The 101,662-nt window shown below is 39.9% G+C and overlaps 2 protein-coding genes, 3 long non-coding RNA genes and 3 pseudogenes across 35 annotated transcripts; 4 read left to right on the plus strand and 4 right to left on the minus strand.

Moving 5' to 3' along the window:
• Nucleotides 1-5,267: 5,267 nt before the first annotated feature.
• Nucleotides 5,268-21,088, plus strand: SFPQ (splicing factor proline and glutamine rich). Of its 2 annotated transcripts, XM_081489026.1 has the most exons (13): nt 5,268-6,191; nt 6,875-7,063; nt 7,358-7,659; nt 7,759-7,854; nt 8,638-8,834; nt 8,933-9,017; nt 9,322-9,439; nt 9,808-9,856; nt 9,937-10,058; nt 12,482-15,607; nt 18,689-18,737; nt 19,610-19,693; nt 20,999-21,088. In XM_081489026.1, exons 1-10 carry the CDS (start codon nt 5,364-5,366, stop codon nt 12,617-12,619), a joined length of 2,124 nt encoding a protein of 707 aa, XP_081345152.1. In that variant the 5' UTR covers nt 5,268-5,363; the 3' UTR covers nt 12,620-15,607; nt 18,689-18,737; nt 19,610-19,693; nt 20,999-21,088. The 2 variants fall into 2 exon arrangements, with proteins under 2 accessions (XP_081345152.1, XP_081345153.1); XM_081489027.1 differs by lacking the exon at nt 12,482-15,607.
• LOC145505874 (uncharacterized) lies at nt 19,155-23,710 on the minus strand. The gene is made up of 2 exons (XR_014053331.1): nt 21,849-23,710; nt 19,155-19,435 (listed from the first exon to the last, which is right to left on the minus strand). It is a non-coding gene; the product is annotated as an uncharacterized LOC145505874 (long non-coding RNA).
• Nucleotides 23,711-26,372: 2,662 nt separating this feature from the next.
• Nucleotides 26,373-36,324, plus strand: LOC145505875 (uncharacterized). Its single transcript, XR_014053332.1, has 2 exons — nt 26,373-27,524; nt 34,682-36,324. It is a non-coding gene; the product is annotated as an uncharacterized LOC145505875 (long non-coding RNA).
• On the minus strand, nt 33,322-35,536 carry LOC145505873 (uncharacterized). Its single transcript, XR_014053330.1, has 2 exons — nt 33,988-35,536; nt 33,322-33,843 (listed from the first exon to the last, which is right to left on the minus strand). It is a non-coding gene; the product is annotated as an uncharacterized LOC145505873 (long non-coding RNA).
• A 5,128-nt stretch (nt 36,325-41,452) lies between the features above and the next one.
• LOC145505872 (non-histone chromosomal protein HMG-14 pseudogene) lies at nt 41,453-43,248 on the plus strand (annotated as a pseudogene). Its single transcript, XR_014053329.1, has one exon. The product of XR_014053329.1 is annotated as a non-histone chromosomal protein HMG-14 pseudogene (transcript).
• A 1,951-nt stretch (nt 43,249-45,199) lies between these two features.
• ZMYM1 (zinc finger MYM-type containing 1) lies at nt 45,200-72,293 on the minus strand. Of its 28 annotated transcripts, none has more exons than XM_081489023.1 (12): nt 72,220-72,293; nt 71,579-71,628; nt 59,003-59,173; nt 57,888-57,960; nt 57,437-57,686; nt 52,471-52,645; nt 52,166-52,378; nt 50,097-50,250; nt 49,029-49,154; nt 48,819-48,856; nt 47,959-48,166; nt 45,200-46,635 (listed from the first exon to the last, which is right to left on the minus strand). In XM_081489023.1, exons 3-12 carry the CDS (start codon nt 59,096-59,098, stop codon nt 45,887-45,889), a joined length of 2,082 nt encoding a protein of 693 aa, XP_081345149.1. In that variant the 5' UTR covers nt 59,099-59,173; nt 71,579-71,628; nt 72,220-72,293; the 3' UTR covers nt 45,200-45,886. The 28 variants fall into 28 exon arrangements, with proteins under 28 accessions (XP_081345149.1, XP_081345142.1, XP_081345137.1 ...); XM_081489016.1 differs by adding an exon at nt 55,916-56,033 and having other exon boundaries at nt 45,200-48,166; XM_081489011.1 differs by adding an exon at nt 55,916-56,096 and having other exon boundaries at nt 45,200-48,166.
• Nucleotides 63,266-64,659, minus strand: LOC145505871 (protein CFDP2 pseudogene; annotated as a pseudogene). The gene is made up of 2 exons (XR_014053328.1): nt 63,372-64,659; nt 63,266-63,310 (listed from the first exon to the last, which is right to left on the minus strand). The product of XR_014053328.1 is annotated as a protein CFDP2 pseudogene (transcript).
• Nucleotides 72,294-93,234: 20,941 nt separating the features above from the next.
• Nucleotides 93,235-93,540, plus strand: LOC145504974 (transcription and mRNA export factor ENY2 pseudogene; annotated as a pseudogene).
• Nucleotides 93,541-101,662: the final 8,122 nt, after the last annotated feature.

The raw sequence follows: 101,662 nt of genomic DNA on the forward strand, positions 1-101,662 counted from the left end.
AAATCCCATGGATGGAGGAACCTGGTAGGCTACAGTCCGTGGGGTCTCAAAGAGTCAGACATGACTGAGCAACTTCACTTTCTTTCTTTCACTTTGAAGTCTTGAAGAGACTGTCTAGATCAAAAGAGAGCCTAGTTGTTAAAGTGAGTCCAAAACTGAGATGGGAAATATCTCATCATTTAGAGGTCTTAAGAGGAAGAAGTCAGCAAAGGAGACATCACTGAGGCAAGAGGAAAATCATCCGAGCGTGATGTCACAGAAGTCAGTGAGAAACTGCTTCATCAAAGACAGAGTACCATCTATGTTGAATGTTGCTAACAGGTAAAAAGAAATAGTATAGAAAGTTTTTATTGAATTCGGCAATATGTAGCTCATTGGGGGCTTCCCTGGTGGCTCGGTGGTAAAGAATCCACATACTAATGTAAGAGACGTGGGTTCCATCCCTGGGTCTGGAAGATGCCCTGAAGAAGGAAAGGGCAACACACTCCAGTATTCTTGCCTGGGAAATCCCACAGGGACAGTGGAGACTTACGGGCTACAGTCCTGGGGTTGCAAAGAGTTGGACACAACTTAGCAGTTAAAACTGTAGCAGCGGCAACAGCAGGCTCGTTGGTATCCTTGGCAAGTTTAGCAGAGGGTGGACCAATTGAGTGGATTGAAGAGGCAACAGAGGTAAGGACACGGAGACCTTCAGCATAGACAAGACCTTCTAGAACTAACACCAAAAAAGATTTCCTTTTCTTCATGGGGAACTGGAATGCAAAAGTAGGAAGTCAAGAGATACTTGGAGTAACAGGCAAGTTTGGCCTCGGAGTACAAACTGAAGCAGGGCAAAGGCTAAGAGTTTTGCCAAGAGAACACACTGGTCATAGTAAATATCCTCTTCCAACAACACAAGAGACAACTCTACATGGACATCACCACATGGTCAATACCGAAATCAGATTAATTATATTCTTTGCAGTAGAAGATGGAAAAGCTCTATACAGTCAGCAAAAACAAGACTGGGAGCTGACTGTGGCTCAGATGATGAACTCCTTCTTGCAAAATTAAGACTTAAATTGAAGAAAGTAGGGAAAACCACTAGACCATTCAGGTATGACCTAAATCAAATCCCTTAGTGGAACTGACAAATAGATTCAAGGGATTAAATCTGATAGACAGAGTGCCTGAAGAACTATGGACATAGGTTCATGATATTGTTTAGAGGCAGTGATCAAGACCACCCCCAAGAAAAAGAAATGCAAACAGGCAAAATGGTTGTCTGAGGAGTCCTTACAAATAGCTGTGAAAAGAAGAAAAGCAAAAGGCAAAGGAGAAAAGGAAAGATATACCCATTTGAATGCAGAGTTTCAAAGGATAGTAAGGAGAGACAAGAAAGCCTTCCTCAGTGATCAATGCAAAGAAATAGAGGAAAACAATAGGATGGGAAAGACTAGAGATCTCTTCAAGAAAATTAGAGATACCAAGGGAATATTTCATGCAAAGATGAGCACAATAAAGGACAGAAATGGTATGGACCTAACAGAAGCAGAAGATATTAAGAAAAGGTGGAAAGAATACACAGAAGAACTATACAAATAAGATCTTCATGACCCAGATAACCATGATGGTGTGATCATTCACCTAGAACCCGATACCCTAGAGTCTGAAGTCAAGTGGGCCTTAGGAAGCATCACTATGAACAAAGCTAGTGGAGGTGATGGAATTCCAGCTGTGCTACTTCAAATCCTAGAAGAGGATGCTGTTAAAGTCCTGCACTCAATATGTCAGCAAATTTGGAAAACTCAGCAGCGGCCATAGGATTCGAAAAGGCCAGTTTTCACTGCAATCCCAAAGAAAGGCAATGCCAAAGAATGTTCAAACTACTGCACAATTGCACTCATTTCACAATGTAGCAAAGTAATGTTCAAAATTCTCCAAGCAAGGCTTCAACAGTACGTGAACTGAGAACTTCCAGATGTTCAAGATGAATTCAGAAAAGGCAGAGGAACCAGAGATCAAATTGTTAACATCCATTGGATTATAGAAAAAGCAAAAGTTCCAGAAAAACATCTACTTCTGCTTTATTGACTATGCCAAAGCCTTTGACTGTGTGGATCACAACTAACTGGAAAATTCTTAAAGAGATGGGAATACCAGACCACCTGACCTGTCTCCTGAGAAATCTGTATGCCGGTCAAGAAGCAACAGTTAGAACTGGACATGGAACAACAGACTGGTTGCAAATTGGGAAAGGAGTACATCAAGGCTGTATATTGTCATCTTGCTGAATTAACTTATATGCAGAGTACATCATGCAAAATGATGGGCTGGATGAAGCACAAGCTGGAATCAAGATTGCCAGGAGAAGTATCAGTAACTTTAGATATGCAGATGACACCACCCTTATGGCAGAAAGTGAAGAGGAACTGAAATAGGAGAGTGAAAAAGTTGGCTTAAAACTCAACATTCAAAAAACTAAGATCATGGCACCTGGTCCCATCAGTTCATGGCAAATAGATGCAGAAACAATGGAAACAGTGACAGACTTTATTTTCTTGGGCTCCAAAAATCACTGCAGATGGTGACTGCAGCCATGAAATTAAAAGATACTTGCTCCTTGGAAGAAAAGTTATGACCAAACTAGACGGCATATTAAAAAGCAGAGACATTACTTTACCAACAAAGGTCCATCTAGTTCAAAGCTATGGTTTTTCCAGCAGTCACGTATGGATGTGAGAGTTGGACCATAAAGAAAGCTGAGCCCTGAAGAATTGATGCTTTTGAACTGTGGTGCTGGAGAAGACTCTTGGGAGTCCCTTGGACAGCAAGGAGATCCAACTAGTCAATCCTAAAGAAAATCAGTCCTGAATATTCATTGGAAGGACTGATGCTGATGCTGAAGCTGAAACTCCAATACTTTGGCCACCTGATGGGAAGAACTGACTCACTGGAAAAGACCCTGATGCTGGGAAAGATTGAAGGCAAGTGGAGAAGGGGACAACAGAGATTGAGATAGTTGGATGGCATCACCGACTCGATGGACATGAGTTTGAGCAAGCTCTGTGAGTTGGTGATGGACAGGGAAGCCTGGCATGCTGCAGTCTATGGGGTGGCAAAGAGTCAGACATGACTGAGCAACCGAGCTGAACTGAACTGAGCATAGACAATTTTAGTGCTGTTGCAAAGAAGAGTGGGAGAAATGAGATGATAGGGTAAAGAGAAGGTTTTAAGATAGAAATGATTCAGTAGAAGTAACTGATAATACAGCAAAGAAAAAATCCTGAGACGGCATGGGGGGTGCAGCATGGGATCCAAATCACTGGGGCAGGGGTGGCAGGTGGGGGCCTAGGGCTGCCCTTTGGTAGGGGCAGCGATACACTTTTCATGATATCAGGAAGGAAGTCAGAGATGATGGGTGCAGATGCAAATAGGTTGGTGGCTTCTAGCTGGATGAGAATGTTCCTATCCAGTGATTTTTATTTTCTCAAAGAAATATGAGAAGTCATTAGTTATGGGGGAGTGACAGAAGAGAGTGTTGGAGTTTGAACAGAGAAAGCATGAAATACACTATCTCTGGGAGAGAGAAAATGAACTTACTAGGGGAATTCGGTAAGACTGACAGGAAAAGCCTAATGCCCTTTTGAGATCTATGGTCAAAATTTAAAGTGAAAGCCTCAGCCCTTGTTGAAGAAGGTGAATTCTTTGGTCCAACCAGAAATAGAATTTTACCAGGGGAGTATAATGGAGAAAGAGTTATGGCAATTGTAACATCTAAACTAGGTGACACAAGTTATGAATGTGAAAGTGAAAATTTTGGAGTTGTTTTTCTTTTTCTGGCTGTATGGCATGTGAGATCTTAGTTCCCCAACCAGGGATCAACCCTGTGAACCCTGCAGTGGGAGCATGAAAGCCTAACCACTGGACTTCCAGGTAAGTCCTGGTTTGGTGGTTCTGATGAAGTCAGACTCAGAAGTTACTATGTTGGCGGGGATTCCGAAATACAGATTTTTTTTTTTTAAGGGATGTTATTCCTGGCAATAACAAACAGGATTAACTATGATGTGGATGGGATGGCTAACAGGATAGAAGGAAAGATGGCTGGAGGTGAGGAGGTAAAGGATTGACAGAGTATTAGTGAGTGGTCATCCATTAAGATGTACAGAATTAGAAAAGAAGACATGAGCCATGGGCTAAAATTAACCAGAGGAATGATCCACCCAAAGGTCTCTAGATGACACTAATTAGGAGAGGTAATAAGGGAAATGGCTCATGCCCTTCGAAATAAGAAGGATGTTGCCCATTGGTTGATTCCATATATATCTTTTAATATGGTAATTTTAAAGTATCTTAATCTGTTCATCAAGTGTTTTGTGGTAGACTTAAGAAAAATGTTTAATTCCTTCTGTGATTTGTGCTTGTAAATAGTCTATATGCTGCTACTGCTAAGTTGCTTCAGTCGTGTCCGACTCTGTGCGACCCTATAGACGGCAGCCCACCAGGCTCCGCCGTCCCTGGGATTCTCCAGGCAAGAATACTGGAGTGGGTTGCCGTTTCCTTCTCCAGTGCATGAAAGGGAAAAGTGAAAGTGAAGTCGCTCAGTCGTCTGACTCTTAGCGACCCCATGGACTGTAGCCTACCAGGCTCCTCCGTCCATGCGATTTTCCAGGCAAGAGTACTGGAGTGGGGTGCCATTGCCTATATATATACCACAAAATCAAGGCCTTTTTGAGCAAAGAGAGCACTCACTTAAGCCTATTGAGACATTTATACTGCTAGAACCAATACTCCAATGAGGTTCCAAAATCAAATCAGTAAATGCCGTGTACGAAATCTGTAAAATTTTCTCCAATTCCATTGGCCCAGCACAAAGCTAATTTATGCTTTTGAACTGGAGACTACTGTTCTTTCTGGGGAAAGATACCAGCAGGCTGCTCATAAGGGCAATCAAGAAAGAAAAGGGTCTTCTAACATCTCTCCCCAGGAGCTGATAGCGCCCTGGCTATTTGCTTTTACGGGAAAATTGCTCTGGCGAACCCATTCAAATATCTCCCAGCAAATCAAGGTGGCCTACAGACAACTCCTTTTCCGCTCATTGGCCGACTGAAATCTTCAACCACTCCATTCCTCCCGCCTCTCATGAGAGCCAATAGGAGGGATGATTATCTTCGTAACCTAGCGTCATCAAGTACAGTACTTGCAATTGGCTATTGGAGCTACCGATCGAGAAGTAGGCGGGGCCATGCCAGCCACGCTATATAAGAAGAGGACAAAGGCGGCGCGCCGCCTGTGTCATCCGCCATCTTGTGCGAAGCAAGGTGGCCTTCACGTTCCCTGAACGTCTTCTCCGCTTTTGCCTCGACCGCCCGTTGATCACAGACATGTCTCGGGACCGGTTCCGAAGCCGGGGCGGTGGCGGTGGCGGCTTCCACCGACGCGGAGGAGGCGGCGGCCGCGGCGGCCTCCACGACTTCCGCTCCCCGCCGCCCGGCATGGGCCTCAATCAGAATCGCGGACCCATGGGGCCCGTGCCGGGCCAGGGTGGCCCCAAGCCTCAGATCCCGCCACCGCCTCCGCACCAGCAACAGCAGCAGCCACCGCCGCAGCAGCCGCCACCACAGCAGCCGCCGCCGCTTCAGCCCCCGCCGCACCAGCCGCCTCATCAGCCGCCGCCGCACCAGCAGCCGCCGCCGCCGCCACAGGACTCATCTAAGTCCGTCGTTCCTCAAGGACCTGGTTCGGCTCCCGGAGTAGGCAGCGCCCCTCCGGCCACCGGCTCGGCGCCGCCCGCCACACCCCCGACCTCGGGGGCGCCCACGGGGCCAGGCCCCACCCCGACCCCGCCGCCCGCTGTCACCTCGGCGCCCCCAGGTGCGCCTCCACCGGCTCCGCCGAGCAGTGGGGTGCCCACCACTCCCCCTCAGGCTGGGGGCCCGCCGCCTCCACCACCTGCAGGGGGTCCGGTGCCCGGGCCTAAGCAGGGCCCGGGACCCGGCGGCCCCAAGGGCGGCAAAATGCCAGGCGGGCCGAAGCCTGGCGGCGGCCCGGGCCTAACTACTCCTGGCGGCCACCCTAAGCCGCCGCACCGAGGTGGCGGGGAGCCCCGCGGGGGCCGGCAACACCATCCGCCCTACCACCAGCAGCACCACCAAGGGCCGCCGCCCGGAGGCCCCGGCGGCCGCAGCGAGGAGAAGATTTCGGACTCTGAGGTGAGTGTCAACCTGAGCTACGCGTCGGTTTTCCTAAGATGGCGGCGGCCCCCCTCCCCGCCCTCCATTTTGTCGGAGACCGGAAAGGGCGCCTGCGCGCGGGAGGCGGGGATGGGTGGGCGGGGCTGCGGGATGGAGGGGCGGATAGCGCGAGTCCGCTAGCGGCATCCCTGAGGAGGCCTCTGGGCTGGCAGAGGGTGGCTTGAGGAAAGTTTGACGGGCCCCGTTAAAGCTAACGGATCCTGGGGTCCAGAGTAAAGAGTATAGCGTGAAAGTTAGAATTGACGACATCGGGCGAGTTGTTCTCTTAACGCGTAGCCACAGGTTTCGTCGTTGACAGCAGAGTTTGAGTCGTTTTATTAATACCCTTCCACCCTTTTGATTTTTGTCCACTATAGTTTTGATGCTGTCAGGTACGTTAGGCATAAACGGTTGACGAGGTTCCTGATACAGAGCCTGCTCTCCAGAGAGGCTTGTCTTCTCAAGAGTATTCTGGTGGTTTAGGCTCTTTAATGTTATGGCTGATTAGTTTGGAAGTCAGGTTAGGCATGTGGTACGATCTTTAAATGCAACAGAAGAACAATGCTACTGGATTGGTAACATACTCAGTTTAGGGAAAAGACTTGTTTCTTCCTATTTGTAGAGGTACGTTTTATCTGAAAGTTTCCTTCCTTTTTTGTCAGGGGTTTAAAGCCAACTTGTCGCTCTTGAGGAGGCCTGGAGAGAAAACTTACACGCAGCGTTGTCGGTTGTTTGTTGGAAATCTACCTGCAGACATCACGGAGGATGAATTCAAAAGACTTTTTGCTAAATATGGAGAACCAGGAGAAGTTTTTATAAACAAAGGCAAAGGATTTGGATTTATTAAGCTTGTGAGTTTGGTATTTGTGTTTTTCTGGTGGAATTATCTTTTTTTTACTACTACGTAGTGTTTTTTGAACCAACAGAAAGATTTTTCTGTCACTCACAGAAAAGATGCAACTGCTGTATAGTGCATAATAGTATTAAAATGGGGGATTGGGTGGGTGTGTTGTCAGGGGAAGACTGGAGATAAGTTAAACTGAGCCGGCAGAATAGGATTGGGGGTTAGACTTATGGCAATTTTAGGGTGGGCATTAGCCAGTTTTGAGGTCATTAACTTTGAGTGTATGTCTTGATGCTTGCAGGAATCTAGAGCGTTGGCTGAAATAGCTAAAGCTGAACTTGATGATACACCCATGAGAGGCAGACAGCTTCGGGTTCGATTTGCCACACATGCTGCTGCCCTTTCTGTTCGAAATCTTTCACCTTATGTTTCCAATGAGCTGTTGGAAGAAGCCTTTAGCCAGTTTGGTCCTATTGAAAGGGCTGTTGTAATTGTGGATGATCGTGGAAGATCTACAGGGAAAGGCATTGTTGAATTTGCTTCTAAACCAGCAGCAAGAAAAGCATTTGAAAGATGCAGTGAAGGTGTTTTCTTACTGACAACGTAAGTTTTTATGTTTATCTTAGTAACTATTATTTATTAACATGAAGAAATTGCAGTAAAGCTGGAACAAAATTAAGATGGAACCATTTTTGTTGTTAGAACTCCTCGTCCAGTCATTGTGGAACCACTTGAACAGTTAGATGATGAAGACGGTCTTCCTGAAAAACTTGCCCAGAAGAATCCAATGTATCAAAAGTAAGAACGATTTCTTAAAGTATAAAGGAGAACTTGTTCATTTTTTTTGTTTTAAATTTTCAATTTTGTTTTGGGGTATAGCAGATTGACAGTGTTCGATAGTTCCAGGTGAACTGCTAATGGACTCAGCCATACATGCACATGTATTCATTCTCCCCCAAACTCCCTTCCCATCCTGTCTGCCATATAGCATTGAGCAAAGTTCTCTGTGCTGAACAGTAGGTTCTTGTTGGTTATCTATTTTAAATAATAGGAATGTATACATGTCTCACCCAAACTCGAACTATCCTTTCCCCTTCGGCAACCATAAGTTTGGAGAACTTGATAATTTTTCAGTTTTCCTTAATATGTAGAAAAATCTTACATGTGCTTAATGAAAACTTCAGGTTTAGAAAGCTAGAGGTTTTGAAGCAGTTATTCAAATACTTAGTGTTTGTCTCTGAGGTAGGTATATTTTATATGAAATCTTGTTCTGTTCTTAACAGTTGCTAAGATGTGTTGTAGATATCCTGGTTTTTCAGGGTTGGAAAAATATTCTTTGAATTGAAACTTGGGAAGTGGAATTAGGACAATGAGGAAGGTAGGATTGATCTTCATTGCTCATGTTACTGTCTAGTATCATCTTGGAATGTGTAAAGGACACTAAGAATCAAGGTAATTTTTGCCTTCTAGTATTTCTTAGACGTGAGAAGCCAGTGGAAGGACCAGTGTTTTTTAGGGGACATCAGATACATATATTTCTTGTGTGCATCCATAAATCGGTTCATATTTAAATATTGTCAGGGAGAGAGAAACCCCTCCGCGTTTTGCCCAGCATGGGACATTTGAGTATGAGTATTCTCAGCGGTGGAAGTCCCTCGATGAAATGGAAAAACAGCAGCGGGAACAAGTTGAAAAAAACATGAAAGATGCAAAAGACAAATTGGAAAGTGAAATGGAAGATGCCTATCATGAGCATCAGGCAAATCTTTTGCGTCAAGGTAAAATACATTCTGAATTTTGCCAACAGGATCATTTGCCTTTTGAGCTTATTAGAATTTGTTAATGTGAATCTATAACAAAATTTTCCAATGTTCAGATCTAATGAGACGCCAGGAAGAATTAAGACGCATGGAAGAACTGCACAATCAAGAAATGCAGAAACGTAAAGAAATGCAATTGAGGTACAGTTTTGTTAAACCTTTGTTTCAGTGTTAAGTGTACCTAAATTTTGCAGGTGAGTCTGTTGAGGTACAGAGATGTTAAATACTATGTCAGTGTTGGCTTAATGGTTAAATTGCAAAATAGAGATTTCTGTTACATGGCTCATTTACTTTGCTAGAATACATTTAGGGCTTTTCTCCTTAGTCACTGTCCCAACCTTCCATTTGCTGTAATGCTCTTAAGTAAACTACTAGTTTCCTTCAAGTTGAATTTTTTAAATGTGTGTAAAAATCTTTTGTTTTCATACTTGATGAATATTTCCAGGCAAGAGGAAGAACGACGTAGGAGGGAAGAAGAGATGATGATTCGTCAACGTGAGATGGAAGAACAGATGAGACGCCAAAGAGAGGAAAGTTATAGTCGGATGGGCTATATGGATCCAGTAAGTAAACTTTTGCAATGTAATCGGAGTTTTGTGGATACCTAGGGTGCAGATTTACTCAGTTAAATATCACTTTTCACATGGTAGCTGTTCTGCCCCCCTCCCCCCCTTTTTTTCCTTTTTAACCCAAGTGTTGTATGATTGATGTGCCTTGAGTTTTACCTTCTCCTTGGGTGGGCCAAAAGATTTCATTGGTTAGGAAGAAGCTTGCTTTATAGGTTTTTTGATAATGGCGTCTTTTTTTTAATTGCCTTATTGGTTTTTTTAAGTTCAAAACAATTTTTGTTAAGCTTTGAAAATTCCTTGGTAGTTAAGAATGCTTGTTATGGGTTTAGTACAAGTGTATGAAAGGATTTTTTTTATTTCAGAGAGAAAGAGACATGAGAATGGGTGGTGGAGGAGCAATGAACATGGGAGGTAAGAATGAAAATTAAATTAGTAATACTAATGAAGAGCAGTATTTCGGGTGAGTGGTAACCAGCATTTTTATTTCCTAGATCCCTATGGCTCAGGAGGCCAGAAATTTCCACCTCTAGGTGGTGGTGGTGGCATAGGTTATGAAGCTAATCCTGGAGTTCCACCAGCAACAATGAGTGGTTCCATGATGGGAAGCGACATGGTAATGTATCTTGTGGGACATAGTTCAAAAGGAAATTCTCATTCTCACAACTTACGTGTGTGTGTTTTTTTTGTTTTTTGTTTTTTTAATTTTTTAAGTAGGTGACTGGACTTCTTTTAGCTCCCCTATCTTGTAAATCCGTAATATTGATGAATACGTTGGCAACATAGAAGAACTCAATGTGGTAACCTCACCTGATAAGGTTGCCAATAAAAAGTCAATACTGTTAGTAGTAGTATGTTGGAGTTATCTTTGGCAATAAGTAGACTTAGGTGCTTTCCATTATCTTGCTTGTGTACTTTTGCACAATAGTTCATGGCAAATCCAAATTCTGAATGTTAGATACTACTGATTATTCTACATCCAAGTGAGTAATCAAATGGCAAGCTGTCATTCATTAAGCTGGTATTTGCCATAAGTGTGAATCAGACTTGTTTGTAGCTTGTAGCTTTAGGCATGTTTTAGCAACGTGTAGGACTTGGACCTACATTTGGTGTGACTTTATCCATGAAAAGGAAATTGTTTAGTCTTCGGACTCGTCGTTTCCCTCCTGTTGGGCCTGTCTTTAGGTGTACTTTCTAAAATAAATGGGCATCTCTCTTTTGCTACAGAATAGCAAAAGTCAATGTTATTTTTTAGCATACTAGTTGTGTGCATTTGATCTGAACCTTCTTGATGGTGTCATATTTTAGCAGTACAGATAGCCTGTCAGGATCCTTTAGAACAACCAAGAGAATTGGTCTGAGTGGTGATATCGGGATTTTACAATCCTTAGAAGGACTGAATATTTGCTGTAGAGGTGGGATTGGAGAAAAGTGCTTTGTCACAACTGAATTGAATCTAATTAGTTCATCTACAGTCTTTTGGCAAAGGAGAGAAGCTGCAGCAAATAGCTCACTAGATTCATTTTACAAATAACAAGGATTTAGAATGGGGCCTCATCTACTTAAGGCTTTGAAGATTAGAGTCATAAATAGTTGGAGGGTTAAATGTAGCACTGTTAGCTCTAAAATGAATTTTAAAAATAATGTGGGTTATATTTTGATTTATATGCTTCCTAATAACCAGATGTAGGTTGTATATAAAATTTGTAACTAATTTGACATGTTCCCACAGTTCAGATTCTATAGTCCTTGTTACGTGTAGTTCCTGGGTTCTAAGATGATGTAACAAGCCCCCAAATTTCCTTTTCACCTTTTTAAGATAATACAAATGCGCTGAAAACCTAAAATTGTTACGATTTTGAAATAGTTTGAAGGATTAGGATTTAGTCTTAAGTAGCCCTAGTATTTTGTAGGAAGCATGTTGAAATTATTTATAATAGTTTTAAACCTTGAGGCCTTTTTTAATTTCTGGGGGGTTTTGTTGGATTTTTGTTCTGTTTGGGGGTTTTGTGTTTTGAGCAATACTCTTAATAATTGGTCTGCTTTATATGAATTTGAAAGATAGTTCAGGCTGGTGTGCTTGCATATCTGTAGGGTTACTCTGTTTGGGATCATAGGTTTCTATGACTAGAATTAACCAAAAACTAGATGGAATAAAGTCCTGCTTTATTGCAGTCACTTAAGTTTGGTGTTAATGCTGTTTGGGAGACACTCAAAACACGGAATCATAACTGTCGGGACTTTCCACAGACATAAGGGAAAATGAAAAGTTGGGCTGTTAACGAGGGTGGGCTGTATATTCAGCTAATTGCAACTTTGAAGAACAGGAGTGTGAACATAATTTCTCTGGTTTTATGTAGTGATGGCTGTGAAGGTGATATACTTGGAGAGAATATGGCAACACTTAAATCAAATTACTGTGCCGGTTAAGTGACTAAACCTATTAGTCTTCTATTCTTTTTCTTTTTGTAGTCTGGTAGCATTTTATTAAAAACTTTGAACCTTTTTAAGATTTCTGCAAATTAGCAGATGTGTCTTAAGATCTTGAAAGCACAAGGTTTCTTATGCAGCACATACCACTAACTGGTGAGTAGGTCTTTGTCACTTCATTGAGTGAATTGAATCTGTCTGGTTGGGCTTGTTAGGCTTACTTGGAAATTAAATTTCCTGTTCAGACCTTGAAAGTGAGAAGTTTGTAAGCTTTTCAGTGGGTTAATCTGATGTGAAATTTCTTAAAACTCATTTTGGAATGGGTTTTCACATCTGCACTAATTCTTAAATTTTTTAGCACTACAGGGAAGATCTATTCTTTGAAACAGGTGTATGAGAATGGCTCAAGTGGGAACATACCACAAGGCATGTATTATCGTAAACTAATTTTCAAATTACCCTTTTTTCCTTTCTATGTTCCCGGTACCTGTGGATCGACTCATTGGTGATTGTATCGACGAACGTTGACTACGGAACCTTCTAAAATATTTACTTAACACACATGGACATCAACTACATATAATGAACTGTTAATTACTGTTCCAATAGCGTACTGAGCGCTTTGGGCAGGGAGGTGCGGGACCTGTGGGTGGACAGGGTCCTAGGGGAATGGGGCCTGGAACTCCGGCAGGATATGGTAGAGGGAGAGAAGAGTATGAAGGCCCAAACAAAAAACCCCGATTTTAGATGTGATATCTAGGCTTTCATTCCAGTTTGTTTTTGTCTTTTCTTGTTTAGATACCAGTCTTTTAAATTCTTGCATTTTAGTAAGAAAGCAACCTTTTTATGGATGTTAGTTTATTGACCTAATATTTGTAAATGGTCTGTTGGGGCAGGTAAAATTATGTAATGCGGTGTTTGCAACAGGGGAATTTTTTTTTCCTTTTTTTTTTTTTTTAAACTGTATAATGTCCCTCAAGTTACGGCAGTGTACCTGTGCCACTGAATTTCCAAAGTGTACCAATTTTTTTTTACTGTGCTTCAAATAAATAGAAAAAATAGTTATGATATTGATCTTCAACTTTGCCATTCATGCTTCTATGCACATTAGGCTAGGTATTCCACTTGGAAAGCATAAGAGTGTCTAGGCCTTTGAATGGCATGTGCCATTTCTGGGAAATGTTATTTGTAGGCTAAGTATTGCTTTCTACTTATAAGTACCCCCTTGTTTTAAAAAGAAGAAATGCTTATAAAGTAGTTTCATGATTTGATTTGTTTGGCAAGGAAGCAAGCTGGTGCTAAGTATTTTTAAATGGCTATGTAAGCAAAGCTGAACTGTAAATCTTCATTCAGGAATGTGTATCAAGATTATGGAATGGGTGTAAGACTATTGGTAGGGGGAGAAAGTGGGTATGACTTAAATGGATCTTTTATGGCCCTATGATCTATTCTTTCCTTGAAAGTTTCTGAAGAAAAAGTGGAAAGATCATTTTGTTGCATTCCTCCATTCTTGTTTTTAAAAAACGAGTCCCAAGCCCTGCAAACGGCTTGTATTGAACTTTCACGTTTGAATTAAAGATTGTTAAACATGAAGCCTTTTCATGTATTACTTTTAAGTGATTTATAAAGGTGGAGTTTAGTGTGAATAATTCAATTCAAAAATAAGAGGTATAGTTAATCATAAAGTAGGTTAGAAATGTATATACTTGTACTTTTACATCTCCTTGTGCTACTTCTATTGGGCAAAATCTGTAGGACTATGAAAACACCTGTTTTCTAAGAGCTTGTAGTGACTATTAGTAACATAGGGTTTCAGAGAACCATTCTTACGAAACATTTTTGTTTTTCATAGTTTACTTTTGATGTGGCACAAAATCTGGAGAGAGTTGCTCATGCTACACAGTACAGATGTTCCTTCCTCCCACCATAAAGCTTTTGGAGTGTTTTCGATGGTGTTGTCAGTTTAACGTCAACTTCATTGACTCTCCTTCCATCAGAGACATTTTGACTTATTAATAAAATAGTTTGTTACTGGTGTCTGTTGGTACAATGGGAACACCTGTTTTTCCGGTGTATATATAAGCAGAGGAACAATTTCCTAAAAGTAGTAGGTAAAGTAATTGAATGGTCTGGCTTTGATTTTAGCTATATTTCCATTCAAATTGGTACATTATAGAACTCTTACTATGGAATGTGTCTTCCTCCTTTTCACCTCTTTTAGTGTTAATTGGCAAAAGTAAAATTCTAAATCAAATCTTTGTTTAAATGCTGAAGTTTTAGTATTGTGCCTGAGTACAAAGGGAAACCTATGGTTGCAACAGTGGAGCACTGTGCATAGGAAACCTGTTAATACTAAAACACTAGTGGAGTATAAAGGCTTGCCACCAAATTCTGGTTGTGTGACTGACAGGTACCTGGTGTGCTGATTAAGGGAGAGAATCTCATTAGAAAATGTTCATTATTTCTGTTCACCAAGACACTTGGAAATGAGTAGTTCTACCATAATTATAGGAAGAAGTTTTGTCCCAAGTCATTAATTGGTGATAATGTATGAGATTTTCTGTACTGGAAACAAGGGTCTTGATTCGAAAGGAGTCCATTACAATTTGAATTGTATGGTAGGGACTCCGTTAATGATAAGAAAATAAGGGGTGTTCATGGGACACCCACAGAGGGTGAACTTGAATGTGTGGGTGGGGGCTGGTGGGGAAATGGGAAAATCTGCCTATAAAATTAATGTTTCAGTTTATTTTTCAGATTACATGCCTTTCTTTGTAAGGGATGCTGGCACAGACCCCTAAAATAAGCTTTTCGTAGTACCGTTCCTTTGAAGAGTGGTGAAGGATGCTAATGGATAATCTTCTGAAAGTTGTGGTTTTGATAGCCTTACTGTGTAGAATTGCTAAACATTGTTTAGCAAATAATGTTGCTTAGTTTTAACGAAGTTTTGACTTTTATCACTGAAATAGCAGTGTATCGAGGGTTGGAAGCTACTCAGACTTTGAACAAGTCTTGCAATGTATATGATAGCCTAATGTGAATTTAAATCATCTTAAAAAGTAGATCCTAAAAGCTGATTTACGAAACTTGGGGTGGGAAAGGGAAGGTACTAGTTCAGAAGTATTTTGGCTATTCTCATTTAAAGAAACCACCTGCCCCCATTTCCTCTTCTCCACTTTCTCTCATAATTTTAAGAGGAACACTTGATTGTTTTTAAACTAACTGCTCCTCTAATTACTCCTTATCTTTAAAAACTGCATTCTCAAAGAGATCCCAGTGTATTTAATAGGTACTTTAGAAACTTAACCCATTGGCTCATGTTTAGTGAAACCATAATCCTCTTCACTTAAAACACTAATTAAACTTCTAAGAAGTACTGTAAACCCCACCACTCTTTATTAGATGTATTATATCACTAATATAAATACACAATAATTTGGGAAATTGTAATGTTACGCCTGTGCAATTTTTGTAAGTGGCATATCATGGCAGATAAAAATTTAGATACTTGGCTTTTCTTGGGCTAGCCACTAAGTTTGTGGCGGAATATTTTCTGGTGTTCTTGGACTGCAATTGTGCACTATTAAAGTAGTGGCCTGCTACATAACTGCATTTAGCCAGCATTTCTGCAGTGCGTAACTGTGAGGAACGTAGTACCGCAAATGGCAATGGACATTAGGACCCGGATGTAGTATTCCTGCTTGCTCCGAGATTCTCATTGCCGACTGCATACAGGTAGGTAACAAGCAATATAATCTAACTTGGTGACTTGCTATGTACTTTTATTCCGTGGGCATTCTGACATCATACTTCTGACAATGAAATTACAGTGCAGCACCTAACACGTGTATGATAAAGCTAGCTTATATCAAAACTGCGTGGGTTTGGGTTTAGAGCTGTAATTGGTCAGGCAGAGTGCAGTGCTGTTGCAGTTCTCAGGTAAAAAGTGCAAACTAGAACGTTTGGTCTGTATCTGGTTCAGGGCTGTGGTGTTTAGTTGCATCAAAACTGAAGATAACATGAAACACATCAGTGGGGTGGGGGGGGGACCATACCATATTTGTAAAGTAGAGTGCTGTTAGCATCCTGACACAGACTGTGTATAGCATGTGACAATTAGTTTCTGTTACAGCAAACTGACCTCCCTATAGGTCAGCATATCAATTTCAGAGTGTAATCTTGGTTATTACTCCACAGGGTTGAGTGAATTAAAACTAAAAGTACAGGGTTTTTTTGCAATGTGATTTGAACATTTTTTTAAATGGGCTCCATGGGAACAGCTTTGTTACTAACTGGGGGCATAGATGGGAATCTAACATGAATAGTTCAAGTTCTGTGACTTGTCTAAATATGTCTATACTCTAAACCTGGGGGAAGATGGTGTAGCATGTTGACTTGCCTATTGAATACATATTGGGAATCATTTCCCAATTGTAAGACTTCGTCGTATTCTGTAGGATAACTGCAAATGTTCAGGGTAGCTTTTTGAATTTGGTTCCCTTAGCTTTTTAGGGATGAGATGTTGCAATCCAAACTGTTCAATTATCAAAATAGAAAGTCTTCAAAAGCACCCTCTTTGTTGTTCAGGATTTAAGCTTTGCATCGACAGTTGTTCCAGACCTCAATTCAACTGAACATTGGTCTATGAACTGATTTTTAGCTAGCATGCATGAGAAATAGCTTTCATGTATAATGTTTTCTGCTCTGTAACTGGAAAGTTTGGTTTACTTCGCATAAATGTTGGCAAAACTCTTCATGATTATGAGAATTTCTTTTGTATCAAGAAAAATGGCTTGCTCTTGGGCAAGCAATTCACATGGTGGGGACAGACTTGTAACTTTAATATGTAGTCCATTCAACCAAATGACTTGACTCCTGCTAGATGAAAGAACAAATGGTGACTAGTTTAGGTCTGTATTAGTAATACAGTGTACATCAAACATAATGCTCAGTATTAGTGACAATAGTGTCACGAAATTGGCATGCAATTCTGATGGGGTTTTCCTATGGCATAATCCATGAAGTTGGTAGCCAACTCTTGGCTACCATGGCTCAGTGATTGTTTAGAAATAAAAGATCAGGTTTATTTCTTAACAGTCAATAGCACTTTTGAGAGAATGTACTTAATATATGGACATCATCCGGTTGGGGGGTAATTTTGCCTCATTCTGCTTATTTCAAGATGAAGAGGGTTTTGCACTTTCAATGAGAAACCTGTGGCTTAAGTGGATTCTTACTAGTCAATTTGTATGTAGCTGTAATTTGTGAATTTTAGTGCAGAGGGTCTTTTTAAAAATCAGTCAAAAAACGGGATAAACGGGTTTCAATAGTAACTATATCCCAGGTGCTTGCATTGTATTTCATAGTCTTTTCTTACTACAAACAAATTATTGTTAATGACAATGGTCGCAAGTTCAGAGGTGTGATGCCAGAATGCATTTTCGTACTGTTAGGCCCTTGGGAATAGATACCGGTGCTTTATGAAAGATGAAAGAAATGCAATGGGTGCTCTTCATATAAGGTTGCAAAACCTGCAAAGAATGCAAAATAGTCTCATTTTTCCCGATAAAGAGATGCGTGTGACTAGTTTTGGACTTTTAACCTTAATGGGGGTTGCATGTTTCTTATTGTTAATCATTGTCAGCTGCAGTGACAGGATCCACAGTCCTGCATTTACTGCCTTAACATTAATGATTTTGGATAGGTTTTAGAGAGCTGGGATGTTTGTTCTGGGCCTTTATTTGGTTTGGGCTTTAGCTGATAACGTTTCAGTGCTCTGTCAGCTAGTGCAGTTCTCAAATGGCTGCCTGTTAGGGAAAGAATTCAGAGGATTTGGCTGCTCCTAATCATCTGTCATTGCTGCTAGATAATGATTGGCAATTTTTAAGACTCAACTGTGGAAATCACACAGTTGTTGGTAAACCATCAAACATAAATGTTGCTTTTGAACACCAGTGCTGAAAAGATTTATTCAGAGGGTGAAAAGGGGGCTGGATGCAGAATAGGATAATCTGGAGAATGGAGGAAGAATGCAAAACGATATAGTATCCCTTATGGATGGTACATGTGCAACAGGGAACTATTTCATATACCCTTGGCAGTCTCTGATAACAGGGAGGAAGAAAAACCTGGAATTTGGATTAAGGCTGATCTTTCTGGTTTTTGTGCACTGTGGCTCTGCCAGGCATATATAGTGAAGGTGAATGTCTTCTCCCTCAGAAAAACTCAGGTTCCTTGCTGTCCTGATAAGGCATAGCTTCCCTGCCGTAACTTAAAACTCAGTGAGGACTTAAGAGGGAAAGAATGAGGCAAATACATAGGATTGCAGGATAACAACTGCATTGTTGTGTACTGTGGAACGGGGAGGGCACTCTTGGAGGACTCCTGCTGAAGGTGGTCAGTCCACCTGAGAATGGAAGACATACTTGGTGGGGAGCAGGGTATGTGCTTTTATATGAAAAGAGCCGATGTCAAAACTCATTTGGTGTGAGGTAAACGTTGTCACATACCTTCACATAAGGGATAGTATATTTTGGGTTGCAGTCAAACTTCATTGTGCTCAGACTGGTGAAAATGCAGTTAGGCTTTTGTAAATACAAAGAAGATACAGTTCTCATTCTAATTCAGGTGTCTACTGCTACTTCAGAATGATTTTAGATTCCACCCCCCACCATGAAGTTTCTTCCTATTTTTTATGCTGTAACTTGCCCCCAATCTTTGTTTCTGGAATTTTACTCTTTAAATTTTGAAATTAACTAGCATTTCAAATCTTCATGCCCTTGTCTTTTATATTAACTTTTTCTTATTATTCTTTAGGTGAGAATGATTGATGTTGGCTGATAACTGGAGTGCTCATTCACTTGAAGTAAGCTTCTTGAAAGTCTACCTATTAAGGATTTGGGGTTTGGTTTCTATTTAATGGTTAAATGATTTGTTTTAACTGTGTGGGGTGAAAGCTATTTGATTTTTAAGAAGTTCACCTCTTGATACCCCTGTATTTTTGTTTTTTAAAATAGATGTGTGTGGGTGTATATGAGTTGCAAAGAGAAACAGCTGGGAATATTTATTATAAAAATGTTAAATAATAGAAGAAAAAGATGGAGTTAGAGCAGAAAAGGCTTGAATTTGTGGAGAAATGCTGTATTTTGTGGTACTCTAAAATCAACTTTGGACCAATTCAGAAATCTCCTTGAGATTCCTTTTACATTATAAATTTTGAAGAACAGTTTCGTCACTGGTAGCGAGAATTCCTTAAGTACGTTTGACCCTTGAACAACATGGGTTTGTGCTTCAGGGGTTTACTTAATGATGCAGATTTTTTTCCAATAGATGCATACTACAATGCCAGGTCTTAACCTAAACAGTAACATGAAGCTGAAAGTTGCTTAGTTGTGTCCAACTCTTCGCAACCCCATGGACTGCAGCCTGCCAGGCTCCTTTGTCCATGGAATTATCCAGGCAGGAGTACTGAAGTGGGTAGCCAGCTGTTCTTCTCCAGGACATCTTCCCAACCCAGGGATTGAGCCCAGGTCTTCTCCCTTGCAGGTCAATTCTTTTTACTGTCTGAGCCACAAGGGAAGCCCATAGACAAAAAAAAAACAACCAATATTGAAATCCAAACCTATGCCAAAATATATACCTGTTGATGTCAGAATAAAGTGTACATGTTCAAAATCGGTTTAAAAATGTTTAAGATATGCCAAGTATGTTACCATAACAGTTATATTTTAATGATAGGTGGATATAAATTCTCAAGACGTCACACAGCATGAGCTGATCAAGAAGGAAAGCCACAACTTGTTAGACTGATGAAGTACTGAGGTAAGTTGAGATTCTTAACTCTTAAACTATCCTCAGGGACTTCCCTGGCCGTCCAGTGGTTAAGACTTCGCCTTCCAATGCAGGGAGTGAGGGTTCAATCCCTGGCAGGGAGCTAAGATCCCACATGCCTCGGGACCAAAAAACTAAAGCATAAAACAGAAGCAGTCTTGCAACAGATTCAACAAAGACTTTAAAAATGGCCCACATCAAAAAACATCGAAAGAAAAAAATTGTCTTCAGAAGGAATCTTGGGTGGTGTAAAGATAACTACTTATGTGGATATCTTATTTTAATTTCTTCTATGTTAAAACTTTTTTGTAGCAAGTATGTTTTTATAACAGTTACTTAAATATTTAATCTTTTTTTTTAAAGTCTTGAGGTGTGGTAGGCCTTGTCTTTAGTCTTATTTGGCTAAAGCCTCAGGAAAAACAGGGACTTGAGTTTTTAATAAAAATAAATATAGTTATATTTACCTTTGCATCCATACAACAATGCAGAGGAAGATTCAGAAGATTTGAAGTTCTATTTTTCATCCAGATAGTTAAATGGTGGGGTCACTGATAGAATTGATGGAAAACAAAATCTAGAGGGTTGGCAATTTTAAAAGGCAATTCAACTCTGCTTTTCTGGCTAAAAAGCAGTCATAGACATTATGTGGACAAATGGAAACAGTCACTGCGTTCCAATAAAGCTTTTTTTTTTTTTTTACAAAATGGGCTATAGACAGTAGCTTCCCTGTTTCATGTAATAAAAATTGCATATGTTCATGGTATCACTTAGGTATAAAGGGCTATCATAATCAGTTGGATTTTATTTTAATTCAGTTGAATTTTAAACAAATGGGAGAATTGAGAGCTATGTCTTATACCTTAGAAAGTGTTAGTTGCTCAGTTGTGTCTGACTCTTTGCAACCCCATGGTCTGTAGCCCGCCAGGCTCCTTTGTCCATGGGACTTCTCAGGCCAAGAATACTGGAGTGGGTTGCTATTGCCTTCCCCAGGGGATCTTCCTGACCCAGGGATCAAACTTGGGTCTCCTGCATTGGGGTTGGATTCTTTACTGCCCGAGCCACCAGAGGGTGCCAATTAATGGAATGTCTTGAAGAGATCTGCCTTTTAAAGAGTTTGGTTGTAACTAAAAGTTCTTGTAGAAGATGGAAATAAAATTTAATAAACTTTGCTAGGTCAAATACTTCTGCTGCCACATTCCTTGGTTAAAGTTTACCTGATTGTTTCTGATAAATATTTGAGACCTTGATACCTAACTATTACAACTTTTGGAATAATTGTTTCCTTTTAATTGGCAGGATCATGTGAACTGTGTCTTGAAAACCAGTGAGGAAAAGAGCAAAGAGAGGAATCAACCTGTTGTTGAATAAAAATGTTTCAAGATGGGATTTTGTTTGGTTTTGTTTTTAAGTAGGAGTCTATTTTCTAGAATTTTCCATAAATGTCAGCAACTTATTTTTCAGTGGCATTGAAGAAGTCATTCCATATTATAAGTTTAAAACATTGCATAATTTAGGACTTTTATTTCTTGAGGCCTTTTTGGCAGAGCTGCTTCAGCCTTCCCCGCCCCCAGCCTCTTAATTACTAATCAACCCGATGCCCTTATTTATTCACGGATTTAGCTGTCATTATCATAAAAATTGCCTTCAGGGACTTCCCTGACTGTCCAGTGGACCAGTGCAAGGGGCACAAGTTTGAGCCCTGATTGGGGAATTAAGAGCTCATATGCTGCCCGGTGTGGCCTTAAAAAGAAAAAATTGCGTTCAGTCTTCATAAGTTTTAGTCTTGGAGTTACCATGTGATTGGCAATTGTTAATTGCTACAGAGGTGGCATAGGATGAAAGAGTTAGCATTACCGACTTAGATGGACATGAATTTGAGCAAACTACAGGAGATGGTGGAAAGACAGAGCTGTTAAAGGACTCTTCACACCAAATTAATGTGAGGTATATATTCAAAACTAATTTTTAACTTTTTTTGACAAGTTACATATTCAGCTGCTAAGCCCTGTCCCAACTCTGCAACCCCATGGGCTGCAGCACACTAGGCTTCTCTGTCCTTCACTGTTTCCTGAAGTTTGCTCAAAAAACTCATGTTGATGACACCATCCAACTGTCTCATTTTCTTGCCCCCTTCTGCCCTCTTTACCTTCCTAGCATCAGGGTCTTTTCCAGTGAGTCAGTTCTTTGTATCAGGTGGCCACAGTATTAGAGCTTCAGCATCAATCCTTTCAATGAATATTCAGGGTTGATTTCCTTTAGGATTGACTGGTTTGATCTTGCTGTCCAAAACACCTAAGAGTCTTCAGCACCACAGTTTGAAAGCATCGGTTTATCAGCACGGTTCAGCTCACATTCATATGTGACTACTGAAAAAACAGCTTTGATTGTAGGGACCTTTGTGAAATGTCTCTGCTGTTTAATATGCTATTGTATTTGACAAGTTTAACCTCACGCTATAATAGGGTCAAAGAAGAATCCCTACCTTGCAAGGTTATTGGATTAGTTGCTATTTTTAAGTGTATGTAGGGAAGTGAGGGGAGCTTAAGTTGAGAACAAGTCCACAAGGTTTTTAACAAATATATGAGGCATGTACTAGTTTGCACGCCTTCCATCTTCGGTGTTAAAATGGGTTGGGAGATGTCCCCAGTGATCCAGGGTCTTAATCCATCTTCAATGCAGAGAATGGAGTTTCAACCCCTGGTTGTGGAACTTGATTCCACATGAGTGACTGCCTGTGAGCTGTAGTGCCCATGCCCAGCAACAAGAGAATCTCATGCCTGTGCCATGGTGGAGACCCAACACAGCCAAGTTTTAAAAAGTTCTCAAAAAAAAGTTCTCGACATCCTTGAGGTTAGGGAGAATGAGAGGAGGCAAAGACTCAAGTTCAGTTGCTCAGTTGTGTGTGACTGCAACCCCATGGACAGCAGCACACCAGGCTTCCCTGTCCATCACCAACTCCCAGAGCCTACTCATGTCGATAGAATCAGTGATGGCATCCAACCATCTCATCCTCTGTCTTCCCTTTCTCCCACCTTCAATCTTTCCCAGCATCAGGATCTTTTCAAATGAGTCAGTTCTTCGCATCAGGAGGCCAAAGTATTGGGAGTTTCAGCTTTAGCATCAGTCCTTCCAGTGAATAATGAGGATGGACCTCTTAGGATGAACTGGTTGGATCTTGCTGTTAAGAGTCTTCACCACCACCACAGTTCGAAAGCATCAGTTCTTTGGCACTCAGCTTTCTTTATAGTCCCACTGCTATCCATACAGGACTGCTGGAAAAACCGTAACTTTGACTAGATGGACCTTTGTTGGCAAAGGAATGTCTCTGCTTTTTAATGTGCTGTCTACATTAGGAGCAAGCGTCTTAATTTAATGGCTGCAGTCACCATCTGCAATGATTTTGGAGCCCCCCAAAATAAGTCTCGTTTCCCCATCTATTTGCCATAAAGTGATGGGACTGGATGTCATGATCTTAGTTTTCTGAATGCTGAGTTTTAAGCCAGCTTTTTCACTCTTATTTTCATCAAGAGGCTCTTTAGTTCTTCACTTTCTGCCATAAGGGTGGTGTCATCTGCATATCTGAGGTTATTGATACTTCCGGCAATCTTGATTCCAGCTTGTGCTTCATCCAGTCCAGCGTTTCTCATGATGTACTCTGCATGTAAGTTAAATAAGGGTGACAATATGCAGCATCGATGTACTCCTTTCCTGATTTGGAACCAGTCTGTTCCATGTCCAGTTCTAACTGTTGCTTCTTGACCTGCATACAGATTTCTCAGGAGGCAGGTTGGGTGGTCTGGTATTCCCATCTCTTTAAGAATTTTCCACAGTTCGTTGTGATCCACACAGTCAAAGGCTTTGGCATAATCAATAAAACATGTTTTTCTGGAACTTGTGCTTTTTCGATGATCCATTGGATTTTGGCAATTTGATCTCTGGTTCCTCTGCCTTTTCTAAATCCAGCTTGGACATCTGGAATTTCACAGTTAACGTACTGTTGAAGCCTGTCTTGGAGAATTTTGAGCATTACTTGACTAGCGTGTGAGATGAGTGCAATCATGCAGTCTGGGGAAAGACTCGGAATAGAGTAAAGCGCCAAATAGGAAAATATCCTGTTACTAAGAATTTAAAGATTTAACACAGCATGGTATTCCCCAAACTAATTTACTTAACAACTAGTGAACACCTAAATGTATGAATAAAATTAAACCTAGAAGATGAGTAAACGTTCATGACTTTGAGTTGGGCAGGAGATTATTAAATATGACACCGAAAAGGTGTTGAACAATAAAGGGGCATATTGGGTTTACCAAAATTAATCACCTTTCTTCAAAGAACATTGAGAAGTGAAAAAAGTCACAGAAGAAAATATTTGCAAGTCATATCTGGTTAGGGACTTGGATCCAGGCAATAAGTCCAACTGAGAAATAGACCTAGGATTTAAATAGAAATTAGTTCAGGGAAGACATAGAAAACTGCCAGGTAACTACATGAAAAGTTGCTTGGCATTATTGGTAGAAACGTATGGATTTCCCTGGCAGTCCAGTGGTTAGGACTCCATACTTGCAGTGCAGGGGCCCGGCTTCCATCCCTGGTTGTGCAGCCTGGCCGTGAAAAATACATATACCGTGAGATACTACTTCACACTTTCAAGATGTCTGAAGATAATGTGATGACTCTAGTTCATAAACACTGCATCGTAGAATTGAAATTTGCTAAGAGAGTAGAACTTTAAATGTTTTCACACGAAGCAGTTGATGGGTGCTTTCATAAGGTATCCTAGTCACAATGTACACTTTATTATACAATTGTGTTTGTCAGTAATACCTCAATAAAAGTTGGAGAAGGAAAAAAGATACCACTTCACAACTACTAGATTGAGTGTTGGCAGAAATGTGGAGAAATCAGAGCCCTTATACACTATTGGAAGTGTAAAATCGTGTAGCCATCTTGGAAAATGGTAGCAGTTGCTCAGTTACCATATGACCCAGCAAGTCTAATAATCTGAGAAACAAAAACATGTTCACAAAAGTTTGTACATGAATGTTTATAGAATCATAACAGCCAAAATGTGGAAATAAAAGTCACGGATGAATGGATAAACAGTGATATGTGGACTATTAGCCATAAAAAAGAATGAAGTAGTGATATGTGCTACAACAGAAGTGAAGCCAGTCACAAAAGATCACATACTATGTGATTCTATTTGTATAAACTGGCCAGAACAGGGAAATCTACAAAGTAGGTAAGTGGTTGCTTAGGACTGGGGAAAAGGTGTTGAGAAATGGGAAAGCAGGAATAAGGGTGTAATTGCTAAAGGATACAGCGTTCCTTCTTGAGGTAATGAAAATATTCTAAAGTAACTAGTAATGGATGCATGTATCTCTGAATATACTAAAAACTATTAAATCATGTTCTTTGGAGGAAATTGGATGGTATGTGAATTACATCCCAATAAAATGGTTTTTAAAAAAAGACTGTTGTAGTGGTATAAGAAGAGGCCAGAGCAGTAGGTAGAGGTAAGATCATTTGTAGGCCATTATTAAGGATTTTGATTGTAACACTTTCCTTTTGTTCTTTTTGCAAGCAGCTTGAGCAAGAGGCACTGAGATGACCCAGATTATTAAAATTGCCTCCTAAATTGTCTGACCCCTTGCCCACTGTTGTCCATTTCAGCAGTTTCCATTATCTAATGCTTCATAACAAACTACCCCTAAGTTTAGTGACTTGGGACAAGAAATTATTATGGTGTTGAGAGTTGATTGGCCTCAGCAAGGTGGACAGACACTGGAGCTTTTGTATTCTGAAGACACTTGAACCAAGATGGCTATTTCACTCAACGTGTCTGATGCCTCAGCTGAGATGGTTGGAACCTTATATTCTTTGTTTCCACAAAATAAATATGTGTCAGTTCCTAAAAGCAAAAGGGACTGGTGTATTTTTTGAGGCCAGTGAGAAAGAGGGACTTTAGAGAATGTTCAACTCTGAGCCTGTGGTGTGGAGAGACATTTAAATGACATTCTGTGGTAGCAATTCCAACAGATTAAAAAGCCAGTCTGTGTCTGAGAAAAGGGTTTTGGATCGGGCAGTAGAAAAACACTTTGCCCTTCGCTGTAATAGACAAAAGAAAAGTTTTGCATGTGAGGATTCACTGATATGTTACTTTGTGTCTTAGGGAAACCAGCTGTTCATTTATATATTGATTTGGAGCCAGGGATTTATTTTCATCAAATAATAAGACGGTGAATTTAACAAAGATGTGATAGCACCACAAGGACTGCTGGATATAATTATGAGTTAACCCAACAGGGTTCAGCTAGATAGCTTATCCTGTTCTCTTTCTGGTTTCAAACTTTAAATTATAGGGACTTCCTTGGTGGTCCAGTGGTTAAGGCTCCAAGCTTCCAATGCAAGGGGAATGGGTTTGGTCCCTGGTTGGGGAAGTAAAATCCTACATGCCACACTGAAATAACTAGTAACGTAATTTTTCCATTAGAGAGTCAAATCAAATTTTTCTATTCTGGGCAAAACCAGATGAAAGTAACAATACAGTTTCCTTTTATATGGAACCAAGTAATAGATATTATAGGCTTTTCTGGTGGCTCAGTGGTACAGAATCTGCCTGCTAAGGCAGGAGACAAGGGTTCAATCCTGGGTCAGGAAGATCCCCTGGAGAAGGAAATGGCAACCCACTCCAGTATTCTTGCCTGGGAAATACCTTGGACAGAGGAGCCTGGAGGGCTACAGTCCATGGGGTTGCAAAGAGTCAGACACTACTTAGCAACTAAACAACAACAGCAACAAATAGATGTTACTCATTTTTCTTTCCTTCATTTTATACTTTTTAGGTTCTCTGATATATGGTTGTATTATAGACTTGCATATTCTTGCCCCTCCTTGTTTTTTAAATTTTTTGGTGGAATTTTATTTAATATTTTACATGAGACATTAAAAAAAATAAACCAAAGCAAATGTTATTTTTTTTCTCACAACTTTCCTTTATGGTAGAATTTAAAATAGTATTATTTTACATTTCCCTCCCCTTTTCTCAGGCAATTGTTCTTTAAGTACTATAGGTTATACTTCCTAAATATCTAATTCAAGCCCTTTTTGTATCTGCCAAAACCATCCTAATTTAGTGTTTCAGTATATTCCACTTGGAGTTTGCTACCCTTTACCAGTCTCCCCACCTTCACTGGCACTTTCACTGCTGTCAGTTTTTTTCCCAGAATCCTAATTTTATTTATCCTGTGTTCAGAATCCTTTTCTCTTGTACTGTGTTGGCCAAAAAGGAAAAATCTGAACGAAATTTTTGGCCAACTCAAGCTGAAGTTGAAACTCCTTACCAGGTCACATAAATCTGTTAATACCTCCTTATTTAGTTACACCTTTTATTATGCCTTTGAAACAATTGTTCATGCAAACTAAAATATCTGTACTTCCCTAAGTGTATCTTGGGTTTTCTACCTCTTTGCCTCTGTACACACTGTTCCAGCTTCCTAGAAAGACCTTCAGTTTGTCAGACTGTTACTAAATGGTGTGTAGTGGGTCTGGCTGCTCACCAGTCAAAAGCCAATAAGCAGGCCCAGTTGGTGGAAAAGAAAGTTTGCTTTATTTCAGATGCCAGCAACTGAGGAGGCGGGGAGGGTGGCGGATGTCTGTCCAAAGACCAACTCACTCCCCCTCTGACCAGCAGGGAGTGAGAGCTTTTCTAGACAGAAGAAGAGGGGGCAGCTACATGCAGAAACTGCACAGTCATCTCTAACAGTCATCTTCAAATTGGTCATCGGTGGTCTGACTAGCATCATTTAGATTGTTTCAGGTACAGTTAATTTTTATTTCCAGGGTCCACTTGTTCCCATTTCTTTGCAGCCAATTCTCGAAATTGTGGCAGCTCATGTCCTGGGTAGATTCCGGTCATCATGTAATTAACTTCTCCACTTGGTGTTTTAGTATCTATAAGATAGCTCACAGGATGTGGCTCAGAATATTATCTATAGCCCTTGGGAAAAAAACTAAAGGTCCTTGACTATGTTTAATGACTACATTATAATTATTCAATCTCCTTTGACTGTTTTCCTTTGTCTCAGCATTTCTCACTTCTCTGATTAAACTTGTTCTTTGACTAAAGTTATCCACAGACAAAAGGCAGGCAGAGGACATGGTGGGGGTGGTGGCAAGGACCATAGGGTCCTACTCCACTTCAATACTAGCAGATATCACCTTTCAAGATACTCTTACTTTTCTTATAAAATAAAGTTGTTTTTTTTTTCTAATTTCCACAGCTAAGAGGTACACACACATGCAGACACACAAAGAAAAATGATGATTCCTTTGGTGTTCCTTTATTGTTAACCATTGGATTTATTTGTCTACAGTTCTCTTTCACCCACTAGACCTCTGAGGGGCAGGGAGCATGTCTTACTGGACTTTGAATCCTCTTTGAGAATCCTGGTGTAAAATAAATTTAAAATAACTGTATACTTATTTTATACATTATATTAGAAATAATTCCTGTTTTACCAAGGAGACTGAGCCTGAGAGAACATGGCTTATCCAAAGTCTCTGAACTAGTAAATGGCAGAGCTGACACTCAGATACGAAGTTTTTTATTGCAGATTTGGTGTCTTATCCACTATATCTAGGGCTTCCCTGGTGGGTCAGCAGTAAGGAATCCACCTGCAGTACAGGAGCTGCAGGAGACATGGGTTCAATCCCTGGGTCAGAAGGATCCCCTGGAGGAGGGGATGGCAATCAACTTGAGTATTCTTGCCTGGAGAATCCCATGGGCAGAAGAGCCTGGTGGGCTACAGTACACAGGGTTGCAAAGAGAAGGACACGACTGACACGACTTAGCATGCATGCACACATGCCACTGTATCTAAGATATTAATGATATCTTACATTTTACTCAGTCAGGGAACATTTTTTATGGTCTACTAAACTGAAGAAGAACTAAAGAGCCTCTTGATGAAAGTGAAAGAGGAGAGTGAAAAACTTGGCTTAAAGCTCAACATTCAGAAAACTAAGATCACGGCATCCGGTCCCATCACTTCATGGCAAATAGATGGGGACACAGTGGAAACAGTGTCAGACTTTACTTCTCTGGGCTCCAAAATCACTGCTGATGGTGACTGCAGCCATGAAATTAAAAGACGCTTACTCCTTGGAAGGAAAGTTATGACCAACCTAGACAGCATATTAAAAAGCAGACATTACTTTGTCAACAAAGGTCCATCTAGTCAAGGCTACGATTTTTCCAGTAGTCATGTATGGATGGAGAGTTGGACTGTAAAGAATGCTGAGCGCCGAAGAATTGATGCTTTTGAACTGTGGTGTTGGAAAAGACTCTTGAGAGTCCCTTGGACTGCAAGGAGATCCAACCAGTCCATCCTAAAGGAGATCAGTCCTGGGTGTTCATTGGAAGGACTCATGTTGGGAGCTGAAACTCCAATACTTTGGCCACCTGATGCGAAGAGCTGACTCATTTGAAAAGACCCTGATGCTGGGAAAGATTGAGGGCAGGAGGAGAAGGGGATGACAGAGGACGAGATGGTTGGATGGCATCACCAACTCAATGGACATGAGTTTGGGTAGGCTCCGGGAGTTGGTGATGGACAGGGAGGCCTGGCGTGCTGCAGTCCATGGGTCCGCAAAGAGTCAGACATGACTGAGCGACTGAACTGAACTGAACTGAATGCAAAATAAGATACAGACATTTGGAATTCACTGGCTGCCCTGTGGTTAAAACCGGGCTTCCACTGCAGGGACCATGGATTCAATCCCTGATCAGGGAACTAAGATCCTGCATGCTGCACAGTGTGGCTGGCTAACACCCCCCTCTCCACTCCCCAAAAAGGATACAGACCTTGCCTTTGAGATATAATGTTTACTATGGAATTATCTTTACCGTTGTGGAAGAAGAAAAAAAATATGCCTTCAATGGTTCATACTAATGAATGTTCAATGTAAATTGTTACCTTCAGGAAAATAGGCTTTTTTGATATTACACTTCAAAGTTTTCTTTTGCTTTTATCCCATCCGGTAACTAGACCCTTTCTGCTTGTGTTTTTCTGGAAGCTTCACATGTCACTTTACTTACTAATTCTCATTTGCCACAAGGGTCATTCTGACTTGGATATTTTTGTATAAACTCAACTTCTGCTTCATATTTTCAACTGAAATTCTGAAATGTTGAGATATATGAATTTATCATCTTCTAATTGGTTATTTCATGATCTGGGCCTGGTACTCACTTCTGTTAGTCGCTGATAGATTACCATTCTTTTCTCCTGCTCTACTCTATGCCAACTAGTCCTATGTGTGTGCTCAGTCGCTAAGTTGTGTCTAACTCTTTGCAGCCCCATAGGTTGTAGCTCACCAGGCTCTTCTGCCCATGGGATTTTTCAGGCAAGAATACTGGAGTGGAGTGCCATTCTCTACTCCAGGGGATCTTCCTGACCCAGTGATTCAATCAATGTCTCATGTGTCTCCTGCATTGGAAGACAGATTCTTTACCACTAGCGCCACCTGGGAAACCCTAACCAGCCCTATAACATTTATTAGTCATCATGGCTACCACCCAGGGAAATAGTGTAGGAATTATTTTAGTGAAATCAAATTGGTGAGGACTTCCCTGAGGTCCAGTGGTTAAGAATCTGCCTGACAATGCAGGGGACATGGGTTCCATCTCTGGTCCAGGAAGATCCTACATGCACAGAGACTAAGCACATGCGCTCCACAAGACAAGCCACTGCGGTGAGAATCCTGAGCTTTGCTACCGGAGAGTGACAGCCACTTACGGAAACTAAAGAAAGCCCTCGAGCAGCAACGAAGACTCAGTGACGCCAAGATAAATAAATATTACAAAAAAAAGTATAAAAAAAGAGAAATCATATAGGTGAAATAACTTCATAAACTATAAATTTGTATAGTTTACGAAGTTATTTCACCTATAGTATTTCATTTAATCCTTACAGTATAATTCTGGGAAATAGCCTCAATAAACAAAGGCACTGAGACTCAGAAAGTTAAAGTGAATTAACCAAGGTCACAAAAACCCATAAATGGCAGAACTGAGATTAAAATTTATGCTCTAATTTCTAGGCCAGTGTTTCTGTACACAGAAAATTGTACTAACGAAAAGCTTCTTTATCATGTGTACACAACCTTATCTTTCAAGACTGACTATGGATATGAGGCAACCACATGACGAACTTTATCAGATTTCACAGTAAATCTCAGTCCAGTTTTGGCAAGTAGACTTCTAAAAATCAAATGTTAAATGGTTCCATACATCTCAGACAGCAATTGTTCTGGTTCCTGTTGCTGTGTAATAAATTACCCCAATCCTTTTACTTCGTCACAGCTTCATGTGTCAGGAATTCAGGAAGGGCTTGACTTGACCATTTTTGCTTGGGATGTCATGCAATTGCAGTCAGTTGTTGACTGGTCTGCAGTCATCAGAAAATTCCCTGGGCTTGACAGTCAAGGTGACAATGACATGATTGCCAGATGCTGGTTATTGGCCAAGGGCTCAGCTGAGGCTGTTGACTGGGATGCCTACTCCTAGCTTCAGCATGACAGTCTCAGGGTAGAGACTGTCTTTTTTAAAATAAATTTATGTTGACTTTAATTAGTTTATTTATCTATTTTTTAACTTTACAATATTGTATTTGCCATACATTGACATGAATCCACCATGGGTGTACATTTTTTCCCCTTCCAGAACCCCTCTCCCACCTCCCTCCCCATCCCATCCCTCTGGGTCATCCTGGTGCATCAGCCCCGAGCACCCTGTATCATGCATCGAACTGTTGACTTACTGTCTTTTTTTTAATTTTTGTTTATTTTTGGCTCTGCTGGGTCTTTGTTGCTGCTTGGGCTTTTCTCTAGTTGTGGTGAGTGGCGGCTACTCTCTAGTTGTGGTATCTGGGCTTCTCTTGTTGCAGAGCATGGGCTCTAGACACGTGGGCGTCAGTAGTTGTTGCACATGGGCTCAGTAGTTGAGGCTCCTGGGCTCTAGAGCGCAGGCTCAATAGTTGTGGTGCGTGGGCTTATATTCCATTGTATGGATAAAACATAATTTGTTTATCCCTTTATCAGTTGATGGATGCTTGGGTTGTTTCTGCTTTTGTGAATGGCGATGCTTTGAACATTCATGCACAAGTTTCTGGGTGAACATGTGTTTTCAGTTGAGTATACACCTAGGAGTGAGATTCCTGGGTTTTACGGTAACTTGAACATTTTGAGGAACCACCAAATTCTTTTCCACAGTGCCCACTTCCCACTAGCAGTGTATGACAATTTTAATTTCTCACCAACACTTGGCTGTTTTCAATGTTTTGATTATGGCCCTTCCAGTGGGTATGAAATGGTGCTTCACTGTGGTTTTTTTGTTTTCGGCTACCCTGTCTTTTGATTGGAGAGTTTAAACCATTTAAAGTAATTACTGATAAAGAGGGACTTACTTTTGTCATTTTGCTATTTTCTGTATGCCTCATAGGTCTTCATCCCTCATTTCCTGCGTTACTGGCTTCTTTTGTGTTTATTTATTTTTTTGTAGTTAAACATTTCGATTCCTTTATTTTCTTTCGGGGGTATATTCTCCAGTTATTTTCTCCAATCTACCTTTTCTGTTCTTTATTTCAATTATTATACATTTTTGTACCCAGTATTAAGTTTCCCTTTATAACTTATTCTTGCTTCATGCTTTCAACTGACTTCCCAGGTGGCTCAGTGGTAAAGAGTCTATCTGCTAATGCAGAAGCCAGAGGGGTGGGTTCGATCCCTACATTGGAAAGATACCCTGGAGGAGGGCATGGCAACCTACTCCAGTATTCTTGCCTGGATAATCCCATGGCTAGTGGAACCTGCTGGGCTACAGTCCATGGAATTGCAAAGAGTCAGACACGGCTGAGCAACTGTGCATGAATGCACGGATGTTTTCAATATTATCCCTTCTCTCTTTGAGGCTATTACTTATGTATGTTTAAATTTTTTGTTCTGTATATTTATTTCATATTCTTGTTCTATAATTTACTGTTTGTTGTTATTTCTTCAATAGTTTATGCTCCTCAACTATGTAATCTTTTCCTGAGTTCCTACTTCTCTGGGACTATCAGCTCTGTTGGCGCAGTAATGGGCACCATGGAGAAAGGCAAAAGGCCAGGCTTGGTATTGATCATCTTCTTCTATCTACCTCAGAGAGAACTCCTTGAAAATGAAGCCAATATAGAACAAAGAGTAAAGCTTAATGATAAAAAGGAGGAGCTGTGGTAACATTATTTTCATGGTTTCCAGTTCTACCTGAATTCAGCTTCACAATTCACCAAAGTAATCTGTTTCCTTAAGCTAGTTTGAGTTGCTTCTGTTCTTGATAATCAAAATAGCCTTCACTAGTTGAGCTGCCTTTATCATGTACTAAATTTCATTATATGTCTGGTCCAGTGAGCTATCTATTCCTACACAAATATATTTTAAATTTAATTGCTTTAGATATGAGTTCTAGTAGTCTTTTTTTTTTTTCAAGAAAAGATTGTCTTTGGTTTTCCATGCACTCATTTTTTTTTAACATCCTTAATTTCTTTTTTTTTTTTTTTTCATCCTTAATTGCTTATTTGGCTGCACTGGGTCTTCATTACTGTGCATGGGCTTTCTCTAGTTGTGGTGAGTGGGGGCTTCTCTCTAGCTGTGTGGTACACTGGCTTCAGTAGTTGTGGTTCGTGGGATCTAGAGCACAGGCTCAGCAGTTGCGGTACATGGGCTTAGTTGCTCCATGGCATGTGGAATCTTCCCAGACCAGGGACTGAACCTCTGTCTCCTGAATTGACAGCCAGATTCTGAACCAGTGGACCACCAGGGAAGTACTGCACTCATTTTCTTTAGTGGAATGGTTATATACATCTTAGTGTTCTTCAGAGAAACAGAACTAATACACATACACATTTCTGGGGGCAGAGGGGCATACTTTTGATTAAAAAGGAAAAAAAAGCTTCCACGTATTTGGAAGAAAACAAAATATGGTTATAACTGCTGCTGCTGCTGCTGCTAAGTCGCTTCAGTCGTGTCCGACTCTGTGCGACCCCATAGACGGCAGCCCACCGGGCTCCCCCATCCCTGGGATTCTCCAGGCAAGAATACTGGAGTGGGCTGCCATTTCCTTCTCCAATGAATGAAAGTGAAAAGTCAAAGTGAAGCCGCTGAGTCGTGTCCGACCCCTAGCGGCCCCATAGACTGCAGCCTACTAGGCTCCTCCGTCCACGGGATTTTCCAGGCAAGAGTACTGGAGTGGGGTGCCATTGCCTTCTCCGGTTATAACTGCTATTAAGGAAGAATTGAGCAGACACCAGTACAAGGTAATTAAACAAGATGGATGTAAAAGCATAAGTCTATTTGAGGCAGGAAAGTGGTTAGTCCATGGAGTTGATATAGACTTCTTCAAGGGACATACTGGTAGAAACTCAGGTGGAATCAAATAAGAGAACAAGAAGAGAGGGCTTTTTGGTTTTACATGCATACGTAAATTTAAACGAGCATGTTGGAGACCTTTCAGGGTGCTGCTTCTCCTGAAGATGCTTGTAATGTCACTGTGATTAATAAATCAGATAACTTTTTATTCATCTTGGTTTAACAGCTATTTTGTAAGTTTGCATGAAGAAAACCATGAATTAAAACAAAGAGGCATGGAGGCTCATAGGGAGACTCACTTGAACAGTGTTCCATGCGAGCTGGCCTGGGACTGTAGTAATCTAGGAACATTTTTCAACTTGCTTATTGCCCTTGCCATCTCCCTAGAAGATTTGGCCTGCCTAGAGAGGAAGTAGAATAACATTAACATCATTTCCTAGATATAAAAATGGATGAGATAAGATGCTTACTTTTTACTTTCCTTCTTTTTAATGTTTCTAGTAGATGGTAAGCACTCAGTAAAATGGTAGATAGTTCATACTGATAATTTTAATTTGGTATTGTATGCAGAGTACATCATGAGAAATGCTGGACTGGATGAAGTACAAGCTGGAATCAAGATTGCCAGGAGAAATATCAATAACCTCAGATATGCAGATGACACCACCCTTATAGCAGAAAGTGAAGAAGAACTAAAGAGCCTCTTGATGAAAGTGAAAGTGGAGAGTGAAAAAGTTGGCTTAAAGCTCAACATTCAGAAAACTAAGATCATGGCATCCAGTCCCATCACTTCATGGTAAATAGATGGGGAAACACTGGAAACAGTAGCTGACTTTATTTTGGGGGGCTCCAAAATCCCTGCAGATGGTGATTGCAGCCATGAAATAAAAAGACACTGGCTCCTTGGAAGAAAAGCTATGACCAACGTAGACAGCATATTAAAAAGCAGAGATATTACTTCGCTGACAAAGGTCTGTCTAGTCAAAGCTATGGTTTTTCCAGTAGTCATGCATGGATGTGAGAGTTGGGCCATAAAGCAAGCTGAGCACTGAAGAATTGATGCTTTTGAACTGTGGTGTTGGAGAAGGCTCTTGAGACTCCCTCGGACTGCAAGGATATCCAACCAGTCCATCCTAAAGGAAATCAGACCTGAATATTCATTGGAAGGACTGATGCTGAAGCTGAAACTCCAATACTTTGGCGACCTGATATGAAGAACTGACTCATCTGAAAAGACCCTGATGCTGGGAAAGATTGAAGGCAAGAGGAGAAAGGGATGACAGAGGATGAGATGGTAGGATGGCATCACCAACTCGATGGACATGAGTTTGGGCAAGCTCTGGGAGTTGGTGATGGACAGGGAGGCCTGGTGTGCTGCAGTTCATGGGGTCACAGAGTCGGATATGACTGAGTGACTGAACTGATAATGTTGTACATACTATTGTCTAGGTCTTTACGTACTTACTAATAAATATATTATCAACTGCTGCTGCTGCTGCTACGTTGCTTCAGTCGTATCCGACTCTGTGCGACCCCATAGACGGCAGCTCACCAGGCTCTACCGTCCCTGGGATTCTCAAGGCAAGAACACTGGAGTGGGTTGCCGTTTCCTTCTCCAATATTACCAACAATTTATTGTTAACAGAAAATATCTTTTATTCTAATTCTACCAAAGTTTTAAAAATCAGGCACAAAAGTTAAAGCTTTAACAATGCTATGATATTTGATATCATTTTCTTAATTTGATATATTGTTGCATTTCATAAATAAATTACCTAGTATTAAAAACACCTTTACATTCCTGGCATGAATTCCAATGGGAAATAGTTCATCATTTAGTAACATTCTTGCAATAGAAAACTTCACATATAAAAACTGGGTTAACAATACAATGAATCCCTACGTACCCATCACCTAGACTCAACAACTATGAAATCATGGCCAATTTTTCATCTTGATCCTCACGTACTCCCTCTCTTCTATGATTATTTTGAAGCCCCAGATTATGTTGGTAATTTCATGACTAATAGCTCAAGTCTTTTTCTCTAAAAGTGACTTTTTAAAAAACACATGACCACAAGGTCATTATAAATATCCATTTTTCACAGTTGCTTAAAGATCTAAACATGGTCTACACAATTTGTTGATATATGACTCCTATTTCTAAAATAACAGGTTTATTGAAATAAAATTCATGTATCATAAAATTCTCATTTTTTTTGAAAAAATAGTTTTATTTCTGGCTACACTAGGTCTTCGTTGCTGCACTTGGGCTCTCTCTAGTTGCAGTGGTTGGGGGCTACTCTAGTTGTGGTTGTGGGCTTAAATGCAGTGGCTTCTCTTGTTGCACAGCATGGGCTCTAGGTGTATGGATTTTAGCAGTTGTGGCTCATGGGCTCTAGAGTGAGGGCTCAGTAGTTGTGGCACACGGGCTTAGTTACCCCGGAGCATGTGGGATCTTCCCAGGCCAGGAACTTAATTGTGTCCCCTTTTTAACCACTGGACAACCGGTTCAGTTCAGTCCAGTCGCTCAGTCATGTCCAACTCTTTGCGACCCCATGAATCGCAGCACGCCAGGCCTCCCTGTCCATCACCAACTCCCGGAGTTCACCCAAACCCATGTCCATTCAGTCGGTGATGTCATCCAACCATCTCATCCTCTGTTGTCCCCTTCTCCTCCTGCCCCCAATCCTTCCCAGCATTAGGATCTTTTCCAATGAGTCAACTCTTCGCATGAGGTGGCCAAAGTATTGGAGTTTCAGCTTCAACATCAGTTCTTCCAATGAACACCCAGGACTGGTCTCCTTTAGGATGGACTGGTTGGATCTCCTTGCAGTCCAAGGGACTCTCAAGAGTCTTCTCCAACACCACAGTTCAAAAGCATCTTCAGTGCTCAGCTTTCTTCACCATCCAACTCTCACATCCATACATGACCACTGGAAAAACCATAGCCTTGACTAGACGGACCTTTGTTGGCAAAGTAACATCTCTGCCTTTAAATATGCTATCTAGGTTGGTCATAACCTTTCTTCCAAGGAGTAAGCGTCTTTTAATTTCATGGCTGCAATCATCAGCAGTGATTATGGAGCCCCCAAAAATAAAGTCAGCCACTGTTTCCACTGTTTCCCCATCTATTTGCCATGAAGTGATGGGACCGGATGCCATGACCTTAAGTTTTGTGAATGTTGAGCTTTAAGACAACTTTTTCACTCTCCTCTTTCACTTTCATCAAGAGGCTCTTTAGTTCTTCTTCAGTTTCTGCCATAAGGGTGGTGTCATCTGCATATCTGAGGTTATTGATATTTCTCCCGGCAATCTAGATTCCAGCTTGTGTTTCTTCCAGCCCAGCGTTTCTCATGATGTACTCTGCATATAAGTTAAATAAGCAGGGTGACAATATACAGCCTTGATGTACTCCTTTTCTTATTTGGAACCAGTCTGTTGTTCCATGTCCAGTTCTAACTGTTGCTTCCTGACCTGCATACAGGTTTCTCAAGAGGCAGGTCAGATGATCTGGTGTTCCCATCTCTTTCAGAATTTTCCACAGTTTATTGTGATCCACACAGTCAAAGGCTTGGCATAGTCAATAAAGCAGAAATAGATGTTTTTCTGGAACTCTCTTGCTTTTTCAATGATCCAGTGGATGTTGGCAATTTGATGTCTGGTTCCTCTGCCTTTTCTAAAACCAGCTTGAACATCTGGAATTTCACGGTTCACGTATTGCTGAAGCCTGGCTTGGAGAATTTTGAGCATTACTTTACTAGCGTGTGAGATGAGTGCAACTGTGCAGTAGTTTGAGCATTCTTTGGCATTGCCTTTCTTTGGGATTAGAATAAAAACTGACCTTTTCCAGTCCTGTGGCTACTGCTGAGTTTTCCAGATTTGCTGGCGTATCAAGTGCAGCACTTTCACAGCATCATCTTTCAGGATTTGAAATAGCTCAACTGGAATTCCATCACCTCCCTAAATCCCCTCATTTTAAACTGTACAATTCAGTGACATTACCCCCAGGACTGTAATACAATTTTTTTTTCAGTTATACATATACATGTATCCTTTTTCAAATCCCATTGGTCTTTTAGAGGATCTTCTGCCACTTTTTCCTTGTTAGTTTTTGTTGGAAGTGTTTATCCTGTGCAGTTTCCCAGGATTTGGACTTTGCTGGTTAATCCCATTGATGTTAATATGTTCCTCTGACCCCCTACATTTCCAGTAAACAAGCAGCTAGATCTAGGGTTCTGACAAGATTCTGGATTGAATTATTTGGCAAGATTCGTAGCTAGTGTTGTATCAGGCAACATCCAGTCAGGAGACAGGAACCACATGAGTTATTTGAACTATACAACTAGAAAGGCTAAAGAGCACCAAGAAGGTATTACAGCAGTAGGAACAAGAAGCTGCTAGGACTGGGAGAAAAAAAAAAAATTTGAAGTTAATACTTAGCAGCCTGAAAGAGTCCTATGGAATGGAAATTCAGATCTCTGAGAAGGATGCTAATATCAATTAGGAAGTACACAATGTCTGACTGTATTACTGGTATTAGCATAGGTAACCCTAAAGGTAATATTCTAATTTTATTCTTCATTTAATACTTGCAAAGCTTTATCACCTCTTATATTAATGCCTCTCCTATTAATCTGGTTATCTGAACCTTATTCTAATCCTCATGTAGGGTTCATGGAAATAATGTTCTATGAGTTAGAACATTATTGTTCTATTGATGATAGCCTGTGGCTTTCTATGCTTGAAAGTCCATTTGGTTGGACATAAAATCCTGTTTGGGGACTTCCCTGGTTGTCCCGTGGTTAAGATTCTGTGCTTCTAATGCAGTGGTGCGTGATTGATGCCTGGTCAGGGAACGAAGATCTCGCGTGGTGTGACCAAAAAAGAAAAATCTTAAGTTCATGTTACTTTATTATCTTTTAACATAGTGTCACTATCAAAAAGTATGAAAATGATCAGGTTTATCTTCCCTGTAAGTGACCTCCCCCCTTGCTTTTTTTTGAGGGCCTGGACTCCCAGGGACTTTTTCTTTTAAAAAACCCTTTCAAAATTTTTTCATTCTTTTTTTTAGGCCATGACTCAGTACTGACTATTCTGGGTCAATGTTCCTAGGTGTACAGTGTGTCTTTCCAATATATAAAGTATTTCTAATTTCAAGCAAGTTCTCTTGATTCAGTGTATCAGCCAGAGTTCAGTCAGAACAGAAGCCATATTAGTTATCTGAGCAGAATATAAAAATACACTAAGTATAAAGTTAAATACGTTACTGAAGGGATAAAAAGAGAACATCAAGGTGTCATGGTGGTGGTTTTTTAGTAGCTAAGTTGTGTCTGACTCTTTTGCAACCCCATGGACTGTAGCCCACCAGGCTGTCTATGGAATTCTCCAGGTAAGAATAATGGAGTGGGTTGCCATTTCCTTCTCCAGGGAATTTTCCCAACACGGGATCAAATCTGTGTCCCCTGCTTAGCAGGCAGATTCTTTACCACTGAGCCATCAGGGAAACCCAAGGAGAGAGCAGCTAATATCCTGAAATGAGAGAACAAAGAAAGGAGAGGAATTAGAGCAGCCTCGTGGAGCTGAAAGTTAAGACACTGAGGAGGGATGATGCTTGTGCTGGTCTCTGAGCTTGGACCTAAGACCAAGATCCCCGAAAAGGGGCCACTTGTATCTCTGACAGTAGGCATGATGAAAATGCTTCTCCAAGTGTTATAAAAACTGCAACCTGATTGAGCTGAAGCTAGGGAAGGAAGTGCTGGATGTAACAGCACTGGCTGGAATAATGCTCACAAGAATCACAAGCAGACATAAAGCCCACAGAAAGTAGACAGGATAGAACATAATCCTGTTTCCTTCAGACTTGCATTCTCCTTCTAGTGACCCCCCATTGGCAGAGGCTAATATAAATACAGCTAGAGCAGAAATGGGGTCACCGAGTTGGATACGACTGAAATGACTGAGCATGCACTTCTGCAGAGCAGAAGCGTGCAGTGTTCCAGCTTCATCACTACAAGACTGAGGATAGAAGGGTGGTTGTATAGGCAACAGCATAATAACCTCCACAAAGTTTTTGTATTTGCTCTCTTCCATTGCTTTGGATTTCTTCGCAGATTCCTTTTTTAATGGATATCAGGTTTTCAATGAGGTATCACTCTTCTTGATTTAAAACATTTTCCTTCTTTCCATTTCCACCTATTTCTCTTAGGAATTATCAATTGTTGATTCACTTTTGAGTTCCTTCTAGTTTTCACTTTTGACTTTTATTCCTTTTAACTTCTAATACTTTCCTGAATTCTTTGCATTTTACACCTTTTATCCACTCATCTGAGACTTTTTAATTCATTTATACTATTCCTTTACAATTTTACCATTTAAGCTTGGTTTGAAACAGTAGGTTGTTTTGTAAGGATTTAATTTTATATTCTTACCATTTTCTATCATATTCCACAATACTACTGATCAGTTTTAAATACTTTTAAAAGGGACAGAATAACTTTTCTATCCTTGAGGTTCAGGAAATATATTATTTTCACAGAGTGTCTAAAATAAATGACCTAGTTCTGACAGCTGCTTCGTTTCTCCCCCACTTCAGTCTGTTCTTTCCTTTGCCCCTACTGTCCATTCCTGCTGAAACTGGTGTCTACAGCCAGCAGTTTCTCCTTGAAAAGGTTTCAGAAGAAAGCTTACATTTGTTAGTTTCAAGACAACTTTGGAGTTTAGCAATCCTCGTAAACATCTGCATATTGGCAGCTGCAGGAAACCTCACTTTTTGCAGCTGCTTTGAAACTGGCCTGCCACACTTGCCTGTGGCAATCTGTTTTGGGAGAATCTGTTTTCTCAAGGCCATCAGATGTCCCATTGCTTTTTGTCCATGACCTTCCACACAGAGAGCTGGCACTACTCAGGTTTTACAGCTGCTTTTGAGTTTGTCACAATCTGGTCTTATTTTGGGACTGTAGGGATACCGTGTCACCAAGACTTGCTACAGATGCCATGCATAGATTTTTGTTTTTATGAAGGAATCTGGAAGATTAACAGTATGCAGCTATTTCTGTCATCTTCTATTCTTCAATGTACTCCTGGTAGTGAATTTTTTATTTAGAACATCTGTGATAATAGTTTATATAAAAGGTAGTAGAACATAGTGATTAGAAGCATGAGATTTGGAGTCACATTGTCTGGGTACAAATCCTAGATTCACCCAACATTTACTAATTATGTGATCATTAACTTCTATGACTTAGTTTCTTCCATAAAATGACTGGTTGTGAGAAGTGAAATAAGTGAGAAAAGTACTAAGGATATATAGTAAATATTCAACAAAGAATGTGGTTTTTTTTTTTTTTCCTTGCCTGTACTGCACAGACTATGGGATTTTAGTTCCCCAACCAGGGATTGAACCTGGACCCCCAGCAGCAAAAAGTGCAGAGTGCTAACTACTGAACCATCAGGGAATTACCAAGAATCCCATTTTAATTATTGTAGTTCTCATTTTCCTCTTTTTCAGTTCAAAATTTTGTATTACTGTCTTTAGACTACTAAAAACTAATATAACATTTGGAAAAAAACACCCAAGCTCTTGAAATCACAAATGCAAACTGCTAGAAAATAATGAAAATGAGACACACGGTAGGCAAAGTGACTTCAGAGGAAAGATCAGAGTGTTAAGCACTTTCATACAAAACAGAAAGAAATGAAAATGTATGCCATAAGCATGGAATACTAAAGATTAACGCCCTTCTATTAAAGTAGAAATCAATGGATTTTTTTTAAAAAGAGTAAAGTGACAATATTAAACGTTGGCAAGGATGTGGAACAACAGATACAGATACTACGGGTGGTAGTAGAAAAATGGTTCAACCAAAGTCTAATGCACAGTCTTGACCCATCAAGTCCACTTCAAAGTAAGTACCTTAGAAAAGACCTTCCCGAGCTCGGGCGGCGGGTGGAGTGGCAGTGGTCAGGCTACTCAGCTTTGCAAAGGCTCTCGGCGCTCCGCATCCCTCAGGCACCCGGCTCTCGCCGGCCCCGCCGCCACGATGCCCAAGAGGAAGGTCAGCTCCGCCGAGGGGGCGGCGAAGGAGGAGCCCAAGAGGAGATCGGCGAGGTTGTCAGCTAAACCAGCTCCTGCAAAAGTGGAAATGAAGCCAAAAAAGGCGGCGGGAAAGGATAAATCTCCAGACAAAAAAGTGCAAACAAAAGGGAAAAGAGGAGCAAAGGGAAAACAGGCGGAAGTGGCCAACCAAGAGACTAAAGAAGACTTACCTGCAGAAAATGGAGAGACTAAAAACGAGGAGAGCCCAGCCTCTGATGAAGCAGAAGAGAAAGAAGCCAAGTCTGATTAACAACCACACACCCAGTCCTGTCAGTGGTCCCTGTTTCCCTTCTTGTACAATCCAGCGGAGTATCTTTATCAACTATTTTGTAAATGCAAGTTTTTTAGTAGCTCTAGAAACATTTTTAAAAAGGAGGGAATCCCCCTCATCCCATTTTTTTAAGTGTAAATGCTTTAAGAGGTGAAATCATTTGCTGGTTTTTTTTTTTTGGTATAACCAGAAAATAGTGGGATATTGGATACGGGAGGCTTTGTCTTGGGTGTCAGCTTAACATTCCATAAATGGGGGGTAGCTTTTATATCCTATAATACAAAAGCATACTAAATGGCAGTTTGGAGTCAGTTGTGCATTTAACGTCTTGAACACTTTAAATTCTCTTCCCATATTGTTTTGGTAGAATTATTTCCTACAGCAAACCACTTTTTGACCTTGGCTCTCCTGGTCACAATTTTGTGCACATCTTTGGTTGTGGCAGTCCAGTTTTCCTAGTAACTTGGTTAATGTGCTGTGAATGATTGACAGTTTGGGTATATAGTGTATAAGGTATTAAACTGTGAATCAGTGGGACTTATGATGTAACAGCATATCAATATTTGAAGATATTGGTACTTGATATCCTGTTAAGGAAAGTTTGCTCCAAATTTTAAGCTGGAAAGTCACTGGAATAACTGTTAAGAATCACAACTACATGATATTTTAGATTTCTGGTACCTATGTGAAGAATTGTGTACAAATTGAAACGTCTGCGTAGTGATCCTCAAAACAATCAATAAAATCTGTTATTAAAAAAAAAAAAAAGACCTTCCCAACTTCTGGGCCAGCTGGGTAAGGCCTGAAGTGGTCACTTAAGAGAGTTGGACCATAAAGAAGGCAGAGTGCCCAAGAATTGATACTTTAGAACTGTGGTGCTGGAGAAGACTTGAGACTCTCTTGGACAGCAAGGAGATCAAACCTAGTCAATCTTAAAGGAAATCAGCCCCGAATACTCATTGGAAGGGCTGATACTGAAACTCCCAACACTTTGGCCACCTATTGCGAACAGCTGACACATTGAAGATTCAGACACGACTTGGCAACTGAACAACGTAAGTGGCCTCAGCTCTTTCAAAGCCTCATCTTTTACCCTATGCAGCATACAAATATTCTTTTCTTTTCTGTATTATCATCTATCTATATGAGTTGCTAAGCAACCTCTTCTAATATCTTTGATTTCCACATGAGAAAGGTAAGCTTCACTGGAGTCAAGGCCTTATTTTATTCTCTGCTGGATCTCTGCCAGCTAGAAGAGCATCTGGTGTTATCACACATGCTGAAAAAATATTTGCTGGATGTACAAGTGTATATCACATACACAAAGGATCACTGCAGTATTATAAAAACACAGAATCAGATGATATAAAATGTCCATTTAAATAAAGGATGAACATGTATATTCATATACAGGAATGGGGGAGGGGACAACAGAGGATGAGACTGGCATCATCCATTGGTTTGATGGCATCACTGATTCCATGGACATTAGTTTGAGCAAACTCCAGGAGATGGTGAAGGACCCAGAAGCCTGGCATGCTGCAGTCCATGGATTGCACAGAGTCAGACAGGACTGAGCGACTGAACAAAAACAAATTCAGCAGTTAGAATGTATCAACTAGAAGTCCATGTATAAATCTCAAACACTAAGTGAAAAAGGCAAACTGAAGAAAGATAAGTAGAATGTAACTTGAAGTTTTATATAAAGTTTACAATCAGGTGGAGCAAGGCTATGTATTAAGTATAAAATTATAAATGCATGGAATGCTGCACACCAAGTGTAAAGACAGAAAAAGAGTTCTATCAGAATTATTTCAAAAAATAGTCACATTCTCATAAAGTAGATTAGGAATTCCTACTGTCATCCAGCTATGTGTCAACCAAAACCACAGCAAAATTTAGTTTTAATGTTTAAATGTGAGATTTCACAGAAAAGGAAATTCAAATGAGATTCAATGTGATCCCTATCAAATTACCAATAGCATTTTTCACAGTACTAGAACAAAAAATTTCACAATTCATATAGAAACATAAAAGACCTCGAATAGCCAAAGCAGTCTTGAGAAAGAAGAGTAGAGCTGGAGCAATCAACCTTCCTGACTTCAGATTATACTACAAAGCTACAATCATCAAGACAGTATGGTACTGGCACAAAAACAGAAACATAGACCAATGGAACAAGATACAAAGCCCAGAAATAAACCCATGCACCTATGGGTACCTTATTTTTGACAAAGAAGGCAAGAATATACAATGAGGCAAAGACAGCCTCTTCAATAAATGGTCTGGGAAAACTGAACAGCTATGTGTAACAGAATGAAATTAGAACACTTCCTAACACCACACACAAAGAGAAACTCAAAATGGATTAGAGACATAAATGTAAGACCAGAAACTATAAAACTCTGTTAAGTGAAAATAAAAAACTCCACTGAGATTTCATCTCCACAGAGATTAGTATCATCAGTTCAGTTCAGTCATTCTGTCATGTCTGATTCTTTGTGACTCCACGGACTGCAGCACACCAGGCTTCCCTGTTCATCACCAACTTGCAGAGCTTACTCAAGCTCATGTCCATGAAGTCGGTGATGCCATCCAACCACATCATTCTCTGTCATCCCCTTCTCCTCCTGCCTTCAGTCTTTGCCAGCATCAGGGTCTTTTCCAATGAGTCAGTTCTTTGCAACAAGTGGCCAACACATCATTTTTCAAATAACACTTTGAAATGATCAAAATGTTTATTAATACTTAATAATAAAGATTTGAGGATACAGGCACTCTCTTTGTTGGTGGGACTATAAGATAATACAATCCTTATAGAAAGCAATTTGCCAATATCTATGAAAAATAAAAATGTGCAGATCTTCTGACCTAGTAATTCCAGTTTAAAATTTTATTTTACAGCAACTCACTAATGTGCAACATGACCTATGTACAGGTTATTAAATGCAGCATTATCTGCAATTGAAACAGACTGGAAAGAAAATATTTATCAGTAGGGACTGCTCCAATATATCATGGTACATCCATACAATTAAATCTTATGTGGTTATTAAAAAAAGACTCAAAAACTCTATGTACTGATATATGGAACATGACAAAAATGTCATTTTAAATGAAAAAGGCAAGCTGAAGAACAGTGTGTATTGCACAGTACATTTATGACCAAGTATCTCCAGAAGGATATTTAAGAAACAGAGAATACTTGTGGCAGGGGGAAATGAGTATTTAAAAAGGGATGGATCCTTTTCACTATGTATCATTCTATGTCATGAATTCTGAACCAAGTAAATGCTACATGTTCTGATGAAAAACCATTTTTCTTAAAAAGACACACATTTGAAATAAAAACTGTAATATACAACAGAAATCAAAATTCTTTCAGGTGAATTCAAGTTAGCAAGTACTATATTTCTTTCACCTGAAGGATAAACTTTTCCACAATTCCATTGAGCCTTTCAGGTTCCATCAGTTTATCTACCAATTCCTGCTCAACAGCCATTAGGGCTAAGCCACTAAGCTTTTCTTGTCCCCTGGTACGACATAAATATGTTTTCAGACGAGATAGTGTAGAAAATGAGTTTTCAACACTTGCTGAAGTAACTGGCCAAGACAAAGCAATACATAATAGCTTTGATATGCAAGGAATATTATTGTGAAGACCATGCTGAATAAATAAATGGCCAAGATTGCTGAAGTTGATAAAATCATATTCCAGGACAAAGTTGAGCTTTGCATAGTGCCGATAAAATCTAAGTTCTGGGATAATGTCTGTGTCAAATTTATAAAATTCTCGGACATCTCTGGCTATTGCTTCATTTAAGGGTTCATTCCATTTAAGTAACAGTTCTGAAATTTGCTTCATTTTACAATAATCAAACTCTAAAAAACACAATTTTAAATTTTGCAATACAGTATCCAAGCCTTGGTAATAAATATTAACTTTGTATTGTTCTTCTGTTGAGGTAGGAAAAAACATACTGTCTGAATTGCCAGGATCTACAGTTTTCTGAATTTTTCTTCTTTTCTGAAATGAAGGTCTTTCAACTTCAAAACCTTTACAGGTTATTTTTTGACATATTTCCTCTGCTCCATCCCAGATAGTTTTGAAATAAGTATCATTTCTTTCAGATGATAAACAATCCAAAATTGCTTCTATTTTTGAAGACAAAGAAAAAATGTCTATTGTTTCACTTTGAAACTCTTTGGAAAGAATTCCTATAACACTTAGTATTCGATAAAGAAATTTCAAACAAAAGATAAATTCAAATTTGGAAACCAATGCCAACAAATCACTCAATTCATCAGTTAAACTTGTGTTTGAAGAATGGCTTGATAGAACTTCCAGTGTTTCAATGATTTCTGGAAGACCCTCAATCACAGACAGTAATGTATTATCATGGACTGTCCAACATGGTTGTGATGTGTGTTTCTTGCATGTTTTGTTCTGACTTAGCTTATAAACGTTTTGAAAATTTACCGACATTTCCCCATGAATAGTGTTGAACAAAGAGCTGAGAGTATTTAGAGCACTTCGGAGCTCTTTTACTTCTTTACAAAACCTAATCACTGCTAAATCCAAACAATGTGTGTAACAATGCAGGTATAAAGCTCTTGGCTCTTCCTTCTTAAATTCTGCTGCAATTTTATTAAATTTCCCCCTCCAATTACTGGTGCTATCATAGGCCTGTCCTCGTATTTTATTCAAATCAACTCCAATTTGCTGCAGGTAAGCTTTGATACTCCTGTGTAAGTTGGTCCCAGTCATCTCTTCAACATCTATGAAACCCAAAAATCTTTCTTTAATTAATACAGCCTTTGATGTTTTCTGTGGATATCTTACACAAACTGAGAACTGTCCTTTAGTGCCACCATCAGTTGTCTCATCACATATGACTGAAAAAGCTGAGGAGACATTGATCTCATTTACAATATCTTGCAATATTTCAGTCTTTATTATTTCAATAATATCATTTTGAATTTGTGTACTATTGTAGAAGTCAACTTGTGAACTCATAAGTCGAAATATTTCTTCTCCTTTATCTTTTGCTCGGATTTCTAACAATTCTAAAAAATTGCCTTTATTCACAGATGAAATAGACTGGTCATTTCCTCTTAATAAACATTGCTTTCCAAGAAATAAAATATTTTCAATTATAAGCTTTAGGTACTTTTTATTTCCTTCAATCTGTTTTGAATGATTAGATAAACTGTCATTAACAGCTTCATCACAAAATTGGTATTCTCTCCAAAATTGCAATGACTTCAAATGCATTTCACTTTTTTCATGCTTTCTGAATTTTTCCAGAGTTTTTTTCCAACTGGAAATTCCTTGCACTCTAAGTGACTCTCTTCCATAGTTAAATTTTTTCTGGCAGAACAACTGGCACGAATAACAGAATATTACATCCTTTTTAATACTGTTTTCTAATCGTTGAAAATTTGAACACCAAGATTTTCTAATACTTCGTGATTTACCTTTAACTTTTTGCATTTTGGATGTAGATTTTGGGTGATGTAGTCTGTCACTTTTTTTCATGGATTTCATATTGTCTGTAGCATCTTGGTTTAACATATGATCTGTTTGTTCTTCTATATTTAAGGCAACCGTATGCTGACTGACTACAGATGATGGTGGTGAAAGGCTTGGCTGTTGCACACTATTACTTGATTCACTGGGGGAAATCTTGGGAGAAAAAGACAACATTTGTTTAAACAGTTTTCCAATAGTCAATTAAAGTATCAAACATATCCATTCTAGTAACACAAAATCAATGGGTGAGTTGTAATATGAACTCCACTAGAGGGAAACATTAACAATTATTATAACTCAGTATTATTAATAATTTCAAGTCAGACTTGAGATCTGGGAACCTGAATGTGAATACCAAAAGGTGTTTACTGCTCTATGTTTTTGAGCTCCACGATCAAAACAGAAATGAATATGTTCAAATACACATATAATATGTTTAAAAAGGAAAGCTTAAAAAAGGCAGATAGCAGGCTTCCCAGGTAGCTCAGTGGTAAAGAATCTGCTTGCCAATGTAGGAGACACAGGTTCAATCCCTGGTCCAGGAAGATCCCACACACCGCAGAGCATCTAAGCCTGTGTGCCACAACTACTGAGCCAGCGCTCTAGGGCCTGGGAACCACAACTACTGAACCGCATGTGCCTAGAGCCCGTGCTCAACAAGAGAAGTCACCACAATGAGAAGCCCATGCACTGCAACTAGAGAGTAGCCCCCACTCACAGCAACTAGAGAAAAGCCCATGCAGCAACAAGGACCCAGCATAGCCAAAAATAAATAATTAAAAAAAAAAAAAGGCAGAAAACTTACATCCTCAGCGACATTTGCTGTTACTGAAGAAACTGTACCTGTTAAAGCATAAATTCAAGATCTTATACCATAATCTATAAAATAGTATCATTAACTACAATTATTTATTTCATATTAGACAACTGAAAGAAAACTTAGAATAAAGACAGATTCTATAATCAAGTATGGCAAAACAGGGTATATGTCAAATATCTTCACATCAATTTTTACCTTGTAATAGATCAGAGTTCACAATGGGCAGGGCATCATGAGGATCTGCCAGTGACACTATATTGCTTATAACTGGAGTTGCATCTTTCTTTGGAGAAGGGAGATTCGTTGAAGTATCACGTATCACTGAAACATTTATTGATAAAAATGAAAAGATTTCTTATAAACCAGGCAGAATCAACCAATCAGAAAGCACTGTTTAATAATAAGTATCTCAATGCATAACATAAATATCTAATAGCTTTAAGTATTGCTGAGTATTGGACTACTTTTTATTAGGGCTTACAGATAGCCAGGTTCTTTAGGATAACATTAATACCAACATTAAACTGATAATTTACATTTTTCATATCTTTTATGTTTGCACAGTTTCTTAGTCCTTTCGTATTATTTGCTTGAAGTTTCAAGTAAATCTTTACTGTGAAATTACCCGTGAAGAACACAAAAGAGATTCCTATAGGACCTCCTAACAGGTATCATTTCTAACCATTCCAGGATTCATCAACTTCAATATGAAGGAGCTAGGTTGGTGTCTAAGTATTGCAGAGATTTCTATAGTAAGTCCATCTGTATGATACATAAGCCCCAGGGGAATTATTCATTCGACTGTCTATGAAATGAACACTATTGGTCCTACATGAGGCTCTTTGGTGGAATACATAGTTGGCTCTGGATTATCTATCCCTTTCTATTAGTGAACATCAAAGTATTTTCAACTAGCTCTGCTTCATGTGAAAAATGTAACTTAGAGCCTTGTTTTTATAGAGCAGGGCTAAGTAGAAGATTCTGTATTCTAATACAACAATCTTTACAAATAAATATCACATCTTGTGATGAAGTGGCCTTCCTTTCATGCAAAAACATTGGAAAACCTTTCTTTGAAACAAGTTTTAGATTGTTTTGACTTTTTTTCCCCCTGCTTCCTCCCCACCCTCCCAGGCCTCAACTCCAGCCACTACCTGTTTAAGTCACCTTAATTTGGCAATGAGTCAAAGTTATAAATCAAGGGAAAGCAGTAATACTGTTCAATAGTTACTAAATCTCTGATAACTGCTAAGCAAATAATACCTGTAGAAGATTCCATCTTAGCTTTACTGTAAGCAGAGAAACAATTAATAGAGCAGAAAAGCTCTGTCTTCCCCAAGTCATTGGTAGTCTCAATCATTTCATCTGAGGGCTTCAATGATTTGCAAAGAACAGATGGAAGTGTTTTGGCTGGTTTCTGTTAAGAGAGTAAAATAACGTTCAGATTCCTGCTCTATGACATATACCCACTACCACTGCTTAATTGAAATATTATAATAACAACGAAGTCATATTTTTGCGCTTTCTTAAAAACCAGAAAAAAGGCCCTTATAGGCTGTAATGACTAAAATGAAAGGAAACTGATTAATCTATTAGATAACTATTTGTATTATTTGTTAGGCATATTAATAGCAATAACAACACATACGGCAAGCAATGAAGTGGTCATAAAAGATGTTCTTCATCCCAGGAAATCAAAACTAATTTCAAAAATGAACACAAGTCTTATGATTACAGATCCTCCCCCAATGCCAACTTGGGCATCAACCAAGGAAAGCTTTCCACTGGTGCTAAGGAGGAGTCAGAAAAAAGTGCCTAACACACATTACAAAATGCTGTGGGAATCACTGTTTTCTAGCCTAACATCATGGTAAAAATTGCAAGCATATTCTAAGAAAGCTACATATATGCAGTGAGAGGTACAGATCATAGTGCATTCTGTAAGCAGTTAAGTGTGCAAAGGTAAAGGACAGAAACTGAGAGGTTCACCACCTACTCTTTCTGATGAAATGGTTAGTTAACACTAACAATGATGAAATGAAACAGCTTTTAGGGGTACAAAATGCAAAGACAAATAATACAGATTTTCTGTGAAAGAATGTTGGCAAAGGAACAATGTAACAAAAAACAGTATAATTTTGAAAATAAATTATTTTTGTTCCTTATCAGTATGAATTTTCATATTTTGAGAAATATAACAACCCACCAATATTTAACATTAACCAACAAATAGTGATATAATTAACATATTACTCATGCGGGAAAGCCAAGACTTAATCTAATTCCTGACTACAGTTCACTAACAGTATGGGTTTTTTCCATTATCAAAATCATACAATACCTTAAATGTAGCATGGCATTGTGTTAGATGTGCCTTTTAACTCATCTAGCCGAATCAGTTGTGCCCTATCACACAGGCTGAATAAATGAGTACTCAAATATAGGTTCTTAAAATGGGAGATCTATTTATTGACTGTGAGGGGTAAAGAAAGAAAAGAAAGAATGGCATTAACTGCTTTCAGACAAAGGGTTCTATGCTCTTTGTTCTCCCATTTCTGGTCCCAAGGTAGGATACCCTCATGGTGTGGGAATTCTGCCACAGAAAACCTGTGGCTCCCAAATGACCTATTTGAATTGTGGCTTGTTGAGACTCCCATCTTCAATTGCTTGTTTTTAAGGAAGAATTTACAGGGATAGTTGTATTTCAAAACAGTATCTGAATGTGCAAGACGTGTGACAGTCCTCCTCATGAAAGGGACTCAGAACACTAATTGTGTTATCTCAATGCAGCAGAGCAGGACCAGCTTCTCTGCTCTCAGAGCCACACATCCAAGGGTCTCCTATCAGAAAGAGAGGATTATTTCTCACTGGTTTATTGCCTACGAGGATTCCTGATTCAAAAAAGCATGTGACATTCTTGACTCATCTTTCAGCCTTGCTTATGAGGTGTAAGAATTAAATATAGGGAATTAAAAATAAACACTTCTGTGGTTTGAGTCTTACTGACCAATAGACTATTGTTACTGTTGCTATCTAGTTTATAAATAAGCTTCCTTCTGCCTGCCTTTTCTTCAAGGTAAGGTGATCACTGTGAGATTCTTCAGGAAAATCTCCATGCATCTTTTATAATGAATTGTTGTGTAAAAAAGAACTATTCTTTCACCTCTTTCATTATCTTACCAACTAAAAATAATTCCAATGGTACTAAAATCTATACCCCCACATTTTCCTAAGGTGGAAACATTCACAAGCCAACTAATGGGAGTCAACTGTCCATTTTTCACTTGAATCTTATGCAATCAAATTCAAAATGAAGTGATCTTTATTCATACCTGCTTATGTGCTGTAATACTCTTTGAACTATTCAAGTAATGAGACTGTCCTTCCATTTCAAGTATATGAAACGTACTAGAACCAGTGGAACAGTAAGCTCCACAGTTCTCACAACAGTTCATGATGAGGTTGTTAGTGGAGTGAAATTTTGAAAAACAGGCATCACAGCAAAGGCTATGTTTCACGCTCTGGTATTTTACTTCGTACTGAATCTAGGATTTAAAAAAAAAGATCCAGTAAAAAAACTCTGATATTTAAGCAGAATAATGAGAATCCCTAAAGGTTAAGAAATATTGCAACTTACAGCAGTAGTCTTCTGACACATGCTGCACTTGGCTGAAACACTATTAGTACATATGGTAACAACTGGCTTTCTTTTTTCTTCATATGATGAAAGACAAGACTGACTGCAAAAAGTTTTGCTAGTGGTAGTATCTTCCAGCTGAACACTGATCACATCCTTTAGATTTAAAATGTCTCTAAAAAATAAACAACAAGGGCACCATTAAACTTTACCACAATTATTTTTTCTCTTCATAACCTAAATCACTCCCTTAAATAACTCTCTCCCCTTGCTTCATATACCTGAAGAACTGTGAAGTAGTAGGAACATAAGCCTTGAAGCAAGAAAATCTGAATTCAGTTTGATCCCTGGTTGGGGAACTCATAAGATCCCACATGCCACAGGGCAAGGCCAAAAAAAAAAAAAAAACAAAACAAAATAGAATAAAAAAAGGAGTAAGAACTAAGTAAATTACAAAAAACCACAAAAGCAAACTAAAACAAATGTGATTTTTAAAATACTGCATTATGAAATGACATTTGGACATCTGCATACCTCAGGGAATCAGTATTTTCCAAATGATGATAGTATGCAGCAAAAATCATCCGCAGGTAAAAGAACCATTCTAAGTACAAACAGACCACTAAATTTTCAGGTAACAGTACAAAAAATTCACTGATGTGGTTTCAGATTCCACATTACAACTAACATTTAAGAAACTACCATTCAAGCAGTATCAAAAAACATTTACGACTATCTCAAAAGCTATTAAAACACTCCTCCCTTTTCCAAATATTTATTTGTAACGTCAGATTTTCTTTAGCCTTCAACCAAAACAACATTTTGTAACAAACTGAATGCAGAAGCAGATATGAAAACCCAGTCAGACAGTAAAGCAGTTTGCCATACTAATAAAACAATGCTCACTAAATTTCTTAAAAGGCTGTTTTCATAAAAAAAGTTATGTCAACATGCAGTATTTATTGAGTTAATAATTAGTTAAAAATTCCTCAAGTTTAAATTTCTAACATAATATATGCATAGCTAGATGTAATCTACATAAAATAAAGATCTTTGGGTCTTCAAAAATTGTTGAGTGTAAAGGGATCCAGAAACCAGACAATCTGAGGACTGCTACTACAGGAAAAACCAAAATATCTGGCTACCTAGATCCTTCAGAATATCAATCTTTCAAGATAATAGTTTTCCAGATGAAATACTCCTGAAATCAACACTACTTTAATACCGCAATATTAACAAATTTTTAGTGTACAAATCTTCCTTATGACGGGGTTATGTCTAGATAAACCCGTTTTAAACTGAAAATATCGTAAGTTAAAAATGTACATCTAACCTATAGAACATCATAGCTTAGCCTAGTCTACTTTAAATGTGTTTAGAACACTTACTTTAACAACCTACAGATGGGTAAAATCATCCTACAAAAAGTCTACTTTATTATAAAGTGATGAATATATAACTTAATGAATATGGTACCAAACGTGAAAGAATGGTTGTAGGGGCACATCATGATTTTAAGTTTATGAGTTGTTTATCCTTGTGATCATGTGACTGACTGGAAGCTGGGGCTCACTGCTGCTACCCCCTATTGTGAGAATATCATGCTGCATATTATTGTACTAGCCCAGGGAAAGATCAAAATTCAAAATTTGAAGCAAGTTTCTACTGAATGTGTATCGCTTTAGCACCACTGTAAAGTCAAAAAATCACCACTGTAAAGTCAAAAAATCATCATGGAGAACCACTGGAAGTTGGGGACTATCTGTACTATAAGCTTTCTGCCTCCTTGCTGCTGCTGCTGCTAAGTCGCTTCAGTCGTGTCCGACTCTGTGCGACCCCATAGATGGCAGCCCACCAGGCTCCGCCATCCCTGGGATTCTCCAGGCAAGAATACTGGAGTGGGTTGCCATTGCCTTCTCCAGTGCGTGAAAGGGAAAAGTGAAAGTGAAGTCGCTCAGTCGTGTCCGACTCTTAGCGACCCCATAGACTGCAGCCTACTAGGCTCCTCCGTCCATGGGATTTTCCAGGCAAGAGTACTGGAGTGGGGTGCCATTGCCTTCTCCTTACACAGCACCAAAATAATAGGTTAGTTTTCATTATCATAACACCAGTCATTTTATTGGTTTAAGCTGTAGCTCTAAATGCAGTATCTGAGTTGTGACAAAATTTTTTCTAGGATCCACTGTGTTCCTAACAGTGTTTAGGAATTGGGCATACAAAGATGAATATAATCTGTTCCCTAATGTCCAGAGGTTCACAGTCTAACTGAAGCAATATCAATTCTTTAAGAACATTATTTTATGATAAATGTTTTGGGAGTTATGGACACTATGAAAACACAGACCATGGAACAATTATCTGGGTGGTGGGTGGGGGAAATGAGAGAAGGAATGGTATGGGAACAGATAAAGGGTACAGATATCTGAGGCAGATCTTTCAGATAGTAAGAAATCAGCCAGAGGGGAAGGAAGGCAGAAGAAACTGCACTGGCAGAAGCATAAAAGTCTAAAATGGTTACTGGCTTTTACTGCTACTAGCAGACTAGATTGCTGGCTTCTAATATACTAAGGCCTTATTTAAAAAAAAAAAAATGGGAATTGCTTGGCAGTCCAGTGGTTAGGAGCCTGAGCCAAGGGTGAAGGTTCAATTCTTGGTAGGGAAACTAAGATCCTGCAAGACATGTGGTTCAGTTCAGTTCAGTCGCTCAGCCATGTTCAACTCTTTGCGACCCCATGAACCGCAGCACGCCAGGCCTCCCTGTCCATCACCAACTCCTGGAGTTTACCCAAACTCATGTCCATTGAGTCGGTGATGCCATTCAACTATCTCATCCTCTGTCATCCCCTTCTCCTCCTGCCCTCAATCTTTCCTAGCATCAGGGTCTTTTCAAATGAGTCAGCTCTTCATATCAGGTGGCCAAAGTATTGGAGTTTCAGCCTCAACATCAGTCCTTCCAATGAACACCCAGGACTGATCTCCTTTAGGTATGGCCAAATAAATAAAGGGTCTTCTCTTCCTAACATGATTTGAAATGTCATTTTCAAAGCTATCTTTCAATTGGCTGATGAAACAGAATAAAAACTACATTGACTCTAACACAACATTGTAAATCAGCTGATCTTCAAAAAAAAACACCCTACATTGACTCAAAACAGATTTTAAATCACTGCCATTACAAAAACCTCATTGGTAACTGGTAATTAGCTAAAAATCCTGAGAACTACATATCAATACGAGACGCTAATGAATGTAGATGAACGCAGAATAAAAAGTTCTGAAAAAAGTACACGTTATTCTGAACAATGGATGGCCTCTCCTAGCCTAAGCATCACTACTTTTCCACCAAATCTATTAAGTATGTTGTATCAAAACATTTTTATTCCAAAGAAAGTAAAACTTGTTTTTTTGTTCATATTGGATTTCTTTGCCTTAAAGAACAACTTACACACTAAATCTTTCCTGCTTCAGCCTTTTCAATCTGCCTGGGAGCTCTGCTGAAGATGTTAACAGATAAACTCCAAACACAGGAACATGATACCTTAACTTCTCAGGGCCTCAGTTTCCTCAAAACCAAAAGAAAATGTTTGAACAGGATGATCTCTAAGGTCCCTTCCAGTTTTATGATTCTGCAGAGAAAGAAAGCATGCTGAAGAGAATGCCATACAGCCCACAGCAAAAAAGGAAAAGAACAAAGTACAGTGTTAAAAGATTTACAAAGCACAAGAGAAAAGGTAAGTAGAATTCCGGGGAGGAAGATGAAGCAAGGGCTAACTCCTGAAGCAGCAGCCAAATGAGGAGCTAAAGCAACCAATGTAAAGAGTTTGTGAGTTTGTTCAAAGAATAATACCGATAGTCAACATTTACTGGGTTCTTATTACATGTCTGTATTGTTCTGACCACTTAAATATATTACTGAACGATCATAATTCTTATGTACATTTAACAAGACAGATGGGAATACTAAGAAGTTCTCAACGTTGTTTGAACTTTGGCATGTAGATGAGTCACTTGGGGATAAACGCAGTTTTGATTAATAGGCCTAAGGAAACCTGAGATTCTACATTTCTAACAGGCTCCCAGATGACGTTGATAAAGCCACTCAGGGATCACATATAGTAGCAAAATGTGAGCTAAGGAAGCAAGATTCAGATCGTGGCAATTTGATTCCAAAACTAGGTACTATTTGAAAGGCATTTAATCATATTTAGTGGCAAAACTGGTGGCTCGTGTATTCTCTTGATCTGAAACAAAGACATTTAAAACGTTTAACACTAGCATTTAATGAGAAATAACAAACCAGAATTATAATACTATATGACTCTCAAAGCACTGAACCTTTATATATCTCAGTGTAGAGTTCAAAATTCTGGATGTTATGAAATCATTATTACTTCTTTTCTCCTTACCTAAATTGTCTTACATAAGTAAAAAAGTCAGCAAAGAAACCCCAATAATAGTTCACAGAAACCTTAAGACTACATACATACATGTTTACTGAAGGCCATTAAATTTTTCAAAAGAAAATTATGAAACAACTTCACTTGCCACTATAAGAGAAGCATTATAAAACTTTATGCCTTGGAAGGTCAAAAAGTAACTTATTATGATTAATTTTTTAGTAAGTTACTTCCTATACAGTTAAAGGATAAAACAGAATGGGCACACAATAACCCCAATTGTGGAGACTTTCCAATGTAAAGAAGAGGAAAATAAGTTTCGGAAGTTACATTATTTAAAGGTGAAGAGAAACACAACTCCTATTGTTTTAATTTCTGCAATTCTCTTGATAAACACACACGCAAAAACTACTTCTGAAGAATCTATTACAGGAACTAAAAGCAGAAGCAGCTTTTTAAACCCTAAACCAAGGTGATTACTTCAGGAAAAAACAAAGAAAATTACAACCAACACTCTGATCAAGATCTATGTAGGGAAGTAAAAGAGGGCATAATTTAGAATTATATACTTTGAGCAGTTTGAACAAGTTCTCTTCGGAAGAGCTGGTGAACTGACAGATGAAATGTATTCAGTGATGCACGGTGTGGAGCAGAAAAGCTCAGTAGAACCTTTCCTCTGATAAGCAGTTTGTCCCTTTTGAAAAACCTTTTTACAACCAGAACAGGAAACCTGAACAGCTGTGGCTGAAACTGAAGGAAGCATCTTATTCATGCCAGATGACGCCAGAGAAAGCTGAATGCCTGTAGTCATCTGAGGAGCTATGAACACAAAACAGGAAGGAAAAAAATTAGTATTTATATAAAATTAAGTATGCATTCTTTCACTATCTTTTCGAGGTTACTTCTCCTGGACTTGAAACCCCAAACAATCAATGCACTATTCAAGGGGATTTTAAAAAAGTAGAATAAACTGGCCATATTGGTCAGAATACATATGATTAACTTAAGTAACTCTATTACCACTGTCTGAAAACGCAGAGTTTATTTTCAGGTCATTCTCCTGAGTTTTGGGCTGTTGGACTTGACAGTACTCCTAAAATAAAAAAAAAGAGTTGAAACCAATGAAAACAATCAATCAATCAATAGAAAATGATATACTATACTCAAGTCTCTTCAGTGAATTGTATTATTGCATTGAACCATGGTATATAAGTAACTACTCCCTTTCTGGTGACCTCTGGCTGGTAACACCCATTAATTATTACAGTATTTTCTACTGTACCTAGATACGACTTTATAAATTTTTGTTAATAGTCCCTCAGCAGCTACTACAAAAAGAGGGTAGACATACCCAATAATGGTACTTATTTCCCCTTCTTGTTCTGATCACTATCAGCTAATTGTCTTCAGAAAGACCTTAAACACAAAAATTCTTAGACTGGGCTGAATGAGTCTTACAAAGTAGGATTTTTCCAGAGCATCAGGCAATCAACCTAAACTTGCTCTATGTCTTTGAATGTTCAAGGACTGATGAAGTAACAGGTTATTTTCTAGATGGACAATATTAATACTGCCCATTGTCACCCAATGGGAGTCATACCCTTACTTGGTGCTAATTTATGTTATTTCTAAACAGAATACTAGAAGTAAATTCAAAATGAAATTGGTTTTCACTGTAAATTACAACAGGTTCATACACAAACAATCTAAGGAAATTTAATAAGTCTAAAAAAGTTTAAGGATAAAAATGAATCTAATTTGGATAAACAAAGAAAAATTCTAAGTACTTAAAATGTACTAAATAATTCTATTACTTAATAGAAACAGTAGCACAAAAGCATATAACTAGTTATTTGTATTGTTTCAAGTTAAGAAAACAAATATGTGCTAACCTCAGATAGACCCATAATACCCTAAGCAATCTTTTTTATTAAACCCAATACCCACATCCAGTCCATCTTTCTCTCACATTCTTGCACATGCTTATTATGGCACTTAACCACACATTCTACATTACTTGGTCAACTGCTTTGGGGAGGGAATTAAGATTGTCAACAAATAAACTAGCATCTGCATAACTAAAAGTTATAATTAAATGCTACTATGGAACATAGAAAATAAGCTAAAATATTTACCTGAGTATTGTCTGGTTCTACCTTAATTTCATTCAGCCTCTTCACTTGTGTTGCCGCTGCCTTGTCACATTCACCATTTGTTGGTGATTCTTTCATCTTAGTATCTGATGCAAAGAAATCCTCTAGTTCCAAACTAATGGGTTTTTTCCTTGGCAAACAGTTTCCAGATTCCTAAAATAAATTATGAACTGATGAAGAGTCTGATTTTTAAAAACTCCTTCAAATATAGTAATTTTCTGGAGGCACAAAAGGTTCTTTCACACTACCTTTCCTTCATGCATTACTCCGCAATACAGCTTTGCTTTTTATACTTCTCCAGTAAATAAATCTCTATGCCTCTTCTGGCATAAAGACTAGTCTTCTCTACTTCTATTCCCTCAGGTCCCCCATTCCCCCGATTATGGGTTCCTCTCATGCTCGGTTGCTTCAGTCATGTCCAACTCTCTGTGACCCCAGGGACTGTAGCCCACTAGGCTCCTCTGTCCATAGGACTTCCCAGGCAAGAATACTGGAGTGGGTTGCCATTTCCTCCTCCAGGGGATCTTCCCGACCCAGGGATCAAACCTGCATCTCTCAGTTCCTTTCACAGAAGCATTTAAATACATTAAAAAAAAAAATCCAGTTTTAAAGCTACTGCCTTCCGTCTGACCAGTTCTTCTCGTCTTTGAAATTCTCTCCTTCCTTGACTCTTATAACTCCAACACCTATTTCTCCTCCAATCTCTTTGCCAGTCTTTTTCTCATTTACTTCACCTGCTTCTAAATATCCGTGTTCCTCTAAGCACAATTCCTCAGGACTCTTCTCACTTGCTCATGGGCACAATCTGGGATTCAAGTATCATCTATATGCTCTTTTCCCCCTATATGCCTGAGCTCTAGCCCGTGTAACCAACTACCTATTAAATATCTCCACTTGAATGACTTCCCTGGTGGCTCAGACAGTAAAGCATCTTGCTTACAATGTGGGAGACCTGGGTTCGATCCTTGGGTTGGGAAGATCCTCTGGAGAAGGAAATGGCAATCCACTCCAGTACTCTTGCCTGGAAAATCTCATGGACGGAGGAGTGTGGTAAGCTACAGTCCATGGGGTCACAAAGAGTTGGACACGACTGAGCGACTTCACTTTGTAGAACTTTTGAATGTTCCAGGCATTCCTCAAATTCAAGAGACTTAAAACTATATTCCTGGGCTTCCCTGGTGGATCAGTGGTTAAGAAATCTGCCTTGCAATGCAAGGGACACCAGTTTGATCCCTGGCCCAGGAAGATTCCACATGCTGAGGAGCAACTAAGTCTGTGCGCCACAACTACTAAGCCCATGAGCTGCAACAGGAGAAGCCACCGAAATGAAACGAGAAGCCCTTGCACGCACAACAAAGAATAGCGCCCCTTCTTCGGTACTGGAGAAAGCCTGCATGAAGCAATGAAGACCCACCGCAGCCAAAAAAAACAAACCCTTAATTCTTGTATCATTCCCGTAAGTCTGCTTTATACATGTCGCCTTTCTTGGGAAATGGCTTTATAGTATATACCCAATTTTCCAGGCCAGAAATCTAGGGATAGCCATAAATTTCTCTTCTCCCAAAGTCCTCACATCGAATCACCAAATTGGATCAAATAATTATGTCTTGAATCTATTTTCTCATTCTACTTAATGCCTCCTCCACCTCCCATCAATTCCTTTCTGGTAAATAGTGTTAAGAAAAAACAACAAGCCCAAGACTTATTTGTGTTAAGTCCCATCAAGACTTAATACCTAACTGAACTGCACTTTCAGACTCTCCAAACAGTGAAATTTTAAGCCAGTCAGTTAATTTCTTGGTCAGCACTAATGAGGTAATCTGCCCCAAACATGGTCTGAAATAGTCTATTCTTTTAGCTTCCTTATCCTACCTTCTTTTTACCTATAAAACCTTCCATCTTATATAGCTCCTTGAATATACTTCTGTTCACTAGATGGCATATTGCCAGATTTCTGAATGAAACTGATTAGCTCTTCAAATTTATTGGGTTGAATTCTTTTTTAACAGTAGCTAATATCCAAAATCAAAATATAAAAGATTGCTGTGCATTTAGCTTAAAAAAGAACTCCATTTTATAACTTTTGAGGAACTACAGGAGCCTTTTGATTGTGCAAAACAGATAGATTCGAGTCCCTGGAGAAAGAGAACCACATATGGCTTTCTTGACTTAAGAGAAACATTTTGGCCTAAACCATTTTGTGATCTAAGCCTGGCTTCAATGCTTGCCCTTCAGCAGGTCTTAGTAATTAATGATCTTATTGGTGGTGGTGGTAGCTGCTCCGTCATGTCTGACTTTCTGCAACTACATGGACTGTAGCCTGCCAGGATCCTCTATCTGTGGAATTCTCTAGGGAAGAATGCTGGAGTGGGTACCCATTCCCGTCTTCAGGGTAGCTTCCCGACCCAGGGATAGAACCCAGGTTCACAGATTCTTCACTGTTTGAGCCACCAGGGAAGTACAAAATTAATGGGTTAAACTAGATAATCTAACACTAGTGTGAGTGTGCTAAGCCACTTCAGTTCAGTTCAGTCACTCAGTCGTGTCCAACTCTTTGTGACCCCATGAATCATAGCACGCCTGGCCTTCCTGTCCATCACCAACTCCCGGAGTTTACCCAAACTCATATCCTTCGAGTCGGTGATGCCATCCAGCCATCTTATCCTCTGTTGTCCCCTTCTCCCCCTGCCCCCAATCCTTCCCAGCATCAGGGTCTTTTCCAATGAGTCACCTCTTCACATGAGGTGGCCAAAGTATTGGAGTTTCAGCTTCAACATCAGTCCTTCCAATGAATACCCAGGTCTGATCTTTAGGATGGGCTGGTTGGATCTCCCTGCAGTTCAAGGGACCCTCAAGAGTCTTCTCCAGCACCACAGTTCAAAAGCATCAATTCTTCGGCACTCAGCTTTCTTCACAGTCCAACTCTCACATCCATGCATGACTACTGAAAAACCATAGCCTTGACTAGATGAACCTTTGTTGGCAAAGTAGTCTTTGCTTTTTAATATGCTATCTAGGTTGGTCGTAACTTTCCTTCCAAGGAGTAAGCGTCTTTTGATTTCATGGCTGCAATCACCATCTGCAGTGATTTTGGAGCCCAGAAAAACAAAGTCTGACACTGTTTCCACTGTTTCCCCACCTATTTCCCATGAAGTGATGGGACCAGATGACATGCTCTTAAGTTTTCTGACTGTTGAGCTTTGTCACTTTTTCACTCTCCTCTTTCATCAAGAGGCTTTTTAGTTCTTCTTCACTTTCTGCCATAAGGGTGGTGTCATCTGCATATCTGAGGTTACTGATGTTTCTCCTGGCAATCGTGATTCCAGCTTGTGCTTCCTCCAGCCCAGCGTTTCTCATGATGTACTTTGCATATAAGTTAAATAAGCAGGGTGACAATATACAGCCTTGACATACTCCTTTTCCTATTTGGAATCAGTCTGTTCCATGTCCAGTTCTAACTGTTGCTTTCTGACCTGCATACAGGTTTCTCAAGAGGCAGGTCAGGTGGTCTGGTATTTCCATCTCTTGAAAAATTTTCCAGTTTATTGTGATCCACACAGTCAAAGGCTTTGGCATAGTCAATAAAGCAGAAATAGATGTGTTTCTGGAACTCTCTTGCTTTTTCGATGATCCAGTGGATGTTGGCAATTTGATCTCTGGTTCTTCTGCCTTTTCTAAAACCAGTTTGAACATCTGGAAGTTCACGGTTCACGTACTGTTGAAGCCTGGCTTGGAGAATGTTGAGCAGTACTTTACTAGTGTGTGAGATGAGTGCAATTGTGCAGTAGTTTGAGCATTCTTTGGCATTGCCTTTCTTTGGGACTGGAATGAAAACTGACCTTTTCCAGTCCTGTGGCCACTGCTGAGTTTTCCAAATTTGCTGCCATATTGAGGGCAGCACTTTCACAGCATCATCTTTCAGGATTTGAAATAGCTCAACTGGAATTCCATCACCTCCACTAGCTTTGTTCGTAGTGATGCTTTCTAAGGCCCACTTGACTTCACATTCCAGGATGTCTGGCTCTAGGTGAGTGATCACACCATCGTGATTATCTGGGTCATGAAGATCTTTTTTGTACAGTTCTTCTGTGTATTCTTGCCACCTCTTCTTAATATCTTCTGCTTCTGTTATGTCGATACCATTTCTGTCCTTTATTGAGCCCATCTTTGCATGAAATGTTCCCTTGGTATCTCTAATTTTCTTGAAGAGATCTCCGGTCTTTCCCATTCTGTTGTTTTCCTCTATTTCTTTGCATTGATCGCTGAGGAAGGCTTTCCTATCTCTCCTTGCTATTCTTTGGAACTCTGCATTCAAATGGGAATATCCTTCCTTTTCTCCTTTGCTTTTCACTTTTCTTCTTTTCACAGCTATTTGTAAGGCTTCCTCAGACAGCCATTTTGCTTTTTTGCATTTCTTTACCATGGGAATGGTCTTGATCCCTGTCTCCTGTACAATGTCGTGAACCTCCGTCCATAGCTCATCAGGCACTCTATCAGATCTAGTCCCTTAAATCTATTTCTCACTTCCACTGTATAATCATAAGAGATTTGATTTAGGTCATACCTGAATGGTCTAGTGGTTTTCCCTACTTTCTTCAATTTAAGTCTGAATTTGGCAATAAGGAGTTCATGATCTGAGCCACAGTCTGCTCCTGGTCTTGTTTTTGCTGACTGTATAGAGCTTCTCTATCTTTGGCTGCAAAAATATAATCAATCTGATTATGGTGCTGACCATCTAGTGATGTCCATGTGTCGAGTCTTCTCTTGTGTTGTTGGAAGAGGGTGTTTGCTATGACCAGTGCGTTCTCTTGGCAGAACTCTATTAGCCTTTGCCCTGCTTCATTCTGTACTCCAAGGCCAAATTTGCCTGTTACTCCATGTGGTTCCTGACTTCCTACTTTTGCATTCCAGTCCCCAGTACTGAAAAGGACATCTTTTTTGGATGTTAGTTCTAGAAGGTCTTGTAGATCTTCATAGAACTGTTCAACCTCACTTTCCTCAGCATTACAGGTCAGGGCATAGATTTGGATTACTGTGATATCAAATGGCTTGCCTTGGAAACGAACAGAGATCATTCTGTCATTTTTGAGATTGCATCCAAGTACTGCATTTCGGACTCTTCTGTTGACCATGATGACTACTCCATTTCTTCTAAGGGATTCCTGCCTACAGTAGTAGATATAACGGTCATCTGAGTTAAATTCATCCATTCCAGTCCATCTTAGTTCGCTGATTCCTAGAACGTCGATGTTCCCTCTTATCATCTCCTGTTTGACCACTTCCAATTTGCCTTGATTCATGGACCTAACATTCCAGGTTCCTATGCAATATTGCTCTTTACAGCATCGGACTTTGCTTCTATCACCAGTCCCGTCAACAACTGGGTGTGGTTTTTGTTTGGGGTCCATTCCTTCCTTCTTTCTGGAGTTATTTCTCCACTGATCTCCAGTAGCATATTGGGCACCTACTGACCTGGGGAGTTCATCTTTCAGTGTCCTATCTTTTTGCCTTTTCATACTGATCACGGGGTTCTCAAGGCAAGAATACTGAAGTGGCTTGCCACTCCCTTCTCCAGTGGACCACATTCTGTCAGACCTCTCCACCATGACCCATCCATCTTGGGTGGCCCCACACGGCATGGCTTAGTTTCACTGAGTTAGACAAGGCTGTGGTCCATGTAATCAGATTGTCTAGTTGTCTATGATTGTGGTTTTAGTCTGTCTGCCCTCTGATGTCCTCAGTGCCTACCGTCTTACTTGGTTTTCTCTTTCCTTGGATGTGGGGTATCTCTTCACGGCTGCTCCAGGAAAGCGCAGCCGCTGCTCCTTACCTTGGATCACTTCAGCTGTGTCCTACTCTGTGACTCTATGGACTGTAGCCCACCAGGCTTCTCTGTCCATGGGATTTCCCAGGAAAGGATACTGGAGTGGGTTGCCATGCCCTTCTCCAGGGGATCTTCCCAACCCAAGGATCAAACCCACATCTCTTATGTTTCCTGCATTGGCAGGCGGGTTCTTTACCACAAGTGCCACTTGAGGGAATGCTGAAACAAGGGAGGAGCAGTCAAGAAACAACACTGCTGCAATGGGGGGCAGGGTCCTGGTTCCTCAAGGGAATAAAATCTTTGAGGTCCGCAGGAACTAAGGCTCCCTCCCAGTTGGAGGGTGGGAAGATGATGTTGACCCTCTAGACTTCAATCAACTAAATCTTGGGCTCTGTTGACCTTTGTTCCAATTCTATGCTGAATTCTTCTGTGTTCAAGCCCCTTCGTGAATATGCATGTATCCTTAGTTTAAAGAAGAAGGAAATGGCAACCCACTCCAGTACTCTTGCCTGGAAAATCCCATGGACGGAGGCTGGTAGGCTACAGTCCATGGGGTCGCAAAGAGTCGGTCACGACTGAGCGACTTCACTTTCTTTCTTTCACTTTAGTTTAAAACTTTCCCAGTTTTGCTGTTGGGGAGACAATGCTTTGGGTAAGATCCCCAGTGTTCTCCTTACTTGCTGCATATATATATGTGCCCAGTCTCATCTGATTGTTTGCTACTCCATGGACTGTAGCCCTCCGGGCTTTTCTGTCCATGGGCTTTCCCAGGCAAGAATACTGGAGTAGGTTGCCATTTCCTTCTCCAGGGGATCTTCCCAACCCAGGGATCAAACTTCCACCTCCTGCACTGGCAGGTGGATTCTTTCCCACTGAGCCACCAGGGAAGTAAGTAATAATAAATATTTCCTTCTCCCAATATTTGGCATGGTTGTGTCTATTGCTTGACAACCACCAAGAGGTAAACCCAGTTTTCAGGTAACATTGTTCAGTCCCAAAGCCTCTATTTTCAAGGACAGACTGGTTTCTTGTATTCTCCTTTTTTCCTTGCATGCTAAGTAGCTTCAGTCGTGTCCAACTCTTTGCGACTCTATCGACTAGACTGTAGCCCACCAGGCTCCCCTGTCCATGGGATTCTCCAGGCAAGAATACTGGAGTGGGTAGCCATGCCCTCTGCCAGGGGATCTTCCTAACCCAGGCACTGAAGCTGTGTCTCTCTCCCTTTTTGAACCTGCAACTCTTACATCTCCTGCGTTGGCAGGCGGGTTTTTGGCCTATTTTCCATTTTTCTTGCAGCTGCCACCTCCAATTCTAAATCCTCTGGAACTCTTTCCCTTCCTAATCTTCACTGCAGAGGACAAGTCTCCTGGGTTCCTTTTCTTATACCACCTCCATGAGAAAAGGAGATTCTTTTTGCTTTACAATGATGATTACGGAGGGCAGGAGATAAGTAAACCAGATATGGTTAAGTTCAAGTTCTTACTGGAGTAATTCCAGGTCTATGGTTTTATACTGAGTTAGTATGTTGAAAACCCCCAAATTCTGTCACTGTCTTTTATTTTTGAGGTTGGAACTCAACCACCAACCTCACCCTGATCTTTAAGTCAGCTTTTATTGTAATCTCCTATCTCTAGGCAGAAAGTTAAATAAGGCCTCACTGTGAAGTGCAATAAAAACTCATACAGCCTCTGCTTAGTCCATTTGAGCATTATATACAATCAGTAAAGTAAAACTCGCTGGAAATTAACTACTAGATTGTAGATCCCCCTTCACATGAAAGTAAATATGCTATATTAACTTTAAAGATCAATTAAAAATAGAATATCAAGGAAGTCCTTCAAACATGTCAGTCATCACACAGGCAAAGAATAGAAAATACCTTGAAAATGTAACTAATCTAAAACATTTCTGAGACAGAAAAAAAATGGTACATAACACTTCTTTAGCTACTAAAAAAACAGAGCAAAAGACATATATGAATAACAAATTCATTACTTCTTTTCTCAAAAAGATGAACAAAGGAGTAACAAGTTCCAGAGACCTCTTTTTAACATAATCCCATCCATCTTCCCAAACTGGAGCTAAACCACATATACAATGGAGACTATTAATAGTCACAGAATAAATGTGGCACATCTTCCTGCTAGTTAATTAAGAAAATTTTAATTTAAACCAAAGAGGGATAGATTATGAAGCAGAAAACTCACATTATTTTTAAAGGAAAACATGATATCAGAAAGAGAGTAAAAAGGACTTCCCTGGTGGTGCAACAGATAAGAATCTGCCTGCCAATGCAGGGGACATGGGTCCAATCCCTGGTCCGGGATGATTCTACATGCTGAGGAGCAATGGGGCCCATGAGCTGCAACTACTGAGCCTGTGTGCTGCCAAAAGAGAAGCCACCGCAAAGAGAAGGCTGTGCACCACAACAGAAGAGCAGACCCCGCTTACCACTACTGGAGAGACTCTGGGTGAAGCAACCAAGACCCAGTGCTGCCAAAAGTTAAAAATACATAATAAAATTACATAAAAAAAAAAAAGTAAAAAAAAAAAAAAAATCCCATTTGATATGATGTCAATCCCTTCACAAAACTCTAAGGAATAAATTTGACCAAGGAAGTGAAAGACCTATACACTGAAAACTATATAACACTGATAAAAGAAACTGAATATGATTCAAAGAAATGGAAAGATATCTCATGATCTTAGATTTGAAGAATACTGTTAAAATAGCCATACTACCTAAAGCAAACTATAAATTTAATGTAATCCCTATGAAAATACCCATGATACTTTTCAAAGAACTAGAACAAATAATCTTAAAATTTATACAGAACCATACACACAAAGAACAACGTTGGAAGCGTAATACTTACAGACTTTGGACTACATTACAAAGCTGCAGTGATCAAAACAGCATGGTACCGGCACAAAACATACACATAGCTCAGTGGAACAGAATCACCCCACACATATGGTCAATTGATCTATGACAAAGGAGGTGAGAAAATACAGCGGAGAAAAGACGGTCTTTTCAGCGAGTGGTGTCAGGAAAGCTGGAGGGCTGTATGGTAATAGTGAAATTAGAACACTCCCTCACTCCATGTACAAAAGTAAACTCAAAATGGTTTGAAGACCTAATTATAAGATGCCATAAAACTCCTAGAAGGGAACACAAGCAAAACATCTTGGACATAAATCCTAACAATATTTTCTTAGATCAGTCTCCCAAGGCCAAAAAAAAGCAAAAATAAACAAATGGGACCTAATCAAACTAAAGAACTTTTCAACAGCAAAGGGAATAATCAATAAAAAGAAAGGACAACATACAGAATGAGAAAATATTTCCAAGTGATGGCTTAATTTCCAAAATATACAAACAGCTCATACAATTCAATATCAAAAGACATCAAATAACCCAACTAAAAAATGGGCAGAAGACTTAGCCATTTCTCCGAAGAAGTCACACAGATGGTCAATAGGCACATGAAAAGATGCTTAACATTATTAGAGAAATGCAAATCAAAACTACAAAGAGGTGTCAGTTTATTGCAGTCAGAATGATTATCATCAAAAAGTATAGAAATAATAAATGCAGGACAGGGTGCAGAGAAGAGGGAACCTTCCTACACTCTGGTGGGAATGTAAATTGGTGCAACCGCTATGGAAGACAGTATGGAAGTTTCTTAAAAAACTAAAAATAGAGCTTCCATATAATCCAGGAATTTCACTTCCAGGCATATATAAGCAAAAGATGAACACTCTAAATCAGAAAAATACATGCTTCACAGCAGCATTATTTACAACAGCCAAAATACAGAAACAACCCAAATGCCCATGAACAGACAACTGGCTTAAGAAGATGTGGTACATACACACAATGGAATATTCTGCCTTAAAAAAGAATGAACCACAGCCATCTGTAGCAACAGTAGTGAATATTATACTAAGTGAAGTAAGTTAGACAAAGACAAATATATCACTTATAAGTGGAACCTAAAAAATAATACAAATAATCTACACACAAAACAGAAACAAACTCACCGACACAGAAAATAAGCTTAATAGGTTGCTAAAAGGGAAAGAGGGGGAGGAGGGATAAATTAGGAGGATGGGATTAACAAATACAAACCTCTATACATAAAACAGGCTTCCCTGGTGGCTCAGATAGTAAAGAATCTGCCTGCAATGCAGGAGACCTGGGTTTGATCCGTGGGTTGGGAAGATCCCCTGGTGAAGGAAATGGCAACCCACTCCAGTATTCTCGCCTGGAGAATCCCATGAACAGAGGAGCCTGGCAGGTTACAATCCATGGGGTCACAAAGAGTTGGACACAACTGAGTGACCAACACTTTCTTTCATACATAAAACAAGGATTTACTTTATATATAGTACAGTAAACATACATACAGCCAATATCTTATAGTAATCTATAATGGAAAATAATATAAGTTATGGAAATATATGTGTGTGTGTATATATATATATATATATATATATATATATATATATATATAACTGAATCACTCTGGTAAACACCTGAAATTAACACAATACTGTGACAACTTCGATGAAACAAACAAAAACCCATGAGACTGCAAAGAATTTGCAAGCTATTAGAAGTTACTTCCAGATACATAAACAGACCTCCAGAGGGAATGTATACAGTTCCCTCCTGGAAATGACAATACTGCATATATAAACCTGTTGATGAAAAATTAAACAATTGTCAGTCTAAGAGAGAGGATTTTATTTGAGCCAACCTGAGGATTATAAACTGGAAAGTCTCTCAGCAAGCGCTGAGGACAGTTTCATCTGTTAGGAGATGAAGGCACCATCACATTCATTTTCAAGACAAAGGATCATATGTCAAAATAACATACTGACACTTTACATAAAGGTCATCAAAGATACAAAGTCTAGATAAGCATGTAGAAAGTGAGCAGTAAGTCATGATTCCTCACTGAGTTTGGAAAGAATGCTCATCTTTTAGGAAATTCCATTGCTAGAGGGGGGAAAATAATTGGCATTATACTAATAATTATATTATTGGCTATTATATATATTGGCATTATAATAAATGCCAGAAGGCATTCCCATTTTTGAGGAGGTCTGGTTAATGTATAATGCAGATGAACACTACACACCAAAGGGGGAGAGAGGAGGCCCAAAAGGACACAGAAGATAATTCTTAAATTTTCTTCTTTCCTTAAGATATAAACTTCATTAAACCTGATGCTTCAAACTGAGTCACTTTAATCTTTTCATTCCTCCCCACTATACTTCTGCTCTTACTCTTCTCCTACTTGCAAAGTCATTTTTTGCCTATTCAAATTCTACTCACCTTCTAAACCAACTCAGCTCTGGATTTCATCAAATCGGGGAGAATTAAAAATAAGATATGCCCAGACAAGATAAATTGAGGCCTATCAGAATAGCTTCTAGCATGCTAAAACCCTGCCACTGGGAACAATTATAAAATTAAGACTACCCCTGAGGACACTTTCCAGAATAAAGCAGTCTTATCTCTTACGAATTGTGACCTTTACTTCTAGGGTTTGGTCCCCCCACCCCGGAATCTCAACTGAAAGTCCACATCTTTACCAAGTCCCCTCTACCTTAGCTGGGCTTAAATTTCAACTGTTCCTAGCTTTACAAAGCTACTCTAATCTATTTTTAGGTGTTTATCCTCCCAACTGCTGTTTTCTGCTAGGTTTTTTTGAGTCTTGCTTTGTAGATGTGCAGTTCAGGAGTTAGCTAAAAAAGTGGAAAGTGAAAGTGTTAGTTGCTCAGTCCTGTCCAACTCTTTGCGACCTCATGGTCTGTCCATGGAATTCTCTAGGCAAAAGTACTGGAGTGGGTAGCCATTCCCTTCTCCAGGGGATCTTCCCGACCCAGCGATTGAACCCAGGTCTCCTGCATTCCAGGCAGATTCTTTACCATCTGAGCTACCAGGGAAGCCCAAAGAGTGGAGGAGGGGAATATTTGTCTGCAACTTTGGGGGCTTATGTTTCAGAGGTTCTTTCTTCCCAGATTGTACCACTTGAGTTTCAACTGCTTAGGCAACCCAAAATTCCTGTCACCTTAACTCACTATGCTGTAAGAAGATACTGTTTGAGATAAAATGCAAGAGTGCTAGAGAAAGGAAATAAAGTTAGAAGGGCAGATGTGAGTCACATCAGCAAAGTACCTGAATACAAAAACCTTGCACTTAAGCTTTTGGGGTTCAGCAACCATTTCATTCATAGTTCTTTTAAGTAAAAATTTACTTAAAAAAAAAAAACCTAATAAAATCCTAAGATACACTCAACTGTGTTACACACCAAATGTTAGGTATTTTGGAGACCTCCAAAGCATTAACTTGTGCTAAATTACAGAGACCTATAGAAAATAATTTTTCCATGCAGGTGAATACAGTTGATGTATCACTAATAAGGAAGATTACAGCTTTGGACCTATCCTTTTTGGGTTCTGAACTGTATATGTCCACTCACAGAAAATCCTAGACGTAAATTCACTATTTAGCAAAGCAATCTACTCCTCTAAGTAATACTTTTGATTTAAGACTAAGATTTTAGACAGGCAAAGTGCTGAGTCCTGATTCCATCAGGACTAACTGTAATATAATTCGTGTTATACATTTTGGGGGCGTCTTGTCATATATTTGTGATGAGAAATACAAGCTATCGTCAGATGTTATTAGTGATTCAACCCTTAGAGAACTCTTCACTTACCTACTTTTGAGCTTTCGGTTCAGTTTAATTGAAAAGTATCAAGCTGCAACCTGAGAAAGTTCAAAACGTAACCATCCATGAAATCAAGTTACTTTCAATCTTGTACACCAAAGCAAAATACTGAAATAAAATGATAAAGACCACACCTTCATCTAATTCCAATTTCAAATCCGAATTAATCACGAAATTCTTATAATTTGAAAATCTCTCTTAGCAAACATCCCGTGTGCAACTCTATTTGCAAAAGGAGTGTCAAGATTTTTTAAGTTTGAAAAAATAATTGCTTAACGAGGGAGAGCCACAGGTGTGATCTAACGAAATGTTTTAGAAACGGAGGCCGCAGAGAGATACCCAAGGCTGAAAAGCGGTTACGGCGCAGGGGTAGTAGGCGGCAAGAAACGCGGAAAGTGGGGGCAAAGACGCCCCCTCTAAGGACAAGGTTAAAGGAGACGACAAACACTAGCCAGGGGGACTGACCCTGAATTCTCGACCCCCACATGGCGGCCACCGGCAAAGCTGGGTTCCTAGAACCCCGGCTCTCCCGGACACTTCATCCTCCCTCTGACCGGCGAAACTCTCCGCCCGCCTCTGGTAAAGCACATGAATAAAGATCAACGCCACAATCGCTTAAGGAGGCTTACTAATTTCTTTCAGGAACGCCCGCCACGCGAGGTTTCTAAAAGCAGTTTCGACGCAAAACGGTCGCTTAGGTCCCGCCCCTTTCCCGTCGTGCGCTGCGGCCGAGCTTGCGCAGTGCACCCGGCCAGGCTCAGCCCCCTGGAAAGGCGACCTTGGGACTGGAAAGCCGGTGGGGGTGGGGGCGGCAGGCGGGGCGTTTAGGTTTCCTGAATTTGAGTGATGGCTCTATAGGCAGTTTGTGTAAATCCCAGTGTCTTCGTCCTAGACATCCGCTTGCAATGCAAGAGATCCCGGTTCGATTCTTGGGTCGGGAAGATCCCTTGGAGAAGGGAAAGGCTACCAACTCCAGTATTCTGGCCTAGAGAATTCCATGGTCGCGACTTTCACTTTCACCTTCTTCCTAGAAGCGGGGATAATTTCAGTGTTTGCATCGTAAACTCGTGAAGATTAGGAAGGCAATGGTACTTAGTAAAATTACCAGGTAGAGTAAATTCTCAGTGAAAGGCATTATCCCCAGAGATAAGACAGGGTGTTCAGTTTTCTTCCGTTTTGAGAAGCCAATACTATGTTAGCATTAAAATAATCTCAAAAGGGTGTGGCAAAAATCATGGCTATTTTAAGTGTTACTTAAAAAATTAAATTTCAACACTAAAATAGTATAGAATCAAACACTTGTGCTATTCCTCCAGTCACAATAGGATTATAAAAGATTTATAAATTCAACGGTTAATTTACTGTAATCCTGTCTTTGAACATACTTGCTGACATGGTATCAAACGGCTAAATATGAGGCCCTTTGCAAATGTGAAGCCCAGGTCAAAAAGGACTCCTCTGCTGCTTTGGTCCATAAATATATACTCTACAGTTAAACTCACTAGAATACAAGACTGGTAACTAAAGTTTCTCCAACATTTATTCTTGCCTTCCTAATACAGTTGCATAGTAATCAGGTTTACCGATTTATTACTTACTCTGTTTCCTTTGTTCCCCTTTCCTGCCTTATTTGACTAGTTCCAACATTTTTTAGTATTGCATTTTAATTTATCAGTTGTGTTTATGACATATCTCTTTATGTATCTCTTTAATGATCACTTTGTGTTTACAGTAAACATAAGTAACTTTTCATAGGCTACTTAGAATCAATGTTTTACCACTTCAAGTGAAATGTGGAAATATTCAGTTCAGTTCCCTTCAGTCACTCAGTCGTGTCCAACTCTTTGCGACCCCATGAACCGCAGCATGCCAGGCCTCCCTGTCCATCACCAACTCCTGGAGTTTACCCAAACTCATGTCCATTGAATCGGTGATGCCATCCAGCCATCTCATCCTCTGTCGTCCCCTTCTCTTCCTGCCCTCAATCTTTCTCAGCATCAAGGCTTTTTCAAATGAGTCAGCACTTTGCATCAGGTCGCCAAAGTGTTGGAGTTTCAGCTTCAACATCAGTCCTTCCAATGGACACTCAGGACTGATCTCCTTTAGGATGGACTGGTTGGATCTTCTTGCAGTCCAAGGGACTCTAAAGAGTCTTCTCCAGCACCACAGCTCAAAAGCATCAATTCTTCGGCGCTCAGCTTTCTTTATAGTCCAACTCTCACATCCATGCATGACTACTGAAAAACCATAGCCTTGCCTAGACGGACCTTTGTTGGCAAAGTAATGTCTCTGCTTTTTAATATGCTATCTAGGTTGGTTGTAACTTTCCTTCCAAGGAGTAAGCGACTTTTAATTTCATGGCTGCAATCACCATCTGTAGTGATTTTGGAGTCCGAAAAAATAAAGTCAGCCACTGTTTCCACTGTTTCCCCATCTATTTGCCATGAAGTGATGGGACCAGATGCCATGATCTTAGTTTTCAGAATGTTGAGCTTTAAGCCAACTTTTTCCACTCTCCTCTTTCACTTTCATCAAGAGACTCTTTAGTTCTTCTTTGCTTTCTGTCATAAGGGTGGTATCACCTGCATATCTGAGGTTATTGATATTTCTCCAGGCAATCTTGATTCCAGCTTGTGCTTCTTCCAGCCCAGCATTTCTCATGATGTGCTCTGCATATAAGTTAAATAAGCAGGGAGACAATATACTCCTTTTCCTGTTGGACGTACTCCTTTTCCTATTTGGAATCAGTCTGTTGTTCCATGTCCAGTTCTAACTGTTGCTTTCTGACCTGCATACAGGTTTCTCAAGAGGCAGGTCAGGTGGTCTGGTATTCCCATCTCTTTCAGAATTTTCCACAGTTTGTGGTGATCCACATAGTCAAAGGCTTTGGCATAGTCAATAAAGCAGAAATAGACATTTTTCTGGAACTCTCTTGCTTTTTCGATGATCCAGCGGATGTTGGCAATTTGATCTCTGTTTCCTCTGCCTTTTCTAAAACAAGCTTGAACATCTGGAAGTTCATGGTTCATGTACTGTTGAAGCCTGGCTTGGAGAATTTTGAGCATTACTTTACTAGTGTATGAGATGAGTGCAATTGTGCAGTAGTTTGAGCATTCTTTGACATTGCCTTTCTTTGGGATTGGAATGAAAACTGACCTTTTCCAGTCCTGTGGCCACTGCTGAGTTTTCCAAATTTGCTGGCATATTGAGTATAGCACTTTCACAGCATCATCTTTGAGGATTTGGAATAGCTCAACTGGAACTCCATCACCTCCACTAGCTTTGTTCGTAGTGATGCTTTCTAAGGCCCACTTGACTTCACATTCCAGGATGTCTGGCTCTAGGTGAATGATCACACCAGCGTGATTATCTGGGTCATGAAGATTTTTTTTGTACAGTTCTTCTATGTATTCTTGCCACCTCTTCTTAATATCTTCTGCTTCTGTTATGTCCATACCATTTCTGTCCTTTATTGAGCCCATCTTTGCATGAAATGTTCCCTTGATATCTCTAATTTTCTTGAAGAGATCTCTAGTCTTTCCCATTCTATTGTTTTCCTCTATTTCTTTGCATTGATTGCTGAGGAGGGTTTTCTTATCTCTCCTTGCTATTCTTTGGAACTCTGCATTCAAATGGGAATATTTTTCCTTTTCTCCTTTGCTTTTCACTTCTCTTCTTTTCACAGCTATTTGTAAGGCCTCCTCAGACAGCCATTTTGCTTTTTTGCATTTCTTTTTCTTGGGAATGGTCTTGATCCCTGTCTCCTGTACAATGTCATGAACCTCTGTCCATAGTTCATCAGGCACTCTGTCTATCAGGTCTAGTCCCTTAAATCTATTTCTCACTTCCACTGTACAATCATAAGGGATTTGATTTAGGTCATACCTGAATGGTCTAGTGGTTTTCCCCACTTTCTTCAATTTAAGTTTGAATTTGGCAATGAGAAGTTCATGATCTGAGCCACAGTCTGCTCCAGGTCTTGTTTTTGCTGACTGTATAGAGTTTCTCCATCTTTGGCTACAAAGAATATAATCAGTCTGATTTTGGTGTTGACCATCTGGTGATGTCAATGTGTAGAGTCTTCTCTTGGCAAAACTCTATTAGCCTTTGCCCTGCTTCATTTTGTACTCCAAGGCCAAATTTGCCTGTTACTCCAGATGTTTCTTGACTTCCTACTTTTGCATTCCAGTCCCCTATAACGAAAAGGACATCCTTTTTGGGTGTTAGTTCTAAAAGGTCTTGTAGGTCTTCATAGATGATGATTAAAGACACAGAAGTGGGTGATTAAAGTACACTCACTGTGGGTAGAATGAGGTGAAAAGAAGACCAAAGAAAGAAACCTTGAGGAGCACTGATAACTAAAAAATTAGTACAGATGTGGGAACATAAGAAAGAGATTAAAAAGAAATGGCCAAGGCATATGAGAACATGGCATCACAAAGCAGTGGGTATAGTATCATGGCAGTAGATTGAAGAGGGGGTATAATATGAAGGAATGAAAAGAGTGATTGTAATTAGTTCTTCTAAAAGGTGTGACATCGTACAGGAAGCAGTGATCAAGACCATCCCAAGAAAAACAGATACAAAAAGGCAAAATGGTTGACTGAGGAGGCCTTACAAATAGCTGAGAAAAGAAGAGAAGCTAAAGACAAAGGAGAAAAGGAAAGATATACCCATCTGATATAGAGTTCCAAAGAATAGCAAGGAGAGATAAGAAAGACTTCTTCAGTGATCAATGCAAAGAAATAGAGGAAAACAATAGAATGGGAATGACTAGAGATCTCTTCAAGAAAATTTAGAGATACCAAGGGAACATTTCATGCAAAGATGGGCACGATAAAGGACAGAAATGGTATGGACTTAACAGAAGCAGAAGATATTAAGAAAAGTTGGCTAGAATACACAGAAGAACTATAGAAAAAAGATCTTAATGACTCAGATAACCACGATGATGTGATCACTCATCTAGAGCCAGACATCCTGAAGTGTGAAGTCAAGTGGGCCTTAGGAAACATCACTACAAACAAAGCAAATGGAAGTGATGGAATTCCACTTGAGCTATTTCAAGCCCTAAAAGATGATGCTTTTAAAGTGCTGCACTCTGTATGTCAGCAAATTTGCAAAACTCAGCAGTGGCCACAGGACTGGAAAAGGTCAGTTTTAATTTCAACCCCAAAAAAGGCAATGCCAAGGAATTTTCAAACTACCAAACAACTGCACACATCTCCCATGTTAGCAAAGTAGTGCTTAAAATTCTCCAAGCCAGGGTTCAAAAGTATGTGAACTGAGAACTTCCAGATGTTCAAGCTGGTTTTAGAAAAGGCAGAGGAACCAGAGATCAAGTTGCCAACATCTGCTGGATCATCGAAAAAACAAGAGAGTTCCAGAAAAATGTCTATGCTTTATTGACTATGCCAAAGCCTTTGACTGTGTGGATCACAACAAGCTGTGGAAAATTCTGAAAGAGATGGGAATACCAGACCTCCTTACCTGCCTCTTGAGAAATCTGTATGCAGGTCAGGAAGCAACAGTTGGAACTGAACATGGAACCACAGCCTGGTTCCAAATTGGGAAATGAGTACATCAGGGCTGTATATTGTCACCGTGCTTATTTAACTTATATGCAGAGCACATCATGTGACACGTCGGGCTGGATGCAGCACAAACTGGAGTCAAGTTTGCTGGGAGAAATATCAATAACCTCAGATATGCAGATGACACCACACTTATGGCAGAAAGTGAAGAGGAAGTGAAGAGCCTCTTGATGAAAGTGAAAGAGAAGAGTGAAAAAGCTGGCTTAAAACTCAACATTCAAAAAACTAAGATCATGGCATCCGGTCCCATCACTTTGTGACAGATAGAAGGGGAAACAGTGGAAACAGTGGCTGACTTTATTCTTTTGGACTCCAAAATCACTGCAGATTGTAACTGCAGCCATGCAATTAAAATAGGCTTGCTCCTTGGAAGAAAAGCTATGACCAACCTAGACGGCATATTAAAAAGCAGAGTCGTTACTTTGCTCACAAAGGTCCGTCTCGTCAAAGCTATGATTTTTCCAGTAGTCATGTATGGATGTGAGAGTTGGGCCACAAAAAAAGCTGAACACTGAAGAATTGATGCTTCTGAACTGTGGTGTTGGAGAAGACTCTTGATTGTCCCTTGGTCTGCAAGGAGATCAAGCCAGTCCATCCTAAAGGAAATCAGTCCTGAATATTCATTGGAAGGACTGATGCTGAGGCTGAAACTCCAATACTTTGGCCACCTGACGTGAAGAACTGACTCGTTGGAAAAGACCCTGATGCTGGGAAAGATTGAAGGCAAAAGGAGAAAGGTACAATAGAGGATGAGATGGGTTGGATGGCAACCACTGACTTGATGAACATGAGTTTGAGCAAGCTCCTGGAGTTTGTGATGGACAGAGAAGCCTGGCGTGCTGCAGTCCATGGGGTCAGAAAGAGTCAGACACGACTGAGCGACTGAACTGAACTGAACAACTGAACTGAACTGAACAACAATGTATCTTGCTCAAGGACATGTTTCTCCTTCTTGACAGAAAGCTGTTCCTTCTGGCTAATCCTGTTATCCTAAGATGTGTATTGTGGGAGTGGGCCTGGTAAGGACTTTACCACCTTGAGACATTCTTTTGATCGACTGTTAATAACCAATTGAAAAAGTATATAAATCCCTTGCTAAGACTAGTGAGGGGGCACTCTTTCTGCCCCCTTCTGGTGTCTGTGTTAGAAGCTTTCTTTATTCCTTTCCACTTTAATAAACCTTTTGCCACACGAAACTCAGAGTGACTGAAGCTGTGTCTTTGGTCCTGAAGTGAAATTTTCTCCTTCGGAGATCACGAATCCGACACCATTCACTATAAGCTATCAGTAGGAAACAGCAACCCAATCCAGTATTCTTGCCAGGAGAATTCCATGGAGAGAGGAGCCTGGCAGGCAACAGTCCACTGGGTCTCACAGAGTCAGACACGACTGAGCGACTCAGCACATACACAGCAGGAGGACTACAGAAGAGCTAAGGACATTGGCAAGTGACTAGTAGAAAATATAAAAGGAGATGAAGACAGCAGAAGGTTAACAGAATGAAAACAGACGACTAAGGAATGAGAGATCTTCCTATGAAAGAAGTATAAATTTAGAGAGAGAAATAAAGTGAGAAAATAGAAAAAATAGAAGAAGGCTGTCGGATATCTTGATACATCGGATATCTTGATGTATTATTTCAGAGGTGGAGCAAATTAGGTGATTAAAGGATTCAGATTGGATGTGAGGTTTCCATGATTTTGGTTACAAACACCTGGTCAATTACACAGCACTCTAAAAGAATCTGCCTGCCAAGGCAGGAGATGTAAGAGATGCCGTTTCGATCCCTGGGTCTAGAAGATCTCCTGGAGGAGGAAATGACACCCCACTCCAATATTCTTGCTGGGAGAGGAGCCTGGCAGGCTACAGCCCATGGGGTCACAAAGAGTTGGACATGACTGAGTGTCTGAGCCCATGCTTGTACACGCTACTATGTCCAGTATGTAATGGGTGCATATGTTGGGTTAACTTCTCTTTCCTGTGCTGCCATAGCATCCCTTTGGTGATACTCACCACATTGTAAACTAATTATCTGTTTGGCTGTCTGTCCTTCTTCTCAGAAAGTGTATGTGCCATAGTTTCCCAAATTCTTTCAACCACGCCCTTATTCTAGTCCGCTATTTATTAATTTCCCTTCTTCTGAAGGAGTATTAAAAGCATATAATCTACTTTGTGACTTATAATTCAGGATTTTTGATGGATTCTTTCACATCCAAGGGACATTTTGCCTGGGGAATAACACTCACAGCTACTTGTTTGTTGTTTAATGCCCAATTTACTCATCATGTTTCTGATAAACAATATGTTGAAATCATTTTTTTGAGCATTGATCATGAAATACACATTTGATTACTTTAATTCCCTTAAACAATTTAAACTGCAATTATAAAATTAACATGACTGATATTTTTGAATACCTAATGTGAATGCCTTAAAAATTGTTCATATGAATACCTTAAAAATCAGCAAAACATGCACACATATAAAGATTACACAATTGACTACACTTATATCTAAGCCTATCCAATGCCATAGGTTCAATATACTGCATTGTTTTTGCACTGTTTTATACTTAAGATTATACCTATATATTTTGTTATCTTCTTAAGGTTTCAGTAATATTATTTTAATTATTTTCTGGGGCTTTAGAAATATTACCAAACCTAATAGAAATACAAATACAATTTTAGACCAGTTGAAGTTCTGGGATCTGTGATATCAACTAATTCTTTCTTAGTTTGGATTTAAGATCTAGTTTTGATGTTCAAGGTAATTTAGACTGTTAATGCCCTCTAAGTTTTGCATAATCAATCATCTTGCCATTAATAACATTTTTCTGCTTGAAAACTTAGGTATTTCTCATGAGTATCTTATTATATGTAGTAGGGCCATTTAGTTGTTTTATCACCTGAGAGATGAAGGATTGATTCACCATTCTCATGTTTAGAATATCTGTTGAACTCTATTTTTACTGGCTTACTGTTAATCTGGTGCTGAGTAACTGCTGGACTCCACTTTCATCTGGTGGTGGTAATTTTATGAAATCACTAGTGCTAATGACTTCTTCTATATTCGGTACTTTTTAAGGGTGCTTCGGCTTATTCATAAATTTTTGTTCATTTTTATCTGCTTACTCATATGTATTTATATAAAGATAAGTAAATTATATACGCGCGCTATATCGCTTTAGTTGTGTCCAACTTTGCGACGCTATGGACTAGGGCCCCTCCAGGCTCCTCTGCCCACAGGATTCTCTAGGCAAAAATACTGGAGTGGGTTGGCATGACCTCCTCCAGGGGATCTTCCTGATCAGGGATTGAACCTGAGTCTCCTGCATTGGCAAGCAGGTTCTTTACCACTAGTGCCACCTTTAGCCAGCCCCTTCTCCAGGGTATCTTCCCAACACAGGGATTGGACCTGGGTCTCCTGCATTGCAGGCAGATTCTTTACTGTCTGAGCCACCAGGGAAGCCCAAATTATATGCAGATGTGTTTAAATCAACATATCCTTTACAGAAGAAAAAATTTGTATGCATTAATGCTTCTACTTGCAGACACACATATTAAACATTATTAAACATATCATATATTCATCCTTTTATCGTATTAAATTTTTTTTTTACTTTTCTCTTTTCGGTCTTCGTATGAATGCATAGCCTTTATAGATTCGACTTATTCCAATTAGCCGTAACTATGATGTTTTACAGTCAAATTATTACAAGTTGGCCAAAAGAAAACATAGGCATAAATTGTAGCGATATTTTTGGATGTCTCTTAAGGCAAAAATAAACAAATGGGACTACATTAAAAGCTTTTGCACAGTAAAGGAAAGCATTGATAATGAAAGGGAATCTACTGAGTGGGAGAAAATATTTGCAAATGATATGACTGATAAGGGGTTAAGATCCAAAATATATAAACAGCTCATACAACTCAATACCAAAAAAAAACCCCAAATAATCTGATTAAAAAAATAGGCAGGAGACCTGAATATACATATTCCTGAAAAAATATATATTTAGATGGCAAAAGGCACATGAAAAGATGCTCAACATTGCTAATTGTCAGAGAAATGCAAATCAGAACCACAATGAGATATTACCTCACATTTGTCAGAATAACTATGATCAAAAAGTCTATAACAAATGTTGATGAGGATTTAAAGAAAAGGGAACCCTAGTACACTGTTGCTGCTGCTGCTAAGTCGCTTCAGTCGTATCCGACTCTGTGCGACCCCATAGACGGCAGCCCACCAGGCTCCACCGTCCCTGGGATTCTCCAGGCAAGAACACTGGAGTGGGTTGCCATTTCTTTCTCCAGTGCATGAAAGGGAAAAGTGAAAGTGAAGTCGCTCAGTCGTGTCCAACTCTTCGCGACCCCATGGACTGCAGCCCACCAGGCTCCTCCGTCCATGTGATTTTCCAGGCAAGAGTGCTGGAGTGGGGCGCCATTGCCTTCTCCGAGTACACTGTTGGTGGGAATGTAAATTGGTGTAGTCACTATGGGTTCTCAGGTGGTGCTAGTGGTAAAAAACCTTCCTGCCAGGGCAGGAGAGTTAAGAGACACGGGTTCGATCGCTGAGGTTGGGAAGATCCCTTGGAGAAGGAAATGGCAACCCACTCCAGTATTCTTGCCTGGAGAATCCCATGGACAGAGGAGCCTGGTGGGCTATGGCCCATAGGATCGCAATGAGTTGAACACGACTGAGGTGACTTCTTATGCACGTAGTCACTATGGAAAACTATATGGAACTTCCTAAAAAAATTAAAAAAGAACTGCCATGATCCAGCAAATTCACTCCCTTGGATATATATCTGAAGAAAATGAAAACATTAACTTGAAAACATACATGTACTCCGATGTCTATAGCAGCGTTATTTACAATTGCCAAGACATGGAAATAACCTAAGTGTCCATCAACAGATGAATGTATAAAGAAGATGCATATATATACAATGGACAATTACTCAGTCATAAAAAGAATGAAATAATGTCATTTATAACAACATGGATAGATCTAGAGGACACAATGCTAGTGAAATAAGTCAGAGAAAGAAAGGCAAATACTATGTATTATCACTTATGTGTGGAATCTGAAAAACAGAATAATCAAATGAATACAAAACAAAAACAGACTCACAGATACAGACAACAAACTAGTGGTTATCAGTGGCAAGAGGGGAGAGGCAAGATAGGAACAGGGAATTAAGAGATGCAAGCTAAAAGATAAATTTAAAATAAAGTAATTATAAGTTGGCCAATGAGTATATCTATTTATTTATTAGTAGTTTTGGATTGTGCTGGGTCTTCTTTGCAGCTCGCTGGCTTTATCTAGTTGTGACCAGCAGGGGCTACTCTTCTTTGTGCTGTGCAGGCTTCTCATTGGGGTGGCTTCTCGTTTTGGAGCATGGGCTCCAGGTCACAGGCTCAGTAGTTGCGGCGCACGGGCTTACTTGCTCGGCAGCATGTGGAATCTTCCAGGACTGAGGATCAAACCATATCTTCTGCACTGGCAGGTGAATTCGTAACCACTGTACCACAAGGCAAGTCCTACATCTTTTTTAAAAAAAATAATTTTTATTGGAGTATAGTTGCTTTAATATGTTGTGTTAGTCTTTGCTGTAAAGCAAAAGTGAATAGGCTCTCAGTTCAGTTCAGTTGCTCAGTTGTGTCCAATTCTTTGCAACCCCATGGGTTGTAGTATGCCAGGCTTAACTCCCAGAGCTTGCTTAAACTCACATCCATCGAGTCAATGGTTGCCATCCAACCATCTCATCCTCTGTTGACACATTCTCCTCCTGCCTTCAATCTATCCCAGCATCAGGGTCTTTTCTAAGGAGTCTGTTCTTTGCATCAGGTAGCCAAAGTATTGGAGTTTCAGCTTCAGCATCAGTCCTTCCAGTGAATATTCAGGACAGATTTCCTTTAAGATTGACTGGTTTGATCTCCTTGCAGCCCAAGGGACTCTCAAGAGTCTTCTCCAACACCACAGTTCAAAATTCTTTGGTGCTCAGCTTTCTTTATGGTCCAACTCTCACATCCATACATGACTACTGGAAAAACCATAACTTTGACGAGATAGACCTTTGTTGGCAAAGTAGTGTCTCTGCTTTTTAATATGCTGTCTAGGTTGGTCATAGCTTTTCTTCCAAGAAGCAAGCGTCTTTTAATTTCATGGCTGCAGTCACCATCTGCAGTGATTTTGGAGCCCCCGAAAATGAAGTCTATCACTGTTTGCATTGTTTCTGCATCTATTTGCCATGAAGTGATGGGACCAGATGCCACGATTTTAGTTTTTTGAATGTTGAGTTTTAAGCCAGCTTTTTCACTCTCCTCTTTCACTTTCATCAAGAGGCTCTTCAATAATCACTGCACAAGGATATACACAAATTCATGAACTGTTCTATATATTTTATAAATGGCATATATTACTTTCATTACTGGAATAGGCTAGATTGGAGGATATTGCCTCTTTATGTGGCAGGCCTGCTCCTATGAGACTTAAAAGACAGAGAATAACTAGGAAAATTAGTGTTCTCTGTTAACAACTTGCTTCCATGTAGAAAGAGGAAGAGGCTAGACTGTACACAATCAGTTTCTCCTTCTAAATTCTCCATTTAGAGAAGTCACTACTTCAATTGAGGAAGAATGAACGGGTAGAGAGAAATCAGTAGTATACTGCTAAGAACTGACCCTTTATATAAAAAATGGGAACTAAGATATATATCTTACTCATCAACAGATTGATAGATCATATTTTTGCTACTAGAAATATTTTATTTTACTTCTGATAATACATCATTGTCTGAAACACTGAAACAAAGTCCCCTTAGAGTCTACGCATCTCAGGTAAGAGCTGTTAATAGTTTAGTGTGTATCCTTCCTTAGGGCCACTCTAAAGTTGAGAGCTGAGTATTAAAGGACTAATCTATTTGAAGCATTGGCACCTGGCATAGTGCTTGGTATAGTAGGAGTCCTTCCTTTATTGAGTCCTTCCTTTATTCCTCCTTAGGGCCCCAGAGCCTTCTCTAGTCTGAGAATCTGTGACCAGTGTTGAGCTGGGCCAATGTGACCTGAGAGTCCAAGGTGTGCTCTGGCTTCCAGGATGCAGACACACATGCCCACCTGGACTGCCAAAGAACAGTAGTTAGAAGCCCACGACCATCACAGGGGTCCATCAGGCAAGAGCTGCTAAGCCAGGCCAAGATCATAGCCTTTCCTACTCTCTGGTCTAAGGATACAGACCACCACCAGAGACAGCGCTTAGGACCACCTCCTGCATTAGCACATTGCCCTGTAGGTGAGCTGAGACAGGGCTTTCCCAGGATCAGGGTCTGTCCCCTCCTTCTGGGCCTCTCTCAAAGTGGGGGTTAAGCATAGGTCTGAGTCTTCATACATTCTTCACAGGTAGACATGTTAAAACCTAAGATCATCACTAAATAAACACTCACTAGCCCAAATTTATAAACACGCCCTTGCTGTAATTAAAACTTTTTCTATTGCTCCCAGGCCCGGGTAAATTATGTAGTTCCTTTCTCTTGGGACTGGCCAGGCAGTCCTGAGAGGAGGAGCAGTGAAGAAGGTTTAGCTTGCCTGTGATACATGAAATTAATCTACTAAGCTGAAGGAACTAAATAATTAGCTTCCTAATCACTCCCCAAGCCAGCCATGCCATAGCTGAGGGGGGTGGGTATTTTGAGACCCAGACAATAACCTAGAGCTAGGGGTGGGGTGCTTGTGAAGGGAAGCATGGACAGAGCAGGTCCAACTAGCAGCGACGCCATGGACTACAGTGCACCAGGCTCCCCCGTCCTTCACTGTTTTCCACAGTTTATATCCAACCATCTCATCCTCTGTCACCATCTTCTCTTCCTGCCTTCAATCTTTCCCAGCATCAGGGTCTTTTCCAATGAGTCAGCTCTTCGCATCCGGTAGCCAAAGTATTGGAGTTTCAGCTTCAGCATCAGTCCTTCCAGTGAACATTCAGGGTTGATTTCCTTTAGGATTATCTGATTTGATCTCCTTTCTGGACAGGGGACTCTCAAGAGTCTTCTCCAGCACCACAAATTGAAAGCATCAATTCTTCAGCACTCAGCATTTTTTATGGTCCAACTCTCACATCCATACATGTCTACCAGAAAAACCATAGCTTTGACTAGATGGATCTTTGTCGGCAAAGTGATGTCTCTGCTTTTTAACATGCTATCTAGGTTTGTTATAGCTTTCCTTTCAAGGAGCAAGTGTCTTTTACTTTCATGGTTGCAATCACCATCTGCAGGGATTTTGGAGCCCAAGAAAATAAAATCTGTCACTGCTTCCACTTGTTCCCCTTCTATTTGTCATGAAGTGGTGAGACTGGATGCCATGATGTTAGTCTTCTGAATGTTGAGTTTTAAGCCAACTTTTTCGCTCTTCTCTTTCACCCTTATCAAAAGGCTCTTTAGTTCCTCTTTGCTTTATGCCATGTGGTATCATCTGCATGTCTGAGGTTGTTGATATTTCTCCCAGCAAGCTTGATTCCATTTTGGGATTTATCCAGCCTGGCATTTGATGTACTCTGCATAAACAGTTACCTTGTTAAGCAAGGTAACAATATACATCTTTGTCATACTCCTTTCCAAATTTCGAACCAGTCCTTTGTTCCATGTTCAGTTCTAACTGTTGCTTCTTGACCCACATGCAGCTTTCTCAGGAGACAGGTAAGGTGGTCTAGTATTCTCATCTCTGTAAGAATTTTCTACAGTTTGTTGCGATCCACACAGTCAAAGGCTTTAGCATAGTCAATGAAGCGGAAGTAGATGTTTTTCTGGAATTCCCTTGGTTTCTCTATGATCCAACAAATGTTGGCAATTTGATCTCTGGTTCCTCTGCCTTTTCTAGATCCAAACTGTACATGTGGAAGTTTTTGGTACATGTACTGCTGAAGCCTAACTTGAAGGATTTTGAGCATTGCCTTGTTGGCATGTGAAATGAGTGTAATTGTACAGTAGTTTGAACATTCTTTGGCATTGCCCTTCTTTGAGACTGGAATGAAAGCTGACCTTTTCCAGTCCTGTGGCCACTGCTGAGTTTTCCAAATTTGCTGGCATATTGAGTGTAGCACTTTCACAGTATCATATTTTAGGATTTGAAATAGCTCAGCTGGAATTCCATCACCTCCACTAGCTTTGTTCATATTGATGCTTCCTAAGGCCCACTTGACTTCATACTCTAGGATGTCTGGCTCTAGGTGAGTGACCACACCCTTGTGCTTATCCAGGTCATTAAGACCTTATTTGGATAGTTCTTGCATTCTTGCCACCTTGTCTTAATATCTTCTGCTTCTGTTATGTCCTTACCATTCTGTCTTTTATTGTGCCCATCCTTACACGATACGTTCCCTTGATATCTCCTATTTTCTTGAATATATTGCTAGTCTTTTTCATTCTGTTGTTTTCCTCTATTTCTTTGCATTGTTCACTTAAGAAGGTCTTTTTATCTTTCCTTGCTATTCTCTTGAATTCTGCATTCTGTTGGGTATATCTTATCCTTTCTCCCCTGCTTTTTGCTTCTCTTCTTTTTTCAGCTATTTGTAAAGCTTCCTCAGACAACCACTTTGCCTTCTTCCATTTCTTCTTCTTTGGGATGGTTTTGGTCTTTGCCTCCTGTACAATGTTACAAACTTCCATCCATAGTTCTTCAGGCACTCTACCTACCAGATTTAATTCCTTGAATCTATTCATCACCTCCACTGAATAATCATAAGGGATTTGATTTAGTTCATATCTAAATGGCCTAGTGGTTTTCCCTACTTTCTTCAATTTAAGCCTGAATTTTTCAATAAGGAGCTCATGATCTGAGCCACAGTCAGCTCTAGGTCTTATTTTTTGTTGACTGTATAGAGCCTCTCCATCTTTAGCTGCAAAGAATATAATCAATCTGATTTCAGTATTGACCATCTGGTGATATTCATGTATAGAGTCGTCTTGTGTAGTTGGAAGAAGGTGTTTACTATGACCAGTGTGTTTTCTTCACAAAACTTTGTTAACCTTTGCCCTGCTTCATTTTGTATTCCAAAGCCAAACTTGCCTGTTACTCCATGTATCTCTTGACGTCCTACTTTTGCTTTCCAGTCCCCTATGATGAAAATGACATCTTTTTTGGTGTGTGTGTTAGTTCTAGATTGTTTGTAGGTCTTCATTGAACTGGTCAACTTCAGCTTCTTTGGCATTAGTGGCTGGGACATAGACTTGGATTACTGTGATAGTGAATGGTTTACCTTGGAAACAAACTGAGGTCATTCTGCTGTTTTGAGATTGCACCCTGTTGGGACCAGCCCAACAATGAACTGACCTGAGGGAGCGGTACAGCAGAAAAATAAGGAAAAATAAGCTTCAGAAATAAGGTGGGGGTCAGGGGGCCGATGCCACTCACAGGCAAAAGCCCAGATCCTAATTCTTGCATGCTTTTTACTGCTAACATCTACTTCCTTGTACGTGCTTTAAAGACATCTATTTTTACAGTCTCAGATTGGGGATAAACATATACAATGCACAGTCCTCAAGGTCAAACTTTCAGGCCTTTCATGACTCTGTTTAGTCCTTCAGCTAGTGATGACCTTTCTCAGCAACTCCCTCAAGGCTCTGGTTATGAGAACAGTCACTGATGGTTTTCCATCAGTCACATCAGTACTTAAACATCTTGCTTTCAACATGTTTTTCCACGATGTACTTTCTACTGCTCCCAGCCCTTCACCTGGGGGTGATGAGAAAGTCATTCTTATTTTTTAAAGAAGCCCTGTTAATTATAGTACAGGCCTGGGCATAGCATATTCCTTACACATGCCAGTACTGTATTTTGGACTCTTTGTTGACTATGAGGGCCACTCCCTTTCTTCTGAGGGATTCTTGCCCACAATTGTAGAGATATTGGTTAATATATCTATATCTATATAATGGTTAATATATCTGAATTAAATTCACCCATTCCCGTCCATTTTAGTTCACTGATTCCTAAGATGCTGATATTCATTCTTGCCATTTCCTGCTTGACAATGTCTAATTTACCTTGATTCACGGAGAAGGCAATGGCAACCTACTCCAGTACTCTTGCCTGGAAAATCGCATGGATGGAAGAGCCTGGTGGGGTGTAGTCCATGGGGTCGCTAAGAGTCGGACACGACTGAGCAACTTCACTTTCACTTTTCACTTTCCTGCATTGGAGAAGGAAATGGCAACCCACTCCAGTGTTCTTGCCTGGAGAATCCCAGGGACTGGGGAGCCTGGTGGGCTGCTGTCTCTGGGGTCACACAGAGTCGGACATGACTGAAGCCACTTAGCAGCAGCAGCAGCAGCATGGAACTAACATTCCAGGTTCCTGTGTAGTATTGTTCTACACAGCATCAGACTTTACTTTCACCACTGGACATATCTACAACTGAGCATCATTTCTGCTTTGGCCCATTTGCTTCACTCTTTCTGGAAGTATTATTAATTGCTGTCTGCTTTTTCCCAGTAGCATACTGGACACTTTCCAACCTGAGGAGCTCATACTCCAGTATCATATCTTTTTGCCTTTTCACATTGTTGATGCAGTTCTTTCAGCAAGAATACTGGAGGTATTTGCCATTTCTTCCTCCAGTGGACCATGTTTTGTCAGAACTCTTCACTATGACCCATCCATCTTGGGTGGCCTTGCATCATGGCATGGCTCATTACTTCATTGAGTTATTCAAGCCCCTTTGGCATGCCTTCCCACTCATGGCAGGCCCATTTCCTGGCATGGGGTAGAATGGCAAGAGGCAACCCTTTACATAGGTTTCTTTGCTTCCCTCAGAAAGTAAAACAGTGAAAAATATTTGGGAGTAGAATTGACTGGACTAAATTCTAGTTAAAACTGCTTCTTTCTGCAATTCAACTAAACTGACATTAAAAGAAATACAGAAAAGATACATACAAAAGGGCAAAAAATATGGGAAAGGAGATACTAAAGAACAGAAGAGTTCAACACAGTTTGGAAGACTGAAAGCTTGTGGTAGAGTGGTGAAACTTACACAAAAAAAACCTGTATAGCTGCAGAGGTGAGGTATCTCTAGAAGGAAGTCAATCCGCTCCACAGAAACCCACAAAGGCTCGGGATACAGAAGCACCAGGGCTTCCCAGGTGGCGCTAGTGGTAAAGAACCCACCTGCCAGGGGAGGGAAATGGGTTCAATCCCTAGGTTGGGAAGATCCCCTGGAGGAGGGCATGACAACCCACTGCAGTATTCTTGCCTGGAGAATCCCTTGGACAGAGGAGCCTGGTGGGCTACAGTCCTTAGGGTGGCACAGAGTTGGACATGACTGAAACAACTTAGCATGCACACACAGAAGTACCAGGCATCTCATATGGTGAGTGTTGGCATAAGGAGGAAAAAATAGGAATTGATAGACACTCTAAACTTAAAACAGTTAGATCCCCCAGCACTCTCGCCAGCAATTACCCACACCCAACTCCTTTTTGTAGAAATTGAACCAGAGAGCCTTCAGGGTTGGAGACATCAGGTACAACGGCAGGTGAGATGGTGAGTGGAGATTAAAATAGGGTATGAAAACAATGACAGTTTGCAAACAGGAGGATGAGACTTGAAGTTTTTTCCCCCCATGTTGTGCCCAGGTCACATGGATCAACAGGTGAGAACTTGAAGAACTGAATAATTCTTCCTCAGAGAAACGGAACCCTTGAGAAATCTTTAGATGAGCTAGTTGGAGATCTCCCGGTGAAAAATCCAGTGAAATCTACTCCTCCATGAGCTTCACTAAAAAAATTAATAGAGCACCAAGGATCAGCAGACACATGAGGAAAGTTTTAATGTAAAAAGGAGAAACCAAAAACTAAGAAGCAGGAAAAAGAAACCTGGAATAAATAGACACAATATACGAAACAGAAGAAAATGACTTAAAAATTCATCAACCTTAATTAATATCCCCGGAGAGTTAAGACCTGGAGCTGACTGTGGCTCAGATCATGAACTTATTGCCAAATTCAAATATAAATTGAAGAAAGTAGAGAAAACCATTATACCATTCAGGTATGACCTAAATCAAATCCCTTATGATTATACAGTGGAAGTGACAAATAGATTCAAGGGATTAGATCTGATAGACAGAATGCCTGAAGAACTATGGACGGAGGTTCACTACATTGTACAGGAGGCAGTGATCAAGACCATCCCCAAGAAAAAGAAATGCAAAAAGGCAAAATAGTTGTCCAAGAAGGCCTTACAAATAACTGAGAAAAGAAAAGATGTGAAAGGCAAAAGAGAAAAGGAAAGATATACCCATTTGAATGCAGAGTTCCAAAGAATAGCAAGGAGAGATAAGAAAGCCTTCCTCAGCGATCAATGAAAAGAAATAGAGGAAAACAATAGAATGGGAAAGACTAGAGATCTCTTCAAGAAAATTAGAGATATCAAGGGAACATTTAATGTAAAGATGGGCTCGATAAAGGACAGAAATGGGATGGACTTAACAGAAGCAGAAGATATTAAGAAGAGGTGGCAAGAATACACAGACGAACTATACAAAAAAGATCTTCATGACCCAGATAATCACGATGGTGTGATCACTCACCTAGAGCCAGACATCCTAGAATGTGAAGTCAAGTGGGCCTTAGGAAGCATCACTACAAACAAAGCTAGTGGAGGTGATGGAATTCCAGTTGAGCTATTTCAAATCCTCAAAGATGATGCTGTGAAAGTGCTACACTCAATATGCCAGCAAATTTGGAAAACTCAGCAGTGGCCACAGGACTGGAAAAGGTCAGTTTTCATTCCAATCCCAAAGAAAGGCAATGTCAAAGAATGCTCAAACTACTGCACAATTACACTCATCTCACACGATAGCAAAGTAATGCTTAAAATTATCCAAACCGGGCTTCAGCAATACATGAACCGTGAACTTCCAGATGTTCAAGCTGGTTTTAGAAAAGGCAGAGGAACCAGAGATCAAATTGCCAATATTTGCTGGATCATCAAAAAGCCAGAGAGTTCCAGAAAAACATCTATTTCTGCTTTATTGACTATGCCAAAGCCTTTGACTGTGTGGATCATAATAAACTGTGGAAAATTCTTCAAGAGATGAGAATACCAGACCTCCTTACCTGACTCCTGAGAAATCTGTATGCAGGTCAAGAAGCAACAGTTAGAACTGGACATGGAACGATGAACTGGTTCCAAATTGGGAAAGGAGTATGTCAAGGCTGTATATTGTCACCCTGCTTACTTAACTTATATGCAGAGTGCATCATGAGAAATGCTGGGCTGGAGGAAGCACAAGCTGGAATCAAGATTGCCTGGAGAAATATCAATAACCTCAGATATGCAGATGACCTCAGATATGCAGATGACACCACCCTTATGGCAGAAAGTGAAGAAGAACTAAAGAGCCTCTTGATGAAAGTGAAAGAGGAGAGTGGAAAAGTTGGCTTAAAACTCAACATTCAGAAAACTAAGATCATGGCATCCAGTCCCATCACTTCATGACAAATAGATGGGGAAACAACAGAAACAGTGAGAGACTTTATTTTTTTGGGCTCCAAAATCACTGCAGATGGTGACTGCAGCCATGAAATTAAAACATGCTTGCTCCTTGGAAGAAAAGTTATGACCAACCTAGACAGCACATTAAAAAGCAGAGACATTACTTTGCCAACAAAGGTCCTTGTAGTCAAAGCTATGGTTTTTTCAGGAGTCATGTATGGATGTGAGAGCTGGACTATAAAGAAAGCTGAGCACTGAAGAATTGATACTTTTGAACTGTGGTGTTGGAGATGACTCTTGAGAGTCCCTTGAACAGCAAGGAGATCAAACCAGTTCATCCTAAAGGAAATCAGTCCTGAATATTCATTGGAAGAACTGATGCTGAAGCTGAAACTCCAATACTTTGGCCACCTGATGCAAAGAACTGACTCATTGGAAAAAACCCTGATGCTGGGTAAGATTGAAGGCAGGAGGAGAAGGGGATGACAGAGGATGAGATGGTTGGATGGCATCACTGACTTGATGGACATGAGTTCGAGCAAGCTCTGGGAGTTGGTGACGGACAAGGAAGCCTGGTGTGCTGCAGTCCATGGGGTCGCAAAGAGTTGAACATGACAGAGTGACTGAACTGAAATGAACTGAGAGTTAAAAAAATTTATTACATTTACAAAACAAGAGCACAATGCTTTGAAGAACTTTAACAATAAGAGAACAAGAAGGAACTTAGAAATTAAAAAAAAAAAGCTAATATTAGAAATTCAACAGAAAAGAAAGTTGAGGAAACAACTACGAAAGTAGAACAAAAAGTTATATCGCAGCAGCTGAACCTTCTCCCTGAGAAATGAGGAAGGCTATATTAAGAAGAAATAGACCCTAATCAAAACTTTAGCAAGCTTCTTTGCAGAGATGGGAAAGTTGACCCTGAAATTCATATGGAAATGCAAGTGACTCAGGACAGCTGAAACCATATCAAAGGTAAAAATAAAAGTGGAGGACTCATACTATCTGATTTCAAAATTTACCACAAATCTGTAGCAATCAATACAACATGGTACTGGCATAAGTATTGACTTATAGATCAACGAAAAAAAATTGTAAGTCCAGAAATAAACCTTCACGTTTATGGTAAATTCATTTTGACAAAGATGTCAAGACAATTCAATGGGGGAGAAAGAATAGTCTTTTCAGTAAATGGCGATGGGACCACTGATATCCACATACAAAAGAATGAAGCTGGATGCCCCTCCACTTCACTCTATATACAAAATTAACTCCAAATAGATCAAGCACCTAAAACTAAGAGCTAAAACTATAAAATCCTTGAAGAAGACATAGCCATAAATCTTTATTACATTGGACTAGGGAATGGTTTCTTAGATAAAACGCGTAAGCAACAAAAGAAATCGGATATCAGCAAAGTTAAAAATTCCATCAAGAACGTGAAAATGGGAGCTACTGAGGGTCTAGGTCCAGGCAGCTGAAGAGTGTGGTAGGTAACGGTCATCAGCGCAAGGGTCATTTCGTCTCTGGGAAGGGACGGCCCTCGCCCGCGGTGATGGTGGTTAGCAAGATGAACAAAGATGCGCAGGTGAGAGCAGCGATTAACCAAAAGTTGATAGAAACTGGAGAAAGAGAACGCGTCAAAGAGTTGCTGAGAGCTACACTAATTGAACGTGGCTGGAAGGATCAGTTGAAGGCACACTGTAAAGAGGTAATTAAAGAAGAAGGACTGGAACACGTTACTGTTGATGACTTGGTGGCTGAAATCACACCAAAAGGCAGAGCCTTGGTACCTGATGGTGTAAAGAAGGAACTCCTACAAAGAATAAGAACGTTCCTTGCTCAGCATGCCAGCCTTTAAGATTGAATTAGATTGTGTTGTTTTGTGGTTTTATTTCTAAAGTAAAACTTGCCGTAAATTAGGAATCGATCTCCCAAAATAAAATCCTTTTTTGTATGATGGTATACAGTTTTCAGTAATGATGTATACATTGTATTGATTTTTTTTCCCTAAATGTGTTATTTTAATAAATATCTCATGAATGAGGAAAAAAAAAAAAGAAAGAAAAAGAAAATATAAAAATGCAAACCATAGAATGGATTAAAACTCTTACAAATCATATATCTGATAGGGGTACTTGTCACTAGAATATATAAATAACTTTTACATCACAATAACAAAAAGACAAGTCAGTTAATGGACAATTGATTTGAATGGACAGTTGGCCAAAGAAAATAAACAGTTAACCAATAAGCACATGAAAATATGCTCAACATCATTAGTCATCAGGAAAATGCAAATTAAAACCACAGTGAGATACAACTCCACACTCACTAAGACAGCTATCATCAAAAAGAGAGATAATAATAAATGTATAAAGGATGAGAAGAATACAAAACCTTCATACACTGCTAGAGGGAATATAAAAATGATACCACCACTCTGGAAAACAATCACAAGTCGTTAAACATAGACCTTTCATATAATTTAGCAATATCACTCTTAGGTATATACTCAAGAGAAATAAAAACCTATATTCACAAAAGAACTTGTATCTGACTGTCCATAGCAGCATTATTCGTTATAATCAAAAGTACCTTAAGTGATAAACGGATAAATAAAATGTGGTATATCCATACAATGGATAAATAAAATATGGTAATCTGTCCACCATATTATTTGTAATAAAAGACAGTAATAAAATACTATTACATGTTATAACACAGATTAACCTTGAAAACATGCTAAATAAAGAAGCCAGTCACAAAGGACCACATATTGTATGATTCTAGTTATAAAAAAATGTTTAGAATGTGTATATCTGTAGAAAACTAAAGTAGTTGCTTAGGCGTTGGGGGGAAGTATGGAGTGATGGCTAATAGATATAGGGTTTCTTTTTAGGGTGGTGAAAATCTTCTGATAATGTTGTAACAGTTGCACAATTCTGTGTATACACAAAATCCATCGAATTGTACACTTTAAATGGGTATATTGTATGGTATGTGAATTATATCTCAATAAAATTACCAAGAATTTTTAAAACAAAGCCATTCTGTGAAAGCCACTTACAGGATATGCTCACTCTAGAGGAGAGTAAAAGGTCTAGAGAATCCCAGAAGAGGAGGAAATCCCAGAAGGAATCTTATGCCATCCCTTCTGGCCACTAGCTACAGAAAAGAAGTTGTGTTCCTAGAGGTCAGATAACAAGCAGTCTGATGGCTTCTGAGTCAGATAAGCTCAACTTAATGCCACAAAGGGTCTCTAGGACCCATAGGGAAAATTGCCTCTTATTCCTGGGGCCAGAAAAGAAGATGCCAAGGGCAGAGAAGTAGCTGCAAGGAAAGTGCTCTGAGGCCTAAAGTCAAGGGGGAGAAATGAAAGAGACTTCACTCTGATGCCTGTGGAGTCAAGTGGGGGCGCAGTGGAAGGTGAGGGTGAGGATCTCGGCAAGAGCAGGCAGAGACAGAAAGGCTGCAAGGCTGATGTGTGCACAGCTGGGGACTTGGGCCAGACCTGGTCATAGGTGGAAGACCTAAGGTTGAGCCTGAGAGAGACTGAAAGAATGAGAATCTCTCTATTGTCGTTAGGATCCTGAAGTTTCTGGATTAAACCCTGAAGCAGTTCTGGCTCCACAGCCTTAGTGTATGACCAGAGTGTTTGTAGGTGAGGACAGTGACTGAGCATTGCTGACACTGCAGGAGGCCAGAGGAGCCCAACACAGGTCAGAGGGTGGCTACCCAAAAGTGTAGCAAGTATTTTGGGGTGTGACACATTTATTGCATTACTCTTCTTGAGATGTCTCTGAATACAGCCCTTGTAATGACCTGTTTTTCTGTCTTAAACCCAGAGTTTGGTGTTGGAGCTGGAGATGGTTTTGTCATGATGCAAAGTTGGGCTCCTATCAGTCTGGTCTCTTGCTATGAACCATGTGACTTCTGTGTTGGCACCACTGTCCCCTCAATTTTCCCCTGAAATCCACTCCCTCATCTGGCTGCCAAAAGACTATTTATCTTCCCAATTTAAAATGCAGTCTTCACAGAAGAGGGGATTCTGAAGTTTATTTCCCTAGAAGTGGTGGTACTGAGGGACTAGTAATGTCCTATATCTAGATCTGGTTGATGTGTGCAAGCTGTGTTCACTCTATAATAATTTATGATTATCTACATTACCTATATATTATAATAAACTCATGATTCATGGACTTTTCTGATTACTGTCAACCTGCCATGCCAACATTCTATGAAAGTCTAAATGAGAGAAATAAACTCACATTTTGTTCAAGTCACTTGTAGCCTTCCCTGGTGGCTCAGATGGTAAAGAATTTGCCCGCAATGCGGGAGAAACTGTGTTCAATCCCTGGGTTGGGAAGACCGCTGGAGAAGGAAATGAAAACCCGTTCCTGCATTCTTGCTTGGAGAACCCCATGGCAGAGAAGCGTCGTGGCCTACAGTCCACGGGGTCACATAGAATCAGATACAACTGAGTGACTAACACTTTCACTTTCAGATTCAAGTCAGTGTTCCCAAATTTCCAGAAAAGAGGTAATGTAGACTGCATATTAACAAAACCTTTGCCCCTGATTCTGACCATTACAAACAAAAACTTCACAAGAAAGTAGGAAAAGTTTAAATCTAAAGGTCCACAATCCTTCACTGACAATTCTGAAATGCAAAAGGCTCCAAAAATTGAAAGTTTTTCCACAATTCAGTTAGTGGCCTAATTACTTAACCTGAACAATTTTAGCAACAAAATCTGACTAGAACTAATGTGAAGCTCTTTTTAGTTTTTATTTATCCCATTTAGTACAAAGTCATTTAATTTTTACTGAAAAAGCAATAATGTACTTGGTTATGAAAGTAAAAGTGGCTCAGTCATGTCTGACTCCACCAGGTTCTTCTGTCCATGGAATTCTTCAGGCAAGAATACTGGAGTGGGCTGCCATTCCCTTCTCCAGGGCATCTTCCTGACCCAGGGATTGAAACTGGGTCTCCTGCACTGCAGGCAGATTCTTTACTGTCTGAGCCACCAGTTCCTTTTAGTTTTTATTTATCCTATTTAGTATGAAGTCATTAAGTTTTTACTGAAAAAGTAATAATGTATTTGGCTATTAGGTGCTGCCAAATTTAAAAAAATGGCAACATAAATATGCTACAGGATATATTGTACAATACAGGGAATATAGTCAATATTTTATTATAACTATGAAAGGAACATAAACTTTAAAGATTGAGGGGATTTCCCTGGCAGTCGGGTGGTTAAGACTCTTAGTTTCTAGTGAAGGGAGTGCAGGTTCCGATCCCTGGTTGGGGGAACTGAGATCCACATGATGCTGGGTGCAGCTAAAAAAATTAAAACTTTGAGTCACTATGTTGTACACCTGAAACTTACAAGACTGTACCTCAAAAAAATTCACCCAGGTTTCAAATGGACTTCCTGGTATAAAAATGAAAAAAGGAGTAATTTATAATAAATAGTAAATATGTAAATTTCAATACTATTGATTACATTTCAGCTTTAATGAAATAGAAGTATGTCTAAAAGAAGTTGTAACTGACAGGCGACTCTCCAGTTCGTAAGCATAGTGCAGGATGTGTACGTGGGAAAAATTCTAAATAAAATAATTCCAGGCATGAAAAAAATATTTACTTACAAAAGAAAAAGATTAGACTAGCATTGAACTTCTCATCTGCATTACTAAAACAGAAACTAAAATCCAAGAGTGTTAGACACAGTCAAGGCATGATTCATCAGGGCCTGCTGCTGCTGCTGCTGCTGCGTCGCTTCAGTTGTATTCGACTCTGTGCGACCCCATAGATGGCAGCCCACCAGGCTCCACCGTCCCTGGGATTCTCCAGGCAAGAACACTGGAGTGGGTTGCCATTTCCCTTTCCAGTGCATGAAAGGGAAAAGTGAAAGTGAAGTCGCTCAGTCGTGTCCGACTCTTAGCGACCCCATGGATTGTAGCCTACCAGGCTCCTCCGACCATGGGATTTTCCAGGCAAGAGTACTGGAGTGGGGTGCCATTGCCTTCTCCGTCAGCAGGGCCAATTGATGACATTTCGGAAGTACTGTTACAAGGTATGGTGGAGATAGCAAGCCTTCTAATAAAATCCAGTGCCCTTTTCTTTGGGATTGTAATTGTAGTGTGGAACATGACACTATTCCCTCCCTCTACCCTCAGTGCAGCTTTACATGGCCATGTGGACAAAGCCATCTCTAACAGAATGTACTCAGATATTATGTGCCATTTCTGAGCCCAGCAACTTAAGACCCATATGTGCCTACTCCACACTCTTAGGAAGATGTGCCTATACCCAGATTCAGTGATGGAGAAACAATTTGGAAGAATGCTCTTTCTACAAATGATTGTGTGGAATCACTACTGCTAATGACCTGGAACACATGTACTGAACTGTGCCATGAGAGAAGGATAAACTTCAGTTTTATTTGACCAATTGCATTTTAGAGTTTCTTTGTTATAGAAATTTAATCTTTAACACACAAAGCCAAAAAACTTATCATCGGGCTTCCCTGGTGGCTCAGAAGTAAAGAATCCATTAGTCAGTGCAAGAGGCATGGGCTCCATCCCTGATCTGGAAAGATCCCACATGCCGCGGAGCAACCAAGCCTGTGTGCCACAACTACTGGGCCTGTGCTCTAGCTCCTGGGAGCCCCAGCTACTGAGCCCTGCAACTACTGAAACCCGCATGCCATGCCCTGCAACAGGAGAAGCCACTGCAATGGGAAGCCTGCACACGACAGCTAGAGAGTAGCCCCCGCTGGCCGCAGCTAGAGGAAAGTCTACGCAGCAGTGAAGACCCAGCACAGCCAAAAACAAATCAATAAAATGTAAAGGATGTTTAAAATAAAAAAATTATCTTAACTTTAAGGAAAATAACTCAAGACACCTTCTCACTTCGGGGAGTACTTTTCATTCCCTCCACCCTCCAACAACCTTCCACATAAATCAAGCCTACGAAGATGAAACTCGTCTGGTGGGGTTCATTCAGTGCAGCTGCTTAAGTGCAACTTTTTCAGCCCAGAGACCTGTGAACTAAAACGACCAGCTGTTTGTTCCCCCTACTTCTCGCCCTACACACTCAATACATCAGATGCTACAGAGACGTAACGACTCCAGCGGACACTCCTGTGCAAAAGGAGGAAGAACAGAAAGCACATAACAGTCATTGATTCATAATAATTCACAACCTGGGCACCTGTTGTTAGATTCTCCTACTCTAAGGACAGGAAATATTCTTTGATTGTTCTGTTTTCTGGGAATGGCTTCATAATCCATTTTTCAGATGTGTTTGCTTCTCCTCTCTGGGTTTGTGGCTTTGCCTCCTGAGAAAATTTCATTTTCCGTAAGAAATGGTCCATTTTTGCAGGTTAGTAGACTTTTCAACTTCTCTCTGTCCATAGAAAGTTGGAACCCCTTATAGTCTAAGGGATAATGACTAAGTATTTTGCTTTTGCCAAAATGCTTTTAAAAACGTTGTGGGTATTCTTTAAAATATTTGTTTATGTATTTGGCTGTGCTGGGTCTTAGCTGAGGCACAAGGGATCTTCCATCTTCACTGTGCAAGTTGAATCTTTTAGCTGTAGCATGTGGGATCTAGTTCCCTGACCAGAGGTTGAACCCAGGTGCACTGGGAGTATGGAGTCTTAGCCCCTGGGCCACCAGGGAAGTCTCTATGGGTGTTTTATGAGGTTTTACTGGATTCATTCCTTGCACCCCCAAAGCACATCCATACTTATTTATTTTTTTGAGGGGGCAGTTCATATTATTTATTAGAAATCCAGGGCATGTTTGGCAATTACATCAATCAACCGAAATAGAGTACGTTCAAGTTGCTGGATCTTTTGATTTTACCATTGTTCATCATAAAATGTAACATAACCTGCAGAGATTTTTCTGAAGATAGAGGACAAAAGTAGAAATGTGCATCTTCATGGGTGGGTCTGCCACCAGTTTTTGTCTTCATATTTGTCTAATGACTTCAGGTAATGAGAGGTTCCCATGTGTGGTAACTAACACAGTTCTAGGACTTGATTTAAAACAAAATCAATGCTTCTCACTATGAAAGAGTCACCTACAATGTGTCAAGTGAAGATTCTGAAATTTAATGACTTTGCTTATCAAAAGCAGTGATGTGTTTCTCTAAAGATCTTTAGGGGGTGATCCTCAAAATACTCACACAGATACACATATACAGACTCAGACACTCCTGGCTTCTATGTGGAAATTAAACACAATTCTACTTTATTGCAATATGAAGGGTTCAAATTTAATATAAAAAAACAAGAATTACAGAGGTTTCAAACCTATTAACTTGTTTTTTTTAGAACAAGTTCAAATTAGTAACGACGGTATCATGATGCTAAGGTACACTTTACAATTTTCTGCCCAACACAGGAGACTGAGATTCTGACTCTGGCAACATTAAAACCTCCCCTTACTTTGGACTAATGGTGTGAATACTGTGTTTCTCTTTCTGAAAGCCGTGGTTTATGTGAAGTTTATGCAAACATTAAAGAAAAACTTGTAGAGAGAAATGGAAAAACAACATTGATTCCTATTTGGATCAGTGAATGGAGTTAGGACTTTTCTCTAAGATGTTCTCAAATAATCTCTAATTTAACCACATACAGGACCTGTTCCCTTCCCTGAACCTTGCTTTTAGAAAGAATTTAAAATGTATATTCAACTTCTATTTCCAATATGAAACTGGAAACAAATTAATTTTCAGCTGGGTAGAATAGTAAGAAAAGCTTAAATCAATTTGCACCTTTTTATTTACATCCCTCATTCCCTGAAAATAATTGCCGTTTTTATGAACTCTGTTTTATGGATCTAATATTTAAGGACAGGTCTATCTTTTACATCACAGCAAAAAGGTGAACGCACCCACAGACTCCCCCTCCATGCCTCTCTGGCCAGGCTGGGCCCAGCTTCTTCCACCATCCTTAGGAACCTGCCCTCTCTTGAAGCTCAGGCTTGCTCATCCCTGGACTGAAGGCATGACCATATCACCTGGAACCTGCAGCTCCTCTGGCCTCCGCTGTTGCCATCAGCCCAGGGCCAGGGTGTCCATGCGACCCCAGGCTCGAGTTCCCTGAGCCTCTCATCCCCACCCCACACCCATGCTTCTTTCTGAGTTAGAACACTCATAAAGTTGGCCTGTGACAGTCGCTTTGACCACACTTTGGGTGTGTCAGATTGCCATGAGACAACATCCTTACACTTCTTAGAAGCTCTTTTGTCAAATGAGTGAGAGGGTCAATGAGATAATATTCAATGCCTTATAAGTTCTTACAGCTGCATTCTTGAGTTGATCTTGACCTTGAGGCCACATTCTACCTGTGATGTCCTTATTCAATCTTTTTTCTGAGGCTGTTTTTTTTTTAAATATTTATTTATTATTTGTTTTGGCAGTGCTGGGTCTTCATGGTTGTGCAGGCTTTTCTCTAGTTACAGAGAGCAGGGGCTACTCTCTAGTTGCAGTGAGTGGGCTTCTCAGTGCAGTGGCTTCTCTTCTTGCAGAGCATGGGCTCTAAGACATGTGGACTTCAGTAGCTGTGGCTCCCGGGCTCTAGAGCACAAGCTCAATAGTTGTGGCACATGGGCTTAGCTGCTCCAAGTCATGTGGGATCTTCCCAGATCAGGGATTGAACCCCATGTCCCCTGCACTGGCAGGTGGATTCGTTACCACTGAGCCACCAGGGAAGCCCCACAATTTCTTATTTTGATGCTATTTTACTAGCTGGAGAGACTGTCCTGGATCCTTTATATATTGTGAAATTTCTGCTTGAAAACAAAATTGCTCTTTCTCTAGCTTATTTCTCTTTTACAATACCTTATCAAAGATGGTTGAAATAAATCAACAGGCACCTTTAATATTCTCTCTGGAAATCTCCTAATGTTATAGATCCACAAGTTCATTAAGCACATTTTCTATCTTCCATGTTAGTACAAGTGGTT

The sequence above is a fragment of the Giraffa tippelskirchi genome, chromosome 5 (assembly GCF_054371585.1).
Source record: "Giraffa tippelskirchi isolate mGirTip1 chromosome 5, T2T-mGirTip1v1.2.pri, whole genome shotgun sequence".
Taxonomy (NCBI): Eukaryota; Metazoa; Chordata; class Mammalia; order Artiodactyla; family Giraffidae; genus Giraffa; species Giraffa tippelskirchi.

Excerpts from the sequence above, each read along its gene's own strand:
- SFPQ (XM_081489026.1), top strand. The coding sequence starts at position 5,364 with ATGTCTCGGGACCGGTTCCGAAGCCGGGGCGGTGGCGGTGGCGGCTTC. Across the intron at positions 7,855-8,637 it reads AAGAATCCAATGTATCAAAA|GGAGAGAGAAACCCCTCCGC; the intron begins GTAAGAACGATT and ends AAATATTGTCAG. Across the intron at positions 9,440-9,807 it reads GGATGGGCTATATGGATCCA|AGAGAAAGAGACATGAGAAT; the intron begins GTAAGTAAACTT and ends TTTTTATTTCAG.
- ZMYM1 (XM_081488995.1), bottom strand. The coding sequence starts at position 59,098 with ATGAAAGAATCACCAACAAATGGTGAATGTGACAAGGCAGCGGCAACA. Across the intron at positions 52,646-57,436 it reads ACTTGTTCAAACTGCTCAAA|AGACATTTTAAATCTAAAGG; the intron begins GTATATAATTCT and ends TTTATTTTTTAG. Across the intron at positions 52,379-52,470 it reads TGTGTCAGAAGACTACTGCT|ATTCAGTACGAAGTAAAATA; the intron begins GTAAGTTGCAAT and ends TTTAAATCCTAG.